At 38.5% G+C, this 144,179-nt stretch overlaps 7 protein-coding genes across 8 annotated transcripts; 4 read left to right on the top strand and 3 right to left on the bottom strand.

Annotated features, from left to right (window-relative positions):
- Nucleotides 1-8,594: 8,594 nt before the first annotated feature.
- prkag1 (protein kinase, AMP-activated, gamma 1 non-catalytic subunit) lies at nucleotides 8,595-18,792 on the top strand. Its single transcript, XM_084425452.1, has 13 exons — nucleotides 8,595-8,788; nucleotides 11,008-11,059; nucleotides 11,288-11,388; nucleotides 12,108-12,189; nucleotides 12,511-12,569; nucleotides 12,681-12,726; nucleotides 12,809-12,863; nucleotides 12,948-13,074; nucleotides 13,298-13,463; nucleotides 13,582-13,619; nucleotides 15,171-15,317; nucleotides 16,750-16,849; nucleotides 18,118-18,792. The coding sequence occupies exons 1-13, from the start codon at nucleotides 8,780-8,782 to the stop codon at nucleotides 18,126-18,128; spliced, it is 993 nt and encodes a 330-aa protein (XP_084281578.1). The 5' UTR covers nucleotides 8,595-8,779; the 3' UTR covers nucleotides 18,129-18,792.
- Nucleotides 18,793-20,250: 1,458 nt separating this feature from the next.
- Nucleotides 20,251-38,723, bottom strand: acvr1bb (activin A receptor type 1Bb). The gene is made up of 9 exons (XM_084425451.1): nucleotides 38,624-38,723; nucleotides 29,242-29,487; nucleotides 28,545-28,793; nucleotides 27,172-27,402; nucleotides 26,348-26,515; nucleotides 25,141-25,297; nucleotides 24,147-24,271; nucleotides 23,932-24,062; nucleotides 20,251-22,913 (listed from the first exon to the last, which is right to left on the bottom strand). Exons 1-9 carry the CDS (start codon nucleotides 38,685-38,687, stop codon nucleotides 22,788-22,790), a joined length of 1,497 nt encoding a protein of 498 aa, XP_084281577.1. The 5' UTR covers nucleotides 38,688-38,723; the 3' UTR covers nucleotides 20,251-22,787.
- A 10,099-nt stretch (nucleotides 38,724-48,822) lies between these two features.
- LOC311301270 (protein-glutamine gamma-glutamyltransferase 5-like) lies at nucleotides 48,823-65,608 on the top strand (the record flags this gene model as incomplete). The annotated part of the gene is made up of 13 exons (XM_084426236.1): nucleotides 48,823-48,880; nucleotides 54,056-54,235; nucleotides 55,499-55,729; nucleotides 58,442-58,560; nucleotides 58,638-58,766; nucleotides 58,848-59,025; nucleotides 59,852-59,987; nucleotides 60,604-60,707; nucleotides 60,831-61,073; nucleotides 62,545-62,757; nucleotides 63,381-63,544; nucleotides 64,385-64,521; nucleotides 65,458-65,608. The coding sequence occupies 13 exons, from the start codon at nucleotides 48,823-48,825 to the stop codon at nucleotides 65,606-65,608; spliced, it is 2,043 nt and encodes a 680-aa protein (XP_084282362.1).
- Nucleotides 65,609-76,728: 11,120 nt separating this feature from the next.
- LOC311301269 (protein-glutamine gamma-glutamyltransferase 5-like) lies at nucleotides 76,729-93,861 on the bottom strand (the record flags this gene model as incomplete). The annotated part of the gene is made up of 15 exons (XM_084426235.1): nucleotides 76,729-77,633; nucleotides 78,399-78,535; nucleotides 81,664-81,827; nucleotides 82,746-82,955; nucleotides 83,049-83,081; nucleotides 83,822-83,845; nucleotides 87,918-88,157; nucleotides 88,281-88,384; nucleotides 89,077-89,212; nucleotides 90,049-90,226; nucleotides 90,308-90,436; nucleotides 91,531-91,649; nucleotides 92,847-93,077; nucleotides 93,588-93,767; nucleotides 93,855-93,861. 15 exons carry the CDS (start codon nucleotides 93,859-93,861, stop codon nucleotides 77,483-77,485), a joined length of 2,043 nt encoding a protein of 680 aa, XP_084282361.1. The 3' UTR covers nucleotides 76,729-77,482.
- Nucleotides 93,862-99,149: 5,288 nt separating this feature from the next.
- LOC311301268 (peroxisomal membrane protein 4-like) lies at nucleotides 99,150-101,828 on the bottom strand (the record flags this gene model as incomplete). Its single annotated transcript, XM_084426234.1, has 3 exons — nucleotides 99,150-99,616; nucleotides 100,449-100,647; nucleotides 101,797-101,828. The coding sequence occupies 3 exons, from the start codon at nucleotides 101,826-101,828 to the stop codon at nucleotides 99,356-99,358; spliced, it is 492 nt and encodes a 163-aa protein (XP_084282360.1). The 3' UTR covers nucleotides 99,150-99,355.
- LOC311300711 (peroxisomal membrane protein 4-like) lies at nucleotides 101,760-105,614 on the top strand (the record flags this gene model as incomplete). 2 transcript variants are annotated; one of them, XM_084425164.1, is made up of 4 exons in its annotated part: nucleotides 101,760-101,939; nucleotides 102,226-102,288; nucleotides 102,828-103,026; nucleotides 103,990-105,614. In XM_084425164.1, exons 1-4 carry the CDS (start codon nucleotides 101,827-101,829, stop codon nucleotides 104,248-104,250), a joined length of 636 nt encoding a protein of 211 aa, XP_084281290.1. In that variant the 5' UTR covers nucleotides 101,760-101,826. The 2 variants fall into 2 exon arrangements, with proteins under 2 accessions (XP_084281290.1, XP_084281291.1); XM_084425165.1 differs by lacking the exon at nucleotides 101,760-101,939 and having other exon boundaries at nucleotides 102,288-102,541; nucleotides 103,990-104,250.
- A 6,646-nt stretch (nucleotides 105,615-112,260) lies between these two features.
- On the top strand, nucleotides 112,261-129,152 carry tgm5l (transglutaminase 5, like). Its single transcript, XM_084425161.1, has 15 exons — nucleotides 112,261-112,302; nucleotides 112,589-112,768; nucleotides 113,848-114,090; nucleotides 119,339-119,457; nucleotides 119,548-119,676; nucleotides 119,758-119,935; nucleotides 120,384-120,519; nucleotides 121,247-121,350; nucleotides 121,474-121,716; nucleotides 121,811-121,840; nucleotides 122,227-122,259; nucleotides 122,335-122,541; nucleotides 126,915-127,078; nucleotides 127,479-127,615; nucleotides 128,571-129,152. Exons 1-15 carry the CDS (start codon nucleotides 112,296-112,298, stop codon nucleotides 128,719-128,721), a joined length of 2,061 nt encoding a protein of 686 aa, XP_084281287.1. The 5' UTR covers nucleotides 112,261-112,295; the 3' UTR covers nucleotides 128,722-129,152.
- Nucleotides 129,153-144,179: the final 15,027 nt, after the last annotated feature.

Genomic DNA, 144,179 nt, shown 5'->3' with positions numbered 1-144,179 from the left:
CCTCTGATATACAGTTAGTTAGTAAGCGCCATCTTGCAGCTCACTTATAGAACAGATGTTATATAATAGCGCACCAAGAGCTTTGGTGAGAGATGTGAGTGTGGAAAGATGTTGATGATCAGCTCAGCTTTACGGTGAAGCATTGCATAATCAGTCTCTGATGCCATCTCATCTCCTGCGTCTGCCAAACGCCTGAACCTACAAACTCAGAAAACACCAGTTCACTCCCTCAATCCCAGATGCTACGCAGAACAAGGCCTTTTCCCTCCTGTTGAGCTGCTGACCCCTGACCTCTCACACTCCATGTAGAAGGAAAGATCATTGACTAAGAAGTCCACTATCACCGTTTTGTTGAAAACGCTTTGTATTTTAGGCCTAAACTTTTCTCCATCGGTGTTGACATCGGAAGTCTGCTGGGCCTTGAAATGAACCACACAAGCTGGAGAAGAATGACAACGACTTTTACCTTGGTTTCACAGCACTGATCTGACCACATCTGGAGTAAACGGATGGAGTGTAAAAGGAAAGTAAAAGGACTCGCACTCTGAGAAGCGCTTGTAGTCCTGTGTCAGATGCTCTTCAAACTCAGCTCGGATCTCACGCTTCTCGATGGTGGCTAGAAACTTCGAAACGCTGTGGATGAACCTCCGTGAAGTTTCCCACGAGTTGGCCTTCTGAAGAAGTCAACAAATGAAATGAGCTCAGAGCAAAGAAGTGTCTGAAAAACTGCAGATTTTTTAAGTTATTGAAATATTTTACCAGGTCCATCATCAAGGGTCCTCTCAGGCTCAGGTCAGATGCATCAAGAGAAGAAGAAGAAGAAGACAAAGAAGAAGAAGAAGAAGAAGAAAATGATTCCTAATATTGCTTGAACCTGTTTGAGATCAGATTTGTACTGTATGTAACAACTGTAAAACATTACAAACCATCAAGCGCACTCGTAGGAAAGAAAAGTCACATATCAAATCTCTTTAATATCTCTAATATATCCTATAGCAAAGAGTTTAAATGTCAAATCAAATAAACTTTTCACAATACACATTGTTTCAAATCAGCTTTACAGGAAATCATTATGTTGATGTTTCTAGTATCTAAATATCTTGATAGTCACATTTAGCAGATTAGACCTGGGTGAAAATATAGTTTATTTTTGTGACGATTCAAGCAATCAAGTTGTTGAGATTTGCTCTATAGTATATATTGCCCTATGTGAGTGCACTGTATGTATGCAGATAAAGTTCATATATCTAAATTTATATAAAGAGCAGGGCAATAATATAGTTACATTGTGCAAAAATAATAAACCAGGCATTTGCTATATAGTATATAATTGAATTAGCAAATTAATCTTGCTTCTCAGATGTTTCTCCTGAAGAAAACCCAGTAATCCCACGTGTTTCTCCTCTAGATTTTCAAAAGAGATCTTAACAATGTCTCAGAAAAGTTCTTGCAATTCTGACTTTTTTTTTTATAACTCGCAATACATTTTTTACTCAGAATGTGACACATAAACTTGGCAATTGAAAAGGTAAATGTGCCTTTTTATCTCACAATTCTGACTTTTTCCCCTCGCAATAAAAAGTGAGATTAAATCTCACAGGTGGAAACAAACTTCCATACTCATTTGGAGAAATGTCTGAGACAAAGTTGATAGTTAAATAAAACAAAACTGAGAACTCTATGAAATAGCAACCTCTGAGCAATAACATTATCCTGTAAGTACCATGCAGCCTCCAGGGATTTGGCAACCAGATGTTGAATGGTGTAGATGATGTCCGGAGGAACCGAGTCCATCTGGGTCACACTGGTGATGATGTCAGCGCTCCACTGCAGGGGGAGACACACACCAACACATGCTGTTAGTTCTCGAATGTTTAAAGACCAGAATCATTTATTCACCCTCATGTCATTTCAAGCAGGGTTATTATAGTTAACTAAAACCAAAAACCATAAAAAATGCTGTTACTTGAAATTAAATTAACGTTAACTGAAATAAAATATAGCTACAAGCAGCAATAAAGGGGCCTAAATAATTAGTCATGCAAGCATGGCTGGGAGCTTCAGAGAAACTGCAATAATTAGTAATAAAATACCTTTTTAGATTATATTAGGCAAAATGGCTGAAAAATCATAAATACAAACACTTGTAATGTGATTAAATAGCTTATCATTTTTGACCAATAGGTGGCGCTGTTGCCAAATTTACGTTGTGCGGTGACAATGACAAATCCGAAGTTTGGTGTCAATCAGAAAGCTTTTAATAACTTTTCCTGGCATGTTCTAAAGATTATCTGAGCCGATTTTGGTGAAAATCGATTTTAGAAAAAGTCAAAATGGCGAATAGCAACCAAAAATGTCATAAATTATATTAATGTTCTTGGTATGACTCAAGGAATATATCAAGACCAGTTTCATTAAAAAACTGTAAAACTGATCAAAAGCAGTTAGCATTACATTTATTATAAATGTTAAACCAGAAGGTGGTGCTGTTCCGAAACTTTTTGGCTACTCTCAGACTGTCAGTCCAAATCCGATTATTTGTGTATCAGATTGGAATCTCAAAACAAAATCTCAAAACAGGTTTTAAAACATATCTCTGTTATATTGCCATTTTCTGCACTTCCGGCACTTTGCAACAACACATAACAAATTCTGACGTTTGCCCTTTACATGCCGTGAGAAAGTCACATAAACCCAAAATCCAATCAGAGCGGTCAGACTGAAACGGATTTCCAGAAATGCCGTTCACTTGCTAAATCTGATCGGATTTCACTCTGATATACACAAAAATCATCGAATTTGTGCTCACAGTCTGAACGTAGTTTCATAACGATACACTAATGCATTCATAAAATACAGCGTTTTAAAACAAAATTCTAAATAGACGACACCCAAAATAGCTATGAGAAAACTGCACTGAAAATGTTGCATGTTATTTGAAAATCGGACAAACCGGACGGACGGTTTTTCGGAAAATTAAAAATGGCATCAAACGACGATTGAATCATCGAATCGTCTTGAGCCTAAAATCAGAAGAAAATAAAAAATCAAAATGTGTTGCTTGCCATTTCTTAATACTAATTACTAGTGAAATTTACCAGCAATTTCTGAGTGAAAATTGTTTCTACACCAAATATCTTCCCATGAAGACATAAAATCATACAGGTTTGGAACAATGTGAGGGTGAGAAAATGATGACAGTTGCTAATTTTTTAGCTGAACTTTTCTACACTGAAATTTAAACAGTGTCACTATATACATAAACGAAATCAGTAGGCTACTGGGATCTTCTCGTCGAAAGATTTTGTCTACGATGGTGCGTATTTTGGCCTTCTGTCGTTTGGGTTGGACGCTGCGCAGAGCTTCTGCCTCCTGGATGAAGAGAAGCGCTCCGTCAGCACTGTGCTCTTGCAGAAACTGCCTGAAATGATTCATGTACTGAGTTGTTGTGATGGCCTCTTCAAATGACCTGGAATTTAGCAGAAAACAGACTATTTAGTCTCAGCTCAAGAAATCATTTACCCTGAGATAATTAAAATGCTTTAAGCAATATTCTTCCCACAAATATAGCTTAAACTCATCTTTCCAAATAAGAACCTGGGTTTTGTAGATGGCCTTTCAAAAATACTGTTGTCCTTCTTGAGAGTTTCTATCTGGAGAGACGTGGCTTTAGATACGGGCACATCTGGATGCAATAAAATACAATGTTTGCAAACAGACACTTTCAAGGTCAAATCAGGTAGAATTAAACTCCTAAAAGGAACAGCTGCATGCTCTTACTTTTACAATGTAGGGCTTTGAAGCTTTTAACTTGACAAGGTTGTGTTAAAAAACAAATATATATGCACTCTCAGGTGATCAATGTTAATCAATGTAAAAAGTGTCAGACTTTCTTGCTTTCATTGATGCTCTTTGCAGCATCTTAAAATTAGCAGGAGAACATAACCTTTATTTTAATAAGTGGATGCTTTTACATTAACACTTTATTCAATAACACTGTAACACTTTATTTACAAGTTGTAAATAAATCAGATTATTGGAGTACATTTTATACTATTTTAGATTTTCTACTTTCTACTACTAAATTGTCATATGTCTCTTTCTAACAGAGTTCACTGTAAAGCATTGTTATCTATTGTTAAGATCATTTCATTATTCTAATTAGGGATGCACCGATAAGACCGATCATTTCTCTACAATGGGTCGACATTCAGGCACACGTGACAACCAGGATTTACAGCAGTGTAAGAACTGAGGCAACCAATACGACTGCAGTCGGCTCTGAGCTTTCCTTCTCGTCTCTGCCAACACACGTCCCTGGGAACTGAGTGGGCATTCTCTGGACAAGAGCTGAGGCATGTCATCTGAAAGAAAAATATATAATCTGATGAAATATGAATTGTGCATAAAAGGGAGACATTTAAGATTCAAAAGTGAAAACTGCATTACAAACAAAAAATCATTTACATTACTGTTCAAAAGTTTGGAGCCATTAAGAGTTTTTTGAAAGAAATTAATACTTTTATTAATACTTTTATATTAATTTTATTGCATTAAATTGATCAAAAGTGACACAAGACATTTATAATGTTACAAAAAATTTCTATTTTAAACAAATGCTGATTTTGAAAACTTTCTATTCATTAAAGAATCCTAACAAAAATGTATCACGGTTTCCCAAAAAATATTAACTGTTTTCAACATTGATAATTATAAGAAAGGTTTTTTAAGTACCAAACAGGGTTATTATCGATAACTGAAACTATTTAAAACATTTTTGTTAATTGAAATAAAGCAGAAATAAAATAAAATAAAATGTAAATATTTGATGACAAATTTAAACTAAACAAAAATTAGAAATGTTTCTTTGGCAAATACTAAAGTAAGTTGAAGCACTAAGATTACTAACTGGAAATAAACAAAAACAAAAACTGAAATAAACAATAACTTAAAAATAAATAATAATACTTAAAAAGCACAAAAACTAATAAAAATAAAAATTTAATTAAAACTAAAAACAGACAAAAGCTGATTCAAATTATTAATAAAAACTATAATAGTATATAAATAAAACTAGAATAACTGATCTGAAGGATCATGTGACTGTAAGGGTTATGTTTATGGTGTTTTAGGGACTGCTTACATGACACAGTTTTCAAATAAAAAATGGAAAACTTTTTAGGCGTTTTGGAGTTTTTTTTTTTATGCGACAATAGCGTTAAGGGGCCTGAAAACATGAATTTTTGAAAACGATACCATTATCATCTCTGTGTAAACTACAAAAACGCAAATTTGTGAAACCGGTGACGTCATGTGCATGCGTATAACGTGTTCAGTCTATAGGCGTGTAGTGTTTCTTTACAAAGTGACATCGCCATCTACTGGCCTGGCAGCAGAATTCAGTGTTTTTTGTTGTTTTCGCAGATCCGTGTGAACAGGGATCATTTTGACAACATTGTCATCTGTGTGTGAAACTTTTCAAAAACTCAAAGGAAAAACGTTTCCGTTTTTAGTGCATCATTGTCGTGTAAACGTTCCCTAGATTTGGTTTTCCCTGTTCCTGTTTGCCTGAGTTCTCATTCATTACTTGTTGTCATGGTTACTGATTGCTTTGTGCACCTGTTTCTTGTTTAGTTGCTTTGCTCCTGTGTATTTAAGCCCTCAGTTTAGTTCTACCAGTATTTTCTTCCCTTTGGTAAAGCTGTTGCATTGATTTTCTCCTGCAGTCCACATGTTGTGGTCCAGTGCTTTCATGTTGAATTTACTTTTTTTTTCATTAATAAAATTACAACGGCTGTTTTCTATCCACCTCACCTTTTCCTTGCCTTCACTCGCTTTCACATGACACTGAAGACTGGAGTAATGATGCTTAAAATTCAGCTTTGATCACAGGAATAAATCACATTTTACAATATATTCAAATTGAATGTATTTTGTTTTAAATTTTAATAATATTACTGTATTTTTGGTGAGCATTAGAGACTCAAAACTTTTGAACAGTAATGTAATATCTTATAAACAGAGGAACAGAAATAGTGCGGTGTTGAAGGGAAGAGGATGGAAGCACAAACTCGCTGTCTCACCTGTGTGGCAGACAGACAGGATGGCAGAGCCTTCGCTCAGGTGAGACAGTCTGATCACTGTCTGAAGTGCTTGCTGATTCAGAGTCTGAAACTCATCTTCATTTTCTTCTTTTTCATACTCAACAACAGGGAAACTCTCACACAGAACAGAACAAGCTCCTCTTCTGCTCGAAAACACATTATACACATAGCGTATGCATTAGCACAAATTAGTTTTCATTCTTTAATATGATTTATTTTGGTATAGTCTGAACATCAGAGCACTACAGCTCCACTCATTCTTAATGTGAATCTGATATCGAATGTTGAGTCTAATTGGAGGCCTTGTCAAATTCAAATCAGTTTGAATACAAAATGCATTTCAAAGTAAAAAGGTAAAGCAGTGCGGTGTCAGACCAGCAGTGTCCTTGAGAAATGAACGAAACCTCTGGATTCCCCTCACGCTGCCGAGACACTTCCTCAACTGATCCGCCGGAGTCCATTTCAGATCCTCTGCAAACATCATCACAAACAAAACAACTGCAATGACTAAAACAGCATATTAATGTGATATGCTTTCATCCAGTGAAGAGTTCATGTGTCTCTAAACATACAGTACCTCTGCATTGTCATGTGACTGTAACGTTACCTGGATGCGAAGTCAAGGATCTCTGTACAGAGAATGAAGCTGTGATAGAGCTCAGTTTGTTTGAAGAAAACCATCCGATGCGTCTCTAACCATTTCAGAAATGCTCCAGCGTTCACCTGACAGTAAATGTGTGCACAGATATTAAATGTTTTGGCCTGTAACTATGGAAGCCCATTTCTGCCACATGAGAAAGAAAATCGAGATTTTGTAAATCATAATTAATTATGATAAAAAAGTCAATAAAAATTATGGCAGTCATAATAATGACGTAGAAAGTTTTTTTTTTTTAAATATCATAATTATGGCAAGTCATAATTATGACTTAGTATGTCATGATTATGATGTTTTATCTCATAATTATGACTTAGTATTATGTCATAATTTCATATTTGTGCTTATGGCCTGGTCAAAATTACTTAGAAAAATTTACTTTTTATCTCATAATTATGACTTTGTATCTCATAATTATGACCTAGTGTGTCATAATTGACCAAAAAGTCAAAATTGTGACTTAGTTTGTCATAATTTTGACCTTTTATCTCATAACTGTGACTTAGTATCTCATAATTATGACTGTCATCATTTAACAAAAAATTTAAATTATGACTTAGTATGCCATAATTTCACATTTTAAATTATGACTTACTAAAAATGATGGCTTAGTATGTCATACAGAAATTTGTACATTTTATCTCAAAATTATGACTTAGTATCTCATAATTATGACTGTCATAATTGACAAAAGGTCAAAATGATGACGTATGACATGCTTATGTCATAATTTCGAATTTTTAATAATGACAGTCAAAATGACTTAGTGTGTCATAATTTCATATTTTTGATTATGACTTGGTCAAAATGACTTAATATGTCATAATTTTGTCTTTTTAATCTCATAATCATGACTCATTATGCCATTATTTCAAAATTTTATCTCATAAATAAGATTTACCAAAGCGTGATTTCTTTCTTCTTTTTGTGTGGCAGAAATGGGCTTCCATAAACACCTGTTGTGGTCTAGTAAATATTCTTATAAATAATTTTTGGACACATTTGGCCACATTAGCCACTTGTTTTCTTCGAGTATGTAGAGAGGGGTTTGACTGAACACCTGAAACAGGACAACATGAAGCAGGATGAGTCCAGGATCAACAGCACATTCATTCAACACATGAAATGAGGAGCAGAAGATTTCATCTTACTGGAAGACGTGTTGAAGAAATCCACAAACACTTCATCTTTCAGGAGAGACTTCAGTTCCATGCTGATAATTTTCTCTCCTAAATGAGTGCAACTGATAGATGAGAGGGCCATTAATATATTTCATGACAGTCTATAGACTCGCAATGTATGAAAGGTTTACAACAATTAGGCCTAACTTACTTGTAACTAAAAGCCTGTCAATCAAACTCTGCGAAAGGCGAATTAGGCCTACTTGTAACTAAAGGTATTAAACTAGTTAGGTTCATTGGTGTAGCTGTGTATTGTGTTTATGGCCTGTTCTTACTCTGCTGATTATCATGTTTTCTGCTTTTCTTTGGTTTAATTGCTGACCTGTTCAAAATTATGTTTTGCCATAGATTTTTGTTGTTTTGACAACGCTATTATTTACTTATCTACTGCTTAAAATCATTTTACTTTTAACTTTTATTTTACACATACTGCCTAATTAAATACAAATCAAATAAATACAAATCTCAATACAGCGTTTATCTGTCATTACGTGGTCGAGACATGTTTTAATATAATAGTCTTATCATAATTATAGTGCAATGGTGTTATGTCAATCATATTTATGTAACTATACTTTTACAACCAGTTTATTAGCAGGATTAATAAATTATTATGTTCGATTATGAACGATGGTGATGAAGGAGAAGCGCGCGCACGTGTGTGTCGTCATATCCGGTCGCGGCCTCAGGAGTGGTCTTCCTCATCCTGGAAGAAGTGTGAGCGAGCTGCGGCACCAGAAACAGCAAACACCAGTTCAGCTACCGAATTAAACTACATTTTCGCATTCAGAGATCGAAGTGAAAATCATTAAGTGTCTTTACGCTGTGAATGGATCATGGAGTGTGTAAGTAGTGCGAGATTTAACAGTTAAGGAGAAAGAAGAGTTGATCTGACAGATTCGGTCTCCTTGAATGACGCCGAGAGAGAGACAGTTAAACTAACGGCGGGTTTTGTTCAATTGTGTTAAAATATTCAAAAATTGGCTAATATTGATTAAAGTGTTGAGGTTGCGCCTTAAGTGTTATTACTGTAGTTCTGTGTAGTAGACTATTTATTATTCATATGAAGCCAGCTATATTTATCCTGCGGTCAAGTTTAGTTCTGTGCTGCTAGTTTACTACAATTACACGTTTACTGTTGTTAACTTTACTGTTGTTACATTATAACTAGCTATATTAACAAGTTTACTGCTGTAACATTAGTAGTACCATGTTAACATGTTTACTGCTGTAACACTAGTACTGTTTACACGTTTACTGCTGTTACACTAATATTATGCTAGCATGTTTACTGCTGTTACACTAGTACTGTTTACTGTTGTTACACTATAACTATGCTAACACGTTTACTGCTGTTAACATGTTTACTGTTGTTACACTAGTACTGTGTTTACTGCTGTTACACTAGTATCATGTTAACACGTTTACTGCTGTTACACTAGTATCATGTTAACACGTTTACTGCTGTTACACTAGTACTGTGTTTACTGCTGTTACACTAGTATCATGTTAACACGTTTACTGCTGTTACACTAGTACTGTTTACACGTTTACTGCTGTTACACTAGTACTGTTTACTGTTGTTACACTAGTACCTTGTTAACATGTTTACTGCTGTTACACTAGTACTGTTTACACGTTTACTGCTGTTACACTAGTATTATGCTAGCATGTTTACTGCTGTTACACTAGTACTGTTTACTGTTGTTACACTATAACTATGCTAACACGTTTACTGCTGTTAACATGTTTACTGTTGTTACACTAGTACTGTGTTTACTGCTGTTACACTAGTATCATGTTAACACGTTTACTGCTGTTACACTAGTATTATGTTAACACGTTTACTGCTGTTACACTAGTATCATGTTAACACGTTTACTGCTGTTACACTAGTATCATGTTAACACGTTTACTGCTGTTACACTAGTACTGTTTACACGTTTACTGCTGTTACACTAGTATTATGTTAACACGTTTTCTGCTGTTACACTAGTACTGTTTACACGTTTACTGCTGTTACACTAGTATTATGTTAACACGTTTACTGCTGTTACACTAGTACTGTTTACACGTTTACTGCTGTTACACTAGTATCATGTTAACACGTTTACTGCTGTTACACTAGTACTGTTTACACGTTTACTACTGTTACACTAGTATTATGCTAGCATGTTTACTGCTGTTACACTAGTACCATGTTAACACGCTTACTGTTGTTACACTAGTACTGTTAACATGTTTACTGTTGTTACACTAGTACGTTTACTGTTGTTACACTTAGTACTGTTAACACGTTTACTGTTGTTACACTTAGTACTGTTTACACGTTAACTGTTGTTACACTAGTACTGTTAATACGTTTACTTACTGCTGTTACACTAGTATCATGTTAACACGTTTACTGCTGTTACACTAGTGCTGTTAATGCTGTTAATACGTTTACTGCTGTTACACTAGTGCTGTTAATACGTGCTGTTAATACGTTTACTGCTGTTACACTAGTACTATGTTTACAAGTTTACTGTAATGTTACACTAGTACCGTTAACAAGTTTACTGTTACTCTCTAGTACTTTGTTAGTTTACTGCCATAACAATAGTCGCTGAGACTCTAGGATCATGTTAGTTTTGTGTTACTAGTGCTGCTTTAGTTTGCTCTTGCTGGTGTTAGTACAGTATTTAACATAGCATCTTGACAAAATGTTCTAGCTAGTAATTTGTCAAGTTTCCAGTGATATCTGACAGCTTTTTCAGTTATTGGTTAGTCAAGTTAATAACAGGCAAAGCAGTAAAGTAGATCATGGAGGAACAGAGCTTTAAAAGCAACACTTTATTAATGTGTAAGAACCTGGGATACTTTGAAGCAAGCAGAACTGTTCTCCCATTAACTTATCTGGCTAATATGTATTTTATTGGCACATTTTAGCCTTTTGCTTAGTTCAGTATATCGACTCTAATTCAGATTATTGTTAATCAGCGAGAACTTTCATCAGAAGAATGATGACATTTATAAGGGAAAACCAAAGGTTTTGAATGTTTACAGTTTGACATCTGTTTTTCAGGTTCCTGCTGTTCTAGATGAGTTGGATGGTAAAAAGGAGGCGCACATAGAGGGTAAGAGTGTGAATAAATAAAAATGAGACCGTAGTCCTGCGATCACCTGCAGCTCATCCGCGAGAGCCGAGCAGGGGTTTGACTTCACTGTTTGCAGTGAAATCTGAGACTAAAGTGACAACAGAAACATGATCCAGTGACACTCTGTTTTAATGTTTTAGACAGTGCAGTTTCAAGCAATGAAATTGTGAATTATCCCTTTTTATTTTTCCCTCTCCATCAAACCAGATCCTGAGTATAATGTGTACACTCGCTTCATGAAGTCCCACCGCTGCTATGACCTGGTGCCCACCAGCTCAAAGTTAGTGGTGTTTGACACTTCTCTCCAGGTGGGAACTCAGAAGACAAATGTTGTTAAATTTGCAACTTTTCTTACAACCAATTTACTTCCATATGTGACATTTCTGTGTGAAACAAGAACAATGTTGGGCAGCACTAGATTTTACCCATCATTAATTAAGAAGATAATGTAAAGTAGCCATTCCATACCAGTATACAGCCAGATTAAATGTGCATTTATTAAACTATGGCTAAATAACCTTGTGGCTGTTTATTACATTATCCCCGGGTTTCACAGACCAGGCTTAAGCTACTCCCAGACTAAAAAGCATGTTTTAGCCCCTTTAACTGAAAGCAACTTGCACTGATGTATCTTAAAATTTGTCAGTGTCATTGTTTTCTCTCAAGATGCACACAAGGCATGTTATAAAAGCTACTTAAATGTCCTAAGTAAACCAAAGCCTAATTCTGGCTAATCTGTGAAACCAGTCCTATTTATAAGTGTTATCAGCAGGTCAGCTATGTTATTTAAGAGGAAGAACAAGTTATTACTTTCTGATAAAAGATTATTAACACAAAAAAAATATATATTTGGAATGATATGCACTGATGAATTATTAATAGGCACATGCATTAAGAAATGGGGTCAGTATTGATTTCATCTTGACTTTAGGGGTTGGAAATGTTTGCTCTGTAATTCGTGTCAACATTCATGACATTTTAAACTGTCCCAGTGCATGCTGGTTAATTTGTGTTTGCTGGTTACCAGGTGAAGAAGGCGTTCTTTGCTCTGGTGTCTAATGGGGTGAGAGCAGCGCCTCTCTGGGACAGCAAGAAGCAATGCTTTGTTGGTAAGCTTTCAAAATTGTGTTACATTTATTATGATTGATTGATGACATCAAAGGGCTTTCATAATATATTTAACTTGCATAATCCAACACATTAAAGGGAAGAAAGAAAATCACCGCTGGCAGAATGGGCTTTCAATAAAACTTGTTTGTCTATATGGAAGAAAGGCAATAAAGAAAATAGAGATTTTTATTTTATTTTATTATGATAAAAAATGACTTGCAATTAAATAATTAATGCACAGTTGTTAATTGTAACAAAGTTTAAAAGTAGTTCTGATTCAGCTTATGCATATCTTCTTTCATACTTTTTTGCTATTGTAGGTATGCTGACCATCACAGATTTCATCAATATACTTCATCGCTATTACAAGTCTCCTCTGGTAAAATTCTCTCCTCCTGCTCATGTTAAGACTGTCATTCTCCCATTGAAGTTTATTCTCGAGTCATTTTGAGGAATTTTCTAAGATTTCATGCATTTTTCTCTGTTTTAGGTCCAGATATATGAGCTAGAAGAGCACAAAATAGAGACATGGAGAGGTGGGAATAATGCTGACGTGTTCATGATGTAAATGCTCTGACGTGTGAGCCTGTGACTGATCTGTTGTTTTTTTTCTTATAGAGGTCTACTTGCAAGATTCCTTCAAGCCTCTCGTGAGCATATCACCCAATGCCAGGTAAGAGTTGTAATTGGTGCAGGCAGATTTGAATGGTTTAGTTGGAGAGATGTGACATGTCTGATGTTTTCTTCTCTGTCTCAGCCTTTATGATGCAGTTTCATCTCTACTGAAGCATAAGATCCACAGATTACCCGTGATTGATCCTCTAACGGGAAACACACTCTACATCCTGACACACAAGAGGATCCTCAAATTCCTGAAACTCTTTGTAAGTCCTGCCTAATAATCGCTCAGCTGTGACGCTAGCCCAGGCATTCATTTATTTGGTAAGCCTCTGTCACAGAGCTGTTGATGTAATTCTGGCACAACTGGAATGGAGCAACTACTGCTGAATGTCCTGTTTGCTCATCTAGTACAACTTAGAATTTTGTGCTTTCTTTGTAGAAACACACAGAGTTCCTGTTAATAATAATGCAAATTTTCTTTCCCAGATATCTGAAATCCCCAAACCTGCATTTCTGTCTCAAACGCTGGAGGAGTTGAACATCGGGACGTTTCACAACATCGCGGTGGTTCACGCTGATACGCCGCTCTACTCCGCGCTCGGCATCTTCGTGGATCAGAGAGTCTCCGCACTCCCTGTGGTGGATGAAAATGGTAATAAATATGTTCACATGTATTCAAAATATACTTTATTTTTTATATTGTAAATGGTTTTGTTTTTTCCTTCCCCTCTCACTTGATCATTGTTTCTCCCTCTCGTTTGTGCCGACAGGACATGTGGTTGACATCTATTCCAAGTTTGATGTTATAGTAAGTTTTGTGTGTTTATATCTGTTGTTTGAAACTAGAACAGTGGACATTGTGCATGTAAACGCACTCATTCTTAACCCGACAATGCAAGTGATCATGTAAACGCGTTAACCCGTTTTCCTTTATAGAAGTAAGGTCATAAAGCTTAAGCATAAACAGATCGTCACAGATTTTTGCCCCTTACGCTGATTTCTCCCGGCATGTAAACACATTAAAGGGATAGTTCGGCCAAAAATGATATTTAACCCATGATTTACTCACCCTCAAGCCGTTCGAGATGCATATGTCAATCATTTTTTAGACTAACACATTTTCAGTTATTTTAGAAAATGTTTTAGATCTTTCAGTGGTTATAATGTCAAGTTATGGGGTCCAGCTCCTTCAAGTCCCAAAATGTGCATGCATCCTTCACAAAAGTAATCCATCCGGCTCCAGGGGGATAAACGAAGGCCTTCTGAGGGTAATCCGTGCGGTTTTGTCGTAAAAATATACATATTTAAAACTTTATAAATGAAAATAACTGGCTTCCGGTAGTGGTCGACGCGCGTTCACAGGAGATGGATGCTGGCGTATGATGTAGCGTAGTAAGCGTCGTGACGTAGAAAGAAGTATAGCCAAATCAAACGCTATGTCCTACGTCAGTATATAACTAAGCTGGGTTTTATTTTTACATTTGATAATTCAGTTTCTGTAGTTAAATAAACCTAATGTAGGCCTGAAACCCTAAACCCCGTGGTTTACCCTGATGTTAACAGTTTTCAGTAAAACACTGATGTTCACTTTCAGAAGTTGTAGGGATGTTTTCTTGTCACAAATAGAATGTGAAACAAGTATGTTGGTTATATCATTTTAAATGAATAGATAATATGAGTTTATTTTACACACTTTAAGCATTATCGTATCGCATATCGCATATAATTATAGTTATCGCATATCGCATTTTTCTTCAATATCGTGCAGCCCTTCAAGCACATCCAGACAGATCGAGCGTTTTACATTAATGGAGGAGTAAATATATCGCAAACTCAGACTCTTTCTTGACCCCAAAAAAGTATAAAAGTGCTCTCATCTCGTACAGTAGAAGCAGCGGTTCAGTCTAAATGTATCTGCATCAGAGGATAACGTGAGCCGTAAGTTTCCCGCTGACATGTTGCAATACTCCTCTTCGTTTTTTAAAGCTTTATTTAACATCACAACCGACATAAATGAAATACTGAATACTTGAGTCAGAAACGCAAATGATTATGTTTTGACATCACTTCCGGGAAATAACCTGATTTATTAATAAAGTCTTGTAAATGTGGTGTAGTTGGGTTATTGGTTTGCATGGTAACCCAGACAACAGGTTATTTCAATAAGCTGATTTTTGTGAGTTATCTGTGCACTGGTGTGCATGTAAACTGCTTGTGCTCATGATGATGCTGTGTTTTTAACATTAAGTATTTAAAAAACAATCACACAATGACAATAATTTCAAAATGAATGACGCATGTGAGTTGTATGTTTCTGTGTGTGTGTTTGTCTCAATCTGTTTTTCACATCATCACTCAGAATCTGGCAGCTGAGAAGACGTACAATAACCTGGACATCACCGTGACTAAAGCCCTCCAGCATCGCTCGCAGTATTTCGAGGGTGTGCTGACCTGTCGAGCCAGCGAGACCCTCGAGGCCATTATTAACCGGCTGGTGGAGGCTGAGGTGAGGAACACACACATGTGACATGATGGCAATTAACCTCAGCCTTTTGCTCATGATTGCATATATACTGGTCAGAAGTAAAAGACTCTTATGCCTGGTTCAGATTACACGATTTTTTTGTCTGTTACGATAGTCACGGTGTCAGATTACACGATTTTGACTCTAATCTTGTCGTGTCGTGGACAAGAAACATTCACTCGCACACTCACTCACGCACACACACTCTCACTCACTCGCGCACATACACACACACTCTCGCTCGCTCACTCGCGCACACACACTCACTCGTGCACACACACACACACACTCTCACTCACTCACACACACACTCACTCTCACACGCACACGCACACTCTCACTCGCACACACACACACACACACACACACACACACTCTCGCTCACTCACTCACGCGCACACACACACACACACTCTCACTCACTCACTCACCAAACTCACATTTAGTCTCTCATGCTCTAGAACAGTATCATTATTGCAATTTAAAATTACTATTATTTGAATATATGTTCAAATGTAATTTATTCCTGTGATCAAAGCTGAATTTTCAGCATCATTACTCCAGTCTTCAGTGTCACATGATCCAGAAACATCTGATTATTATCAGCGTTGAAAACAGTTTCTGCTGCTTTTACTTTTTTGTGGAAACCATGATTTTTTTACTTTAGAAAGTTGAAAATGTATTTATTCATTTACTCATTTATTAGAAATATTTATTAGAAAATCTAAATATTTTTAACATTATAAATGCATTCTTGCTAAATTAAAGTATTATGTATTTAAAAAAAAATCCTACTGACCTAAAACTTTTGACATATATATATATATATATATATAAACACACACACACACTCCAGGGTCAGAAATGAACGGAAGCTTGGGGTAAACATGCCACCAAAATGTAATAAAAATTCAAGATGTCCCTGCACAGTTAAACAATCTATTATCGCTGTTGCTGTAATTGTGAAAATGAAAAGTGTTGAGCATTATAACCAATCACACATTTTTGTTGAGCCAATCAGAAGTGTTTAGATAATGAACAATAAAGTACAGATATTATCTAAGTAAGAGATTACGTTTTCGCTGAGTTTTGCTATAACTCGCACTAGACTAAAGTCAGAATATGACATGCTGTTCCTCAAACACATAATTGTGTTTATTTGTTTTCTATTAATCAATGTTAATAATGATTATTACAATATCAGGAGCAATCATCGTCAACACGGATACATTAAATAGGATAATTATACAAATTGCTTTTACGAAGGGTTGAAATCCCCTAGAAATCAATTCCATCTTAACGGAAAAGTTCATTTACGATCCTGATATATGCATACAAGTCTTAAGATTTTGATTAATTAAATCTTTGATTAGGCATGAGTACTTGAGTACTGAGGGATCTGTCTGGTTCTCAGGTTCACAGGCTCGTGATCGTGGATGAGCAGGAAGTGGTGAAAGGCATCGTCTCTCTGTCTGATATCTTGCAGTCTTTGGTGCTCACCAGTGGAGACGACGGTAACACTCAACATACTAAATAATATTCATGCAAGATCATCTTCATGCCAATTAAATTCATTTTCCAAATGACAGTTCATCACATTTTACATTTATTTATATAGCACTTAATAGACTACACTATTGATGGGAGACGTGAAGCTTTTTGAATCAGTTGCTTCACAAAACGTGATGTGATGATGATGTAAATTGAGTAACTGAGTGTTCAATACTGTTTACCAGTATTTTTGGTTTCAACATATTCACACATGATCTCTTACCGGTAATAAAAGACTGTATGTGTGAAAGGGGCTTGTGTTACTGTGATCAAGTTCATTTATGAAACTAATTCAGTTTCAGCTGTAAAGCAGCTCTTCAGAAGACAATAGTGTCATTATTTAGCTCAATTTAGCGCCACTCATTCAATATCACTGAATATTAAAGGGTAACTCTCACCAGAATTGAACCTAGGCTCTTTTTGTTAATCTACCCGAGGCAAACTTTCGTGTAAAAGCATAATCAGAATGGAAACGCCACTTTTAAGTTTGACCGTATTTTCGTTTTCGGTCAAAATGCCTTTTGAATGGGAGAGCTTGGGGCACGACTATGATAGCATCAAAATCTCTATTTTTAAAACACTAATGCGGCTCGAGACAACATGAAACTGTGCTGAAGTATCACCAGAGCCTCTACACATGAACTCCAGCATTGAGAACATTGTTTGTGTACACAGAGTTCACAGATCGACTACTTTTGACTGACAAAATTCCAGCCACCGGAAACACTAACTGAAAAAGTGAGTCGTACAAAACCTTTCTTTTTAGTGAACTCTGTGTACACAAACAATGTTCTCAATGCTGGAGTTCATGTGTAGAGGCTCTGGTGATACTTCAGCACAGTTTCATGTTGTGTCGAGCCGCATTAGTGTTTTAAAAATAGAGATTTTGATGCTATCATAGAAGTGCCCCATGCTCTCCCATTCAAAAGGCATTTTGACCGAAAACGAAAATACGGTCACACTTAAAAGTGGCGTTTCCATTCTGATTATGCTTTTACACGAAAGTTTGACTCGGGTAGATTCACAAAAAGAGCCTAGGTTCAATTTTGCCGAGAGTTACCCTTTAATTGTGTGTCAAACTCCAGAAAGACTGAAATGTCCCTTGAAGTTGACGGTACGACTTCCAAATGTAACCATACAGCGAATGTTCGTGTGAGCGCTTAATTTATGTGTGATTTCGATGATTTTTGCTCTGTTGACAGCCTGGTGTTTTCTCCTGTGTTCCCCTCAGGCAGTGCTTGATGGACGATGAGTGGAAGAGTTTCCTTCTCTCTCAATAAGCTGGAAGGTGCTCCAGAGAAAGGCAAACATCCATGATACGCAACCATCTCAAAAACAGGAGTTGATGAAGCACCACAGATTTATTAACGGAGATTTCCCATCAAGAAAGAGACATGCTCAGAAATGCAATTGCTTTTCTAAGAAGAAACTCGTTTAATAATTGAGCCCTCTGGTACCACTTCAGGCACTGGGAAAGGAAATATCATTTTAGCTTCAAATTATTTTAGTTATGTCGCTCGGCACACTGTTCCCGCTGAAGAGACATCCGTCTTTCACGTCATCCTCCTCTTCTTCGGTCCTCACAGAAGGAAAACACATGCAGATGAGATTGAGATTGTCTGGACTGCAGAAATGAGGCCTAAAGGCCAATGAACCGGGAAAGAGTCATTCACGTTTTGCGCAGGAGTTTTAAGTGTCGGTGGAGAAGAAAACAAGTATGTGGATTCATACTGAGAGACTGAAACATTCCGTTATTGTTCCGGACGCGGTTTTGCAGGGTAATATAGTGTGTTTCGTCTAACTCATGGGCATTTGATATTGAGGAGCCAGATCAAATCTACACTACACACTGAGTGTTCGGGGGAGTTTCATCGCTTCAGTCTGAACAGCGTGAACATTGAGCAAAGGAAGGGAAAGCTTTGATAAAATGTTTTGATATTAATCACTGAATATTTATATCATTGGAAAAACAATTACTCAATATTATTTTCATCATGTTCATTATCATAGATAAATTTAGTTCTTTATCTTTGTGGCCAGACTCTCGTTTTTATGCCTGACGCAGACGTGCGTTTCATTTCTAGTTTATATTGCTACTGATTTTACTCTGCTTAGTTGTTTTAAGGTCCATTCATATTTTTTTTTTAATGAATTATAAGCCACACACACACTTTCATAACCCAAGATGAGAATATCAGACGGCATCTCGACGACTCGTTTTTATTGTGGCTCGTCTCGCTACAGGAAGTCTTTTTGATTGTAATGGATTTTGCTGGTATTGCTCTCTCTGTAATCATTTTTATGCCACACATAATAGATATGTAAATACAGCTGAACTGTTTTCTAATTTTCTCATGTCAAAGATGTTTTATTGAAGGCACAAGAAAAATAAAAATGTATTCATTTTATAAGGCGGTGCAGTTCTTATGTCAGAAGGTAATGTGCAATTTAAAAAAAAAATTGTATTTTGAGAATCGTACAGACGTCTAAAAATGTCGTGTGCTTAAAATTAGTAAGTAATAGCAAGTTTGTCTCTTGCAAACACTTTTATGCATCTGTAATGCTTATTAAATCTTAAAGATTTTAATAGTTTTTAAAGGCTTGCATCACTCAAATGTAATATTTTTATATGTTGAAAAAACAAAATTTTGTGATCACATGGAAACGTTTAAAACATCAGCTCCTTATCAGGTTCAAGTATATATTGAAGGCTGTGATGTCTGTGTCAAACTTAGTCCCCCTGCTGTCAAATCATTTTATCCTTTAAAACTCATCTTTGATCACCAAAATGACATATTTAAAAACATTTCCTCATGCCTTAAATGATCTTGAATGTAACTCGACACCCTTGCCTCATTTAGTATATGTGGTTCTATGAATATGCAAATGAGCCCCGCCTCCACTAGCTCAGAGATCCACTGGTTGACGATCACACGTTGATCTGATTGGTTACAAGGTAGTTTGTGACGTCAGAAACACCAGCGATTTCAAAGCGTGTTTTTGAGACTGTCTTTGGTTCACTGCAGTTTTAAGGAGGAAATACTCAGCAATGGTGTCGACTTATGAATTTACACATGGTTTGTCTTAAAGCATATTAAAAACACCACATAGACACAAACAACATTAAAAACGTGATTTTCACCACAGATCACTGCTGAAAGCGCAGTTAAGTTCACTGCATTTATATTTGTAATTACCCAATTATAACGGAGCTGAACTAGTTTTGCATTAACATTATTTTCATATTCCCTTTATACCAGCTCAACCAGTTTTTAATAAATATCTAAGCTACTTGTATGACTACAAAAATCTTGAATAACACGCCATATTTACAGGTGTGGACGCAAAAATGAACAATGACAAATGTAGGAAAATCTGTGTTTATTACCATTTAATAATTACCCATGTACATGACCGGAAACTGAAAATTCCTGAAAAATCCATGTAGATTTGGAAAATACAGGCAGATTATACAGGTAGGCCGTGAGGTCAGAGGATAGAGGAACTTCTTTATGATAGACCAGAACTGGGACTGTTTGCACGTCAGTAATCACATCGCCGTCGATCTTTTATCCAGGCGACGGACGAAAGGGACGAGTCGTTCACGGAGACCGAACGCTTTCTGGAAGCTATAAATATATGTACAAACTCTCGTTTAACAGGAGAAACAAATACAGGTCCATCCAGAACTCTTAAAATTCTTGATCCTGACAGATTTGATAGTCAGCAGTTCGTGTGCCAGTGTAGTCTTAGTTCTCAGGAGGGTCGAGACTCATTCTATCCAGTGTTACAATCACATTTCACACACGCTGACATGGAAGTTTGGATCAAAATTACAAACAAAAAAAAATAACATGGAAAAATAAGCTCTAAAAGAAACCATCTTCCAACTCAATGCAATCATATTTGGCTTTCTCTGGACACATTAAATAGAGTAAGGTGACTTTGAATTGTTGCAAATGGACGAATGAGATTATAACAGTACTTATTTCGATTGTCAAACATCAGACACATACTCGAGACGTTAATCCTGAAACATCTGGGAGATAAAAATCAATAATAATAAGATGAAAGACCACAGACCCAAACCCCTGTACAGCTGCTTCAAGACAACTCCTACGGTTAAAAGCGCTATACAAATTAAACCTGAATTAAATCTGAACTGAGTCACATAAAAAAAAACAAGCCACAAAACAGATTAAATAAAACACAGCTAAGCTACAACCACACAATTGTCTACAGAATCAAAGTTGATTATAAAAAAAAAAAAAGGTCATACATTATAGAAACTATATTTACATCTTGCATATTTCATACAGAAGCGGAGAGGAACAGAAGGGCAGTAGTATCCATCGAGTACGAGAGGAAGTTTGGAGTCATAAATACAGTGTATTAGGAGTAAAGAGGCTTCAACGCCCAACTTTTCAAGTCAACTTACATTTTCAAGTGGTTTTTTTCTCTCATTACAGGCCCAGTGCATGAAGACCGAGATCATCTTCCTCTAGAATTCATTGTGCCTTTGAGGAATAGTTCACGCCAAAATCAAAATCCTGTCATTATTTATTCACACTCTTTTCAGCGCTTTCCTTACAGTGAAAGTGAGTGGATTCTGGGAGTGTCAAGCTCAGAAAGAGACTAAAAAGCATCATGATGTAGTCCATATAAATTACTTATAGCACAATAGTGTTCTGATTTTTCATGGAAAAGAGCAGCGTGCACATTCTGCGCACTGTCTCCTTTTGGGTTGCACTTAAAAAAAAAAGGGTTTGAGGGTGAATAAATGAGCATTTTAATGTTTGCATGAACTATTCCTTACAAAACAGTCTCCTCAACTAGTAAAATGTGCGTTATCATCAGTGTCCTCGCCATTTTTAGTGTCATTTAATGCTACAGTGAGAAGCAACAAACTAGGTTTAGCTATGAAAAACAAACTTTAACAAAAGCCTGAACTTTACCCAGCAGTTCTGGTTGGGTTTCACGGACCGGTGACCCGCAACAGCTTCACATCTCAGATGATGACCCCCGTCCAGCGCTCGGGACGCAGAAACACTTAAGATGCCAACACTTTAGCTTAGACGAAGGATTCGGAAATGAAAAAACAAAAACAAAAAAAAAGGGTGTGCTATTTACACTTCCATTCTTTTAAAAAATATACTATGTACAGTAGCTTTATTTGCCCATGAAGGAGAGAAGGAAATCTAACGGCGATAAAAAAATAAGGACAATATGAAGGATCTACAAGCTAAAATAAATAGACATCCGTACCGTACCGTTCAGTAGTAAGAATAGACGTGTGTGCCAGTGTGCGATTCCAAACATCAAGATGGCTATATTCCACGCTCATGAAACCTCCGTAATAAAGTGCAAATAAGGTTGTTTTGCTAACAGCTTTAACGTGGTTATGAAACACTGGGTAAAAGAAGGAAACACATGACTAGCAGTGCCATCAGTCCACCTTAAACCAAATTAACCCCGCTCTAAACCTGTAGTTGGTGTATTTCACCTGGTTTAGAGCTTAAACTGGTTAACCCAAGGTGTCCTGCTAAACTAAGAGAAAGCAAAAGGCCCGCATCACAGCAACTGTGTTCACCAGAAGTTAAAAGGGTTTGGAAATTGATCTTTGGGGAAAATTGATTTGAAGAGAAATCATGAAAGTCACATGACAGAGTTGGGTGGTAGTAGTGGATGATGATGTGTGTCAGTATTTTCAGAGGGAGAGACGCTAGCGCAGGTTCAGTAGTTTTGGCGGTGGGGTGAGGTAGGCCCCGTCACAACTGAGTGGACGGAAATACTTTTTAGACTGGCAGGATAGTTTAGAGTGGTAGCATGTCTGTACACGACGTCTTTCCTAGGAGTGTTATACGCTCTCTCTCTCTCTCTCGCTGAAGGTAGTGTTTGCGCTCAGATTTTCATGTCTTCGTCCACGCTGAGTTGAGACAGGGTTTTCTTGATACGGAGAGCCGTCAGTCGCGCAGCGCCGTTCGCGTACCAACACTCTCGCATGATCTTCCCCATCACACGCAGCGCCTGGAGGGAAGGAAACGCATACGAGAGTGAGTTCACCCACATCATTCTTATATTATAGATATATTATAATATTGCACAGCATGACTAGAACTTTTTAAACATCAAATGTCTGATCATTTTTCAAAATCATCAAATATGTGCTTATGCTCAATCATTCAACCCTGTTTAATTTGTTAAACTATTTTTAATTATGTGAAATAAATAAAATAAAAAGATAAAAGTTTGGGATCAGTTTTTTTATTATTATTAATATTCTTATCCAGCAAGGATGCATTAAATAGATTTTTTTTTTTTAAGTGACCATAAAGACATTTATATTGTAAAGATTTCTATTTCAAATAAACACTCCATTCATCAAAGAATGCTAATAAAAATGTATCACGGTTTCCATAAAAATATGAAGCAGCACAACGGTTTTCAACATTATTAATAATCAGAAATGTTTCTTGAGCATCAAATCATCATATTAGAATGATTTCTGAAGGATCATGTGACACTGAAGACTGGAGTAATGATGCTGAAAATTCTGCTTTGATCACAGGAATAAATTTTACATTTTAATATATTCACATGGAAAAATGCAAATCACAATATTAATAGAAAATAGGGAAAAAAAAATCACAATATTACTGTTTTTACTGCATTTATGATCAAATAAATGCAGCCTTGGTGAGTAGAAGAGACTTTTGAAAAGTAGTATAATTATTTTTATATATAATATAACGTTTATTGCAATTTAAAAAGCAGTTATTCAGAGAGAACTATAAAATCAATAATATAGTATATAATGAATTATTTAATTTCATCGTGGCTTTTTCCACGAGGAAGGTACAAAATAGGGCTTGAAACTGTTAAATAAGTCCAAAGAATCAAGATCATATATAAATTTAGTAGGAAAAAAAAACAGATCATTGGGAAATCATCATGATATTAACATCAAAATGACACATGAGGGTCACTGTAAGGTGAGTCTAGTATGGTAGTCAGTAGTAGCATGGGTTGTTGTGCTGTCTCTCACCTCATAGCTCTGCCACCAGTTCGGTATGTTGGGTCGTAACCTCTGGTCACATACAACTTTCCTCATTTCTTCTATGGATGGATCGGAGGGCACCAGGTCATAGTAGGGCAGTTGGTACTCTTCGTGAATTCCTGAAGGGAAACAGCATTAATAAGAGCAATGGCTAGCATGAACAATGTGCCTTTGGTAAAAATGGTTTTGATTAACTTCAGTACCTCCAGCATTGCAGCGGCGAGCAATCTCCCAGTACACCAGTCCTAAAGCGTAGATATCAGCGCATTTAAACGAGTCAAAGTGACGCATGTTTATACTCTCCTCTAGAACCTCAGGTGCCATGTACCTGAAACACACAACAGAAACAGACTTACACACGAGGAGGATTACTTAAGCCCAAAGTATACTTCCATTTTTTTTTTTTTTTTTACACGTATGCGTACAGTCGAACGTGTAGCTTATAGTCCATTTGATAGCATTTAAAAAAAATTATAATAATACTCACAAATAATGCTGCAAACTATACAGGGAACCCTCTCATTTGGCACATTACTATAATATTAGAGGTTAAAATTAACAACAGAACTATTATATTCATCTGCTATTTATTTCCAGATATAATATTTACACTCAAAAGCTGAAATGTTTGTATATACGGTAGTTTTAATAAACACTTTATGGCAAATTTATTCAAACATGCATATATAATTAACAGTAAATAAGCTCTTCGCTAGTGTTTTTATAGCTAACTAATGAACTGTGAACACTGGGTGACTTTCCTGAGGTAAATGCAACACTGTTGTTCACAAGCTGTTTTACTGAAACCTTTCCACGGTTGAAGCGCAGATTGAGTGATTACGAGTCATGATGTTGTACTGTATATTTCAACATAGCTTCTGATATTCATGCATGTGTTTCGATATATGACTTGTATTAAAGTGGAAGAATAGACTCGCGCTCCGCACTGCCGCTTGAACCGAGGCACTACAGCGATACGTCACATTTAAGAGCTTCAAAACGCCATTTTGTGATAAAATGTACAGGATTTGAAAGCTGAGACTGGCCGATACGTCGGTGCATCTCTAGTAAAAAACGAAGTATTCTTTGGGCTTTAAAGTACATAAAGTAGAAACCACAAACCACACGCATTGGGTCACATGTGTCCGTATACATGTTTTTCTTGGCTGTTATTTCTGCACGTAATGTAAGGCGTACCTCTTAGTGCCGACGCGTTGGTTGGGGGCGATATCGATGGTGTCAGAGACCGACTCGTGACGAACTGCCAGGCCGAGATCAGCGATTGCACACGTGCAGTTTTTCTTCACCAGGATGTTCTTGGACTTCAGGTCACGGTGAGCGATGCCAGGCTTTCCTGCCGAGCAAAAACAACCTTTACAGATTCATGTACGCACACACACATCTGGTAAACACTTTTCTCTGGTCAGAGAGGGATCGCAATATCGTTAAGAGCGCCACATACACAACATTTTTAGGCATCATGACAGTGGGCCTCAAAAAACAAAACAAAAAGCTGCCTAAGTTGGCATAGCAAGTATCCGTCAATGATGTAACCACTCCAGAATGGCAGAGACGACAGATGGAGTCAAGGGAAACTTTGATTTTAAATATATTTGATTCAGTACTGAAAAGGCCTGAAAAATATTGATTATTGCACCCAATATTTGTGTGCTCTCTTTATGTTTGTTCGTTCTTATTAAAGTCATTATTTTAACAAATGCTAATGTCAGATTCTCCTGGAATCAAGTGCGGTCTTAGTAAAATTACAGGCACTATTACTAGGTTTGGCACAATATGTTTTACAGTATAATTATTACAAACATATATTAACATGTATATAAACACACACAATATTTGATCAAATTTGTGACCCTAGACCATAAAACCAGTCACATGGGTAAAACATTTTTAAATTGAGATTTATACATGCTGCATTCATTCACAAAAATAAATGTTTTATATATTTACGGTAGGAAATCTACAAAATATCTTCATGAAACATGATCTTTAATTAATATCCTTTTATTTTGGCATAAAATATTTTTTTTTCTAATTTTGACCCATTCAATGTATTGTTGGCTATTGTACAAATATACCCGTGCAACTTATGACTGGTTTTGTGATCCAGGGTCACATTTCATTGCACCCCTACATTTTTCCACTTAGAAGCACATGTAGTCGAGCCCTGTAGTGCTTCTCAACATGTTGCATGTTTGACGTTTGTTTGCAATTTAACGGAAAGCCAACTTCCACGGCTACTTTCATGACAAAGAACAAGTTACAATACAATAAAAGTCTGCATATCTGATGTGGAGGCAGTGTTAGACGTTAGCTGAATATAACAAAGCAGCTCACTTGGAGCTAATTTCTTTAAACTTCATCTGATAATATGACGCACACTCACCCTGAGTGCCCAATATCTCCATATGCAGATGAGCCAGGCCGCTGGCAGCTGTCAGTGCCAGTTTGATCATGCCCTCGATGGTGACTGAATATCGGTTCAGATAGTCAAACAGGGATCCATTCTCATGATAGTCTGACACCAACCACAACTGAGTCCATGTGCCATTATCTGTGACAGAGACAATTAAATATTATTATACCCAGATGACAACACCATACAGTATTAAAATGCACTGCATATTAGGGCTGGGACAATAAATCGATTCATTGCGATTCGTGGATCGATTCCAATATTTTACGAATGCGTCGCCATTCTCTCTCGAATCGATTCTGAGCTTAGTTTTTAACAGATGTCGCTCTAGGCTAGTTTTTAACTGTACGCTCAAATGCTCATGAAGAAGAGCGCTCGTCTGAGTCAGTATTTAGCGTGCCAGTTAAAAGTATAACATTTAAAGCCCCTTAAATGAACGAAATGACTCGAAAAAAGATTCGTTCATTTTTATGAACGAGATCGAACAAGAGAGTCGGTAAAATGATCCGAACATCACTAGAATGTATGTACACCTCAGAATGCTTTTACGACGTGAGATTAATGTAAACACCCTTGTCATTCGCTTTTCAAACTTTATGAATGATTGGTTCAAGTGGTGTGTGTAAGGCATTGGAAGCAAGCAGAGTACGGCTGTTTCTAAAGCACGCACTGCCCTCTGCTGTTAACAAATAAGCTTGGAATCGATTCGAGAGAGAATCGTGATGCATTCGGAAAATCTCAGAATCGATCCAGAATCATTTCTCGATTCCCCTACTGCATATTCATTAGTTTACCTTTGTTGTCGGCGGCAATGAAACCCAGAATATTCTCGTGGCGGAGCATGATGGTCTGGTAGATTTCAGCTTCACGAAACCAGGAGCGTTCTTCGCGAGAGGAGAAGATCTTCACTGCGACGTCTCCTCCTCTCCACCTCCCCCTCCACACTTCCCCAAAGCGGCCTTTACCGATGATCTCCTGCAGCACTATTGTACGGGCCACTGTCCTCTGGACAAACAGTGGTAGACCTGCAACACAGAGAGAGAGAAGAGAGAGAGAGAGAGAGAGAGAGAGAAAGACTTTATAAAACAACTCACAATATGCTCACAATATGCTGGAGGAGAAGATTATCAGTGAACTACTTGTATGTTAATCTGTTCTTCACACAAAGCATCACATGATTTTAGAAGGTTTGTGCTGCATCTGATATTGCATACTATATAGTAGTGTTGTCTATGGGATCCGCTGAGACGCCAGGTTTCAAACTCGGTGAAGACAAGTGTTCCAGTGAAAGGAACTCGTAATGCTTCAGCATACCAAGACATTTTGGACAATTTCATGCTCCCAACTTTGTGGGAACAGTTTGGGGATGTTCCTGTTCCAACATGACTGCGCACCAGTGCACAAATCAAGGTCCATAAAGACATGGATGAGCGAGTTTGGTGTGGAGGAACTGCACAGAGTCCTGACCTCAATCCGATAGAACAGCTTTGGGATGAATTAGAGCTGTTATAGCTGCAAAGGGTGGGCCAACTCCATATTAAACCCAACGGATCGGGAATGGGATGTCATTAAAGTTCATGTGCATGTAAAGGCAGACGTCCCAAAACTTTTTGCAATATAGTGTGTGTTGAGCATGTGAACACAATGGCCAACCAGAGGCGTTTAAGAATCCGTTCAACAGCGCTCAAATGCTACAGGGAAACGCTGGTATAGTCACATTTTTTTTATTTCAGTACCGACTTTGTACCAGAGTCGTACTTTTGACAACACTACTATACAGTAGGTACTACATTTAGTTTAAAACTTACTTTGCAACCGTTGAAAAAAGTACAATTTATATAATATGAATGTGTGTAGTCTGAATGAAATTCAAAAGTACTACATCTGCCATGTCACTGACACGTGCTGGTGCCCTACGGCGTCAGTTGTAAGATATAAGATATATCAGTGCAAGTTTCCCTTAAAACAGCTCAAACATGCATTTTAGTCTGGGACTAAAGCTTTAGCTTTGTCTGGTATACTAAAAACTAAATCTAAACTGAAAAGATAATTAAAATCTAATTCGAAATATGAATCAAAACTATAATAGAATATAAAAAACACTGTTGCATACATGCATAAATAAATCCTATAAACCATGCAGCACCTTTTCTCCTGCGACACTAACCTGACCCAGATCCTGAGGTGGAGAGGTCGTAGATGAGGTCCTGTAAGGTCTTGTCCTTGGCCAGGAACATGTGTTCAGTGCTGGGATCCTCCACCTCCAGCCTCTGCCGGTGGCCGTAAGCTCGCTGGTGGTGCTGGAAGAGGAAGAGACCCAGCAGAACCAGCACACACAGCACAAAGACCGGACCCGCCACCACTGCCGTGAGCTCCACCGGCCCCCAGTCCTGTTCTGGACCCGGTTCTTTCGTCACTGACAAGAGGACACAATGCATTAGTTGCTTTGATGACATCTGGAATTTGCTGGTTGAATTTGGCATTGATTACAGCTGATGTAAAGATCACTCAGATCAGGGGACTCTGATCTACTATCTGTTCCTAGAACTAGACTTGAAAATAGTCGTGATCGTGCTAAGTTATGCAATAGCCTACAGGCTTACATCAGATCCGCCCAAACAATGTACATTTTTAAATCAACCTTGAAAACGTATCTTTTTTCAATATATCTTGATTATAATTTTTTTCAATATTTGACCTTAGTTCATAGGTTTTTCCATTTTATTGTTCTTTATTTTGCGTTACTTTTTTATGTTTTCTATCTTATTGTTTGTTTCTTTGGCTTTTGTAAAGCACTATGGCCAACACCAGTTGTTTTAACGTGCTATATAAATTGTATTGTAATGTAATCTACTGACGCTCACCTGTTGGTACTCTGAGGTCAATGCTGTTGCAGTAATCTGAGTAGCAACAGTGTGTGTTCACCAGTCCCTCTGTGCTGAGGCAGTAGATTGGCTGGCCCGGAGGAACCAGCTTCTCTTTCTTAATGCAGAGCCGCACTTGCTGCTCCTGTCCTTTAATGACAGAGGTGGAGGCCACGCACGCCCCGTTGGTCTCGCACTTAAAATCATCCTTCTCACAGTGTGGTGCAGTGCAGTTACAGAACAGAGCTGCAGGGAGAATCAAACAAATATTACATGAAATATTATATTATTGATTAGGACTTACTGTTAGTTCGCTATTATTAGGCGCACATCCGTGTGTGGAGAGAGCTTACTGTATGACATTCATCACTTGCATTCAACTTAAAATACTCTGTCATTCTAGGTCATACAGATGAAGAGTTATGCGAACTGTAAAAGGTCTACTTTTATTTCTGTAAACTCATAACAACAACAAAAAGTTCAGGATGCACTTCTGCCGTATCGGTCTCAGTGAACTTGAGCACGTCAGGAGAATGAACCGAAGCTCAGTGTACACTTGCCTCACAGACATGATAAATATATTTATAGAAAGCTTGAAATGTCTGCATTTAAATGAACCAGATTATGGAAAATAAATATTCTCAGAGTATGTCATCCGCATATTAGGCACGTCCACTTCTGCGGAGATGAGTCAGCATCGTCTCAATAAATTATTAAAATGTTTTAACAGTCTCCTTCTGTTTTTTCACGACACACTAAAAATCATAACGTTTGCCGGTGCGCTGTGGCAAGCTTTATGCGGGTGTATGAACGCTGATTAGGCAATGTGTTATTATAGGCAATTAGGTTCATTTTATTTATAGCTTATTAATATAAAGGCACGATTAGTTGACTAATCGCTTAAATGAACGACTACTAGTCAACTAGAAAACTCTTTAGTCGAGAACAGCCCTATCATTTATGAAGTCTCTTCAACAGTAGGAGGTGATGGGGATCAGTAGAGTCATATACTGTGAATAAAGCAGCATCATGTCTTTATGTAGGGAGAATCTCAAAAAAAGGTTTAAACCAGAGGCAGACTAGACAGACAATTGTTTAGCGTTATTTGACTTTTGTATAGTTTTATTATTTGTCACTGTTTGAGCATGTGAATTTAACACATAAAATAAAGTATGGTGGTATGGAAAGCACTCCTCTTTCACAATCCGAATCAATTTCTGATGAAATACACATAGGACAGCATAAACCTCCCCACAATTTTTTATGGCTAAAAACCCAATCATCAGGTCTGTCCATTACGAGCAGCCAGACAGAGAGGATTCAATCATACTGGAACCAGAACACATTTAAATGGAGGATGTAGACGAACCAAAGTGGCCCCAGACGTCCCTCACCTGCAGTCCACAGACTCAACGCATCTGAGCTGCCTTAGGCAATGAGAGCAGACCGATAGGCTGCAGGATGTTTCTAGAGATGAGCAAATCTGCATTTTTGATTTGGTGAGATCTAAACCAAAGAACTACAAGGTGTTCATAAAGCTGTATGGAGCATAATGAAGACCATCTAAATATGAGTTTTCTACAATTTGGAACTTTAAACTTAAGTTCATGGCGCAAAAAGAAAAAGAAAACACCCCCCAAAAATACAAATTCCAAAGTCATCCATCTGGAGTATGATTGAACTTACATATACACCTTCTCAGAAATGGTTTTAAAGTGCTGATAGTCCAAAAGCTACTGTTGCATGCTAAAAACCCTCTCCAAGAAGTGTATTCAAATTGATCAATTTTTAAGTGCTACTAAAGATACTCACTTGCTGAATTCTCTGGCCATCTTGACCCATCTCTGGATCTTTCCTACTGTACATATATTGGATTTCTTTTTTATTCGACCGCTATTTACCGGTTTATTTTCAGCATCTCTGTCCTCCTCTGAGCCAATCATAAAAATATATCACATTTTTAAAAATCATAATAGACTTACATACTGAAATCTCATCTAAAAAAAAAAATACAGCAGCGTGTTTGATTGCAAGGGTCAGAAGATCTGAATGTTTTTGCTACAGGTCAGGAAACTATGACTAACATTAGAGCTTTCCATGGGAAAAAGTAAGATGTGACAGAACTGTAAAACAATGCTCTACTAATTACCGGCAGGTAATGATTGTGTAAAGCAGTTACGCAAGAGCTGCTGATGAGTAACTTTCATTTGGCACTTGATTCCCTCTCTGGTAAAGCTCCTACACAACGTTATTATTGATTTTTTTTTGTGTGACGTGGATAATTAGAAAGTATGAAGTGAAATTTGGAAAAACGATGTTCTCGGCACAGCTCGGTTTTGACAGCGCTGAACGCAGGCTGCGGCGTGTTGCGATCATGGCGTGACTGAACACAGCTCCGGCTCATGCCAACAGGAACCATTTCAAGCCAAAACACAGAGTGATTAAACAAATTAAGCCTGGATCAATTCACATTAAGAGGATGTGGTCTTACAGTATACTCCTGTAGTACTGGCCAGGTCGTGTCTAAATGTTCCGCTCTCAGCATCAGATAAGCAGCGTGGGAGATTTCTACTTTACTAATCAAAGTGTGTGTCAATGTTTGCATGGATGTAGGGAGTTGCAGAATGTATAAATTTAGCATGTGGGCTCGGTTTTCCACTGACGACGTTTCATCACATCAGTGCCAGTGGATTGGAAGTGTAGAGGCATTATGGTTAATAAACAGGATTTCCTGTTATTTACTCTCATTCATACAATGTGACGCAAAAAGAAATGCCATCACTGTGGGAGTTTCCCCTTGGGCTACAAACTGACTGAAACTACTGGTTTACAGATGTTACGATATTGTCATTGTGGTTGATATCGCAGTCTATGACAGGTTTACAATGATGCGTCACAGGTCTGTTCTGATAAGATAAAATAAAAAAGCTAAATGCCAATAACAAAACGCAACTAACTCATATAATCATGCTTTTAGGATTGCAAAATAATTAGGTTTTCCAGCAGGGAGGAGAAAACAAATCCCATATCTTCTGTTGAATTCACAGTTCAATCAAACTCAGCAGTATTTTGGTAACATTTTTGTGCAATTGGGAGCAAAATTGTGTCTTTTTTTGATATTATATGCAATTAATCATTTTGCATAATGTCAAAATATGCCTCTGCAAATTAAATGTAATTTAATTTGAGGAATTTTTTTTACTGCTGTATGCCAATCAATTTCAGTGCTGTTTTGAGTCACAGAAGATGCCCAACGTAAAATATTTTCTTGCTTCTATTCAGTCTAGAGCTCTAGACCAATTTGAAAGTAACAACAACAAAAAAGCAAAACGTAGATCCATTTAGTAAAGTAGTAAATAAAAGTACAGTAAATCATAAGCTTAATCTCTTGAGAATGACCTCACTGCTAAAGTCTGGCTTCACAATACCGAACTCTCAAACCGACATGAACTTGTTTGTACTTGCACATGTACAGAAGTAAAGGGCTAATAAATTTCCAAACTAAAGTCCCTGAAACCTTATTTGATTAGACCAGATATTTAGGCAAAATTAGACTAACAATAGGCCTTTTTATTTTCTAGACTAGACGTCACTTGCTGAATTAAACATACACAATAGTGCAGTCATGTGAAAACGATCGTACCGCTGTTTGTAAGGTTTGTTATAAGCCACATCTCATATTATTTAAGAAAAACAGTAAGCAACATACAGTGTAAATTGTGCTGTAAACTGTACACTAGTCCATTCCAAACATATAGTGAAATCCATCACTTAAATGGACCACACAAAACCATAATAGATACAACACAACATCCATAAACAGCATGTTTAGTAAATATGAGACACTATGATTCAGTGTGGGTAATTTAAAGTCAAGTGGCCGGGTCTTGTGACTTGATATGTGACCTTTTCTAAACAGTAGTATAAAATATCACTGCTTACAAAGAATTTTAAAAGAGTAAAAGATAAGACAAACTTTACTGCAACATTTGTTTGATTAATTATATTATAGTTAATTCTGCACAGTTATATTATAGTTAATGCCCTGCATCGGATAAAGTCTTTGGTCTTATGTTGAGCTTGGAAACTGTTTTAATTGTATAACTAAAATATGATGCAATACCAATTGGCAAGACAATATGGAAAACCTCAACTACGGGTTGAAAACAGGAAACCATTCATATCCGGATAGGAATATTAGCCAGGCTAATATGTAGCTGTTCTTTAATCATGGAGGCCCAAGGGGGATAATTAGGAACTTTAGAGGTAGTGCAATTGGATTAGTCTGATTATTGCGCACAGTATCATTCTCCAAAAGGGAAATACACACAGTTTTGATCAAGATTTTGTATATCCCGACTTACAGACCCATGCAAAGCTTTTAATAGCTTATGGTCTTTATTTTACATTCAAAGGACAATTAAATAATTTGGTATTTCCGTGCATTAGGAAAATAAAACGCAGAGAGACTCGCACATCAGACATGCAGGAAACAAAGGAATATCCACTCGCATTCGTGTCAGATTATTTGAACACATTGATTAAAAAAAAATTATATCTAGATCAATAATCCAGAAGACCATGGGGTTCCTCGCATTGTCCACTAACAACCAACAGTAAAGCAAGAGAAGTCACGCTGCACTGTGAGCCAGGTTTCTAAACTATACTAGACATAATTATATTAAGCCATCATATGACTTTCTTAGTGTGGCATAAATATAAAGTTCACGCTTTTGGTCTAAAGAAAACCGCTATGACATTTCACAATGTGCTCCTTTCAGTTCACGGTATACTCGGCAACCATGAAAAAGGCATGACTAAAGACACAAATATCCAGATCCCCATTCACATCAACAGTGATTTGATGCAACATGACGCATGTTGTCAACCTAGTTCTGGTTGACAATATATTAGTTTTCATGCTGCTAAAAAAAATTAATTGAAAGTACAAATATTGTCAATAAATTGCACCACTGCATCAGATCAAAAGATATAATTTGCTCCTGCAAGGACTTCAGATGAAGCTCTGAATCAACATGCACCAATGCTACATTTTTTTATATATCCTAATAATTTGTTAACAAACATGCATTTATTACTTCAATGAGCTTATTGTTTCTGCCTTAAATTAGCCTAACACATTGTTTAAAAGAATACATTATTAGCAAACTGTGTGATATGTATATTTCTGAAGCACATAACCTGGACACGGTCACCTCTGATCACTCTAAATTGTAATGTAGACATGCATTTTCTGTAAAGCTGCTTTGAAACAATATATGTATTATGAAAAGTGCTATACAAATAAATGTGAATTGAATCATTTTAAATTTCTGGCTATCACCAGACCAAGCTCAATCTTTTAAGATTGAACATTAGTCTGGGGAGTCTGCTCTGTATTTTCTAAGACACAAGAGGCGTGATCAACGGGCAGATGACTCTGTACGCAATTGGATAGTCCTTCAACCAATCAGACCAACGATCCGGGTGACGTACTTTACCAAAGCCGGTCGGTAGTAAGGCAAACACATCCATCTTTTGTATGAATTTTTCCAGGGCAAGTTTCTGTTCCGTTTTCAAAGAAAACTTGCCTTTTAAATCTTTTAAAACAGCAGCGACAGCGGCATCAACGGGTTGCAGCGCTTCGGTGGCCGCCTTGTTGAACGTAAACAAAAAGCTTCTTGCCGTCGCTTCTCTATCGTCATCGTGTTAAACCCGCCAAATAGATGGATAAGCCAGTTTGTGATTGGTCCCTGCAGATTTGTAACGGAAGCAGGATAGAAAAATGTACAGGTTTCCAACCTGAGCTGCAGGGCGAAATCAAATTTGGATTAACCCAGTCTAGATCAAACTGTGAATTCAAAGGAATTCATGCCTGCAATGCTGCCCAGACCCGGAGGCAGTGACACAGGCCTAAACACACTCCTCTACCACTTTCTACTGTTGAGATTTTGGTGCAGCCGATCGGTGTTTGAATAACCGAAGGTTTGCCTCATCTATTCACAGAACATTGTTCTCAGCAGTGCTGTGAAACACCCAGGTGATCTCAAGAAAACAGGCATGCAGGAGTGTTACTTTACTTGGAGAAAAGTGGTTTTCCCTATAGTGACCACCCTGAGAATCACTCTAGCTAAGTGTTTTTACGGTAGACTTAAATCTAGTCCAGTTTCCACCAAAGAAAAGGCTGTTCAGAACCAGTGAAATCGTCTCTGCTCTGGCATCTTTAAACCTGCGCATCTACAACCAGGACCGGCTAATGCCAGTGGCTGGGGAGCTCAGATAATGTCCTTAGATAATGATTTACTTATTTTTATCCTCTTGCAAAACTCTGGCCACTTTATTTCCCCAGTCCATCTGAAATAAAAATTGTGTTATTTCCAAATATCACATGTGAATTATTACTAGTCTGTGATCTGACAGGTGACTTTGGCACTGCTGCACTTTCAATGATGACGAATTTGTTATTTATAATGTAAGAGACAAATACAAACACATCTTCCTGCTTCTGCCAACTACACTTTCGAACTGACTAATACGCACTTCGTTTGCCGCAAATTATACGCCTGAGTCTCAATCCACAACACTCCATTGAGGAGATAGTTGTATTACCAGTTTATGTGTACAGTGTTCTCTTCACAGTTGAGACATTTTACCTATGACTGAAATAATTATTAACAGTCATGCATCTGACTAACAAAAGTGACTGATTAACTGAACTACAGTAGTCAACATTTGAAGTGGATCAAAACCTCTACATCAAAGTTAAACATGAATTTTGAACAACCAGTTCTTGTCTTGGGTCAACTTTGATTAACTTTTATGATCCACTTCAAATGTTGACTACTGTAAACATCACTACTTCAGCGTTTTACAAAGACATTTGGTAATATTACAGTAATATGATGTAATTTATCAAAACCATACAACAAATTAAATATGTATGAGCAGAGTAATCCCACGCACGCTTTAGTTGTGTGTTCAGATCAGCTTTTCACTTCTCATTAAATATGATACACAATCTCTGTTTGCTCTGTTATAAATTGAGATTAAAAAGCATTAGCTGCTCTCTGGGGATTACTAATGTTATCCATGTTTCTGCAAAACTGGGTGAGTAACAACATGCTTCTCATAAAGTCAGAGGGAAACATTGCAGTATAACGAGAACATAAACTGTAGGTGCAAAAAAAGTGACCCTTTACACATTTACGGGTTTCTCCGATGAGGAAGTCGTCATGGTTGGGTAAACTTCTATAGTGGGGAAAGAGAAACTACATTTTTTGTGTTCACATTTGCTCAAATAGCAAAAGAAAAACACAATAGTGTTTTCACAACTTACAAAACAGGAAAAAAGATAGAGAGAGATCCTTCTCTCAAAAGGCATACTGATCAATAGATCAACAGAACGATAGATGCACTTTATTAAACCTTTAGGGAAACTCTGAACTCTTAAAACTAGTGTGCGTGTTCAAGCCTGTAGCCTTCGATATGCAGAAAACATTAAGGGTCTTTTTACAGCGGGTTAAGGAGAAACCTTTACAGTGATAAAGAAAGCCCCCTGGCTATGAGTTACCCGTATCAAACCAAACAGAGACAAAGACTAACTGTATTTCTATATGGCGTGGAGAGACATATCCAAGAGAAATGGGGGTCACTGTTCAGTCATATCCTTATTTTGTCCCCTCTTCACAATTAACTGAGATTTAACCCATTCTAGGGCTGCACAACATATCGAAATATCGCAAATGTATACATCGCGATATGCATATCGCAACGGCTTGCAATAACTGGGGTCATGAACAAAAGACAGAGAAAATCGCTCACTGCTCTTGGCTAAATAACTTTTGTAGCTTTAATAAGAATCAGTATATATTTAATTCATACAGTGAAAACTAAGCAGTGCTTTATTTTTACATTTGATAATTCAGTTTCCGTAGTTAAATAAACCTAATGTAGGATAACCTGAAACCCTGAACCCCGTGGTTTACCCTGATGTTAAAATAACACTTCTTATGTTTCAGTAAAACACTGATATTCACTTTCAGAAGATAGGGATGTTTTCTTGTCACAAAAAGAATGTGAAACGCATATGTAGGTTAAATCGTTTTAAATATATTTTAAAGATAATTTAAGTTTACTTTACACACTTTAAGCATTATCATATCGCATATCGAATATCGCATTATTTAATGAGTTATCATATATCGCAATTTTCTTCAATATCGTGCAGCCCTAACCCATTAATTCCAGTCACAGTCCCACTTAAGTTCATAACACTGGCTCCATAACCCAACTATTATCATAACCTGTGCACAGAGGTTATTGTTACTCAAAACTATATCATCATTCAAAGGAAATCTGCACACCTATACTTCAAGCTTCAGACCACACACACACCTTCTTCCTGTCCTGACATTAACATGTCGTTTCATAATTGATACAGTGAATAGATCCGGAGAGCTTCTCTCTACTACTTAGCCTACATGAGCAACATGTAAAAGAGGTATAAAGTCTATTCCTTCCCTGATACTTCTTAAATACAACACATATTAATAACAAACAAATTACAATAAACATTGGGAAGAACTTAACGTCTGAGAAACGTGCAACAGGTCAGTCAAGGCGTACCTGTTTATGAAGCTCTTCTGACTGTTAAAACTCTCATTCAGACACAAACAAACAAGTTTAAAATAATCTGCCAGGGTTAAAATAAAACCATTTCTGTTTACTGTAAACTGATACTGTGATCGTGTTAATTATAAAGCGTCTTATTAATACTTCACCCACGCGAAGAGACAAAACAAATAAGCCCAAAATAAATTTAAAAAAACTTAAATAAAACACAAACAATGAAAATTATACAGCAAATGTTAAAAGCTGTTTTTAAACAGTATTAAACCCATATGGATGTGTCAAATATGGCGATTCAGGGTGTATGAAGTCTTATAACTTTGTGCCGTTCAACAATCACATTCAGACGCCTATCAACTTAAATCTGAAGTCTTAAATTACTCTTTTTCTCAAGTTTTTATCCGAATTTAGAGCCACGTATTAAACTAAGTTAGCCGGTTAGCATGCTAGCCCTTCACCTTTTTGAGTTTCCAACATAAACACTGTCATCCCGCGGGATTATTGTTATTTAAACTACCCACATATATAAAATATAACTGAAAGCACGTCATATATTCATGTTACTGACAGAGAAAGAGAGAAAACGAGAGAAAAAGCAGAGAGTTTAAGGGGCCAGTCGTTAAATCCCAGCGCCATGTTGTTGTTGTTGTATTAAAAGCCAAACGTTCAGCGACTAAAGCGCAATTAAACGAACCAAACTTACACACACCTGTAAACAAAACAATGCTGAAACAAACAAACACTTCGTCCTCACCATCACACGCTCCGTTCAATCCCGATAAAACGACCAAGAGTCGCAGTATTTGCCGTGGGTCCATCCTCCTCACAGGCTCCCATCGCACTGAGATGCGCGTGGACTCTGCTGTCGAGAGCGCGCTAATGATAACTAAACGAGAGCGCGCCACAGAGCACGCGCAATACCCAGATGGTCGTTTTTATGCATGTTTGTTAATAAATGCATGTACATATTTGTGATTCTAAACTTGTTGACATTTGGACATGAATCACTTTTGATTATATTTAATCTTGCGTATGGAAAAAGATATAGATACGTTTCTTTTTCGCCTTATATTTAATTTCGCAGTAATGGGTATTCATATTGCTGGGTTTAGACATAAGACTCACTGTAAACATGTAATTAAATACATGCTATTAATTATTTTCTTTGTTTTTCCAGAAATGGGGCTAAAATTCGTGCTCCTAGTGATGACGTTTTTCTTCAGAAGTGGCAGGTGAGGTGAACTTTGACCTTTCAGATTACCAACTCCATGTCGCTTTCATGTCAAAATTAATTCTATCCTTAGACTGCTGCTTTTACTTGTTGATAAAGAGATAATATTATGTGGAATATACTATGTGATATTTTATCATACAATTTTTCCTTAAATATTACACTGTTGTCCACATTCCCAAAAGTATTAGATGACTTGTGACAGTGCTAACACACACACACACACACACACACACACACACACACACACACACACACACACATATATTTATATAGGGAAGATGTCACATGTTTCTCACAGCCTTAGGGAGGCGCTGTGTTCTATGAGTGTTTCATTGTGTGAGTGAGCTTTATATGGGTGGAGCTGTTGTGGAAAGGTAATGAGGGTTTTCGCTGTTATCTGATTAATCTATTTAAATTCTTAAATTTTTTGGCCATCCATGCTATTTTAAGAAATATATTGCTGTTAAAGATGTTTACTAACATATATGTGCAGTTATTTTCGATGGATGGTTTTGTATTTCTGATATTATTTTATTTTGGGGTTTTATTCTTTGTATTTTGGATGCATCTGACATTTAACTTTAATTGTCATATGCTGAAAGCTATTTTTTCCAGTGTTTGAGAACCCTGTGATGTAGCCTAAGGTTAATATAACTGCAGCTAAAACTATATTATTTTGTTTTATAATTTTGTATGCATTGTTATTATATATATACAGTACTGTGCAAAAGTCTTAGGCATGTTAATGACCCCCCCCCCCCCCCCCCACACACACACACACACACACACACACAAATCCAGTGAGATTTGTGTATGCACAAGGAGTCTGACAACAGCCGGTATGACCTGATCTCACCATCATCGAGTCCGTTTGTGATTACATGAAGAAACAGAAGAAACTGAGACAGACTAAGGGGGGGGTATTAACATGCCTAAGACTTTTTCACAGTACTTTATATATATATATATATATATAAATAAAAGAGTTCAGATGCAAAAGCCTCTAATTGCCATCTGAAATTTTCTTCTAGAATGATAATTTTTATCAAGCTCGTATATTTAAGTTCAGTAATTTAACTTAAATGACAATTAATAGGTAATTTTCATTGCCATTTAAGTGGAATTACTGAACTTAAATATACAAGCTTGATAAAAATTATCATTCTAGAAGAAAATTTCAAATGGCACTTAGAGGCTTTTGCATCTGAACTCTTCATATATATATATATATATATATATATATATATATATATGTGTGTGTGTGTGTGTGTGTGTGTGTGTGTGTGTGTGTGTGTGTGTGTGTGACGAATAATCTGACAAGCATCCTGACTTACTACAAACAACATATAATAAATATAATAGTATGATATCTCTGCTCATCAACAGTCTGAGAGAGAAGTTTCGGGCGATCGCTCAGGCCACGTTCACTCACTCCAGGAATCTAGCCTGCTTTGTGTTCACATATAAAGGCCTTCAGGCTCTTCAGCAGCACTTCCAGGGCAAACACCTGCAGTCTCACTCCTTTCTCGCCGCGTGTCTCGGAGGCTGGCTGGTGTTTGGAGAAAATAACAACATCAACAGCCAGGTTAGTGGAGCTCAGTTCATTATCTGATCTATCATTGAGACCTAACGACCTTATTTCAGTTGAAAAGTGCTTGAACTGCTCTTCTTTAATACTGTAAAGCCAGACTTTTTTTTTTTTAATGGAACAGTTTATTGAACCGTCAGACAAAATCATAAAAAAGTCCCATATTTTATTTAGAGGGCAAACTGAGCAATAATAATAGCAATGTGGTGCAAATGCTGATAGTTATATATGACCAAAAACTAAGATTAAATTCTGATATCTTGTAATGTAAATCAATGAGATCTTTATAACAGCAAGGCAGACTACTAACTGAATACAGTACCTGTCAAAAGTTTGGAAACATTAGGATTTTTTAATGTTTTTCTTACCAACAAAGTTGCCAGCATTAACACTGATAATGTGACACTGAATTAATTCAAAAAATCATATTTTATTCATCAAGGATGCATTAAATTGATCAAAAGTGACAAAAGAAATTAATAATACAAAAAATATATTTATTAAATGCAATAAATGCGGTTCTTTTGAACTTTCTATTCATCAAAGAATCCTGAAAATGCATCATAGTTTCTAGGGGTCTAAATCGGACAGTTTATCACGATACGATACGATATCGATTCTCTCAGCCAGCGATACGATATTTGCCGATACCTCAAAAAATTCTGCGATACGATTCGATTCGATTCAGGGCTATATCGATCGATTAATCGATATTTCGATATTATGTTCACACAATCAGTTACGTTTTTATTAACTCACAAATGCAAACAAAATATATAACATGAACGTTTAATTAAACTCTTTGAAAATTGCACACCCTCTCCCAATTGGGACATCTACAACAGAAGAGATCATTTGCAAGTACTCCGTTCTTGTTCATTTTCATAAATCATGTTTTTTTATTATTATTGTGCATTCCAAGTAATATCAATCAAACTGCAGCTGGATTGTTTTGATTAATAATAATAATAACCTAAAAAATACAGGTAAATTACAAAGTTAAAGTTAATTGAAAGTATGCTTTAATATGTTAAAAGGTTGTTGTGTGTTTTTTTTGTGTGTTTTTTTGCAGAGCAGATACATTCATCTTTTTTCATCTTTCTGAGTCAAACAAAACCAAGTAATTGCTATGATAAATAATACAACACTCGGTTAATCTTTTTAACGTTAATCTCCTCAGCTGACATAGACGCCTGACAAACTTTGTCATTGTGATTAACGTACACGCAATACAGTGAGCTTTTCCCTCACCACTAAACGAGCTGCTTAGTAAGGTTCCGTGAAAATGTTTCAGCTTTTATTTTCCTTTTACGCCCCGAAGAAGATATCACGGGTTCATCCTATCGTTTCGCTAGATAACAACCTCTTCTTCAGCTGTGATCGCGTACAGCCCGTTTAAACACTTCAAAGACTTTTGAAACTGCATTGATTTGGACTTAAAAACAATGGTAACCAATGAAGTACATTGTTAGAAGAAAAATCCAGAAATGTTTTCCTCAAAAAACATAATTTCTCTCCCACTGAGGAAAGAAAGACATGGATATCTTGGATGGCATTGGGGTGAGTAAATGATTAGGAAATTTTCATTTTGGGGTGACCTAATCCTTTAATGACAAGGTACTTGAAAAGTGCTTGAATTATTTAAAGACGATATATATGAATTTACAAAGTAATTTTGAAGTGTTCATTTTTTTTCTATAAAACATAAATACAGGCTCAAAATTAACGCCTCAGCCCATCCCCCCTCCTGCCTCTCGTTATCTCGCTCATTCTGACGTCACTCACGTGGTGGAGCACATTTACTAAATGGTAAAGACGAAGAAATGCCGGGGAAGTTTAAATTTAATCCAGCATGGCTGGGAAAGGAGCAATGTAAAAATTGGCTTCTTGAAGACCCAAAAAGTGTGCATCGTGCACATTGTAAAATATGCCACAAATCCCTCGAGATCTCAAATATGGGCGAATCGGCACTGAAGAGTCACATGCAAGGGGAGCGTCATGTCAGTACAGTTGCTCGCACTGGACCATCATCCGTCCGAGAATATTTCACCCCCACAGTCCCAAAGCAACAGGTAAGCATTTGATTTTTGTGATTAATATTTTCTGTTTAATTAAAGCACCATCTGTTTTTTTATGGCATTCTTTGGTTTGCGTTATAGCATATGATCATGCTCTCATTCATTTAAGTGCTTTTCAAGCACGATAAGAGCCAAAGTAGAAATCAATTCGGTTCTGAAGAAGCGCTATCTGAAGCGGCATTCTTTGCACACACACACACACCCGACTCACACACACACACACACACACAGAGAGAAAAGCCGCTTCTCAGTGCGCGCCAGTACTGTATTGATTACTTGAGGACGAAACAGAAAATTGTCAAAAAAGACCATTTTTTGGCGAGTATCCTCGTAAGCACAGTTTTAAATGAGAAAAACGGATTTGTGTCAGATTCACAAAAGAAAAAGATAAAATCACTCACTGCTCTTGATTGAATAACATTTGTAGCTTTAATAAATCTATATTTTAATAAATGTATTTGTCATGTCCATGTCACAATTAAAACTTTTCCTGTTTTGTTTAAAACGTTAACATTAAAATGTATGCATTTCACAAAGGTTTTTTAGCGCAATTTTCCACCGGACAAAATTGCGATTGTTAACTCATGATTTCTGTTCTGTCTGTGCGCACCAATCTTGCACTTCTATCTACTCCTCAACCAGACCACCTAGAGACTTCGGGTTTTCGGCATTATGTTAAGGAAGGTCTAATCTCGGGAACGCACAAAACAAATCCAGGAAAAGATTTACTATCTCTTAGTGTTGTGATCCCATGACGTCAGAAAATTGCGCTAAAACACTCACTGAGTTTTTATTACTTGTTTGTGCTCAAAGTAACTTTAATATACATTATGTAATAAGTTGTATATTGTGTTTTGGATACCTTATATCTGTAATTTGAGTGATAAACTCTTTACAATATAAACAATAATTTGATTGCAAGCAAGTCATTAGAATGCATTAAAATAATTACTTTGTAAATGTTACAACCATCACTGCATGCTTGCTAGATTGCCGTGACTGAATACATTTGGTGTAATTTAATTTGTACTTCTTTTGCAGAACCCTCAACCTCGTGGAACATCTGGAGACTTGGATTCTTGGATCAGAAACAATGATACTTGGCGGGCTGAAATTCTTTGGACTTTAAAGAGTGTTACATTCCACTATTTCAACAAGAGTGCTGCGGATAATTCCACGTTATTCCAACTAATGTTTCCAGACAGTGTGATAGCAAAATCGTTTGCTTGTGGTGACAAGAAGACATCCTACATGGTTAATTATGGTATTGCTCCTTATGTGAAGCTGCAACTGCTGGATTCAGGGTATGTCTTTCTGTTTGATGAATCACTTAACAAGCAACTTCAGCTGAAGCAGATGGATGTGCACATTATGTTTCTGGATTCAGTTGCAAACACACACTACTTGGATTCTGCCTTTATGGGGAATGGTAAGGCAGAAAACTGTCTGGAACATTTCAAGCACTTGACCGAAGAGCTTGATTTGAGCAATCTTCTTCAGATATCGATGGATGGGCCCAATATAAACCATAAATTCTACCTGGATTTTCAGATCAAAGTATTGGCTGAATGTACAGACAAACAACTGATTGATATTGGGACATGTTCCTTACACACAATGCATTTCGAAATGCCTTTCTTGAAACTAATTGGCACATTGACAGCCAGTTTACTTGCATTTTTTCACCTGTTTCACGATACACCTGCACGAAGGGATGATTATGTCACAATAATAACTGGTTCATCACTGTTTCCAAAGAAGTTTTGCTCTCACAGATGGGTGGGAAATGTAGAGGTTGCTTCAAGAGCGTTAGAGGTGTTGCCTCATCTGGTGTTGCCTCAGCAGACAAGAAGTTTACCACTCCAAAGTGTAAAACATTCACAGTAGTGAAAGAAGCTTGTGAGGATCCATTACTCCCTGCAAAGTTGCATTTCTTTGTCTATGTAGCAAAGCATGTGCAAGGGTATCTACAAATGTATCAGACTGATAGCCCCATGATCCCATTTATGACCTCAGACTGGGTAGACATGATCTCCGTTGTAATGAGTAGAGTGCTTAAAACTAATGTAATGGAGACAATTAAAGACCCACTGAAGATGTCCAAGTATGAAATGAAAGATGAGGATGCATTAGGTCTGGCTAAGGTAGACCTTGGATTTTCCACAGACAGATCTCTCAGACAAATGGCGGGGAAAGTGAGTGAAAAAAGAATTTTGGAGTTCAGAAGCGATGCAAGGCGGTGTTTCTTTCAACTCTTAAAGAGACTTTTGGACAAAACCCCCATTCGCTCCAGTTTTGTGTGACAGACTACCTGCCCGAACCCCAAGGCCCATGATCCTGATGGATTTGAGTGAAGGTTCAAAAGGCTTCTGAACCATTTAGTTGAGCTAAAAAGATCCAGAAAGCAAGTGTGATGATGCTCAAATGCAGTACACGTGGCTAGAAACCTGTCAAAGTTTAGGGACTTTAATATCCAGTCACACACTCTTGACCATTTCTTCTCAGAAACCTTGCAGGGTAAAGCTGAACTCAAATACCTATGGCAGGTAGTAAAAATTGTGCTGCTTTTGTCACATGGCCAGGCTACTGTGGAACGAGGACTTTCTGTGAATGCAGCCATGAGCACTGAAAACAAAAAGGACATAAGCTATGCATCACAGAGACTTGTTTGTGATTATGTCTCAAGTGTTGGAGGAGTTCAGAAAGTTCAAATCACTCCCAGTATGTTTGCCAGCTGTAAAGCAGCACGACAAAGATATGAGGGTTCTCTCATCAAGCAGAGAGATAAGAGAGCTGAGAAAACCAAATGCAGAGACCAAGAGGAGGAACGAAGAGAAAAAAAGAGGAGGCTTGAATCTGACATTGCCCACTTGGAACTAGAAATAGAAAAGGCAGCCACTGAAGCCGAGACCTCCTCCAAACCAAAAGAATGCATACTTTAATTTATTTAATAGTTTTAGAAAGTCCCTGAAAGACAAAAAAGATGAACTTAAACAGATTTGTTAAATCTGCCACAACCTACACTACAGGGCTTCTACACAAGACAGAGAAATACAGTCAATTATTTTATGTAATTTGTACTGCAAGACAAATTACATAAAGTAATTTCCTGTAGCTCAAACAGTAGAGCGTTGGCGCTAGCAACGCCAAGGTCATGGGTTCGATTCCCAGGGAAAGCAAGAACTGATAAAAATGTAAAATGTGTACCTTGAATGCAATGTAAGTCACTTTGGATAAAAGCGTCTGCCAAATGCATAAATGTAAATGTAAATGTAAGACAAAACCCTGTTGAATACTTCTGTAAAATTACTCCTGTTTAATTGGGAGAAAGTTAAATGTTTTTCTTTACTTCTGTTATATCACTGAATAAGAAGTTTATGACCTCTTTGTACGTGGTCTTTTATGCACAGAAAGTACTGTGACTTTCATGTTCTCATATTTAGAGTTGCCACAGTCATTGAACACTTAAATGTGCTGTACCTTATTTCTAAAATGAGTTTAAAAATTGTTTTATTTTTATCAATTTTTCTTTTTTTAATTTAAAGTAAATAAAGTATATGTTTGATAAATGAGATCTCTGATTAAAGTCCTTGAAAACCCCCAAAAATAGTGCTTGAAAAGTCCTTGAAAGTCCTGGAATTTCATTGTACAGTATCTGTACGAACCCTGGATGTGTGCTGAGTGAATCAGGGGTGTGCGTTGTGCTCTGGTGACATACTGACGACCGGGGGGATAGCCCGACGGAGTAGCGTTGGAGGCATTGGAAGAGGGAATGGAATCTGCCGACCATTGGATTGGATTCATGATTACTTCACTTGGGAGGATGGATTCAGGCTCTTCTGGAGCATACAAACTGGAAAGAGCGTCAGCCTTCACATTTTTAGAGCTGGGACGATAGAGAGGAAAAGTTAAATCGGGTAAAGAATAAAGCCCAACATGCCTGGCGAGGGTTAAAGGGATACTTCAGGATTTAACATTAAGCTTTGTATTAGTAGAAAACCTGTAGTATTTTCGAATTACCGTGCTTTCCACCATCACACATCCCCAGAGACGAGAGATTTATGTATTTTTTGTCTGAAAAAAAAAAAAAACTCCGATGACGCAAAAATCGTCATTTTGCGTCATCGGAGGAATTTTTTGGTCAGAGGCTAAAGACTACAGCCAGTAGTAGGGGCTGTCCCGCATGTTTTCAACCCACCCATAGAGGGTGGGATATCACTCACAGAATGTACACATAGTGTCAGCCATCTTTTATTGGAAGCTAAGCTAGCAGGCTATTGTTCTGTGGAGAAAGCTGAGTAGTAGGAGAAAGCCGAGTAGTCTGGCCGTTGAGATCGTCCAAAATGTCCGGGATTCGGCTTTTGCTTTCTGCAGTCGCCATTCATTGTTTACATGCACACCTTTTGTTTCAATCTAACTGAATTCATAACGATTGGTGAATCTGAATGTAGTGTTTACATGAACGCTAAACAAGTGATCGGTTGATGTGCGTTTTAACATTGCTAAGAAAATTCCCGGTCCTCTGTGAGGGATAGCCCACGAGACCGGTGCATCTCGCTCATCAGTAATCACCGGCTCACCGGCCTCGCGCCGTTCTCCCGCGCCCCTTAGTCTCGTCCTGCTCGCCACAGTAAAAATAATGAATGGCGACTGTAGAACGCAAAAAGACGAATCCCGGACATTTTGGGGCGATCTCGAAATCCCGGGCAGACTCGTCACGGAGACTCACTAGTAGCCACCTAGTCTTGTTGTTTAACTGCGCGCTCTTACCAGTAGACGTGGCTTGGGAGTGGCCTCCTAGAGCAGCGAAGCAAGTGCATTTTGGGAGTTGTCTTTCATCCACATAAGCCAAAAATACATTTTCTGGCTTTTCTCAGTCTAGAAAGCTCCAAATTCAAAAATAATTTCACATTTCTTCTACATAAATTACCCATTTTAAATACACATTCATCTTTCCAGAGGTGAAGTATCCCTTTAAGTCTCTTGGCTTCTTTGAGATACTGCAGGTTCTTGTCGTCATTTATAACCGTGAAGGGGTGTTGAGCACCCTCCAACCACTGCCTCAATTCCTCCAAGGCCAGCTTGATGGCGAGGAGCTCTCTATTACCAACATCGCAATTACTCTCCGCCGGGCTGAGTTTCTTGGAGTAGAAGGTGCATGGATGAAGTTTGGCTGGGTTCCCCTGCTGCTGAGATAACACCGCTCCTACCCTGTTGGTGGAGGCATCCACTTCCTCGATGAAGGGTTTCTCGGGGTCTGGATGGACAAGGAGCGGTGCACTGGTGAATTTCTCCTTCAGATGTTGAAAGATTGCATTTCGTTAATTGCATTAATTTTGCTTAAAGGGGTGGTATAATGCCCTTTTCACAAGATGTAAAATAAGTCTCTGATGTCCCCAGTATCTACACTGTAAAAAATGATTCTGAGTTTTGGTCAGGTGGACAAGTAAAATCATGTCCTTTCAACTTGTAGTGTCTCACTATACAATAGGGTGAGTTAAAACAACCTCAACTTGAAGGGAAATGGAAAACTTTAAATAACGTGTTCATATAACAACAAAACATAGGTTCTATCAATTTTCTGTGCAACGCGCATGTGCCAGAAACTCAATGTCATGATGACGTACTATTTTAACGAATTTGAGCCAGACCATCCACCATTTTCTGCACGAGAAGATGAAGGAGCCCGCGTTTGAACGAATACAGGTGGACTTCATGGACTGCAAATAATTAAATGAGTAAGTATAACCTGATTTGTGCTTTCTTTAATGTTAATTAACGGTACGTTCACACGGGGCGTCAGCGTCTTGAATGGGTGACTTTGAATGGGTGACGTCAAGCGTTGCCGAAAAGAATTGTGGATCCGTCATTGAGACAAAATTGCGAATTTTTCAACTTCTGCCGCGAGCAACGCCAGTGAAGCGCCGCAGACGGAAGCGTCAGCCAATCAGGATCGCTCTATGCAAATACAGTAGCCAGGCGGCAGCCAATCACGGCAATGAAGCTTGTTGTTGAGTTCCTGTCTAATTTCATTGGCTGACGCTGCTATGACCATGGCGTCAGTGCCAAACTTCAGCCACGCCTTCCGTCAAGCGTTGACGCTGACGCCCCGTGTGAACGTACCGTTAGGCTTGTTTCGTTAGCGCTCACCATCCGCGTTTTGATTTCAGGTGTAAGCCCGTCTAAATAGGTCCAATGATGGTATCCGATAGAACGGGTGAAGGTCTCTGCACGTTACTGTCTTTTTCACGTGGCAAAGTAATTTAGTTCCAATTAAACTTATGACTCCATTTTATCACGACCTCGAATTTAGGTTACAATGCCAATTGGTTAATGGTCATTTATATAATAGTTTAGCAGCACATTGATTATTCTTTTCAACTCTTTACTTATATTTTACACATTCATATTAGGAAGCTATGTCGCTTTGAGGTCCTCACGCCTTCTGTTGAACACGGGTCTCACAATGTTTAACATCAGTTTTGGTCACTAAACAGGCAATTGGCAATATACCGGAGATGGTCGCATTCACACTTACACAATCAAAAAAACTTTGGTGTAGCCCCCATGGTTTTGCATACACTTGAATTTAAAGTAAAGTTTACTTCAGGCAGAGGTATGGCCACTACTTACAGATAAAAGTTGACCAATATTACTTCTCTTATAATAGCTTTGGATTGGCCATGCCGTGGTTTCCCACGTACACTTATCTAAAGTAACATTAAATTAAAACAGAGGTAAGACGCACAAACATTTTGGTTGGTCAAGCAGTATTTTTACTGTCCTAAACAGAAATTCTCTTCTTGTCTTTGCGAACCAAGTACACTTGAATTAGTGCCAAATATTAGTCGTCGCTAATCTGACGCAGACTTGTGATAACATATGAATCTGTTTAATCTACTTGGGAAAGTCAGAATAAAATCAAATGTAACAACTTTATTATGTCAGGTAAATGCCAATTTCATAATCAGTTCAAAGATAATCAATACAAAACATCAAATGCTCTGGAATAAAGAAAAAAGATGCAAATCTGACATTAGAAGATACATGATGCTGAGTGTCTTGCCCACACTCCGCATCACAGGCTAATTTGTGCAACAAATCGCCCTGAGCCTCTTGTTGCATTTCTTTACTGGAACTTCTTTCACAGGAAACAATTGCTAACAATGGGAATTTGCATTTAGAGTTTACACCTTTTGGGCAGGATGCCATTTGCCTGGAAGACACACCTGTGTGCAAGTTATCACTTAACTCTTAAGAACTTTTTTACCTTTTGATTTACATCTTTGTGAATGAGACATTTGTATCAGTTGCACTGAGACATTACAAATGATACCAAACATTATATAATACTGTATGATAATTATTCACATTTAACCATATAGATTTTTGGGTGAATTTCAGGTGATCTCAGCATGAGAGAGAGAAGGAACGGGGGAATGGGGGGTCAAGGCAAAGAGATGTAGATCAGGATGATTCTGAGGTGAGACTCGTGTCTCGAATGGTGATGCTAATTTCACGAGAGAATTCAAATGTTAATTTCCTTTATTTTCTCAGAGAGTTCCCTCTCTTCCAGTTTTTCCAGTCTTATACTGGCGAAGTTGCAATCGATGACATGGTTAAATTGGAATTTTTGTAACTGTTTGAAGCGCTTGCACTTCAGATCTATCCGTTTTTGATACATTTCTGTTAGGATTGAAAATAATCCAAGATATTTGAAAACGAACAAAGACATTTGCTTTTACTATTTCAACCTCCCTCTTTCTTATCCTAAGGACCATTTGGAATTCCTGAAGGCAGAGCTGCTGATAGTGCTCAAAGCCTGTAGGCTGAGATGTGTGTACATCGGGGGTCTATGAATTGTCACACCTTTAGTACGATGGGGGAAGTTGTAATTATCTGATTGGTAAGTTTGAACGTTTCACATTTGGGTTTTAGTCACATGGTCAGGGAAAGGATAAAAGAAGACTGAAGAACTGTTGCTCTGTCTCTTTTATGCTCTTGCTCTTTCTGATTCGCGGGGTCCCTTTGTTGGGGGCTCTCTCTCTCTTTGCCTCCTCTTTTCTTTCTCTCTTACTCTCTACTCTATCTCTCAGGTAACATTTTACATATATGCTGGGTACAATTAATGGTATAAGTTTTTATCATCTCATACATCTATTCTGTAACTACACTGCTCAAAAAAATAAAGGGAACACTTAAACAACACAATGTAACTCCAAGTCAGTCACACTTCTGTGAAATCAAACTGTTCACTTAGGAAGCAACACTGATTGACAATCAATGTCACATGCTGTTGTGCAAATGGTATAGACAATAGGTGGAAATTATAGGCAATTAGCAAGACACCCCCAATAAAGGAGTGGTTCTGCAGGTGGTGACCACAGACCACTTCTCAGTTCCTATGCTTTCTGGCTGATGTTTTGGTCACTTTTGAATGCTGGCGGTGCTTTCACTCTAGTGGTAGCATGAGACGGAGTCTACAACCCACACAAGTGGCTCAGGTAGTGCAGCTCATCCAGAATGGCACATCAATGTGAGCTGTGGCAAGAAGGTTTGCTGTGTCTGTCAGCGTAGTGTCCAGAGCATGGAGGCGCTACCAGGAGACAGGCCAGTACATCAGGAGACGTGGAGGAGGCCGTAGGAGGGCAACAACCCAGCAGCAGGACCGCTACTTCCGCCTTTGTGTAAGGAGGAGCAGGAGGAACACTGCCAGAGCCCTGCAAAATGACCTCCAGCAGGCCACAAATGTGCATGTGTCTGCTCAAACGGTCAGAAACAGACTCCATGAGGGTGGTATGAGGGCCCGACGTCCACAGGTGGGGGTTGTGCTTACAGCCCAACACCGTGCAGGACGCTTGGCATTTACCATAGGACACCAAGATTGGCAAATTCGCCACTGGCGCCCTGTGCTCTTCACAGATGTTGCAGGCAGCAGAACGTTCTCCATGGCGTCTCCAGACTCTGTCACGTCTGTGATTTTCCGTTCTGCGTTGCTTCGGCGTCTGGTGTGAACCAGGCGTAAAGGTGAGATCTGATTGCTCCAACCTTCCTCCCAATCAGGCCTTGATCATCAATGAACAGTTTAAGTTCTTTGATCTTTGAGTCTTTGTGTACACACATTAACTCTTCAGTGGCAAGTTCTCCACGCTTCTTAACGCTTGAACGTGTGTTGGTAAGAAATCTCTGTACCCAATCATTATTCTGAGAACAGTACAGAGTTTACTGTATTTGCATAGATCAAGCAGCGGCTCCCTTGGACATGAAGTACGTCTGGGTTTAAGTTAGGCCCAATAAGCAAACAGTCATTGAGGGAGGAGGAACCCTTTTCTTGTGAAGATGCATCAAACACGATTCTCAATTTGGTTGTTGCTTTATCTCAAATTACTGGTGTTGCATGTAATACTTCACCGTGTTAGACCAATCAGCTGTGAGTAAAGTGACACATGTCTACAAATTAAAGGTCACTACACAGCAAATGATTTTTCAAACGAGTCATAAGCCGCTTCGTTGTGACGTCGAGACGAAACATGGCATATTGCCCGCCCACAAATTGCGCGCGCAGATACCAGGGAAAACTTGAGCCTCAAATACTCAAATCCACTGATTCCTGTGGATACTGGATAGCATCATGTCAAGAAGACGCTGTGCTCTACAATGTGAAGGTAAAGCCAGTTTTTTTTTGTTTTTTTTTTACTGCCCAAGGACGAGCATGTAAAGAATCGGTGGTTAAATTTAAATTTTACCACGATACCACAGCAGTATAATCCTAAACTTCTGCTGTTCCCTTTATTTTACTGACGACTGCTTCTCAAATCTCGGAGTTCAATGCAGGATTCGCAAACCGCTTGTTCTTGAAAGATGCTGTTCAAAATGCTTAGTTTTGAGTTTTATATTGTGTAGGTCTCCTGCTAACTGGTTTACTCACATTATCTTACTAAAATACTTACGCTGATCAGTTGTGGGCCACTATTACCTAAAACTGTGTCTATTAATGCAGATTGTGAGTTGTTCTCACTACTTTGAGAGCATGGAGCAAGATTTGTTCTAGTAACGTTTGTGTTAGTCATTCACGCTGGAGCTCGGTTAATACATGCACTGTTATTGATACAGTTTCCACGTGTTCACCGCAATATATTAGAAAAATACTCTGTAAATAAATAAATAAAATAATCGGTTTATTGATGGACATGTACTTCTTGTACATGCTGATGGTGAGGAATTACAGTTGCAACATCTCATAATGTACATCAAACGGAGTAGCGTATTACTGAGAAACATTCTGCTCGAATCGCGTTGGAGGTTCGGGTTGAAGAACTAGTTCTTGCGCTCGGATTGATATGGTAAAATCAACATCATTGTTCATTACTGTGTTTAGTTTACGGTTTAGGAACCCTCAGGACAAGCAGAACTGGCGTTGTTATGGCAATGGGCGATTTTGTTTTCGATGCGCGCTGTACGCGGTAGACCAATCACAACAGACTGAGCTGTCTGGCCAATCAGAGCAGAGTAGCTTGTGGAAAGGAGGGATTTAGAGAGACTGATTCATCTGACGAGTCGTTTGAGAATCATTGAAAATGTGATGATGTGCAAATGTATATTATAAAGCAGTTTTTTGACCTTTGATGCATGTCAACCTGTTGTAGGAGACTCCAAAACAACATTAGGAAACTTTAAAATAGCATAATAATTGCACTTTAAAACCACTTCAGCTCTGTATTACTAAAACCTATTCATTTGAGCCTTTGCAAAAAAAAGATTATTTTTTATCATCCATAAGATGAAACAACTCACCTTTGTCCCAATAAATGCAGATGTGTGATGACATGCTGAAACGCACAGCACTCTGGTATGAGTGATTGCGTTACTGTTTTAGGTGTTGGTTCCGATTGCAAAATATTTCATGTTAACTTCACTTGAATGTGGCCTGACGTCTCAAGGAGGGGCTGAAGAACGTCATATATAAAGCACAATAAACGTAGATCCTGAATCTAACAGCAAACGACAACACAGCAGTATCTCATGGACGGTAAGCTTCAGTTATTTTACTATTCATAGTTGTGTTTGTAAAGAATTTATTGCTTTAATATTTTCTATGCATGTCATTTAATTTTAACAGATTATTGCTGCTATCATTTTTAGATATTTTTTTTTATAATAGTTGTTTATAAACGAATAATTGCTATTAATTTGAAATTTCTATGATCTACATAAACATTTTATGGTCAGTAAAAAAGGTTTTCAGCTGCCTCACAAATAATTTGACATTTGCTCATTTTTGTACAGAGTTGAAGCTTCGAAATGTCCACCTGCAGCAGGTCCAGAACCAGATCCGGCACAAGACTGATGGTCTGAGCTCCAGCACTCTGGTGCTGCGCAGAGGACAGCCCTTCACCATCCTCATCAACTATGATGGACGCCCATTCGATCCACTGAAGGATAAACTGGTCTTCCGGATTGTTCTAGGTATGTTTGTGCGAGTGCTAAATAAACGTGCAGCCTCATCTCACTCTCTCTCCATTACGATTCATCAGTAAATAATCATATTTTCCAAATGCAGTTATTCAAATCGCTTAGAATCAGCATGAATCTGTGCATTGTGAAAGGAATTCAATTTATTCATTTATAAATCTTTAATATGTATATAATATATACATATAAACCTGGATGAACGCATTCAGTTTATTAGTAGCCTACCATTAAATAAATCTTACCTGTTTCAGTATGACTGACAAATATGCATCACATTAGGTTTATTAGTTTGTTCATTTTAATAATGTGTAATTCAAATAAATGGAAATTTTATATGCAAACCAAATGCATAAATCTTAAATTTAGGCCTAAATGTTTTTTTGAGTGAATCCTGCTTAATTGTGCTCATGAACTGAAAGCAAAAAAAGTGATCGTAAGATGTACTATATATATATATATATAAAATATATTTTATAAGGTAATTTATTCATCCCATAATAAAGCATTGCAATTGATGTAATGTTTTTTTTTTTTAAAATATATATTGTATAAAAATAAAAATATATATGTATAATTTTGGTTTATTCCAATACATGCAAATAAAAAAAGTATTGGTAGAACTTTATTTTACCGTCCTGTTCCCCATGTACATACTATGTACTTATTATAGTAAAACTGCAATATGGGTAATAGGCTACTAATGTCACATTATATGTTTTGTCATCACCTGCCTACGTCACTCATTTGTTTTCACGGACACTAATCACGTTCAGCTGTGCACTCATCAGTCACCATCATTAACACCTGTATATATGTTCAGTTCTGTTTCAGTTCAGTGTCCGGTATTGTTTAAGTGTGTGTTGCTATGCGTTTGCCTTTCTGTTGGATCTGTTGAATAAACCTTTTGAATAGAATCATATACATCTTCCTCATCTGTCTGCCAGCAACCACCCGTGACAACTTACACTGAACCTACACATAAACCTAACCTGAACACATGTAGTTACCTTATATATCCCTGTACTTTCTTAGGTAAGTACACATAAGTGCACGTACTATAAAATAAAGTGCAACCAAAGTATTTTGAGTGTAGGACAGATTGTCGTATGGCTTCTATAGACGTATACACTATTGCTTAACAGCTTAGAACACATAGTAAGTCGGTCTTGAAAGGTTATTGATAAAAATGAATTCCTTTATGGGGAAACTGAATATTATTTTTGTGTTTAAGTCTGAACCCCACCGTGTTCACCGCAGGGCCGCTGACTGTGGAGGTGCCGGTCTCTGTGTCTGGACAACCTTCTCCGTCTCAGTGGAGTGCCATTCTGGAGGGGAGCGTACCAGGCCGTACGCTGACCGTATCACTGTATAGCCCTGCATCTTCCTCAGTAGGAGTCTATACACTTCACCTGAGAGTCGAGACCCGCGGGAGCATCAAATCCCATGTGCTCGGACAGTTCACGCTCCTCTGCAACCCCTGGTGCCAAGGTGAGCAGGAGGAAGAACTGTAAATGAACAATAGTATGTACCTGTATGAGTTTCTGTGTTCTGTTAAACACAAAAGAAGATATTTTGCTAAACAGGTGCTGGTCCCCATTGACTTCTATAGATTTTATTTTTTTTTCATACTATGGAGGTTAATGGGGTCCAGCAACTGTTTGGTTACTAACTTTCTTCAAATTATCTTCTTTTGTGTTCAACATAACGAAAAAACGTACACATTCAAGTCACTATGATATTCTGGTCTCTAGATAGGCTATCATAAGTCTGAAGGCTTAGAAATGTATCTCCTCAACAACACACATCATTTGAGAAATCATAATTACGTTCGGCAGTCAATAAGCGATGAGAAAAAAAACACGCAAGGGTTTATCTTGTCGTCCGCAAAAGATCGCTGTGAAAGTACTGTGCCTACCCCCACCTCTGACGCGTCGACCTCCACCACAAAATGAAGCAGCTCTTGAGGTTGGTAAATGCCGCTTCTGCAGCATTAGACCACCTGAACGCCATTCCGGTGGAGGTCAAGGCGGTCAGAGGAGCGGCTAGTTGGCTGAAATTACGAATAAAACGTCGGAAAAAATTGGCGAATCCCAGGAACCTCTGCAGAGCCTTAGGGGAATCTGGAATTGGCCAATCAACCACAGCCTTAACCTTGTCAGGATCCATGCGCACTCCCTCGGACGAGACGATGTACCCCAAAACCGGAACTGACTGTGCATGAAACGCGCACTTCTCCGCCTTGACAAAAAGCCCATTCTCGAGCAACCTCTGGAGCACTCGCCTGACATGTTGAAAGTGTTCCTGGACAGAAGAAGAAAATATTAATGTCATCCAGGTAGACATATATGAACTGGTCGACCATATCTCTCAACACGTCGTTGACAAGTGCTTGGAAAACGGCAGGGGATTTGGACAGGCCAAAAGGCATAACCAAATATTCAAAGTGCCCCCTGGGGGTATTAAACGCCGGTTTCCACTCATCCCCCTTCTTATGCAGACCAAATGATAAGCGTTGCGTAAGTCCAGTTTCGTGAAAAGAGACGCTCCCTGCAACCGCTCGAAGGCTGAAGACATCAGCGGCAAGGGATAAGTATTCTTTACCGTGATGTTGTTCAGCCCTCGGTAATCAATGCATGGTCGCAGAGAGCCATCCTTCTTCCCTACGAAGAAGAACTCCGCGCCCGCGGGAGACGAAGAAGGACGAATGATCCCGGCTGCCAGAGAATCAGAAATATATTTCTACATGACCTCCCTTTGTGGGACAGTAAGCGAATATAATTTGCCCTTAGGCGGAGACGTACCTGGCAGTAAATCTATGGCACAGTCATAGGGACGGTGCTGAGGGAGAGGAGCAGCCTGGGACTTACTGAACACTTCCTTCAGGTCGAGATACTCCTGTGGCACGTTTGACAGGTTCACTGGTTCCTCCTGCTACACAGAACGAGAGACAGAGGAACAAGCAGACACAAGACACGAGGCATAACAATGATCACTCCATGCCGAGACAGAGTTCTGACCCCATCCTATCTTGGGCTCCGGAATTCTATGGAATAGTTGGAGACGGTTCTGTTGTCCTGGCGAAGGTCGGCTAGTTTGCGGTCAAACACTTGTCTCATCTCCTCCCTGAGTGCATGGAACGAGGAACAGCAGGGATGTTGGTTCTCCCACACCGCCGTTGGTTGGGTGGATCGTGGGGAACGGGCGGCGGGGGTGGCGCAGTGTGCAATCTCAATTGTTGTAGTTGAGAGGTGAGCTCGGACACCTGCGTTACCAGAGCCTGTATAGCCCAACCAGTAGCAACTATCTGTTCGTCCTGCCGGTCCATTCGAATACTGTTGTTATCGAGAAATTCCTGTAGATCGGGATAACTCGCTGAATCCATCCTTGGTCAGATTGTTCTGTCAGTGACTGTCATGAAAAGGCAAAAAGATCCAATTGCGAGTGAACAATAATGTTTATTGACAAAGCAGAAACAGATAGAGAAGCTGGTCAGAGTCGTCGTGGGCAGAGATGGAGATGAACTCGGTAACGCAGGGACGCAATGGGCAAATAGAAGTCCCGGCAGAAACAGCAGATCCTCCAGGAAGCACAGGAGACGAGAACAAACAAACCAGGAACGAAGTCTCAGGAAAAAGCACTGAAGGCACGGAAAGCTTCCCAGGAGAGCCTCAACGATCTGACAAAAGACAGGACGAAACCACAGACAATAAATAGGAAGCCGACATGAGATTCAGCTGCCGCTGATCAGCTCATCAGTAGCGGTAATGAGCCACGCCCACAAACACACACACAGAGCGAGGACGAGTCAGTGAACCCATGAACCGTGACAGAACCATTTCTGATTATTATCAGTGTTGAAAACAGTTGAGCTGCTTCAGAGTTTGTGGAAACTTGCATTTTCAGAATTCTTTGATGAATAGAAAGTTCAAAAGAACAGCATTTATTTGAAATAGAAATCTTTTGCAACATTATTGATGTTTAATGTCACTTCTGATCAATTTAATGTGTCCTCTCTGAATAAAAGTATTCATTTATTGAACGGTATAGTGTAATATGTTGAATAGTGATGTCTTTCATTTGATAGAACTTCACCTACATACGTACAAAACCCTTAGCTGTGGTAAAATCACTGTAATGCACGGCTTATTGCTTTCATTTATTGTCATTATACCAAACTCACCCTCTTCTGTTATTCTGCAGCTGATTCTGTGTTCCTGCAGTCGGAGGATCTGAGGAATGAATACATCAGGAATGACTTCGGCCTGCTGTTTAAAGGCAGCCCCGGGAACGTCGACTCCAGACCCTGGTCTTTCGATCAGGTGAGACATTTGACTGTTGAATCTGAAGGCACACTGAAAAAGCTTCTCATTAACACCTGACACACATGTGTTTTCAGTATGAAAAAGGAATACTGGACATCTGTATGAAGCTGCTGCAGTTGAGTCCTCAATCTCAAGCGGACGCGAGGAAAGATCTTGTGAACCGCAGCAGTCCGGTGTACATCGGGCGTGTGATCTCAGCTATGGTGAGGAGGATCTCCTCTCATTCTCTGCTCTCCACTCACTCTCTCCATGTGCTCATGTAGTCTCTCTGTCTTTCTCATCAGGTGAACTGTCAGGATGATAAAGGGGTGTTGATGGGGAACTGGTCAGGAAACTACAGCGATGGTGTAAACCCCTCCACGTGGTCCGGCAGCGCAGATATTCTCTGGAAGTGGTCAGAAACACAATTCAGCCCTGTGAAATACGGACAGTGCTGGGTGTTTGCTGCTGTCATGTGTACAGGTGCGACCAGTATGAGTTCTTACACTACCGTTAGAACGTTTGGGGTCAGATTATTATTAAAAAATAAACAAATAAATATTAATTTTTTTAGCAAGGATGCATTAAATTGATCAAAAGTGGCAGTATATTTATAATGTTTCAAATAAATGCTGTTCTATTCATATTCTATTCTATGTGTAGCAGCACAACTGTTTTCAACATTGATAATAATCATAAATGTTTCTTGAACAGCAAATCAGCATATAAGAATGATTTCTGAAGGATCATGTGACACTGGAGACTGGAGTAATGATGCTGAAAATTCAGCTTTGATCACAGGAATAAATTACATTTCACAATATATTCAAATAGAAAACAGCTATTTTAAAATGCTATAATATCTCACTGTTTTTACTGTATCTCACTCTTTACTTTGATCAAATAAATGCTGCCTTGATGAACATTAGAGGCTTCTTTTAAAAACATAAAAAAATCTTACCGACCCCAAACTTTCGAATGGTGTATCTGTATGTCCTTTAAAGTTTAAATTTACCCAAAAATCTCACAAACCGGTATGCTGTAATTTTCTGTGAAACACAAAAGGAGATGTTAGGAAGAAAGTTCAAGCTGCTCTTTTTCATACAGTGAAAATGGACGGTGATTTATACAGCCAAGCTCCAAAAGAGCCAATGGCTTTGTGTTTCTCAGTTTGTGTTGAGTAAAATAATCTGTGTTTGGGGTGTGTAATTGTTATGTTTTTGGGTGAAGTATTCCTTTAATGGGTCACTGGTAATTGAATTAGTGCTGTTGATGATCGATATATAAAATGCATTTGTTTGTGTCACAGTAATGAGAGCCCTCGGCATTCCAACTCGAGTGGTCACCAACTTTAACTCCGCTCACGACACAAACGCAAACATGGTGATTGAGGAATTTTACTCGGAGAAGGGGGAAAAGCTGCCCATCGGTCGGGATAGCATCTGGTGAGTTACGCCTTGAAAGCTAAAAAGTCTTCTCATTATAGTTATGTTGCTAAAACATTCACTACTTTTCAAAAGTCTGGGGTCGGAAAGATTTCTAAATGTTTTTGAAAGAAGTCTCTTCCAGTGCTGCATTTATTTGATCAAAAGTACAGTACATAACAGTGAAATATTCTTACAATTTAGAATAACTGTTTTCTATTTGATTATGTTTTAAACTGTAATTTATTCCTGTGATCAAAGCTGAATTTTCATTATTACTCCAGTCTTCAGTGTCACATGATCCTTCAGAAATCATTCTCATTGATTTGCTGCTTCATATTTTTGTGAAAACTGTGATAGAACCGTGAATAGAAATCTTTGAAACATGTCTTTACTGTCACTTTTGATCAATTTAATGCATCCTTGCTGATTAAAAGTATTCATTTCCTCCTCCAAAAAAATCTAAACTATGTACTTATTTTTATGTGTGAAGTCTTTTATTGTGTTTCTTTAGGCTCTGCTCCTTATTAGGATGCAGTGCCTTTACAAATAAACCTGAATTGATTGAGGTTGAAATGAATTGTTCAGTGTTTTTAATCTGACAAAATGTGAGTTAAAAGTGTTTGGCCTTTTTCAGGAACTTCCACGTGTGGGTGGAGAGTTGGATGAAGAGGCCTGATCTGGATGGAGATTATGACGGCTGGCAGGTTCTTGACCCCACGCCGCAAGAGACAAGCTCCGGTCAGTCAATGCTAATGCATATAGAAAACTCAAATGCTTTTTATCCCTGCATGCGAAAAAGACCAATTGCTACCAATTGATATGATGCTATTGATGCTAAAACATAAACTGAATCTGTCACAGGAATGTACCGCTGTGGTCCTGCTGCTGTGAAAGCCGTTAATGAGCAGAAGGTGAGCGCGCCATACGATGTGCCGTTCGTTTACGCAGAAGTCAATGCAGATTTGCGTAGAATAATCATCAGAGATGGGAAGATATTAGCATCCAGCGTTGACAAAGACATAGTCGGAACCCTGATCTGCACCAAACGTCCCGGTCCAGCCATGCTCATGCAGGACATCACGTCAGAATACAAAACTGAGATGGGTAAGAGAAACACTGAGAATTAATAAGAAAAATACTTACTGTTCAATAGATTTTTATACAAAAAACAACAACTGATTTCTTTCACATTTAGATAAAATGCCAATTATGTTCAGAAGTGATGGTAAGTCATTTTATCTTTCCATTTTTTTAAGAAGTGTGTAATTCATCTGATGTTAAACAAGACTTTAAGGAAATATTTTAAAATAAACTCAACATCAACCAAAGTCTAGTTTAATAATATTTGTTGTGTTTTTTATGCTTTTTAACAAAGAAAGAAAAAGAAAATTACAATAAATAAATTTTTTTTAACATATTACCAGATATCATGATGAGATCAAAAGCATTTCTTACTCTCTGAAAACAATTGTGTATGCTCACACCAAGATTAAATATATATATTTAATATATTTATCCTCATATTTTAATGTTTTATCTACGTATACAATTCTGATGATATTTTTATTTAGATATTTATAAAAAATATTTTTTTGTAATATTCCTTTCCAGCTCGAGGTGGTGGAGGTACTGCTGAAAGATTCGGTAGGTTTTAGCATTTGGCTTTTCTTCCCACATTAATACTGCTCTTTGATTGTTTAATATATCAAGTGATTATTCATGTCTTTTCATGCAGTTCCTCAGGGCATTAATAGATATCAAGATGAGAAAAGTATTTCTTACTCTCTGAACACAATTGTGTATGCTCACACCAAGATAAACAGAAATAATAATAAAAAAGAAATAAATGTAAAAAAAAAATATATATATATATATATAAATAAAAATATATACAAAAGTAATCACAGTTATAATAATAATAATAAAAAATAAGTAGCCAAAAGTGATGTTGAGTTTATAGGAAAAATGTCAGCCCTTTTTTTAAATTGGAATACAAATTTGTTAAAGATTTTGTTAGCATATATTGCGTTGTTGTGCTTGGAGTCCATAGTTTTATTTGGGACAGTAACGCAATGAAACATGCCAAATTCTGCAGCCATAAGTTTTGGCCAGGCTGTCAAAGAAAACAATTATAAACACATGCACAAAACAAGAGAGAACCAACAAAATATGAATAACTGGTTATGTTGTAGTCAATGCATGCTTTTTCCCGTCTCAGCCTTTTGTTTTCTATGCATTTTTCTGAATAGAAATCTAAAACTGTAGCTGTAGTTCGCAAATAATTTTGTCAGATAAATACCATTACCAAGTTTTTTTCTTCCCTCATATTTTGATGTTTTAATCAAAGCTTGTAGGGTCGTTATCTAAGTATGCAATTTCATCCCGATAATTTTTTTTTTTTTATATTTAATTTTTTTTGTAATTCATCTTCATTTTAAAAATACTCTCTTCCAGCTCAAAGTGGTGAAGGTGCTAATGGAAGAGGCGGTAGGTTTTAGCATTTGGTTTTTCTTCCCACATTAATAATGCTCTTTGATTGTTTGAGTGATATAACAGTGATTTTTCATGTCTTTGCATGCAGTTCTTCAGGGCATTGGAGTTTCTCTCCAGCTTGTGAAAGCACCTGTAGTCGGAGAAAACCTTTCTTTCATCGTCAAAATCACTAACAACATGGCAATTCCAAAACTGCTGAGACAACGCGTGAACGCTCAGAACAAAGAGTACAACCGCGATCCCACTGGAACCTTCTGGGAGACTTATGATGATCTGACGATCGGCCCGAATGAAAGTAAGAATTCTGCAACCCATATTAAAATGCTTAAACTGAGTTAAAATGTACTTAGGACTAGTTGTTTTCCACAGTTACTCTGCTGTAGGGGTAGCCTGACTACGTCAGACTTCCTCCAACATTAACATCTTCTCCTCAATGCATGTTTAACCAATAGTACCTACCTAGATTGTACATTAGGATACTTTAATATCTCTATTAAGTTCACCACCATTCATTTCAGTTTCATAAGCTGTCAGATGAGACCAAACATGGCATAGTTACATATTAGAACACACCAGTAAATAAACAGTATGTAGTTGAAAGCATATGTCCTGTGAAGCAAATGGTACAGACGTGTCATTGAGGTGCAAGCGACTCTGTCTCTCCCGACAGAACCATCCTGTGCCTGGAGTGTCCCAACAGTCCTCAATCAGCGTATTGATGAAACCCTTGCACTAGATAGGCTTTAGCATACTGTGATGATGAAGGCCATTGTGCCACGCTTAATTCACTATGAATTTAATTCAATATGTATACCTTTTAATGGATTTTTGAAGTACTATGGCAGTAATGAGTTCTGCCCATATTTGCTCAGCCCTACACAATCAACTCCATGATTCCTGTCTGTTGTACTCCACCAGCTGTGACTGTAGAACACGAGATCTCCTTCAACAAGTACATGCTGAATGAGGCTATGGAGGATTGCCTGGTTAACCTGGCTGTGGTTATAGAGGATGTGAAGACTCAGGAGAGAGTGCTGGCGTCAGAAGAGTTTAACATCAGCAGCCCTGCCCTCAATATACAGGTAATGGTGGCCCATCATACAGGCCTACATTCCTTTTTTTCAATTTAAAAGAATTATCGGTATCGGCGAAAATGTCCATATCAGTGATTCCATATATATATATATATATATATATATATATATATATATATATATATTATGAATCACCGATATGAACATTTTTGCCGATACCGATAATTCTTTTAAATTTCTAAGCCGATAACCGGTATATTGGCCGATAAATTAAACATTTTATATAATTTTTGAGAGCCTGATTACAAAAACAAAAGTCTCACCATTAAAAGCAATGTCCCAAGCACACAATTATAATTTTCTGATTATAATTTTATGTAGCCGATATGCCAGACTTGCGCTGCACATGTTGCACTTTACTGTATTTTCCTTATTTGTAATGATTCTAGTCATATTTTGAGCAATTCTAAACCATAATGGCGAACAGTGCGCATCTGAAGCGTCTCAGCTGTTGGAAATAATCCATTATTTATCGGCTTTAATATATCGGCCAACTTTTCTTATCAGGACGAAAATAATAACCCTAAAAATTGACATATATCGGCCGATACCAGTATGGTGGCTGATATATCATGCATATATATAATTTAGAGCTCCTTTCATGGACAAAAAAGAGCCTCAATTGCAAATGCAGTTTCATGTTGACTTTAAGAAACAACACAATGTTTGTTTTGAGACTATAAAAAACAACCTGATAACAGTTTAATTTAAACACGCGCATCACTCCAAGATCATAGGATATTATAAAAATAGATTTTTGGCATAATTGAATTCACAAGTAATAAAAGAAATAAAGCATTTTAATAAGAACCCTGTGTTTTCTTCCAGATTCAGAACGAGTCCTCGGTCATCATTAACACACAGCAAGTTGCCACGGTAACCTTTACCAACCCGTTCAACGTTGCAGTGAGCGGTGACCTCATCGTAGCGGGTTCAGGACTCTTGGAGGAGAAGGTTCAGATGAGGTACGTGAAGTGTTTCATTTCAGTTTTTAGAGTGATCGATCACCAAATAAATGCACAAAAATAACCATGTAATTCAGTTAAATTAATGTTTTCGAAAAGGTTTTTCAAACACACCCCCCGTCTGCCATTGGTCAGACAAACAGATAGCTCCGCCCCAAACACACACTATTGGTTGATACAGTGTGTTGGGCTGATGCTCAAACATGTAAAACATGTAATTGTAAAAATGTACCTTGGTGACCATAATACCATAGTGACTTTACTTAGATAAATAATACAATAGTAATCATTTAAAAATATTTTTAATTTTATTTTGATTTAAGAATCACTGTTTATACGTATAGTAACTTTGGGATTTTAGCACACACATGATTCCCATGGTAAATTTAGCTCACATACCTGACTCTGAAGGGCGTCTAACAGTCGAGTACATAATATCTGTAAAGTGGGTGGGGTTGTTCCTGACATTTGTGACATCTTTATCTTGTTTGTCTTTGACATCAGTTTCACTGCAGCTGTGTCTATTAAAAGTGTCAGTACACACTTGTCAGCCTGCATTTCAGAAGCACTAAAATCACTGGTTATTTCAGTTTCTCTGTGTGTATTGTGTAATCATATGCATAACACAGAAACTTTAGTGTACATTAATCTGTGTGTTAAACCTGCAAATTTGCCCAATTATACAATATAAACTCTGAGATTTAAAGTAGTGGACCAACAGAATTAAAGTTAATCTATCTTAAATGTAAGTTAAATCAAAATTATGCTTTAAATGCAAGTTTAAGTTTGCTGCAACAGAATTATTATATAAGCCTTGATTTAATCTAGATTTAAGATGAATCCTTATTGTTGTTTTGTGTAAATCATTAACCCTAAACATGAGCAGTAGTAATAGTGATTTCCCTGTTTTGAAATATCCTGTTCTTTATATCTCAGGCTTACGATCCAGCCTCGAGAAACCATGAGGAGACCCATCCGTTTCATTCCCAGGATGACGGGAGCCAAGATGCTTCATGCTAGTTTAGAGTTGACACATCGGTCCACCGTCCTCCGTGGATTCAAGACCGTCACTGTTCAAGCAGCTTAGAGGGAAACACCTTACAGATGATTGTGAACACTGGGAGATGATTGCCCAGGTGAAAAGGAAATATATTTAAATTGTGCTTTTTTTGTACATACTTATTCTGGGGTTCATTTGGGAGCCACACTCAGGACCTTCGCGGTCAAAAGTGAAATTGATTTTTCCCCAGTAAAATCAATGTAAAAGTTTTGTTCAATAATATTTTTTCTTTTTTGTATTTTGAGAGAATTTTATTATAATAATTAATATTTATGCAATAATTATGATACATTTTTCCCCATTGAAAAAAAATAAAATAATAATATATATAATTTTCATTATTTTTCAATTAATGCTGTATTTCAGGTTAAAATAGAGACTAGGCCTTTAAAATCCCATTTTTGTCAGATTGGTGCCATCTGGTGAGAGCAGTGCGCGTGAATATCATAGTGTAACCACTAGATGGATGTACAGCTCTCTGTAGAAAGGCTTGCGAATTCCATAGTTGTTTTTGCACATATTTGCTCTTTTTTTTTTTCAGGTTGTGGATTTGAATATGTATTAAGAGATTCTCAAAGACTACTTTTGTCAAGTTTTTTGTTTGTTTGTTTGGTTTAAATGGTAATTTGAAGTGCCAGTTTTACTTTATAATACAGTCAAACCTGAACATTGTGTTGGAAAGAGAACAAATGGAAAGCATTTTGTTACCCATTGTTTTAAAGGGATAGTTCACCCAAAAATGAAAATTCTGTCAGTAATTACTCACCCTCATGTTGTTCCAACCCCGTAAGACCTTCGTTCATCGTCGGAACACAAATTAAGATGTTTTTGATGAAATCTGAGCCATGTCTCACTCCTCCATAGGCTGCTAGGTGGCCCAAACTTGCTGGGCCAGAAAAGTTATTAAAGAGATCGTTAATATAGTCCAAGTGACTACAGTGGCTCAATCTTAAGTATATCAAGCAACGAGAATACTTTTTGTGCGCAAAAACAAACAAAAATAACGACTTTATTCTACTATTCATTTCCTTCTCTCTCGACCTCTAGTTGGTTCGCGTAGTGTTTTTGCGCAGCGCGTCTGTGTTACACGTCACCACGTAGGCTCACTATTGGCCGACGCTGGTCATGTGTGTGAAGCGTGATGACGTGCAACACAGACGCGCAGCGCAAAAACACTACGAGGCCCAGAGAGAAGGAAATGAATAGTCAGAATTTTCATTTTTGGGTGAACTATCCCTTTAATTCTAATTTAATAAAAATGCAATTCATTCAGTCAGTCATAAAAAAAAAAATTATAAACCTTTTATAATAAATATTTTCATTAAATCTATTTTTTGTACAATTCAATGACCAGTAACTCATCTTCAAAAGGCAACAGCAATTATGAACAACAAACTAAAATAACAGCAATAGTATAATTATCAAACAGTCAATGGAAAATAGAGAAATAAAAAAATTAAATAAGTGTTTTAAATATCATCCTAATTATATTTACATATTATGTGCATATTATCATACTAACTGTAATTAGTGTTTGTTGCACATGTCACAGATCACAACTGAGTGTCCCTTGCCAATCGGATGATTGCACTTTGTGCAAATGATGCTTGTTTTTACATCCCTTGGCAAGGGGGACACGAGCGCTCTTCCTAGCTCCTCCAGAAAATGCCTCCTCCTGTAGCTATCCCCCGGTCTCCAAGTGGGATTTATTTCCCTCCAGATCACAAAAGCATTGTAGGCCGAGACATCAATCATGTTGAAGAATACTGTCATGGGCCAGCGAGCCGTCTTCCTCCCACAGGTGTATGATGCAACAATCTGGAAAATCACACACAAGCATACACACACATTTAGTATTACTGCTGTCATCTAGTGACAGTTCAATTCACTTTACGTGCCATTTAGCTTAGGATAGCAGTTATTAACAATGTGTTTATTAAAGTGATTATACACACACACACACACACACACACACACACACACATATACAGTACATATGTGTGTGTGTGTGTGTTTGTGTGTGTGTGTATAAAATAGTATATCATAATATTAAATTCATAATAAATTATCCTTTGGCCCGCCATCTAGTGGTAAAATGTTTTTGTGGCCCGATGCCAAACTTACTTGCTGACCCCTGACCTAGGGTATTTCCTATGAAGGTGTCTATTGTGGTCATGCTAACATGCACTCTCTTCACCTCTGTTGCAAAGATTTAAGGAAATTAGAAGTTGTGCAAAATATTGTATGCCAGGACAACTAGGACAAGTGACTTGCAGCTTTACCAAAAAACAATGAAATAAACAGATTTTTTCATGAATGGCTCAAAGGAAGCACAATTAGACACCTGAAATGGACACGTTGCTAACATTTTCCTACCAAGACTGACCGAATCACCTTTCAATAGGCCTGATTCAAAAATCTTACTACTCTCTTCTTATATATATATATAAGGCATACAAGGCTAATATATTATACATACATGCATACATACATACAAGGCAAATTATGATTAATGATTTGTTTTCTTTTTAAGAATGACTGTACGCTGAGTACAATGTACCTGGTGGTGGGTAATATAATCAAAACCCTTCACAGCCTCAGCTGTTTCAGATGTATGCTCTCTTATAAGCATCCCTTTTAACAATTTAATCTTTGTATTTATCTGTAATTAGAAATGTATATTAGAAAGTAATCTAAAAGGCAATAAGGTTGACAAGCTTGAACAAATATATACACCAATCAACAAACACTACCATAATTGTCTGGTCAGCTCAAGACAAAGTAACTTTATGTTCAAAACATGTTTTTTTTTTCAAACTTTTCAAAGATCATTTACATTATAACAATGAAGCCAAATTGTTCAGGAAATCAGAAATAAATACACAGCTTCATTTTGCAAATAAACAGTAATGTTGTACATGTTATAATGACTAATTGTGTATTTTGCAGATGCACTGGACCATGTTTTATAGTTGTTTTAAGACAGCCAAATGTCTCCACATAGATTTTAAACAGATTTATCAAAGACTTTAGACTTTAACTATATACCCAGTGCTGAAGTTGCTAGAAATCAGTGTCAGCATCATGTTACAGCGGTTAACATCAGTATTCCACGTGTAAATTATATTAGTAAATGCATAGCAGACCTATTCACCTAAGAAAAATCTAAACAGTGAGCAATTTATTTAGGCAACTAAAACTTACCAGTAACTTCTGAGGGCAGTATCTTAACTCTGCTTCGCCTTCGACTTGAAAAGCTTGGCTCTGATTGGTCAAATTGAATGTAGCTGGACTGAAAAAGACGTGCTACTGTCAAAAATACGACTGGCACACACATATTTAGTAATCTTTTTCACCTGGGTGTAACTCTCAACATGAAGTATTTAGCTAGTGGTTTAAAACACCTTTAGAAATTATTGCTTTCAATTTATTGTGTAAACATTTCTTTAATATCACTGTAATTGAATCACTGTGAATTGTGTGCCAAGTTTATATTGGGAAAAGCCTGAAAATAAAGTTTTTTTTTCCATTATATGTCCATGCATTATGCTTGTTTGCAATCTGTCCACATGTATTTGCCACCAGAGGGCAGAATAGTGAAGCCATTCACACCGGAGACTCTCAGGTTCAGTGAGTGCACACTTACTGCAGTGAAAACATATCAAACACTGGCATGTTGAAACACATTACGGTTATTTTAGAAAAAGGCTGACAATTTATCACTAAAGAATATGAGCATTAAATAAAGACCACAGACTACACAAGTCCTTCTTTAACTTGAGGTAGTTTTGTGTCCCATTATGGTTGGATTTTTAGTAAGAAATTTTGACTTATTTTTGTTGCATGTCCTGGAAACATTCGATAGAGCATTCATCTTTCTTTTTTTACTACTTTTTTGCATATATTTTATTTTTCCCACCATTGTCCTAGACCTAGACGGTGTTACAAATATCCAACAGAACTGAAAGCCATAAAACTCACACCCCCAGTTTCACAGACAAGGCTTAAGCTAGCCCCAGTTTAAAATCTGATTTAAGCTGTTTTAACTGAAAGCAACTTGCACTGAAAGCATATCTTAAAATATGTCAGTGCCATTGTTTTGTCTGAAGATGCACAACAGTAATGTTTTTTTTTTTTCAAAAGACAGATCAGATCTTCCCATCAAGGCAATCGTACATCAATAGGCTTGTTTGAGATGCGCCTTGCCTCGCCTGAAATGTAGTCGAGACTAGGCGGCTGCAGTGAGGGGAGGAGTGAAAAGAGTGCAGGCAAGCCGGACAGTTCTCTCTTCTCGCAGTGGATCAGACACCTGTGAGATCATAGGCGGATATCACAGGATTCTCGCTTGTGCTCAGTGTTGCTTATAAACTGGATGTAGCCTAATTTAAGTTCTGTTGTTTTATATGAAAATAAATATAATGAACAAGATACCCAAAGTTATTTAATTCCATTCCAAATATGTGTTTATCAATCATTTTTTTTCTTTAATACAGAGATGTGTTTTTATTTTTTAATAAAAACCCATCATATAACCCATACAGAGATTGCACTGAGTTTGGGAATATTCACACATAATTTATACACATAAAACATAATATCAGAGTTTTATAATAAAACATTTTAAATAAAAAAGAAATGGACACAGCGACCCAACTGGATTCAACGGAGAAAAGTGAAGTCAATTAGAAGCACTCACTTCCTGATGGTCGAGCGTACTGCGCAGACTCAAACTGAGCTTGACGACGTAGATGTGACATGAGCAACCCGTCTGTCTTCTAGTAGCTGTGCCAAGAGAAATCTGAATCATTCCCTTCCGAAACTTGCAGAGACGGAGAGTGTGAGTAGGAGCTGTCCATGAGCTAGGAGCAGGAGAAACTTTTGCTAAGTATTCTGATTAATTATTTTGTCACACATTTTTGCCTCCACGTCCCCCCGATTGCGCGTGAGCTTCTCCTCCTGTCCATTCGGTAATTTCTCTACTGTGCGACAGAGAGTCGCGTGGTTATGACGCAATCATTAGCCTAGTTTTACAAAAACTGCTTCTATGGGGCCATAACGTAAGATACGAGATAATGGAGCCTTTTATACATTTTCGTGTTTCTTTAGAAATAAATAATGGACAAATGGAGTCTTTAAACGCCTCAGATGTAAAGTTATTCGCTGTCAACGTGACGCCAAAATGAATGGGAGTCAATGGAATGCTAACAGCAGGTGATGGTCTGCTAATCAATGGCGGCCCCGGGGAAGCTTCAGTTTTTTCTGAAAGATTACCCCCCTGACTCGGACACATTTCTAACCGGCATGCATCTCACGGTGATCACCGGTGATCGGTTCTGCGCAGATTTTCCTCATCTCAAACAAGCCTATTGAAAAAGCCACAGCGAATGACGTCAACTCAGGTGGACACCAACCGCAATCACATGACAACAAGGGATCGGATCTGCTTTTTTTTCTGCGCCTTAAGAGACCATCGTTTTCCTAGGCTGCGTTCCAGTCCACTTTTAGACACGCACTTGCAAACTTCCCTAAGAACTTCCCCTCGGGGGAATCCCTGCCGCCATTTTGAAGAGCGTTCCACTTCGTGAAGTGGACGAGGGAAGTTTATATGGATAGACCCTCGTTCCCTCGATTTTGTAGCGAGTCTACTTCGTATGTACACCAGCTCCATATACCACAATGCAACACGATTGTGACGTCAACGCATATTGCGTTTAATTTACCCCACCACAAACAACTCTATGATATATTAATTATAGTCGCATCAATTATAGGGCAAATCTGCAGGTTTAACACACAGATTCATGTACACTAAAGTTTCTGTGTTATGCATATGATTACACAATACACACAGAGAAACTGAAATAACCAGTGATTTTAGTGCTTCTGAAAATGCAGGCCGACAAGTGTGTACTGACACTTTTAATAGACACAGCTGCAGTGAAACTGATGTCAAAGACAAACAAGATAAAGATGTCACAAATGTCAGGAACAAACCCACCCACTTTACAGATATTACTGTATGTACTCGACTGTTAGACGCCCTTCAGAGTCAGGTATGTGAGCTAAATACGAGGCCAAGCCTTGCATGCAAATCACTGAAACGCAAGCAGAGATCGTGTGTGATCGGTGGCTCGTCAACACTCCCGTTCATACGGCCACCCTGACTTACAACCAGCATGACACTGCCACCCGTGTCAACCTGCTCAACCAGAGTATGTGGATTTAAGTATCAAAAGGTGCCATCCTCCACCTCGATGATCTGGTATTGTACCATCTTCCGAGTGAAGAGGATCGATCTGAGCTAGAAATCCCATCCTTCTTCAAAAATCACAACTTCACCCTAGATCCAGAACTGGAACTGAGGATTGAGAAAGGGGGGTCCCAGCTAATCGACATTACTCCCATCAACACGGCCCTCCAAGCATCCAAATCATGAGTCACCTGCCATCCTACCATTATGATGACTGTCGTCCGACGATGTCCACACATGAACTTCGTCGGCCGAAAAGGGGGACTGTAGCATCTGGACGAAATCATGATGACTTATTCATTCTAAGCTTCAGAAAGCTTTTAACCTATTGGACTCATTCATATAAATCACAGGCCTAGTGGCAATGAGTCTGGATCAAATTGCCCCGTTGTCACTTTTAGTGGCATGGCAGAGGTTAAACAGAAACACCTCCAAACTCCATCTTGAGCTTCAAAAAGATCTTTATCAAATCAACTCCCCTCCCACGGCAGGCACTGAGGCCAGGTGGCATGGATAGACATCTGAGAGATGCACCAACATACACAAATATTCTTTCCATTTTAACTCATAATATAAGTCATTCCAAAATGTATATGATATATTCCTGTGTGTATGTATGTTTCCCACCTTATATTAGTTGTGTTAGTTAAACTCTAAAAGTTTCCCACTTTCTAGTTGTGTTAGTTAAAACTCTAAACGCTTATATTCAAGTGTAAGAATGTATCTCTACTTTTGTAGGCCTATCTTCCAGACATATCATTCTTGGTACCGAATTAAACCTCTCGATTTGCCTTAGCTAATGATAAATCGTATTATGTTTACCATCCTTTGGAGTAGAAATTACCAATTCTGGACACCATCATAAAACATGAAAATTATGCTGTCGGAAGGAGACAAAGAAACTCTCTCCCGCTAAAAGTTCCCCCAAAATAGGTGTGGACTGAGTCTTCCTTAAAGGGTTAGTTCACCCAAAAATTAAAATTCTGTCAGTAATTACTCACCCTCATGTTGTTCCAACCGCGTAAGACCTTCGTTCATCTTCGGAACACAAATTAAGATATTTTTGATGAAATCTGAGCCATGTTTCACTCCTCCATAGGCTTCCAGTGTGACCGAAACTTGCTGACCCAGAAAAGTTATTAAAGAGATCGTTAGTATAGTCCAAGTGACTCCAGTGGCTCAATCTTAAGTATATCAAGCGACGAGAATACTTTTTGTGCGCAAAACCAAACAAAAATAACAACTTTATTCCACTATTCATTTCCTTCTCTCTCGACCTCTAGTTGGTTCGCGTAGTGTTTTTGCGCAGCGCGTCTGTGTTACACGTCACCACGTAGGCTCACTATTGGCCGACGCCGGTCATGTGTGTGTTGCGTGATGACGTGCAACACAGACGCGCAGCGCAAAAACACTACGAGGCCCAGAGAGAAGGAAATGAAAAGTGGAATAAAGTCGTTATTTTTGTTTGTTTTTGCGCACAAAAAGTATTCTCGTCGCATGATAAACTTAATGTAGTGCCACTGTAGTTACTTGGACTATTTTAACGATGTTTTAATAACTATTCTGGGCCGGTGAGTTTCGGTCACACTGGAAGCCTATGGAGGAGTCAAAATTCTGTCAGATTTCATCAAAAATATCTTAATTTGTGTTCCGAAGATGAACGAAAGACTTATGGTTGGAACAACATGAGGGTGAGTAATTACTGACAGAATTTTCATTTTTGGGTGAACTAACCCTTTAAAGGACAAGATGATGGATCATTGCTATCTCTTTTTATTTAGCCTACATCTTAGTTCTTACTTCTTACGTTTTGTATTGTCTTACGTTTTAGTCTTTCTTCCGTGCTCATTCATTTCTATCTCCGGGAGAAATGGACTTACGCCCGTTTCACACATACTCCGTTTGCAGTGCGTATGCGGTGCGTATTTTTTTCCGTACCCATGTTAACAGGTTAGAGCTTTCACACTGCACACGGTTGCAGTCCGTCGATCCGTTCCAGTTGCGGTGCGTATACAGCAGTGCAGAGATCGTTTCCGCACCGAGTCTATTTTTGCTGTGCTGCAAACGCTGAATTAAAGTGACAGCGCATGTTTCGTGGTCAAAATGAACACATATTGACCTGAAAATGTAGAAATTTCACCATAAATGCGATTAATGAAATAAAATGTAGTAATCTCACCATAAATGTATTTAATTAAATACTACTTTTTCCACAAGACCGGGGTAAAGCAAGGAAAGCTACAATTTACCTCAACAAGGCGACATACAACACTTGTCTCATTCGTGGAGGTAAAAAAAAAAAGTTCTTTGTGACATGCAAGATTTATTGTATTAAAATTTAAATGAAAAAGAAAAGGCATGCAAGTGGGCTGTTTTTGTCAATTTTAAGTTTTAATTTAAAATGTTTGCGATTTAATATGTAGGCTACAAAAATTGTATCACTTGCTTGAGCAACTTAATATAAGTAGAAGTAGGCTATGCATTGAATAATAGGCTGCCGTTGTTTAAATTGTGTTTAAACGTGCATACGTCTATTAAAGAGTGTATGTACAAAGAGAATCGCAATGCTGAGACGTTAAGACCGGGGTAAATCAATGGAAAATACAATTTACCTCAACAAGGCGACATAATGAACAACACTCGTCTCATTCGTGGAGGTGGAAAAGTTATTTGTGACATGCAAGATTTATTATATAAAGATTTAAATTATGCAAGGAAAGGGTATGAGTCTGCTGTTTTTGTCAATTTTACGTTTTAATTTAAAATGTAGGCTTTGCGATTTTAAATAGGCTACATGGTAAAATATTTTACCACTTGCTTGAGCAACTTAATATATAATTATATAGAAGTAATGCATTTAATAATATGTTGTTTAAATTGTGTTTAAACGTGAATACATCTATTAAAGAGTGTAGGCTATATGTATACAAAGAGAATCGCAATGCTGACAAAAAAAAACATTTTTTAAATAAAAGTTGCTGATAACTTCTTGATTTGAAATACAAATTGAGAGTATGTATTTGTGGTAGGCAGACCTTATGCACCAGAGAAACAAGGGCGCCGCCATCTTTGGAAAATTGTCTTTTAACTTCCGTTTTGCGGTCGCTCTGTATATAAATATGGCATTTCTGTCCAGGAGTAATTAGCTTTTTAAGTGGATTTACTTAATGTAAAGTAAACGAAAGTTATCATGAGGACTGTAATGTTTAAAGCAGATGACTTAACAAATGTAAATCGACCGGGAAGATTTTAAAACGAGCCGTTCATTAATAAACACGCAAAACGCTGTGAAAATACAGACCGGAAGTCAAAAGACAATGAGCGCAGCGCTGAAAAGGGGCGGAGCTACATAAGGTCTATAGCCAGCAGCGGATCAGTTACGCACTGCAAACGCAGCATGTGAAAGCACTATTGCGCGTGCTGCTCCTGCACTGCATACGCACTGCAACACGCACCGCACACGCACTGCACACGGAGTATGTGTGAAACGGGCGTTAGCCTGAATTTCCGGCAACTTTACTTTCAAGTAAACCTTTTGAACTTTACGCTCTCCTGAAGAACAGAACGCTTCAAACTCAGGACCCATGCAGCGAGGATCATCACACACACACACACACACACACACACACACACACACACACGCGCATTCAGCACCAAAGATCCATGCAACTAAGTATTATTTCTATCGAGATTTAGATGCGTTTAAGATTGTTTGCCCCTGCTTTAAGGTGATTTGATTCTTTGCTGGCTCTCAAATGTTAATTGTTTGTAATATTTGCCATTCTGTGATCTACTCTCTCTTTCTTTCTTTTTCGTTATTCTGTTTATGTATTTAAGTATAGTCGTATGCAGTTTCATTTATTAAAACCCATTATTGATTGCTTATGTCTTCTGCTCACCTAACAGTCTCTTATGTGAGATCTTAGCTACAAGCTTTTATATTGAGTACTTTACAGTATAGTAATCTAATAGAAGTTATTCTTCATGACCAGAAATATAACCCTTCTTGAGAGTTGATAAGAAGATCGTACTGTCAGATTATTCGATGTTAAATTAATTCTGTTAAAGGTTATTCTGAACATTGATCTAGCCTATCTATATATTCTTAATAGATTATAATTCGTTGTAATTATATATATATATATATATATATATATATATATATATGTATATGTATATATACCCTTCTTATAATATATTATATATAGCCTATATACCCATGTTTTATGGCTTTTAGTTCTGTTAGATATTTTGACAATGGTGGAAAAAATTTAATATATGCATAAAAATAGAAGAAAAAAAAAGGATGAATGCACTGTCGAACGTTTCCAGGACATGCAGCAAAAATAAGTCAAAATATCTTACTAAAAATCCAACCATGAAGGGACACAAAACTACCTCAAGTTAAAGAAGGACTTGTGTAGTCTGTGGTCTTTATTTAATGCTCATATTCTTCAATGATACATTGTCAGCCTTTTTCTAAAATAACTGTAATGTGTTTCAACATGCCAGTGTTTGATATGTTTTCACTGCAGTAAGTGTGCACTCACTGAACCTGAGAGTCTCCGGTGTGAATGGCTTCACTATTCTGCCCTCTGGTGGCAAATACATGTGGACAGATTGCAAACAAGCATAATGCATGGAAATATAATGAAAAAAACTTTATTTTAAGGCTTTTTCCAATATAAACTCGGCAGTTCAGTTCAGATTGATTCAATTACATTGAAAGAAATTTAAATAGAAAGCAATCATTTCTTCTAGGTGCTTCAAGCCACTAGCTAAGTATTTCATGTTGAGTGTTCACTAGGGCTGAACGATTAATTGCATTTATATATAAGATACGCACAAGATATGAGAAACACAAGATATGAGATATGAGATAGGGCTACGCGCGGTTTGCTTGATGTTACTTTTGTAATGCGCGCCTGCGCGGCTCGCCCGCCGGTATTTTACTTACAAATGTTCTACGAAGGCATCATATGTCTTTTGGAATGCAGTTGGCTTATATATTAAAAATATGAAAATCACCGAAGCTGTTTTCAATTTCAAATTCTCATGCGCGCTTTGCGAAGAGGGTTTGAGCATGCGGCCGTGAGCGACTCCGTCTACGCGGTTAAATGTACTTGCATCTCAAAATGCTTTTATGACGCTAAATAAATGTAACACAGTCAGTTATATCATAATCTTATCATTTCAAAAGAGATGAAAACGTTCAGACAGCCTACTCTTAAATACTGAAAGCACTCTTTGTTTATTCCTTGTAATGTTTTTTTTTTTCCTCTTTGTTATTTGGTTTGAAGCTATATTAGTTAAAATTATTAGGCTAACATGTAATTGTATAAAAAAAATTTATTTATGTGTAATTATTTTTAAAAGTAGGCCTACTTATAATTACATATGTAATTAAATATTTTAAGTTTTATTAATAAGATTAATTAATTAAGAAAAATAAATAAATAGATTGGCTCATGAGGTGCCTAAAGATTCCCATCCCGATTTTACAATGATTTATTGCTTGTTTTTGTTGAATAATAGAAAAGATAAAGAGCTTAAAAAATAATCGTATATTAAATCGCAATCACAATAGTGGTAAAACAAAATCGCAATTAGATTTTTTTCCAAAATCGTTCAGCCCTAAAAGGTGTTTCCCTCTAAGCTGCTTGAACAGTGACGGTCTTGAATCCACGGAGGACGGTGGACTGAGCGGTCAACACCAAACTAGCGTGAAGCATCTTGGCTCCCGTCATCCTGGGAATGAAACGGATGGGCCTCCTCATGGTTTCTCGAGGCTGGATCGTAAGCCTGAGATATAAAGAACAGGACATTTCAAAACAGGGAAATCACTATTACTACTGCTCATGTTTAGGGTTAGTGATTTACACAAAACAACAATAAGGATTCATCTTAAATCTAGATTAAATCAAGGCTTATATAATAATTATGTTGCAGCAAACTTAAACTTGCATTTAAAGCATAATTTTGATTCAATTTACATTTAAGATAGATTAACTTTAATTCTGTTGGTCCACTACTTTAAATCTCAGAGTTTATATTGTATAATTGGGCAAATCTGCAGGTTTAACACACAGATTAATGTACACTAAAGTTTCTGTGTTATGCATATGATTACACAATACACACAGAGAAACTGAAATAACCAGTGATTTTAGTGCTTCTGAAATGCAGGCCGACAAGTGTGTACTGACACTTTTAATAGACACAGCTGCAGTGAAACTGATGTCAAAGACAAACAAGATAAAGATGTCACAAATGTCAGGAACAACTTTAATTACTTTTTAAATGATTACTATTGTATTATTTATCTAAGTAAAGTCACTATGGTATTATGGTCACCATGGTAAATTTTTACAATTTAGTTTGAGCATCAGCCCAACACACTGTATCAACCAATAGTGTGTGTCTGGGACGGAGCTATCTGTTTGACTGACCAATGGCAGACGGGGCTGTGAAAATTAAAACAGTAATTTAACTGAATTACATGGTTATTTTTGTGCATTTATTTGGTGATCGATCACTCTAAAAACTGAAATGAAACACTTCACGTACCTCATCTGAACCTTCTCCTCCAAGAGTCCTGAACCCGCTACGATGAGGTCACCGCTCACTGCAACGTTGAACGGGTTGGTAAAGGTTACCGTGGCAACTTGCTGTGTGTTAATGATGACCGAGGACTCGTTCTGAATCTGGAAGAAAACACAGGGTTCTTATTAAAATGCTTTATTTCTTTTATTACTTCTGAATTCAATTATGCCAAAAATCTATTTTCATAATATCCTATGATCTTGGAGTGATGCACGTGTTTACAAAAAATAATCTGAAAAAACAAATATTGTGTTGTTTCTTAAAGTCAACATAAAAACTGCATTTGCAACCCATTGTATAATGAGGCTCTTTTTTGTCCATGAAATGATGGAGCTATACTTGACTCTTCTTAGGAGCATATAAAACAAAAACAGCTCCTTATATATATATATATATATATATATATAAAAAAATGAATGCAGCCTAACATTGTAATAGTTACAGTGAGGAAAATAAGTATTTGAACACCCTGCTATTTTGCAAGTTCTCCCACTTAGAAATCATGGAGGGGTCTGAAATTGTCATCGTAGGTGCATGTCCACTGTGAGAGACATAATCTAAAAAAAAAAAAAATCCAGAAATCACAATATATGATTTTTTAACTATTTATTTGTACGATACAGCTGCAAATAAGTATTTGAACACCTGTCTATCAGCTAGAATTCTGACCCTCAAAGACCTGTTAGTCTGCCTTTAAAATGTCCACCTCCACTCCATTTATTATCCTAAATTAGATGCACCTGTTTGAGGTCGTTAGCTGCATAAAGACACCTGTCCACCCCATACAATCAGTAAGAATCCAACTACTAACATGGCCAAGACCAAAGAGCTGTCCAAAGACACTAGAGACAAAATTGTACACCTCCACAAGGCTGGAAAGGGCTACGGGGAAATTGCCAAGCAGCTTGGTGAAAAAAGGTCCACTGTTGGAGCAATCATTAGAAAATAGAAGAAGCTAAACATGACTGTCAATCTCCCTCGGACTGGGGCTCCATGCAAGATCTCACCTCGTGGGGTCTCAATGATCCTAAGAAAGGTGAGAAATCAGCCCAGAACTACACGGGAGGAGCTGGTCAATGACCTAAAAAGAGCTGGGACCACCGTTTCCAAGGTTACTGTTGGTAATACACTAAGACATCATGGTTTGAAATCATGCATGGCACGGAAGGTTCCCCTGCTTAAACCAGCACATGTCAAGGCCCGTCTTAAGTTTGCCAATGACCATTTGGATGATCCAGAGGAGTCATGGGAGAAAGTCATGTGGTCAGATGAGACCAAAATAGAACTTTTTGGTCATAATTCCACTAAACGTGTTTGGAGGAAGAAGAATGATGAGTACCATCCCAAGAACACCATCCCTACTGTGAAGCATGGGGGATGGTAATATCATGCTTTGGGGGTGTTTTTCTGCACATGGGACAGGGCGACTGCACTGTATTAAGGAGAGGATGACCGGGGCCATGTAGTGTGAGATTTTGGGGAACAACCTCCTTCCCTCAGTTAGAGCATTGAAGATGGGTCGAGGCTGGGTCTTCCAACATGACAATGACCCGAAGCACACAGCCAGGATAACCAAGGAGTGGCTCTGTAAGAAGCATATCAAGGTTCTGGCGTGGCCTAGCCAGTCTCCAGACCTAAACCCAATAGAGAATCTTTGGAGGGAGCTCAAACTCCGTGTTTCTCAGCGACAGCCCCGAAACCTGACTGATCTAGAGAAGATCTGTGTGGAGGAGTGGGCCAAAATCCCTCCTGCAGTGTGTGCAAACCTGGTGAAAAACTACAGGAAACGTTTGACCTCTGTAATTGCAAACAAAGGCTACTGTACCAAATATTAACATTGATTTTCTCAGGTGTTCAAATACTTATTTGCAGCTGTATCATACAAATAAATAGTCAAAAAATCATACATTGTGATTTCTGGATTTTTTTTTTAGATTATGTCTCTCACAGTGGACATGCACCTACGATGACAATTTCAGACCCCTCCATGATTTCTAAGTGGGAGAACTTGCAAAATAGCAGGGTGTTCAAATACTTATTTTCCTCACTGTATAAACAAAGGTTTATTTTATTTCAGATTAACATTTGAGGGAAGCAATTTTATTCATAATGTCGAAATAAAACCGACGTACTTTATTTGACGGTCATTCATGGCACATTCATGTTTCTCCTGGTTTCCACGTCAGCGCTGTTTGATCCGTTAATAACGAAGGAATGTTTCTCACTAGATCTCGCAGCGATGTTATTACTTCAGTGGCGAATTCAAATGCTTTCTTTACTGGATTTCTTAGCGCTGTGTATTACCAGAGAATGTCTAATAAGGGGAGAACTTCCACTCTCAGTAAACTTCCGGCTTCTGAACTGGTTGCAGTTCCACTCTGGTTCCATATGAGGGCGCTCACAGGACGAGTGCAGAATGAATGGAGGTTTATGGCACTATACCCCTCAAAATCCACCAGAGATACTGCTTTACAGCAATCCTTCAGTCACTTTGGTGCTTTCGCGCTCTGCACTTTCTTTTCTCTCGAGGCATCGACAACACAGCTGACACAGGGAAATACACGTGCTAGAAGAGTTTTTGTTTTGTTGTTTTAAAAGACCACGCCGAAAATACACACACACACACACACACACACACACGATGCCATCAAGCAGTATCTCTGGTCGTAATCAGTCCTTCACTGACCAATCAGCGTTCATTAATCATCAATATAATATATATATATTAGGGATGCACGATATATCAGGCACCATATCGGTATCGGATGATATATGTAAATTTTTTGTGTTATTATTTTGTCCCGATAAGAAAAGTTGGCCGATATATTAAAGCCGATAAATAATGGATTATTTCCTACAGCTGAGATGCTTCAGATGCGCACTGTTCGCCATTATGGTTTAAAATGGCTGGAAATATGACTAGAATCATTACAAATAAGGAAAATACAAACATGGGTAGCGCAAGTCTATCATATCAGCTAAATAAAATTATGAGAATATCATAATTGTGTGCTTGGGACATGGCTTTTAATGGTGAGACTTTTGTTTTTGTAATCAGGCTCTCAGAAATGATATAAAAATTGTGATTTTTCGGCCAATATACCGGTTATCGGCTTAGAAATATAAAAAATTAGCGGTTATCGGTCACGGATAAAAATGTTCATATCGGTGCATCCCGGTGCGCATATATATATATATATATATAATGTATATGATGGGCCACCAATACCTGTATATTGAGGGCAGGGCTGCTGATGTTAACCTCTTCTGAAGCCAGCACTCTCTCCTGAGACTTCACATCCTCTATAACCACAGCCAGGTTAACCAGGCAATCCTCCATAGCCTCATTCAACATGCACTCGTAGAAGGAGATCTCGTGTTCTACAGTCACAGCTGGTGGAGTACAATAGACATGAATCATGGAGTTGATTGCGCAATTCCTAATGAATCATTTCAATACATACTTAACAGCCGAAATTAACTCTGTTCACATCATTAAATTATTTTCCTTTTATCACTGTAAAGCTGCTTTGAAAATATCTGTATCATATAAAGCGCTATATAAATAAAGGTGACTTTACGTAATTCTTCCCAGTCTGTCAGTAACGCTCTGTTTAGTTCCTGTCTCTATGAAGCCCCTCCTTCTGAAAAGCACACTGTGCTCTGATTGGTCGGCTGGATCAGTGTGTTGTGATTGGTCGAGCGCTTTAAGCGTGTTTGGGAAATGTCCCGCTCTTACCATAACCGCCAGTTTCAACACACTACTAACTAACTCAGCCAGGCCCCGCCCCTTTATTCTGCGAATTAATTATTTAAATGAGGAATATTGTGACGTGTTTGTCCCCGGAAGAAACTCAAGACTACGTTTCAGGGAGTTCAGAAACACTGACACTGATATAGAGAAGAACTCACGCTGGAGGGACTTTGTGCCTTGCAACATTACACACTAAAGAAAGATGAACATGTAAAAAAGCATCATAGGTCCTCTTTTTTTTTTTATGTAAACAGTATGTAGTGTGCATTCCATGAAAAACCGTGTCAGACAGAAGTACGTTACATTTTAGTCACATGATGCATGCGAGTGCTGTCCAGTTAACTTAAAAAAAGGAAGGTGTTTTTTTTCAATTTCAAATGTAATTGAATAATTTAATGTAATGTAATATAATGTAAATTATTTTGATTATTTCAATCGTGATATTATATTTCTGCCAAATCGCCCACCGCTACAGCAGAGTAAATGTGGAAAACAACTAGTCCTAAGTACATTTTAACTCATTTTAAGCATTTTAATATCGGTTGCAGAATTCTTACTTTCATTCGGGCCGATCGTCAGATCATCATAAGTCTCCCAGAAGGTTCCAGTGGGATCGCGGTTGTACTCTTTGTTCTGAGCGTTCACGTATTTCCTCAGCAGTTTTGGAATTGCCATGTTGTTAGTGATTATGACGTTGAAAGAAAGGTTTTCTCCGACTACTGCAGGTGTTTCCGGAAGCTGGAGACAAACTCCAACGCTCTGAAGAACTGCTTAAAAAGACATGAAAAATCACTGTTATATCACTCAAACAATCAAATAGCATTATTATGTGGGAAGAAAAAACAAATGCTAAAACGTACCGCCTCTTCCATTAGCACCTTCACCACTTCGAGCTGGAAGAGAGTATTTTTAAAATGAAGATGAATTACAAAAAAAATATATCAATATAAAAAAAAAAAAATAGCTGCATAAAATTGCATACTTAGATAACGACCCTACAAGCTTGATTAAAACATCAAAATATGAAAAAAGTCAAACTACAGCTACAGTTTTAGTTTTCTGTTCAGAAAAATGCATAGAAAACAAAAGGCTGAGACGGGAAAAAGCATGCATTGACTACAACATAACCAGTAATTAATATTTTGTTGGTTCTCTCTTGTTTTGTGCATGTGTTTATAATTGTTTTCTTTGACAGCCTGGCCAAAACTTATGGCTGCAGAATTTGGCATGTTTCATTGCGTTACTGTCCCAAATAAAACTATGGACTCCAAGCACAACAACGCAATATATGCTAACAAAATCTTTAACAAATTTGTATTCCAATTTTAAAAAAGGGCTGACAATTTTCCTATAGACTCAACATCACTTTTGGCTACTTATTTTATTATTATTATTATTATTATTATTGTGATTACTTGTATATTTTTTGCATTTATTTCTTTTTGTTATTATTTCTGTTTATCTTGGTGTGAGCATACACAATTGTGTTTAGAGAGTAAGAAATACTTTTCTCATCTTGATATCTATTAATGCCCTGAGGAACTGCATGAAAAGACATGAATAATCACTTGTTATATTAAACAATCAAAGAGCAGTATTAATGTGGGAAGAAAAGCCAAATGCTAAAACCTACCGGATCTTTCAATACCACATCGAGCTGGAAGAGAATATTACAAAAAAAGATTTAAATATAATAAATCATAAATATGAAAATAAATATATCACAATTGTATACGTAGATAAAACATCAAAATATGAGGATAAATATATATATTTTTTTTTAATCTTGGTGTGAGCATACACAATTGTATTCAGAGAGTAAGAAAAATGTCCTGGTTGCGTATGCAACCCACCGTTCCCTGAAGGAGGGAACGGAGAACGTAGACGACGTCGATCACGCTACGGAGCCTATCTTCTTCGAGCATGCTTGAATGAGCCCATGTGCGCAATGGCGACGTGAATTGCATCACACGCTCCTCCCCGCGAGACGGGTATAAATACGGAAGCGGATGCAAGCACCATCTGTTTTTCGCTGAGGAGCTGAGCGTAACTCGGAGTCAGCAGTGGTCCAGCTATAGTGGCAAAGGGACTACGTCCTCTGTTCCCTCCTTCAGGGAACGGTGGGTTGCATACGCAACCAGGACATTCCCTTTCAGTCGAGAACGTCAGATGTAGTCGACGTCGACTGAATGGGATCTTAACCCTGGAAAACGCCACTAGAGCTGCCACCTTCCAGTGCCTAGACAAAAGCCTGCTGAACCTCCCGCATCTTGAGGCGGTGATAGGACAGGGCTTAGACCAGGGAAGTCACGGCTGTTCCGCAAGAAGGGACGCTACGGAAGCCACATCCAGCCCGAAGGGGGGAATCGTGAGAGATACACATATGGACTGGGCGAAATGTCGGGCAGCACAACATATGGGAAAGACACGGGCTCACCGCAGGGAGCCGTACCGTGGAAAAATACACATATGGGATCGCCGAAGGGATCACAAAATATGGACCCAGCCTAACACAAGTTCTACCAACGCATACGAGGTGTAGGCCCAGCATCGGACGCTCCGCCACGTCCGAGCCACAGGGGGTATGGAGGAGCTCAACAGGGTTCTGCCAAAGGGGAACTCAACTGGAGCAAGATGGCGCACATATTCAGTCCATAGGAGGGGAATGGCGCAGCAAGCCGACACATCGAGTGGGGCTTATGGTGTTAACTGGCTTCTATGTGAAGAGAGCACACGGGAAGCAACCGGCTCGACACGTAAGCTATAGAATCTAGCAAACGTGTTAGGTGTCGCCCAGCCCGCAGCTCTACAAACATCTGTAAGCAAGGCACCTTGCGCCAACGCCCAGGAGGCGGCTACACTCCGAGTGGAGTGAGCTCGCAATCCCGGGGGACAAGGTACACCTTGGGACTCATATGCCACAATGATGGCATCCACTATCCAGTGGGCCAACCTCTGCTTTGAGACAGCCTTTCCCTTCTGCTGGCCTCCATAACAGATGAAGAGCTGATCTGAGGTCCTGAGGCTTTGTGTTCTGTCAACATATATCCGTAGGGAACGGACTGGACAGAGAAAAGCCAGGGCTGGGTCTGCCTCCTCCAGGGGCAGCGCTTGCAGGTTCACCACTTGGTACCGAAAGGGAGTGGTAGGAACCTTGGGCATGTATCCCAAACTCCAGGCACGATTCGTTGACGGAAAATGCATGCAGGTTCCCTACCCTCTTGATGGAGGTCAAAGTGAGCAGGAGAACTGTTTTCAAAGACAGGACTTTTAACTCAGCTGCTTGTAGTGGCTCAAAGGGACATCTCTGCAGTGCAGTTAAAACCAGAGACAAGTCCCAAGAGGATATAGAGGGGGGACGAGGTGGATTTAATCTCCTTGCACCCCTCAGGAACCTGACGATCAGGTCATGCTTTCCAACGGATCTCCCATCCACTGCATCGTGATGTGCGGCAATAGAGGCAACATACACTTTGAGGGTGGAGGGAGACAGCCCTCGCTCCAACCCCTCTTGCAGGAAAGAAAGCACGGCGGGGATCAAGCAATTTCGGGGGTCTTCTTGGTGAGAAGAACACAGTTAACGAATAGGTTCCACTTCAAGGCATATGCGTGCCTCGTAGAGGGCGCTCTCGCAGAAGTGATGGTGTCTACGACTGACTGTGGTAGATCACCTAGAGTCCTCCCTCAGAGGTATGGGCCAGGGAGGGGCTGTCGAGAGGAGTATGAGTTCGGGGAACCAGGACCGGTCGGGCCAATAAGGGGCGACTAGCAAGACTTACTCCTCTTCCTCCCTGACTTTGCAAAATGTGCAATATGGCGCTCCTGGACCACCAGGGTGGACATCGCTAACCCCATCACGCAAGCCGCAACGCTTGTGCTCCGGAGAGCCAAGTCAGTTGCGGTGCGGAGCTCACTGGTGAGCGCACGGCCTAGACTACCCTCGTGCATGTCCATGAGTGCTTTGGCCTGGTAGACCTGAAGCAACGCCAGGGCATACAAAGAGGAAGTGGCTTGCCCACAGGCTCTGTACGCTCTGTCTGTAAGAACAGACGAGCGACCACAGGCCTGAGGGGGGAAATTAAGATCTCCCGCCCAGGCCGCAGCAGCCGCCGGGTGCAGGTGCGCCGCGACATACCGCTCGACTGGGGGAATAGCCTCGAAACCCTTCACCGCTCCTCCGTCAAGGGTAGTGAGGGGGGGAAAACTCTCCAGGTCGCTTCCGGCAGTAAAAGGTGCCATCCACGATCTAGTAAGCTCTCCATGCACTTCGGGAAAGAAGGGCACTGGGTCGGCGGGCTGAGAACCAGCACGGCCCGCCCCGAGATACCAATCATCCAACCGAGACTGAGCGGGACACGGTGGAGGGTTCCACTCGAGCCCGACAGCCTCGGCGGCCCGTGTCAGCATAGCTGACAACTGAGGATCTGGCTCAGGCAACGTTACACTCCCCGAAGGGGATAACGCAGCCGAGTCGTCATTTCCAAAGATCAGCTCACCCTCCAATGCTGCGATCGGCATCCTGTCCTCTGGGGGAGCCGCGAGTGAGACATCTGGTCGGTTCATTACAGAGGGACCAGTGCTCTCAACAGGGGGCTCCACCGGTATCGGTGTGATAGAGGAGTGAGGAGCCCACAGGGAATGGTTACCGGGCGGAAACTCCATCACTGATCACCCATCCCACACGGCACCCTGGGGTGGGGCGTGGTAATGGGGACTGCACCTTCGCGGACAAAGGCGAGTCTTGATCTCAACACCGAGACAGTCATATTCCCGCAATTGGAACATGAACCGTCCACAAAAGCTGCCTCAGCGTGCTGAACCCCCAAACACGTGACGTAGCAATCGTGACACGCACGGGCAGAATGACATCTTAAAAAAGACGCAAACTTTGTGTTTGCTCTTTCAGGAAGTGAGAAACCTCTCACCAGTGCCGGAGCACCCAGGGGAATGATCGCTGCAACACTGACAGGGATGGTGCAGCCTGTACCAGTGAAGCAATCACTCTTCTCGCCCTCAACCGGCCGTCAGACAAACAAACACAAATAGAAATGTGATGCTGTTAGAACAGCAGTTTAGTCCTCAAAGAGCTCGCGACCACCACTGCTCGTGCTGTAGAAACACCAGCCAGGGAGAGACTTCCTGAAGAAGCACCGACACACTCGCTCGTTGTAGAAAACAACACTCTTCAGAGATTTTGTCATAGAGAACGATCGGCTCCGAAGCGAAAGACAGATGGTGTATGCATCCGCTTCCGTATTTATACCCGTCTCGTGGGGCGGAGCGCGTGATGCAATTCACGTCGCCATTGCGCGCATTGGCTCGTTCAAGAATGCTCGAAGAAGATAGGCTCCCTAGCGTGATCCCTTTCAGTCGAGAACGTCAGACGTAGTCTACTCTCAAATAATCTCATCATGATATCTGGTGATATGTTTATTTTTTTATCTCTCGTTAAAAAGCATAGAAAAAACTAAAAATATTATTAAACTAGACTTTGGTTGATGTTGAGTTTATTTTAAAATATTTCCTCAAAGTCTTGTTTAACATCAACCATTATTTGTTATATTTTGCTGATGCTGCTGATAGTAGATTTATTACACACTTCATCTTAAAAAATAGATGACTTACCACTTCCGCTCATAGGATCGGATCAATCGTTTTTTTTATATATATATATAAAAATCTATTGAACAGTAAGTATTTTTCTTATTCTTTCTCAGTGTTTCTCTTACCCATCTCAGTTTTGTATTCTGACGTGATGTTTTGCATTTTCATGGCTCCGGGACGTTTGCTGCAGATCAGGGTTCCGACTTTGTCTTTGTCAACGCTGGTTGTTAATATCTTCCCATCTCTGATGATTATTTTACGCACATCTGCATTGACTTCTGCGTAAACGAACGGCACATCGTATGGCGCGCTCACCTTCTGCTCATGAACGGCTTTCACAGCAGCAGGACCACAGCGGTACGTTCCTGTGACAGATTCAGTTTATATTTTAGCATCAACAGCATCATATCAATTGGTAGCAATTGGTCTTTTTCGCATGCAGGGATAAAAAGCATTTGAGTTTTCTATATGCATTAGCATTGACTGACTGTCGCTTCTCTCTTGCGGCGTGGGGTCAAGAACCTGCCAGCCATCATAATCTCCATCCAGATCAGGCCTCTTCATCCAACTCTCCACCCACACATGGAAGTTCCTGAAAAAGCCCAAACACTTTTAACTCACATTTTGTCAGATTAAAAACACTGAAACAATTCATTTCAACCACAATCAATTCAGGTTTATTTGTAAAGGCACTGCATCCTAATAAGGAGCAGAGCCTAAAGAAACACAATAAAAGACTTCACACATAAAAATAAGTACATTTCAAAAGTTTAGGGTCAGAAAGTTTTGTTTATTGGAGGGGAAGAAATTAATACTTTTAGTCAGCAAGGATGCATTAAATTGATCAAAAGCGACAGTAAAGACATTTATAATGTTACAAAAGATTTCTATTCCAAATAAATGCTTTCTGATAAAAGAATCCTGCAAAAAAATTATCACGGTTTTCACAAAAATATGAAGCAGCAAATCATTATATTAGAATGATTTCTGAAGGATCATGTGACACTGAAGACTGGAGTAATGATGCTGAAAATTCAGCTTTGGTCACAGGAATAAATTACATTTAAAAACATAATCAAATAGAAAAAAGCTATTTTAAATTGTAAGAATATTTCACTGTTATGTACTGTATTTTTGATCAAATAAATGCAGCATTGGTGAGCAGAAGAGACTTCTTTCAAAAACATTTAAAATATTTCCGACCCCAGACTTTTGAAAAGTAGTGAATGTTTTAGCAACATAACTATAATAAGAAGACTTTTTAGCTTTCAAGGTGTAACTCACCAGATGCTATCATCACCGATGGGCAGCTTTTCCCCCTTCTCCGAGTAATATTCCTCAATCACCATGTTCGCGTTTGTGTCGTGAGCGGAGTTAAAGTTGGTGACCACTCGAGTTGGAATGCCGAGGGCTCTCATTACTGTGACACAAACAAATGCATTTTATATATCGATCATCAACAGCACTAATTCAATTACCAGTGACCCATTAAAGGAATACTTCACCCAAAAACATAACAATTACACACCCCAAACACAGATTATTTTACTCAACACAATCTGAGAAACACAAAGCCATTGGCTCTCTTGGAGCTTGGCTGTATAAATCACCGTCCATTTCCACTGTATGAAAAAGAGCAGCTTGAACTTTCTTCCTAACATCTCCTTTTGTGTTTCACAGAAAATTACAGCATACCGGTTTGTGAGATTTTTGGGTAAATTTAAACTTTAAAGGACATACAGATACACCATTCGAAAGTTTGGGGTCGGTAAGATTTATTTATGTTTTTAAAAGAAGCCTCTAATGTTCATCAAGGCAGCATTTATTTGATCAAAGTAAAGAGTGAGATACAGTAAAAACAGTGATATATTATAGCATTTTAAAATAGCTGTTTTCTATTTGAATATATTGTGAAATGTAATTTATTCCTGTGATCAAAGCTGAATTTTCAGCATCATTACTCCAGTCTTCAGTGTCACATGATCCTTCAGAAATCATTCTTATATGCTGATTTGCTGTTCAAGAAACATTTCTGATCATTATCAATGTTGAAAACAGTTGTGCTGCTTCACATAGAATAGAATAGAATAGAATATGAATAGAACAGCATTTATTTGAAACATTATAAATATACTGCCACTTTTGATCAATTTAATGCATTTAATGCATAAATAAAAATATTCATTTTTTTATTTTTTAATAATAATCTGACCCCAAACGTTCTAACGGTAGTGTAAGAACTCATACTGGTCGCACCTGTACACATGACAGCAGCAAACACCCAGCACTGTCCGTATCTCACAGGGCTGAATTGTGTTTCTGACCACTTCCAGAGAATATCTGCGCTGCCGGACCACGTGCAGGGGTTTACACCATCATTGTAGTTTCCTGACCAGTTCCCCATTAACACCCCTTTATCATCCTGACAGTTCACCTGATGAGAACGACAGAGAGACTACATGAGCACATGGAGAGAGTGAGTGGAGAGCAGAGAATGAGAGGAGATCCTCCTCACCATAGCTGAGATCACACGACTGATGTACACCGGACTGCTGCGGTTCAGAAGATCTTCCCTCACGTCAGCTTGAGATTGAGGACTCAACTGCAGCAACTTCATACAGATGTCCAGTATTCCTTTTTCATACTGAAAACACATGTGTGTCAGGTGTTAAAGGTGCACTGTGTAAGCTTTAGCGGCATCTAGTGGTAAGGTTACAAATAGCAACCACCAGAAGTTACGGTGGCCGACAGGAAAATGTCGTCGTCTGAGATAGCAGAGAGTAGCCAGTTAAGCAATGAGGTTTCTTTACAAAGATAAATCAAGAAATTAGGTTTACTTAATTATTCAGTAAAATGACAGATATGTTATTGTGAAAATTATTGTTACTTGTTCATCATTGTTTCAGTGTTTTGTTCGCTGACTTTAGCTAGCTTCTTTGCACGAAGAACAACATAGTGACGAAACGTGTTTGTCCGTTTAGGGCCACTGTAGAAACATGTCGGCACATTTCAATGTAAGGGGACCCACGGTGTATGTAGATAGAAATGGCTCATTCCAAGGTAATAAAAACATAACGGTTCATTAAAGGGATAATTCACCGCTGGAAAGATAAATGTGTATTTAAATTTGGTCATTTATGTAGTAGAAATGTGAAATTATTTTAGAAGTTGGAGCCTTCTAGACTGAGAAAAGTCAGAAAATGTATTTTTGGCTCATGTGGATGAAAGACAACAACTCCCAGAATGCACTTGCTCCACTGCCACTCCCAAGCCACGCCTACCGGTTACAGAGGGCAGTATCGGAAGAAATGATACAACTGGGCTACTAGCTGACCCGAAACTGAAAAGATGCCGTTTTATCGTGAGATCCCCCTATGGGCGGGTTGAAAACGTGGAACTAGCTCCTACTGGCTGTAGTCTCTCGCCTCTGGACAAAAAAGCCTCCGATGACACAAAAAAATGACGATTACATATATATTATTGTAATCTAACAATACAGAAATCTCTCGTCTCAGGGGGACATGAGGGAGGGAAGCACGGTCACTCGAAAATACTACTGGGTTTCTACTGATACAAAGCTTAATGCTAATCGGTGAAGTATCTTTATACACCACTGAAAACATAGTTATGTATATGATATTGCATTTCTGTCAACAGATCCTCCTAAATATTACACAATGGACCTTTAATGAGAAGCAGTTTTTCAGTGTGCCATCAGTCAACAGTCAAACGTCTCACCTGATCGAAAGACCAGGGTCTGGATTCGATGTTACTCGGGCTGCCTTTAAACAGCAGGCCGATGTCATTCCTGATGTATTCATTCCTCAGATCCTCCGACTGCAGGAACACGGAATCAGCTGCAGAATAACAGAAGAGGGTGAGTTTGGTATAATGACAATAAATGAAAGCAATAAGCCGTGCATTACAGTGATTTTACCACAGCTAAGGGTTCTGTACGTATGTAGGTGAAGTTCTATCAAATGAAAGACATCACTATTCAACATATTATTACACTATACCGTTCAAAAGTTTGGGGTCAGATTTTATTTTTTTAAATAAATGAATACTTTTATTCAGCGAGGACACATTAAATTGATCAGAAGTGACATTAAACATTAATAATGTTGCAAAAGATTTCTATTTCAAATAAATGCTGTTCTTTTGAACTTTCTATTCATCAAAGAATTCTGAAAATGCAAGTTTCCACAAAAATCTGAAGCAGCTCAACTGTTTTCAACACTGATAATAATCAGAAATGGTTCTTGAGCAGATAATCATCGTATTTCAATGATTTCTGAAGGATCATGTGACACTGAAGTTTGGAGTAATGATGCTGAAAATTCAGCTTTGATCACAGGAATAAATTACATTTTACAATATATTCACTATTCGCTATTTTAGATTGTAATAATATTTTACTGTTTTTACTGTATATTTATCACATAACAGTTAGCATAAGACATAAACATTAGAAAATCTTACAGACACCAAACTTATAGACTGTAGTGTATATCAAGTAATATTCTTAAAAATAATATTTTCACCATGTAATATAGTTTATTAGCTGACAGTGTGTATATTAACTTTGACCAAGGCTCAACCAATCAGATTTGATTGGTTGAGCCTTGGTCAAAGTTAATATTCAATTTATATTCATTTATATTCAAATATACAATAATTCCAATGTAAATCTTAGCGTAAGATTATGCCGAGTCCTACAAACATGAATGATTTCTCAAATGATGTGTGTTGTTGAGGAGATACATATCTAGGCTTTAAACTTATGATCTAGAGACCAGAATATCATAGTGACTTGAATGTGTACGTTTCTTCGTTATGTTGAACACAAAAGACATTTTGAAGAATGTTAGTAACCAAACAGTTGCTGGTCCCCATTGACTTCCATAGTATGAAAAAAAAAAAAAAATTAATTCTATAGAAGTCAATGGGGACCAGCAACTGTTCAGCAAAATATTTTCTTTTGTGTTTAACAGAACACAGAAACTCATACAGGTACATACTATTGTTCATTTACAGTTCTTCCCCCTGCTCACCTTGGCACCAGGGGTTGCAGAGGAGCGTGAACTCTCCGAGCACATGGGATTTGATGCTCCCGCGGGTCTCGACTCTCAGGTGAAGTGTATAGACTCCTACTGAGGAAGACGCAGGACTGAACAGTGATACGGTCTGCGAATGGCCTGGTCCGCTCCCCTCCAGAATGGCACTCCACTGAGACGGAGAAGGTTGTCCAGACACAGAGAGCGGCACCTCCTCAGACAGCGGCCCTGCGGTGAACACAGTGGGGTTCAGACTTAAACACAAAAATAGGGCTCTGGAAGTCAAATACTGATCATGTTCTCCATAAAGGAATTCGTTTTTATCAATAACCTTTCAAGACTGACTTACTATAAGCTCTGAGCTGTTAAGCAATAGTGAATACGTGTGTAGAACCCATACGACAATCTGTCCTACACTCAAAATACTTTGGTTGCACTTTATTTTACAGTGCGTGCACTTTTGTGTACTTATCTAAAGAAAAAAGTGCAGGGTAATATAAGGTAACTACATGGTACTAATAACTGAATGTGTTTTAAATACACAAAATCCAGGTTTATATGTATATATATTAAATATTTATAAATTAATCAATTAAATGTCTTTCCTAATGCGCTGATTCTAAGCGATTTGAATAACTGCATTTGGAAAATATGATTATTTACTGATGAATCGTAATGGAGAGAGAGTGAGATGAGGCTGCACGTTTATTTAGCACTCGCACAAACACACAAACATACCTAGAACAATCCGGAAGACCAGTTTATCCTTCAGTGGATCATATGGCCGTCCATCATAGTTGATGAGGATGGTGAAGGGCTGTCCTCTGCGCAGCACCAGAGTGCTGGAGCTCAGACCATCAGTCTTGTGCCGGACCTGGTTCAGGACCTGCTGCAGGTGGACATTTCGAAGCTTCAACTCTGTCGAAAAATGAGCACATGTTAAAATTAAGAAAATGCCTTGCTAGTAAAACAGCACAAATTAAATAAATCTAAATTGAAACTTACCGTCCATGATATACTGCGGTGTTGTCGTTTGCTGTTAGATTCAGGTTCTACATTTATTGTGCTTTATATATGACATTCTTCAGCCCCTCCCTGAGTCGTCAGACCACATTCAAGTGAAGTCAAAATGCTAAATGTTACAATCAGAACCATCAAAAAAAAACATTTATGCAAATCACTCATACCAGAGATTAGCGTTTCAGCGGGTGGATGCATGTGAGGTCACACAATGAGTAATGCACATGCATGTAATCAGACATCTGCTTTTATCGGGACAAAGGTGAGATCACAATCTAAAAAATGCTGAGTTGTTTGATCCTATGGATGATAAAAAAATAAAATCATGTGTTGCACTTAATTTTGATTTATCCAAAGCATTTGATTCTGTGGATCATGGCCTTCTTTTGCAGAGGCTCAAATGTATAGGTTTTAGTAATACAGAGCTGAAGTGGTTTTAAAACTATTTGACTGGAAAAACACAGTATGTGTCAATAATTATAATTCTACTCCTCTAATAATAAAGGCAGGTGTTCCTCAAGGATCTATTTTGGGACCAATTTTATTTTCTATTTATATAAATGAACTTGTTGTAGGATTAGAGCCAGCAAATGTGTACTTTTATGCATGTGTATACAATGGCTCCATGCAAGTGTCCGTACACATCATTTTTGCATTACATTATGATAAATAGATGAGGCCGGGCTCATTTAGAAAAATCGAAATAAAAATTTGACAAAAAATGAATAATTTAAGCAAAATGAATGAATTTAACGAAATGCAACCTTTCTTTTGATTATGAGGTGAAATGTTTTGTTCTTAACTGGTTTTATGATTTAACCTCATAGATGACTAATAATGAGCCATGAAGTGGTATAATAGATTTTTTTTGTGATATTTTCATTGTTGTATAATTGCATAATAAATCTGCATTTTATAAAGACTGAATGGTCTGCATTTACAAAGCCTGAGACTGTGATCTACAGTCATGGAAAGGGCTTGAGATCACACACCCACACTGTGAATATGATGAATATAAGCATCTATCATATAATTTATCATAAAAAGGCAAACGTTTCGGTCACATGCGAGTTTGACATTGAGAAAGGTCGCATGTGACCGAAACGTTTGCCTTTATTTCAGTAAAAGCACTTGATTTTATTTCGCTTTTTGACGTCCTTCGTCTTTTGTGGAGTGTGCGGGCTCTCATTGGAATTTTTTGTCTATGCACCACATATGGACTCATTTTAAGGCACGGTGAGTTCCTAGCTAGCCTACTCTTCATAACATATGCACAAGCACAATAAGCATAAGCATCTAATAAGCATAGGTGACAGTGAGAAAATAAACATTATTATTAGCCCAAAACATTTTTTGTTGCTTTAAATAAATAAAAAGTTAACAAATAACAAATAAAATTATATTTATAAATATAAGAAATATATGTAAACTCGCGCTCGAAGGTCTTAGCGTGTTACTGTCTTTTCTCGTGGCAAAGTATTTTTGATAAAATGCGATACATTTTCTCATATGTATTTTCTCGTTATTTCATCTGACTCCATAAATGAAAAGGTTTTAATGATATCTGCATCATTAAATGTGAGCGAATGTTTGACTATTCCTTTTAACTCTTTAATGAAAATAATGTCAAAGTCAGTTAGAATAATCAAATGTAACAATTTATTATGTCAGGTAAATGTATCATGCCAATTTCATAATCAATTCAAAGATAATCGATACATTTTTTGGAAATGAGACATTTGTACCAGTCGCACTGAGACATTTTCAAATGATACTAAACATGTATAATAGTGATAATTATTCACATTTAACCATTTCGATTCTTGGGTGAGTTTTTGTTGATCTTAGCATGATAGAGAAGGAGTGGGTGATGAGGGGAAGAAATGTAGATTAGGATGATTCGGAGGTGAGACTATCGTCTCGACAGTGCACAAGGGTGAGATCAAATGTTAATTTCCTTTGTTATCTCAGAGAGGAGCTCTCCCTTCCAGTTCTTCCAGTTTTTCCAGTCTTACATATACAGTACCCCCCCCCCCCCACCACACACACACACACACACACAAAAAAAAGGTTTAAGGCAGTTATTTATATCTTTTGCTGTAGTGTGTCAGTAGGAAATATCAGTTTACATTTCCAAACATTCTTTTTGCCATTAATTGTAATAATCCAGTGAGATTTGTGTATGCACAAGGAGTCTGACAACAGCCGGTATGATCTGATCTCACCATCATCGAGTCCGTCTGTGATTACATGAAGAAACAGAAGAAACTGAGACAGACTAAATCCAGAAGAACTGCGGGAACGTCTCCGAGATGCTTGAAGAAACCTTCCTGCAAAGCTACAGTGCTGTGAAAAGCTCTGGCACTTGTGTTAAAATGCTGTAAAGTGAGAATGCTTTCAAAAATAAAATCACAAATTGAATTTATTTATGATTTAACTTCTATTAACTAATTCAAATCAATATATGGTGTAACGACCCTTTGCGTTTAAACCGGCTTTTGTCCAGGTACACTTGCGCATAGTTTTTCAGGGAGCTTTGCAGGAAGGTTTCTTCAAGCGTCTTGGAGACGTTCCCGCAGTTCTTCTGGATTTAGTCTGTCTCAGTTTCTTCTGTTTCTTCATGTAATCACAGACGGACTCGATGATGGTGAGATCAGATCATACTAACTAAATTTCACAACCCAGTTACCTGAAGCAGGATAATATGTGGATAAGATAATACAAATGGAATTGGACGGTTGGTGTTTGACACCATTACAGCTTCCTTGTCTATTTTTATGGCGAGTAACATGTTAAAATAAAATAAAAACTATATCAGGTTATTAAAGTTTGCTTTAGATAAAAGCACTAAAATGGATTCAGGGCTGACTCTGTTTAAAAAAAAAGTTTGCGGAGTAATATAATTTCCTAAACCCAGAATGAATTTAATAAGATATGTTTAAGCGATATACCTGGCATGTGGATCACAGATCTTCATTTGAACTTGTGTTTGATTCTGGAACATAATATTCAGCATAGTGTGTATATGATCTGATCCCAGCGATTGTTGAAAATAAAGATGCAATTTTCACCCACAGTAGGGTTAATTTCATACAGTTTTAATACATATAGTCTTTGGGTAATAAATACATTTCAAACATTATTAATGACTCACGCATATATATTCTGGTACTGGATTTAATTAATTAATACAATAATTATTCCATCAAATCTGCACCAATGTAATGCATGGAAAAAAATTACTCTTGACTATAATGGCAAAAGAAAATTTTACTCTTGAATTTCAACTTAGTAAATTGTGCTTATACTGGCCCTTGCATTTCAATTATTAAAAGTTTTGCAATCAGCAGAAGAATAAAATATATAAAGCGCTTATCAATGCTGTGGTGAGAATCAGGAATAAACTATGGACCCACATGACTAATTATTTACAATTAACAAAATTATGAACATAGTCATTATTTTGTTTCAAGGACTGCGATGTTAAGTTTTATGTAATATGACACCAAAAAGTGCAGCACCAAAACATGCCCAGGTCATATTTTCCCCAAAAACAAGTGAAAAAACGAACTATTTAAATTGCACATAGAAAATGAAGTCTTGACAGGTTTCATGATTCTCACTCCTCAACCATGATGCAAAAATAGGATTTATTTGAAAGGATTTTGTGTTGTTAAATGTACTCATCATGGCAGTATTTGTTGTACTATCAGAAACAGTATCACTTTACAATAATGTTTACAATAATTAATGCATTAAACTAACAATGAGAAATATATTTTTACAGCCTTTATGGACCTTTCTTAATGTTAGTTAATAAAAATGCTCATGTTAGCTCACAGTGCATTAACTAATGTTAACAGATGCTACTTTTAATCTTAAAAAGTAAATGCTAAGGTTAATATTAAGATTAATAAATGCTGTAGACGTATTGTTCACTGTTAGTTCATGCTAACTAATACATTTGTAGGGCTGAGCAAATATGGGCAGAACTCATTACTGCCCTAGTACTTCAAAAAGCCTTTTAAAGGTATACATGTGAATTAAACGTGGCACAATGGCCTTCATCATCACAGTATGCTAAAGCCTATCTAGTGCAAGGGTTTCATCAATACGCTGACTGAGGACTGTTGGGACACTCCAGGCACAGGATGGTTCTGTCGAGAGAGACAGAGTCGTTTGCAGGTCTGTACCATTTGCTTCACAGGACATATGCTTTCAACTACATACTGTTTATTTACTAGTGTGTTCTAATATGTAACTATGCCATGTTTGGTCTCATCTGACAGCTTATGAAACTGAAATGAATGGTGGTGAACTTAATAGAGATATTAAAGTATCCTAATGTACAATCTAGGTACTATTGGTAAAACATGCATTGAGGAGAAGATGTTAATGTTCTTCTCCCCCTCTGGATCTCCACCCATTTGCCTCATCTTTTGGTTTCCAGCTGGTCGGTTTCGGTGTTGGTAGTCCAGTCAAGTTTAACAACGCTTTGCTCAGGTTATAAGAAGGAAAGGTAAGTGTTGATCTTGGAGAAAGGATTTAACCCCGCCACTCCCACACCAGTGCGTAACCTCATAATACAAGAAAGGCTTTTACGGCCTCTTCTGCATTATTTGTTACAACTAAGTTTCTATACAGTATGTTGTTCCATTCTACTGTCTGTATATTTAAACATGTGACTTAATAAATAACTTTGCCTGCTTTGAGAATCTTTCCTTTTATCACTGATTATATGTTGAAAGCTAAAGTGATTATAACTTTCGTTATCTAAATGTTCAGGTTAAATCCTACGTTTTCCTATCAGTTCTAAGAAAGACCTTTACCTTTAAAGAATAAGAGGTTAAAGAGTAACAACAACTTTAATGGAGTCAGATTAATTATATTGGAGTCAGATAAATATTTGAATTATACACGTCATCCTTCAACTGCCTTTTGTTCCGATTATTGGTTCAAAATAGCAGCGAAAGCTTCCAGCCTTACGATTGCGAAATTCCTAATGAATCATTTCAACAAATTTTTGTGGTAGTCAAAATCATGTAGTCCAATACTATCCAGATGGGTGTTATTAGATTCTAAGAAATTTGTTATGCATATGCTAGCTGTGATCAGAAAGGAAAGTGTTACCAGAGAAACTATCTAGCATTGAGAATAAAGGGAATAATAGGAAAACCTCAAAAGTAAAATGTGAGGAGTCTGTGAACGTATAACAGTAATGGAAATATGGGGGGAAATTGCCATAATGGTGATGGTCCTAAAAACAAATTTCTTATATAATCTTAAGAGTCTAGACGATGTGCAAAGTAGTCATTTAGTTCAACATCTAACCATGTCAAGAACAGTCAAGCATCTGCAATTTCTATATGTGCCACAAATAATGTATAGTAATTAAACCCTTCAATCAAACGAAACACAAACTCTAAAGTGGTCTGTTATTTTGTCTAGGTTCTAACACAGGAGCCTAGGTCTGTCCCTGCAGTACCTCAGTTGGTTTTGGGTTTGTTATAGATGAGAAAGTCTGAGATGTCGTGCCATGTGTTGCTGTCGTGGTAGAGGTAGTTCATGGAGGACTGCAGGGAAGGCTGAAGTGTGTGTGGGTGATACTCAAACAACCAGAGCACGACGCCCCACACCAGCGTGGCGAACAGGGGGAACGGGTCTTTCTTCGGCTGCGGGATGAAGCCCTTTTCCACTGCTAGACGAGACAAGGCGAAGAGAATCCGGGACAGCAGGTACATGTTTATCTGAGCAAAACAACAGAAACCAAATAAGAGATGTTATATCACAGCTTGTGAAGTCACACCCAAAATGTGTGAACGTCTTTGCATTAGACACAAAATATCGAAGTGTCATTGTCTAGTGTAGCCTACTGTATCATATTTGTATATATTTAAGGCCTCCAAATGATTAACATGATCAAAACTTCAATCAAATACACAACCAAGTACAATCCTTCTGTCGTCTGATTGATAGTTTAGACTTTTTTAGCAAGTTTAAAGCCTTTTAGAGTAATTGTACAAACGTTCACTTCCAGCTTATGTTTCTCGTGTCTTTTTGCTATGAAAGCTTTACTGATTTCTGTAAAGTAAATGCAAGAATAACTTTGATATTGTTAGTAATACTTACTTGACTGAAGGGACTCAGGTTTACTTGATTATCCAAACAATTTTATTGAGAAAATTCATGTTCAAATGTGATTTGTATATAATTGTATATGCATTATATTCATACAGTACCTGTCAAAAGTTTTTTTTTATGTTTTTGAAAGAGAAGTCTCTTCAGCTCACCAAGACTGCATTTATTAGATCAGAAATACAGCAATATTGTGAAATATTATTTTAAAAAAATTAAATATGTTTTCTATGTGAATATGTTGTAAAATGTAATTTATTCCTGTGATCAAATCTGAATTTTCAGCATCATTACTCCAGTCTTCAGAGTCACAACAAGATCCTTCAGAAATAATTTTAATATGATGATTTGCTGCTCAAGAAACATTTATGATTTGACTTTTCAACTGAAATACGGTCGTTAGGTCTCAATGATAGATCAGATAAGGAACTGAGCTCCACTAACCTGGCTGTTGATGTTGTTATTTTCTCCAAACACCAGCCAGCCTCCGAGACACGCGGCGAGAAAGGAGTGAGACTGCAGGTGTTTGCCCTGGAAGTGCTGCTGAAGAGCCTGAAGGCCTTTATATGTGAACACAAAGCAGGCTAGATTCCTGGAGTGAGTGAACGTGGCCTGAGCGATCGCCCGAAACTTCTCTCTCAGACTGTTGATGAGCAGAGATTATCAAAACCATATAAAAAATTAAATATGTCTTTATTACATACGTGGGGGACCTCAACATGTGCCACATGTGAGTAAAAATTGAGTAAACAAAACTTAACTACGATAACATATGCAGATTAAATTGCTATGTAGACCCTCATTGATGTAATTTAGTGATTCAAAATAAGTCAAAACCAAACCATCAGTGACTGCCATCTATCGATTTCATGATCGATCGGCGCTGATCATGTCCGAGTTCTCCTATTTGTGCACATCCCTAATCAAAATGAAAACCACTTGGCTTAATAAAATGCAAATTACAAATTGATATTATAAATATTTACATTATTATATTTGCCTGCCATTGGCAGATGTGACAAAAACTTATTCTGTAGCTACATTTTGGAAATGTGCTCATTATTATTGACTTGTATTTTAAGCAGAGTAATCCCTCGCACGCTTCAGTTGTGTGTTCAGATTTAGCCATTCACTTCTCTCATTAAATATGATACACAATCTCTGTTTGCTCTGTTATAAATTGAGATTAAAAAGCATTAGCTGCTGTCTGGGGATTACTAATGTTATCCATGTTTCTGCAAAACTGGGTGAGTAACAACCAGGTAACAACATGCTTCTCATAATGTCAGAGGGAAACATTGCAGTACAACGAGAACATTGTACAGTAGCGCCTAACGTAGATAGATAGATAGATAGATAGATAGATAGATAGATAGATAGATAGATAGATAGATAGATAGATAGATAGATAGATAGAAAAATACAGGCCTAAAGTTATAAGTAAAATAATAATTATTATGATTATTATTTTTATTAATTACAAGTGAATTACATCTGAATGAGAGGTGTGACTGACTAGACTAGACCATAGACTGTAAAAAATGCCTAGACAAACATAAACCGTACAGTAGCGCCCTCTCATGCTGACCGTCAGTAATGACAGTTGCAGATCCTACTCGATACTTTTATAATCCTCATTAACCGCTTCTAAATTAAGATGGAACTTATTAAGACCGTAAAATTCTACCTGGATGAATTTTTTTAAATGAAAATGTAGTATATTTGATATATCGCTGTTGTTCCGGGCAATGTAAGCGGAACCGTTAACAGCAGGACTGTTTCCGTGTGTTACAGCGCGAGGTGTCCGTGTTCAAGAAGAGTCATGGCAGCCTCAGATCTCTTCAAAACTTTATTATACACTGTCAACAATCTCCTGCAGCAGCACAAATATAAATCTGCTCTGGCTGTCCTGAAAGGCTTCAGGAATGGAGCTGTGTGAGTCTTTTCAGCGGCATTTTTATTCATGTTTGTTAATAAATGCATGCATGTACATATTTGTGATTCTAACCTTGTTTACATTTTGGACATGAAGCACTTTTGATTATATTTCATCTTGCGTATGGAAAAAGATATAGATACGTTTCTTTTTCACCTTATATAAAATGTTATACTTAAAATGGCAGTAATAGGTATTCATATTGCTGGGTTTAGACATAAGACTAACTGTAAACAAGTAAGTTATTTTAAAACATGTTATTAATTATTTTCTCTGTTTTTCCAGATATGGGGCTAAAATTCGTGCTCCTCATGCCCTAGTGATGACGTTTCTCTTCAGAAGTGGCAGGTGAGGTGAACTTTGACCTTTCAGATTACCAACTCCATGGTTGCTTCTCAATATCTCTCCTCGTCTCCTCGCTCCTCCGTCCTCCATCCTATGACCCGGAAACCGATCGAGCTCAGCCATCTTGAAGGACATCTCAATTCTCTAATTGCACCGTGAGGAGACGTGGATTGAGGAGTGAGGAGCTTCCCGAGGAGTTATGAATGAGGACACACGGGTGTATCCTTGCGGAAGTGTTTTATCGACTAAACATGACGCACGTAAATTCTCCTCCCCCTTCACATCGGTCACAATGATTTTAATTTATACTTCACCTTTGCAGTTTATATATACCACACATCTCTCGTATTTCAACAGGGTATCTTTCTTTATTATTATTTATTCAGAATTTCTTAAATAACCAAACTTTAACAACATAAGGGCAGATCCTTTGAGCGCTGCTGATGACGCTGTGAAGTGACGAATAAACTGACAAACATCCTGACTTATTACAACATATAACATAATAAATATAATAGTATGATATCTCTGCTCATCAACAGTCTGAGAGAGAAGTTTCGGGCGATCGCTCAGGCCACGTTCACTCACTCCAGGAATCTAGCCTGCTTTGTGTTCACATATAAAGGCCTTCAGGCTCTTCAGCAGCACTTCCAGGGCAAACACCTGCAGTCTCACTCCTTTCTCGCCGCGTGTCTCGGAGGCTGGCTGGTGTTTGGAGAAAATAACAACATCAACAGCCAGGTTAGTGGAGCTCAGTTCATTATCTGATCTATCATTGATACCTAACGACCTTATTTCAGTTGAAAAGTCAAATCATAAATGTTTCTTGAGCAGCAAATCATCATATTAGAATTATTTCTAAAGGATCTTGTTGTGACTCTGAAGACTGGAGTAATGATGCTGAAAATTCAGATTTGATCACAGGAATAAATTACATTTTGCAACATATTCACATAGAAAACAGATTTAATTTTTGTATAATATTTCACAATATTGCTGTATATCTGATCTAATAAATGCAGTCTTGGTGAGCAGAAGAGACTTTAAAAAACATTTTAAAAAAGTAATGTTTCCAAACTTTTGACAGGTACTATGAATATCACAGTATATATATTCAAATGCTTGGTTTTATGATCAAAGCTCTGCAGTTTTAAAACATATAATGCAATACAATACAATGATTGAGATTGTTGATTGAGAGATGAACAAATACACCTTCCTCAAAAGCCTGATGGATCATATTTGAGACTCACATTTAAACATGAATTTTCTAAATAAAATTGTTTGGATAATCAAGTAAACCTGAGTCCCTTCAGTCAAGTAAGTATTACTAACAATATCAAAGTTATTCTTGCATTTACTTTACAGAAATCAGTAAAGCTTTCATAGCAAAAAGACACGAGAAACATAAGCTGGAAGTGAACGTTTGTACAATTACTCTAAAAGGCTTTAAACTTGCTAAAAAAAAGTCTAAACTATCAATCAGACGACAGAAGGATTGTACTTGGTTGTGTATTTGATTGAAGTTTTGATCATGTTAATCATTTGGAGGCCTTAAATATATACAAATATGATACAGTAGGCTACACTAGACAATGACACTTCGATATTTTGTGTCTAATGCAAAGACGTTCACACATTTTGGGTGTGACTTCACAAGCTGTGATATAACATCTCTTATTTGGTTTCTGTTGTTTTGCTCAGATAAACATGTACCTGCTGTCCCGGATTCTCTTCGCCTTGTCTCGTCTAGCAGTGGAAAAGGGCTTCATCCCGCAGCCGAAGAAAGACCCGTTCCCCCTGTTCGCCACGCTGGTGTGGGGCGTCGTGCTCTGGTTGTTTGAGTATCACCCACACACACTTCAGCCTTCCCTGCAGTCCTCCATGAACTACCTCTACCACGACAGCAACACATGGCACGACATCTCAGACTTTCTCATCTATAACAAACCCAAAACCAACTGAGGTACTGCAGGGACAGACCTAGGGTCCTGCGTTAGGATCTAGACAAAATAACAGACCACTTTAGAGTTTGTGTTTCGTTTGATTGAAGGGTTTAATTACTATACATTATTTGTGGCACATATATAAATTGCAGATGCTTGACTGTTCTTACATGGTTAGATGTTGAACTAAATGACTACTTTGCACATCGTCTAGACTCTTAAGATTATATTCGCTCCACTTTTACACTCAGATGTACTTGCACTTCATGATAACTGTGATAAACCATCATGTAAAGACAGAAAAAGAACATGTTTATGAATTTCTCAAAAAAAAAAAAAAAAAAAAAACGTTCAGGCCACATTTCACCCGAAAGCAATTATTTTGTGTAAGAAAAACGAAATCTGTTTTTAGGACCATCACCATTATGACAATTTCCCCCCATATTCTCATTACTGTTATACGTTCAGAGACTCCTCACATTTTACTTTTGAGGTTTTCCTATTATTCCCTTTATTCTCAATGCTAGATAGTTTCTCTGGTAACACTTTGCAATAAGGTTTGATCGGTTAACATTAGTTCACTGTATTAGTTAGCATGAACTGACAGCGAACATTCGTCTACGGCATTTATTCATCTTAATATTAAACTTAACATTTACTTTTAAAGATTAAAAGTTACATATTTTAACATTAGTTAATGCACTGTGAGCTAACATGAACATTTTTATTAACTATCATTAAGAAAGGTCCATAAATGCTGTCAAATGTATATTTCTCATTGTTAGTTTCATGCATTAATTATTGTAAACAAATGAGACCTTATTGTAAAGTGATACTGTTTCTGATAGTACAGCAAATACTGCCATGATGAGTACATTTAACAACACAAAATCCTTTCAAATAAATCCTATTTTTGCATCATGGTTGAGGAGTGAGAATCATGAAACCTGCCAAAACTTCATTTTCTATGTGCAATTTAAATAGTTCGTTTTTTCACTTGTTTTTGGGGAAAATATGACCTGGGCATGTTTTGGTGCTGCACTTTTTGGTGTCATACATAAAACTTAACATCGCAGTCCTTGAAACAAAATAATGACTATGTTCATAATTTTGTTAATTGTAAATAATTAGTCATGTGGGTCCATAGTTTATTCCTGATTCTCACCACAGCATTGATAAATTGGTTAAGCGCTTTATATATTTTATTCTTCTGCTGATTGCAAAACTTTTAATAATTGAAATGCAAGGGCCAGTATAAGCACAATTTACTAAGTTGAAATTCAAGAGTAATTTTCTTTTGCCATTTTAGTCAAGAGTAATTTTTTTCCATGCATTACATTGGTGCAGATTTGAAGGGAGAATTAATGTATTAATTGATTAAATTAATTAAATGCCTTCCTGTAGCAAAAACAGTAGAGTGTTGGGACTTACAACGTCAAGGTCATGGGTTCGATTCCCAGGGAAAGCAAGAACTGATAAGAATGTAAAACGTATACCTTGAAATGCAATGTCAGTCGCTTTGGATAAAAGTGTCTGCCAAATGCATAAAATGTAAAACAACTTCCTGTTTCGTAGCGTTAATCGCATACATTAGCACTTAGCCAAGTCAAAATATCTATATCTCACTTCAGATTGGCCCTCTGAGACTTTTTTTGTAGATATTTTCCTGTTTTTCATATTTCCGAATTTCATACCTGTACGTGAAACATAGTGCCAGGGGCTCTTCGTTGGCTCTATCAAGCCAGTTTGCCACACCTACTTCTGAAACCCATATCACACGTACATTTTCCACAGATCCACAGATCAGCAACATTCACCATGGCTTTACTGTAGTAACACTAACTGTAACTATGGAAGTTTGGCAGGAATTGTACAATGCTTTGAAGTACGTCAGTTTTATTTCGACATTATGAATAAAAATTGCTTCCCTCAAATGTAAATCTGAAATAAAATAAACCTTTGTTTATAACTACTACAATATTACATTTCATTTTTTTTTTTTTTCAAGGAGCTGTTTTTGTTTTGTATGCTCCTAAGAAGAGTCAAGTATAGCTCCATCATTGCTCAAAGTAAAAGATGATCATACTTTATGATGTTAGTTTTTATAAATAAAAAATAAAAAAAATAAAAAATAAAGGAAATTTCTCTGGCATTTCTTTCTTTTTGCTGTATCGAAAACGTACCGAACCGTGACACCAGTGTATCGTGTCCAACCGAACCGTGAATTTTGTGAACCGTTACACCCCTAGCAAACACAGGCGTGTTGGAATATATATTTGCGCAGGTGTGTAGTCCTTCTTTACAAATCAACCCTCAACAAACTACTTGTCTGGCCTTAAAAATGTATAATACAGAATTATTTATCGCATCCACGTAGCCACATGGTGACTCGACAACGTTTTATCTATAAAGAGGTAAAGGGAAGGGAAGGAGGCCTTCACACGGGGAGGGACTGGTTGACACTTCAGGTCTGCGCTGTCGTCGTGTCCAGGCGCAGGTCCTTCATCAGATCTGGATATGGCCTGGATCCGGCGGACTGCGGTAAACCTCGGGATAAACAGAGAGGCTAATGTTAGCGTAGACGCCATCCTTCTTATGATGTAAGAAGTACATCAGGATTTATGGGAAGTGTTCCCCGTTCTGGCTGACCTAAACCATGCAGCCTAACACTGAATTAAAGAAGTCTATAATGTGTCATGTGTATACTAGGCCAAAGATATGTGTTTTAGTCTAGAAAAAAAGGTAAGTAGAAAATATTCAGAAATTATGGGAAATTATTGAGCCCAAATTGTACCCTATGGAAAGTCAGCAATATGCTAAGTTTTGTTATAATCACAAATGTATTGATTTATTTATAATCACAAATGTATGTTAAATTACACTGTACACATTTTTTTAATTGGCTGTTTTAAATAAACAAAACAAAAAATGTACTGGCTTATTAAGTCAATAAGACGATAATAGTCAAATTAAAGTCAATAATAAAAGCAAAGCCTTCAGTCCTCAGGGCTGAAATACTTTGAAGGTTAAAATAAAATGTTTTTCCCTTGATGTGTTAATTAAATCATATTAAAAAGTTAAACATTTGGTTTCAGCAGTTCTTGAGAAAAGTACAGATTCTCAAACATAATGTAGGTCATGTCTATAGAAACTTGATTCATTGTTCACTTAATAATTTTAAGCCGTAGGCTGGAAAGAAGCATCCGTGGGATAAAGACTCAGTTGTTTCCTTTCAAAAGCATCAGACACTTTTGGTGTGATTTTAGTTGGACAGTCACGTGTAAAGAGGATCAGTGCTGCTGTTCACTATAGGACTGGTGTTATACATGCCAATGTGTTTAGCAAGGCCAATATAAACTGCTGGATCATCAATAACCTTGTTGAGTCATTTGCAGAAACCTGCATTTTGAGACGGCAAAACTGAAGGTGTATGTTTATATAGGGACGGGCCTCAAACTAGCAACGGTGCCTGCATTAATAAATTGCTTGACACTTCTGTAAATTCTTTAGAAAGTCAATTCCTGTTATTAAATCATGAAAACCATGATGGCCATTCAAAGTTTTAGTAATTTTGTTTGTTTTTTGTTTTACAAATGTCTATATAGCTTTTGATTTCAGTTTTCGTTATTTTAGAACATCAAGTTAAACTAAATGAAAATGAGAAATGTTGCTTTGGCAATAGCTAAAATAAAATAAATATATATATTTTTTTTATATATATATATATATATATATATATAATTTTTATTTAAAGCAACAAAAAATGTGTTGGGCTAATAATAGTCTTTATTTTCTCACTGTCACCTATGCTTATTAGATGCTTTTGCTTATCATGCTTGTGTATGTGTTATTAAATATAATAAAATATATTTTTGCTGTTTATCAGCACATTCTGCATAATATACACTCTTCAGTTCTTATTGCTATCAAAGATATTGAAACAATTTTTTTTTTTTATGGTTTTAGTTTAACTATAATAACCCTGCATTCAGACCACATAATTATAAACTGACACATTTATAATGAATTCTTGCTGACATCTACATACTAACTTCAAAGATATCAAGTTGGATTTTTACAGTTCACAGTCTTTAATTCATGTAAAGTCCTCTTAAATGTTTAATATGTGCAGGGGTTATTTTGTCATATAGAGTATTTCATAATCCTCCTACTGAATGAGTGTGTCCATTTTCCAAAGGACTCAGATAATGACAGAGTAGAGGAGTGATCTGGGTGTCACCAGGCCTGACAGCACCACACCTTCTGCATGGCAGAACTGGTATGCTTATATTCACCATATTCACAGTGTGGGTGTGTGATCTCAAGCCCTTTATGTGACTGTAGATCAGTGTCAGGCTTTGTAAATGCAGACCTTTCAGTCTTTATAGAATACAGATTTATTATGCACTTATACAACAATGAAAATATCACCCCCCAAAAAAAAAAATTCTATTATACCACTTCATGGCTCATTATTAGTCATCTATGAGGGTAAATCAAATGAAACCTGTTAAGAACAAAACATTTCACCTCATAATCAGAAGAAAGATTGCATTTTGTTAATTTTGCTTAAATTAAAGGTGCTGTATGTAACTTTTTCACTCTACTGAAGCATAAAAATACCATAATATGTTTGCATATATTGAAGAAACATGCTAAGTTCACATACTCGTTTCTCTGAAAAACACTTCTACAGCCAGTTATTTTACTTTTAAATGTGTGTTTCCAGGCTGGAATGTTTGTTGTTGTTTTGGTCTGTGATTGACAATTTTCATTGTCCATTGTGCTCGTTTCTGTTGCATGTGCTCAAACTGGCAACCCGTGTGAGCGTCGAGACGAGTAGTATCAAGCTGCAGACTCGGAGCCTGCATCTACAGTCCCGCACCCAGAGTCCCGCATTCTCAGACCCCTCGTTTTTCGAGACAGCGCCTCCTATCAAATTGGATCGGTTAAACATTTGAAGAACTTAAGCCGAAACGTGAGTATCGTCAATTTTATTTAGCGAATCAAACTCATTCGATTTCTTTTTTTAATCAAACTACTTTATAGCTCATCGATACACCAACATATGAATAGTCCATTTAATATTTGTAAAGACAAGTTTGTAACAAAATTTGAGCCGTTAATGTATGTTTTTTCGCCTTTTTTCCCCGAAAATATTTTGATAGCTAATGTAGCCTTTAACCTTGGACTTTTTGTAGACAAGCCATTGTAAAAAATTTTATTAAAATTAGTTGATATTAAAGTAGACCAATTAAATACATTAAGTCTGTTAATATCAAAGAATGTCATCATTAATTATTTAATCAGATTTACCTTTTGACCTTTTTTTAATTACCGGTCTGGACCTTTTCTCCCTAGGTATGCTTGTAATTTGCATTTGCAAAAATTTTTTTTATTTATTATTACACATTATTTTTGACAATGGCATTCATCTTTTATTTTAGTGAAGTCGAGGAATTTGACAGAGCGATTGCAAAAAGAAGGAATTACCAGAAAGTAATTATTTTACCTTGTGCATTTACATTACATTTTACATTTATTCATTTAGCAGACGCTTTTATCCAAAGCGACTTATAAATGAGGAGTTTTTTTAATGCAATTGAAGACGAAAAGTAAAGTCACTAACAATTCTTTCTTCCTTTTTTTTTTTTGCTTTGTCCTGTTTACAGCAATATGATGTTTAGGTGATCGTTAAATAAAGTACAGAATTGTTTATTATCGGTGTTTTGTCTATTCTTATTTGAGTTTTGCTTTGCATTCAAAATATCAAAAAACAGGTTTTGTAATGTTAGCATGGTATAATGTTAATTAGACCATTATAGGTTGAACTGAAAGAAAAATTTGAAATTTGTATCCCTTCCATCAGTAATTTTATTTCAATTACACCCACGCTCAAAAAATAACTACTGGGTAATTTGTTAGTCAGAGAACACAATGAGTTTTTTTTGGCACATGCATTAAGCAGGGAACGCAAATATTTATTTGGATAACTTTAAATAAAACGAGACCGTAATATTGCATCCTATTGTTTTCAATGGCATTTGGATAAGGGTGTTATACGATCTTCGGAACAGCAGGAGGCGCTGTCTCGAAAAACGAGGGGTCTGAGAATGCGGGACTCTGGGTGCGGGACTGTAGATGCAGGCTCCGAGTCTGCAGCTTCATAATATTGGGTCGAGACTGAGGAACAGGCGGCGGGAGAAACGACGATCTCCGATATTTTGAATTGGACTGCAGTACCTATTTCGACCACTAGTTGTCATTCTTACAGACTGCACCTTTAAGCATTTTTTGAAGAATTTGTATTCAGATTTTAATTTTTTCATCCATTTATCATAATGTGATGCAAAAACAAACGAGCAAAAACTGTTTTTTTAAATTGTCATAATACATCCGTGCAATGTTTGTTATACTGCCTTTAGTTTACATTTCCATCTCTGTGTGTAATATTGGCATCTTAAGTAAACTTTTTGGTTTATACAACTGGTATTGTATATGCTAGTACAATATACCGACAAACTTACCCAGTAACGTTAAAGCTTTTAAAATGAAAATTATATCCTTTTTCCTCCTTAAATGATAATTCCGGTATTTAACACTGTGAGTCTATTTTGTAGTTTGTTTTGGATGAACAAGAGTGGTGGACAGAAATTTTGACAATGGTTCCTGTCTCGACTTTTTGACTATTTTAGAATTGCCCATGACCGCTTTAGAATGGGAGTCTATGGCCATGCACAAACATGTCCTTAAAACAACCCTTAACGTTCGTTTTCAAAACTGTGCAACTCACCGAGTGGTTAGTGGTGTTCGTTGATGTTCCAAAACAAGTAGAGTAGCGAAATACAGTTTCTGTCGTGTTTTATTTGGCATTTTGTAAAACCCCGTTGATTTCTGTTGGAGGACTCATTGCTCGTTGATATTACTGCGCTACCGGGAACGGAAAAGACGCTTCAGACTCAAACATCGAGCGGAAGTTTATACGCGGTTGTGAGGTATCTGAAAAAATAGTTCCACTATAGAAAAATAAACAGATTGAAATCATACATTGCGCCGATATATATTTGTTTTTAATCATCAACGAACACCACTAACCACTCGGTGAGTTTCACAGTTTTGAAAACGAACGTTAAGGGTTGTTTTAAGGACATGTTCGTGCATGGCCATGGACTCCCATTCTAAAGCGGTCATGGGCAATTCTAAAATAGTCAAAAAGTCGAGACAGGAACCATTGTCAAAATTTCTTTGTCCCCCACTCTTGTTCATCCAAAACAAACTACAAAATAGACTGAAAGTGTTAAATACCGGAATTATCCTTTAAGCACAGTGAAGTGTGTCATTTTATATAAATTACAATGATGTGTACGGCACTTGAATGGAGCAAGTATACACTTGCATGAAAGTGTACATTTGCTGGCTCTAATCCTACAAGAAGTTCATTTATATAAATAGAAAATAAAATTGGTCCCAAAATAGATCCTTGAGTAGCCTAACACCTGCCTTAGAGGAGTAGAATTATAATTATTTAGACACACTGAGTTCTTCCAGTCAAATAGTAAAAAAACAAAACAAAAAACTGTATTACTAAATACATAGTATCTATAATACTATATACATAAATACTGTATAACTGTATTACAAAAACTTATACATTTTAGCCTTTGCAAAAGAAGACCATGATCCACAGAATCAAATGCAAAATCAAATATAAAGTGCAACACATGATTTTTTTAATTTTTTATCATCTATAAGATGAAACAACTCAGCATTTTTTAGACTGTGATCTCACCTTTGTCCCAATAAAAGCAGATGTCTGATGACATGCATGTGCATTACTCATTGTGTGACTGCACATACTGCATCCACCCGCTGAAACGCACAGCGCTCTAGTGTGATGAGTGATTGCGTTACTGTTTTAGGTGTTGGTTACGATTGCAACATTTTTCAATTGACTTCACTTGAATGTGGCCTGACGTCTCAGGGAGGGGCTGAAGAATGTCATATATAAAGCACAATAAACGTAGAACCTGAATCTAACAGCAAACAACAACACAGCAGTATCTCATGGACGGTAAGCTTCAGTTATTTTACTATTCATGGTTGTGTTTTTAAAGAATTTACTGCTTCAATATTTTCTATGCATGTCATTTTAGTTTTATCAGATTATTGCTGCTATCATGTTTAGATTTTTATAATAGTTTTTTTTATAAATGATTAATTGCTATTAAGTTGAAATTTCTATGATCTACATAATCACTTTATGTTCAGTAATTAGTTATTTTAAATTGTTTCTATTTTTCTATCAAAAATTTTCAGCTGCCTCACAAATAATTTGACATTTACTCATTTTTGTACAGAGTTGAAGCTTCGAAATGTCCACCTGCAGCAGGTCCAGAACCAGATCCGGCACAAGACTGATGGTCTGAGCTCCAGCACTCTGGTGCTGCGCAGAGGACAGCCCTTCACCATCCTCATCAACTATGATGGACGGCCATACGATCCACTGAAGGAAAAACTGGTCTTCCGGATTGTTCAAGGTATGTTTGTGTGTTTGGGCGAGTGCTAAATAAACGTGCAGCCTCATCTCACTCTCTCTCCATTACGATTCATCAGTAAATAATCATATTTTCCAAATGCAGTTATTCAAATCGCTCAGAATCAACATGAATCTGTGCATTAGGAAAGAAATTTAATTTATTCATTTATAAATATTTAATATATATATATATATATATATATATATATATATAAACCTGGATTTTGTGTATTTAAAACACATTCAGTTTATTAGTACCATTAAAGAAATCTTACCTGTTTCAGTATGACTGACAAGTATGCATCACATTAGGTTTAATAGTTTGTTCATTTTAAGAGTGTGTAATTCAAATAGATGGAAACTTTATATGAAAACCAAATGCATAAATCTTAAATTTAGGCCTAAATGTTTTTCGAGTGAATCCTGCTCGATTGTGCTCATGAACTGAAAGCAAAAAAAGTGTTCGTAAGATATACTATATGTATATTACCATTTTTTATTTTATGAGGTAATTTATTCATCCCATAATAAAGCATTGCAATTACATGGCAATGTTTTAGTAAAAAATTATAGAAATCATAAAAATGTATCTATTGACTATAAGTCATTGATAAAAAAAAATATATAATATATATATATAGTATTTTTTTTTGGTTTATTCCAATACATGCAAATAAAAAAAAGGTATTGGTAGCACTTTATTTTACAGTCTTGTTCCCCACATACATACTATACTTATTATAGTAAGTGCAATAACTAGGTATTAACCCTGAACCTACCACTAAACCTAACCTTAACCCATGTAGTTACCATAATTACCCTGTACTTTTTTTTTTAGATAATACATAAGTGCACGTACTGTAAAATAAAGTGCAACCAAAGTATTTTGAGTGTAGGACAGATTGTCGTATGGGTTCTACACACGTATACATTATTGCTTAACAGCTCAGAGCTTATAGTAAGTCAGTCTTGAAAGGTTATTGATAAAAAACTAATTCCTTTATGGAGAACATGATCAGTATTTGACTTCCAGAGCCCTATTTTTGTGTTTAAGTCTGAACCCCACTGTGTTCACCGCAGGGCCGCTGTCTGTGGAGGTGCCGGTCTCTGTGTCTGGACAACCTTCTCCGTCTCAATGGAGTGCCATTCTGGAGAGGAGGGTACCGGACCCGAACGCAGGCCGTACGCAGACCGTATCACTGTTCAGTCCTGCGTCTTCCTCAGTAGGAGTCTATACACTTCACCTGAGAGTCGAGACCCGTGGGAGTGTCAAATCCCATGTGCTCGGACAGTTCACGCTCCTCTGCAACCCCTGGTGCCAAGGTGAGCAGGAGGAAGAACTGTAAATGAACAATAGTATGTACCTGTATGAGTTTCTGTGTTCTGTTAAACACAAAAGAAAATATTTTGCTAAACAGTTGCTGGTCCCCATTGACTTCTATAGAATATTTTTTTTCTTCATACTATGGAAGTCAGTGGGGACCAGAAATGTTTGGTTACTAACATTCTACAAATTATCTTCTTTTGTGTTCAACATAACGACAAAACGTACACATTCGAGTCACTGTGATATTCTGGTCTCTAGATAGGCTATCATAAGACTTAGGGGCTGTTTACACATGGCCACTTCATGCGTTTTCTGTGATCGCATAGCTATCCGATCGTGAAAAGACCAGGTGTAAATGCTCCCTGAAACGCGAGACAGATTTCAATACAATCGCTCAAACCACTTCAGGAGGAGGTCTGAGACACGTTCCAGACGAAACTGGACAAGTGTAAATGCATCTGGTTGTTGAAACCACATATGTAAATTTTACTTCTCCCAAAAATGGTAAAAAATAAATGTGTGAGAGCGTGTTATAGGCTTAATGTCATGTTATAGCCAGATATGACGACACTACTGCAACACGCATCGCCGCAGATGAGCATCTATTCATCAAGCCAACGTGCAAACTATCGCAAATCAAAGTGAAAGTAAGTCGCAGACGCAACACACAATCATCTTCATTAAAGGGGTCATATAATGGTACATGCACTTTTACAAGTTGATTGCACTGAAATGTCTGTTGGCAGTGCCTGTACACAACCATCCTATCATGATAAAAATCCATCCAGTGGTTTTGTTTTAATCTCCTTATATGTTTGACCATCTCTGAAATCAAGCCGTTCGATATTGTGACGTCATAAGATCGTACACCCCTCCCGCTATTGTGATTGACAGCCGTGTTTCAACACAAGACCCGCCCTGAGCAAGCTGTGACAGCCGTCGTCATAGTAGTCCGCCATTGTTGATATGCTGGAGTAGAATAGCGTCTAAGCGATTGTGGTGTTCTGTTCTTAGATGTAATAAGGAACACAGCAGTCATTTGGATGTTCCTAAATCCGAGCCGTTGAAGAAGCAGTGGCTGAGTTTTGTTTTTGAAGCATATGCCCAAAGGATTGACGCTGGGATTCCCTCACGGGGATTCCCCACGATCGTCTGTGCTTTCATGTTTGCGCGAATCATTTCACACCAGACAGCTTCACAAACGAGAAAAAACGGATCGGTACCAACGTGTTCCTGCTGAACCTCCAGAAGATGTGAGTGTAATGTTTTATTAACCTTTATATTAGTATTTATATTAATCTTTGCGAAATTTGCAAACCTTGCTGCAGGCTTCACGATGAATGCGTCTAAGGTTTACACTCAGGGTACATTACGGCATGTTTTCTATGTACGACGTTCTCAATATAATTCATAATCCCACGTTTATAACGAATAACACGTGGTTATTGTGTTAGATACGGTCAGAGAATGTCTAATACGGTGTACCCACAGAACAGAGGGGCGGGGTGAGCAAAGCTCATTATCATTTAAAGACACATGCACTGAAACGGCGTGCTGAAAACAGAGCTGTTTTTGACCAGGTAAAATTAGTGTTTTCTTACAATACTAATGAGAATTTTTAATTAAAGTATATTACAAACTTTTAATTTAGACCCTAAAGAATCATATTAGCTTGTACAAAAATGGCATTATATGACCCCTTTAAAAGTAAAGAGACTAAATGATTTTACCAGGGCTGTTACCGCTCTCTCTTATTGCGGTCTTTGATTTAGAAATGTTAGCTGATGATCAGTAAAATGTAGCTCATATCTGTTGCTTTTGGTAACGTGCCCTCCATTAAATCAATAGGTTACTGTCGTAACCCTGGTTCTCTGAAACATCGAGTGGAGAGATCCACCTATGGGAAGGGCATCCGTACCTGAACTCTGCAGAAGCATCCAATTGCACCAAGTCTGGCTAGACAGACAGAAGCGCGCAGCCAATGCCAGGTAAGGCCCCACTCCCTTACCTGAGGGCATATAATGCCTGCAAGCGCTGCTATTCTCCAGTAAGTATATTCGCTTCTCATGCGGCAAGCGGGGCAAAGCTGGTAGATCTCTCCACTCGATGTTTCAGAGAACCGGGGTTACGATAGTAACCTATTGTTCTCTTTCATCATCTCATGTTGAGATCCACCTATGGGAGAGACATGGACAGCTCCCTGATTGCCCAATACACTCACAGTGAGGTTCTGAAACCCAGAGAAGGACAGTCGCCCCAGGGAGGCGGTGCCTGACACGTCCCATTATTATGAACCTGGAATCCTGATGCACACACAAACTGCTGTGCACATGCAGGACATGAAACATGTATGTGGCACACACACGATAATAACCCCAGCAACACACATGTGCATATACACAGGAAGGAATGGAAATGCATGCTTGGTGACAGGAATGTGCATGGCCTGCCGGCCCATTCACTCCTTATTCTTTACTTCCAATGGGATTGCAGGGAAGGGCTAAGAAGACCCCACCCCTAAAACCGAATGTGCTACCGAGATCCTGGTGACATCCAGCCGGTAGTAACACGCAAAGGTATGAGGAGAAGCCCAACTGGCAGCGGAGCAGATGTCCTGCAGTGACACTCCCCTAAACAAAGCCCAAGAGGCAGCTAAGCCCCTCGTGGAATGCTCTCTGATGTTCCCTGGGGGCTGCACTCCCTTTGATTCATATGCCAAAGCTATAGCATTCACAAGCCAATGTGAGAGGCGTTGCTTAGATATTGGACTCCCTCTATGAGGAGGAGCCCATGAAATAAAGAGCTTTTGGACAAGGGTTCTGGGGCAGGAAGAGAATCCGAAGGACTCGTGGCCCGTGAATGCGGACTCGATGACCCCATCGGCCGAACATCAGGCAGGCCGCTTGTGGGCTTGACGTTCAGGGCCCTGACAGCCAAGGCCGAGGACTTGTAAGCGGCCTGGTGAACTGAGGCAGAAAAACGGTCCATCTTGTTGGGCAAGACCGGCTTAGGTGGAGCGAACAGCCCGCCCTGGGCGGGGTTAAGGTGCCTGGCGATGGAAGGCTCGATAGTGGGGGGGTCACCCATGCCAAGAGCCACCATATCCTTCACCTCAAGGCCCGTGAGACCATGCTTGAAATCGAGCGGGTCGCTCCAATTGTGCCTCGTGCTTCGCGCACGCTGGAAGGACGGGAAATAGTTGTTTCCTCGGACCGGGAGGGGGTCCCGGCACTTTCCCTTCGTAAATGTCCCTCTCCTGATCGGTGGCGCTCTGTGGAGCCGGCAACTCAATGTTGAGGCGAGCGGCCGCTCGCTCACACACTTCCAAGAGGATGGACTGAGGCAAGGCCGCGGGGGCGCTGGCCTGGGGAACGCCAGAGGGCGGGATGGCCTCCTCGTCCTCTGAGACCCCTAGAAGGGCCGCGTGCAGTCTGGGGCTGTGCAGAACCGGCCTGTTCGTTGACGAGCGTGAGGTTGCCCGCGAAGATGTCCTCATCGGGGAATGCAGGATTGGGCTGGTCAGCCCAAATAAGTGAGGTGGCGCCCCGGGAGGCCCCCGGTAGCGCGTCGTCGTCACCATGTCCCCCATCCGAGTCAGAAAGCCGAGCTTGGCGCACTGGGTCGCTGCGACATTAAGACGGCGTCGTAAAAGCTTCTTGGGCAGCATAAGGCAATGACTGCAATTCTCCAGGTTCTCCAAGGCTTCTTGAGCGTGTTTGAGGCCTAAGCAGACCATGCAGAACGAGTGAAGGTCCTTAGCGGCGATGAGCGCACCACACGCGGCTGGGCAGGCCCGTGATAGGCTGTTCCCCAGAGAAGCGGCAGATTTAGACTGCGACATCTCGGTGAAAAACTCCAAAAAATACGTGGCTGGCGGCCGAGGAAGGGGGAGCAGGTGAGAAAGGCGAGAGCGCGGGCGGCTCCAGATGCAGAACACAGCTGAACAGGCTGAAAAAAGCGACTGTCACATCTGGCGGAGGCTGATCAGGCGATATTTCCTCCTGAAGACACGCAAGTGAGCAGCGTAATCCAACTGAACTGTGTGCAGAGATCGCGAGAAGCGAATGTCAACTGGAGAATAGCAGCGCTTGCAGGCATTATATGCCCTCAGGTAAGGGAGTGGGGCCTTACCTGGCATTGGCTTCGCGCTTCTGTCTGTCTAGCCAGACTTGGTGCAATTGGATGCTTCTGCAGAGGTCAGGTACGGATGCCCTTCCCATAGGTGGATCTCGAACACGAGATGATGAAAGAGAACTGCATATTGCGCGGGAATTGGAGATTGCATTTATATCCGTTTTTCAAAAACACATTTATGTGACCGTTTGGAATCGTTTTGATAAATCGGATAGCTATATGATCTGAGAAAACGCATGAAGTGGCCATGCTCAACAAGGCACATAAATTGAGAAATCATTAATGTTTGTAGGACTCGATAAAATAAAATAAAAACGCATAATCGTATGCTAAGATTTACATTGGAATTATTGTATATTTAAATTATTGTATATTATAAATTAATAACTTCTGCTTTAAAATCTGATTGGTTGAGCCTTGGTCAAAGTTAATATACACACTGTCAGCTAATAAACTATATTACATGGTGAAAAGTTTGGTGTCTGTAAGATTTTTTTATGTTTTTGTCTCCTATGCTTAACTCTTATGCATTTATTTGATAAAAAATACAGTAAAAACATTTAAATATTATTACAATCTAGAATAGCTGATTTCTATGTGAATTTATTGTGAAATGTAATTTATTCCTGTGATCAAAGCTGAATTTTCAGCACCATTACTCCAGTCTTAAGTGTCACATGATCCTTCAGAAATCACTCTAATATGATGATTTGCTGCTCAAGAAACATTTCTGATTATTATCAGTGTTGAAAACAGTTGAGCTGCTTCAGAGTTTTGTGGAAACTTTGATGAATATAAAGTTCAAAAGAACAGCATTTATTTGAAATAGAAATCTTTGCAACATTAATAATGTTTATTGTCACTTCTGATCAATTTAATGTGTCCTCGCTGAATAAAAGTATTCATTTATTTAAAAAAAAAATTAATCTGACCCCAAACTTTTGAACGGTATAGTGTAATAATATGTTGAATAGTGATGTCTTTCATTTTATAGAACTTCACCTACATACGTACAAAACCCTTAGCTGTGGTAAAATCACTGTAATGCACGGCTTATTGCTTTCATTTATTGTCATTATACCAAGCTCACCCTCTTCTGTTATTCTGCAGCTGATTCCGTGTTCCTGCAGTCGGAGGATCTGAGGAATGAATACATCAGGAATGACTTCGGCCTGCTGTTTAAAGGCAGCCCCGGGAACGTCGTCTCCAGACCCTGGTCTTTCGATCAGGTGAGATGTTTTTTGTAGCGAGACTATTGAATCTGAAGGCACAGCACTGAAAAAGCTTCTCATTAACACCTGACACACATGTATTTTCAGTATGAAAGAGGAATACTGGACATCTGTATGAAGCTGCTGCAGTTGAGTCCTCAATCTCAAGCGGACGCGAGGAAAGATCTTGTGAACCGCAGCAGTCCGGTGTACATCGGGCGTGTGATCTCAGCTATGGTGAGGAGGATCTCCTCTCATTCTCTGCTCTCCACTCACTCTCTCCATGTGCTCATGTAGTCTCTCTGTCTTTCTCATCAGGTGAACTGTCAGGATGATAAAGGGGTGTTGATGGGGAACTGGTCAGGAAAGTACAGTGATGGTGTAAACCCCTCCACGTGGTCCGGCAGCGCAGATATTCTCTGGAAGTGGTCAGAAACACAATTCAGCCCTGTGAGATACGGACAGTGCTGGGTGTTTGCTGCTGTCATGTGTACAGGTGCGACCAGTATGAGTTCTTACACTACCGTTAGAACGTTTGGGGTCAGATTATTATATACAATTTTATTTTAAATAAATGAATATTTTTATGTAGCAAGGATGCATTAAATTAATTAAAAGTGGCAGTAAAGACATTTAGAATGTTACAAAATATTTCTGTTTCAAATAAACAATGTTCTTTTGAACTTTCTATTCATCAAATGCATCAGTTTCCACAAAAATGTGTAGCAGCACGACTGTTTTCAACACTTATAATAATCAGAAATGTTCCAAGCTCCAAAAGAGCCAATGGCTTTGTGTTTCTCAGATTGTGTTGAGTAGAATAATCTGTGTTTGGGGTGTGTAATTGTTATGTTTTTGGGTGAAGTATTCCTTTAATGGGTCACTGGTAATTGAATTAGTGCTGTTGATGATCGATATATAAAATGCATTTGTTTGTGTCACAGTAATGAGAGCCCTCGGCATTCCAACTCGAGTGGTCACCAACTTTAACTCCGCTCACGACACAAACGCGAACATGGTGATTGAGGAATTTTACTCGGAGAAGGGGGAAAAGCTGTCTATCGGTCGGGATAGCGTCTGGTAAGTTACGCCTTGAAAGCTAAAAAGTCTTCTCATTATAGTTATGTTGCTAAAACATTCGCTACTTTTCAAAAGTTTGGGGTCGGAAAGATTTCTAAATGTTTTTGAAAGAAGTCTCTTCTGCTCACCAATGCTGCATTTATTTGATCAAAAATACAGTAAAAACAGTGAAATATTATTACAATTTAAAATAGCTGTTTTCTATTTGATTGTTTTAAAGTGTAATTTATTCCTGTGATCAAAGCTGAATTTTCATTATTACTCCAGTCTTCAGTGTCACATGATCCTTCAGAAGTCATTCTAATATGATGATTTGCTGCTTTATATTTTTGTGAAAACCGTGATATTTTTTTTGCAGGATTCTTTGATGAATAGAAAAAGTTCAGAAGAACAACATTTATTTGGAATAGAAATCTTTTGTAACATTATAAATGTCTTTATTGTCCCTTTTGATCAATGTAATGCATCCTTGCTGAATAAAAGTATTCATTTATTCCCCAAAAAATAAAACAAATCTTACTGACCCCAAACTTTCGAACGGTAATGTACTTATTTTTTAAGTCTTAAGTCTTTTACTGTGTTTCTTTAGAAGTTTTTAAGCTGTGCTTCTTATTAGGATACAGTACCTTTACAAATAAACCTGAATTGATTGTGGTTGAAAGGAGCAATACATTGTTTCAGCATTTTTAATCTAAAATGTGAGTTAAAAGTGTTTGGCCTTTTTCAGGAACTTCCATGTGTGGGTGGAGAGTTGGATGAAGAGGCCTGATCTGGATGGAGATTATGACGGCTGGCAGGTTCTTGACCCCACGCCGCAAGAGACAAGCTCCGGTCAGTCAATGCTAATGCATATAGAAAACTCAAATGCTTTTTATCCCTGCATGCGAATAAGACAAATTGCTACCAATTGATATGATGCTGTTGATGCTAAAATATAAACTGAATCTGTCACAGGAATGTACCGCTGTGGTCCTGCTGCTGTGAAAGCCGTTCATGAGCAGAAGGTGAGCGCGCCATACGATGTGCCGTTCGTTTACGCAGAAGTCAATGCAGATTTGCGTAGAATAATCATCAGAGATGGGAAGATATTAGCATCCAGCGTTGACAAAGACATAGTCGGAACCCTGATTTGCACCAAACGTCCCGGTCCAGCCATGCTCATGCAGGACATCACGTCAGAATACAAAACTGAGATGGGTAAGAGAAACACTGAGAATTAATAAGAAAAATACTTACTGTTCAATAGATTTTTATACAAAAAACAACAACAACTGATTTCTTTCACATTTAGATAAAATGCCATTTATGTTCAGAAGTGATGGTAAGTCATTTTATCTTTCCATTTTTAAAGAAGTGTGTAATTCATCTGATGTTAAACAAGACTTTAAGGAAATATTTTAAAATAAACTCAACATCAACCAAAGTCTAGTTTAATAATATTTTTAGTGTTGTTTATGCTTTTTAACAAGAGAGATAAAAAAAGAAAATGACAGTAAATAAATATTTTTTAACATATTACCAGATATCATGATGAGATCAAAAGCATTTCTTACTCTCTGAAAACAATTGTGTATGCTCACGCCAAGATAAAAAAAAATATATATATATATCCTTATATTTAATGTTTTATCTACGTATACAATTCTGATGATATTTTTATTTAGATATTTATTATATTTAAATATTTTTTGTAATATTCCTTTCCAGCTCGAAGTGGTGAAGGTGCTAATGGAAGAGGCGGTAGGTTTTAGCATTTGGTTTTTCTTCCCACATTAATAATGCTCTTTGATTGATTTTTCATGTCTTTGCATGCAGTTCTTCAGGGCATTGGAGTTTCTCTCCAGCTTGTGAAAGCACCTGTAGTCGGAGAAAACCTTTCTTTCATCGTCAAAATCACTAACAACATGGCAATTCCAAAACTGTTGAGAAAATACGTGAACGCTCAGAACAAAGAGTACAACCGTAATCCCACTGGAACCTTCTGGGAGGCTCATGATGATCTGACGATCGGCCCGAATGAAAGTAAGAATTCTGCAACCCATATTAAAATGCTTAAACTGAGTTAAAATGTACTTAGGACTAATTGTTTTCCACAGTTACTCTGCTGTAGGGGTGGGCGATAAGGCAAAAAAAAAAAAAAAAAGCATGGTCGACCTTGCTGCTGGTATGCCAAAGCAACAGCTGGTCTGAGGTCCTGAAACACTGCGTTCTGTCCACGTAAGCACGGCGGGCGCGTACTGGACAGAGCGATGCCAAGGCTGGGTCTTCATTGACAGGAACTTAAGCTAAACTGTTTATAAAGGCTCAAAGGAAGCACTCTGCAGGGCAGTTAGAACCACTGAGAGGTCCCAAGAGGGTACGAGAGGAGGGCGAGTAGGATTCAGTCTCCTGGCTCCTCTCAGGAACCTGATGACCAGGTCGTGCTTCCCCACGCACTTACCTTCAACTGCGTTGTGATGTGCGGCGATAATGGCAACATACACTTTCAGGGTGGAGGGAGACAGCCTTCACTCCAACCCTTTTTGCAGGAAGAAAAGCACGACACTGATCGGCCATTTTCTGGGGTCTTCTCAGCGAGAAGAGCACCAGGTGACGAAGAGGTTCCACTTCAACGCGTAGGCATGTCTCGTGGACGATGCTCTAGCGGAAGTGAAGGTAGCCACCACCGGTGGTGTTAGGGTACTCAAATCGGCCTTGTACCGTCCAGGAGCCACACGTGGAGGTTCCACAGATCGGGACGAGGGTGCCAAGCGGTGCCCCATCTCCGAGAAAGGAGGTCCTTCCTCAGAGGAATTGGCCAGGGGGAGGTGCTGTCGCGAGGAGTACTAGTTCGGAGAACCAGATCTGGGTGGGCCAATGAGGCGCAACCAGAATGACCTGCTCCTCGTCCTCCCTGATCTTGCACCGGGTCTGTGCAAGAAGGCTCACTGGGAGAAATGCATACTTGCGGAGGCCTCGCGGCCAGCTGTGCACCAGTGCATCCGTGCCGAGCGTGCCCTCAGTCAGGGAGTAAAACAGGCTGCAATGGGAAGAGTCATGGGGTCAAACAGATCTATCTGTGCGTCCCCAAACTGTTCCCAAATCAGCTGAACTGACTGGGGATGTAGTCTCCATTCTCCAGGAAGAGGCTGAAATCGTGAGAGCTCGTCGGCTGCACGGTTCAGGTCTCCCGGAATATAAATGGCTCAAAGCGACATCAGATGCTTCTGACTCCATAGGAGGAGGTGTTGGGCGAGTTACGACAAAGGGCGGGAGCGTAGACCACCTTGTAGGTTGATGTACGCTACTGTCGCGGTATTGTCTGACCGGACAAGTACGTGCTGGTTCTTGAGCAACACACGGAAGCGGTGCAGAGCCAAACGTACCGCCAGCAACTTGAGGTAATTGACATGCCAAAGGTGCTGGGGTCCAGAAGCCCGCGGCAGCATGTCCATTGCACATGGCACCCCAGGCCATGGTGGAGGCATCTGTTGAGACAACAACATGCCTGGATTCTCGTTCTAAGGGAACTCCGGCCCGTAGAAAGCTGAGGTTCGTCCACAGGGTGAAGGTCTGAAGGCAGGTTGGAGTAACTGGTACTCGGAGCGTGCTTTGTTGCCATGCCCACCTCGGGACTCAATCGCGAAGCCAGAGCTGAAGAACTGTCTCAGGCAAGTCAGCAGTGACTGCACGTGCTCGCTCGTTAGCTGCGCACACATGACGACCGAGTCGATTTCCATGCTGAGAAAAGAGATCCTCTGCACGGGGGAGAGTTTGCTCTTTTCCCAGTTGACCTGAAGGCTCAGGCGGGCTAGATGCCGGAGCGCTAGCTCCCTGTGTTCGCCAAACCTGGTCTCGAGAGTGAGCTAGGATCAGCCAGTCATCGAGATAGTTCAGGATGCGAACCCCGTCTTGCCGTAGTGGCACAAGGGCTGCCTCGACGACTTTCGTGAAGACGTGAGGAGACAGGGCTAGCCCGAATGGGAGAACCACGTACTGATATGTCCGCCCCTCGAAAGCAAACCGTAGGTACGGTCTGTGTCGAGGAAGAATGGAGACATGAAAGTAGGTGTCCTTCAGGTCGATCGCTGCAAACCAATCCTGTGGCTGCACACATTCGAACACAAGCCTGTGAAGGGATTGGTTCAAGACGTGCTGGTCCAGGATTGGCCGTAACCCTCCGGATTTCTTGGGTACAATGAAATAGGGGCTGTAGAAGCCGGACTTCATTTCAGCTTGTCTCAATTGCACCCTTCGCCAGTAGGGTGGCAACCTCCGTACGCATGACAGGGACATTGTCACCGACCATGGTGTAGCGGACTCTTCCGCGGAGAGAGGGAGAGTCTTCCGGGGAGGAGACCGTGCGAACTGAATCGCATAGCCGAGCCTGATGGTTCTCACGACCCAGCGGAACAGGTTGGGAAGCTCTAGCCAAGCTCCCAAGAACTGTACCAGCAGGGTCATGCGAACCACAGACGTACCCTCGATGGGGCAGCGAGGCGGAATGACCAGCCCGGACGTGGGAGACATAGCGTCCCGGTGTGGGGGCACGGTCATAAGCCGTGTTCTGTCAGAGTTGGCCAGGGCGTTCACCGGCGGCCTGGTCAGACAGAAGTCCCGGTTCAGCACTGCCTCGGAGGCGAAGGCAGCCCACAGCTCTGCATGCCTGTGACCATGGTCGCTGCACAAATGAGGGCAGTGAAGGCGGAGGACGCTCGCGGGCCGCAATAAGTCAACGGGGACTTCCGCGACGACGTCTGGGAAGAAAGGCACTGGGGGCTTGTGCTGGAAGTACAGCACGCACCACGCCCAGGAATCAATCGTCCAGCCTACAGTGCTCGGGGGAGGGCGGCGCCACTCCAACCGATGCTTTCAGCTGCCCGGGAAAGCATGGCCGTTAGCTCTGGATCTGACTCGGCTAACGTTGGCACTCCCGAGGGAGGCAACGCAGTCGAATCCTCATTTCCAGAGGAATCAAGCCCGCCTTGTGATGCTATGAGTGACATGACATTATCCGCCGGAGCTCCAAATGAAAACACGGGGTCCCCGAGAGGAACCAGGCACACACGGAAGCCCTACGGTTTGCGATGTGGAGGGGGGTGTGGCCCGAGGAATGACTCATTGGTTATTGTGCCACACCTTAACCCTAAGATCACCCTGGCCACCAGCCAAAGTACCCCCTCTCGAGGAAGAGATAGATTGGGGTGTGGCAGAGAGGACTCTACCCACACGGAGATCGAGTCTTGATCTAAACACCGTGATGGTCATGTTCCAGGAATGAAAACATGACTCATCCACGAGCACTGCCGAGCGTGATTAAGCCCAACACGCGAAACAGCGCTCGTGACCGTTAGGCAGATGAATCACGCACCACATCCAGAAAACACAGAGGCGAGCCGTCTTGAAAAAGACGTGCCGCGTGCAGCTCTTTTAGAGAGAGGAAAAAGCTCAGCAGAGTGCTGAAGCGCCCAGGGAGAAACACACACACTGTCGGCAGATCACTGCACAAACCAGCAGCAGGCAATGTGATCTCGCTGGAACGCACTGTTACACCAAGACACTGGAGAGCCGCTCGTCTCGTAGAGTGAAGATAATTCAGAATGGCTTGTGGGACAGTGGGAGTGAAGAAAATTCTTGGCTATGAAGCAAAAGCATAACTGCATGTTGACAGCGTACTTCCTTTTATACCCACGAGGTGGGGCAGAGTTACACTATGCAAATTCCGCAGACCCATGGCATTTTCTTGCCATTGGCTCAAGGCTCGACGTAACTCGTAGTGAACACGAAAGGGAACTGGTGGTTATGGGAAGGGGTGGGACATTTCCCAAACATACTCGAAGCGCTCGACCAATCACAACAAACTGATCCAGCCGACCAATCAGAGCACAGTGTGCTTTTCAGAAGGAGGGGCTTCATAGAGACAGGAACTAAACAGAGCGTTAGGGTTACAGAGTTAATTTCGGCTGTAAAGCAGCTCTTAAACAAAAAAATTGTGTAATTGTTCAGCGGAAGTCGGTTAAGTGTTGATTCAGTTCCGTTGTAAAGATCATCAATTACTAATTTAGTTAATTTAATCTATAAAGCAGTTCTGCAGAAAACAGCTGCTACAATGTCAATTTTTTTTTATTTTTAACATGCAGGCATGAAAACTATTCTAGTTTTGACAAAATCAAAACTTTGTAAAAGGGCATATTATGGCCTTTAAAAAAATAAACTAGACAGTAGACACTGTGCAGTAAACTATGATTCCTTTCTGATCACAGCTAGCATATGCATAACAAATTTCTTAGAATCTAATAACACCCATCTGGATAGTATTGGACTACATGATTTTGACTACCACAAAAATGTGTTGAAATGATTCATTAGGAATTGCGCAATCAACTCCATGATTCCTGTTTGTTGTACTCCTCCAGCTGTGACTGTAAAACACGAGATCTCCTTCAACAAGTACATGCTGAATGAGGCTATGGAGGATTGCCTGGTTAACCTGGCTGTGGTTATAGAGGATGTGAAGTCTCAGGAGAGAGTGCTGGCTTCAGAAGAGTTTAACATCAGCAGCCCTGCCCTCAATATACAGGTATTGGTGGCCCATCATAGACATTATTTATTTATTTATTTATATATATATATATATATATATATATATATATATACATACATACATACATACATACATACATACATACATATATATATATATATATATATATATATATATATATATATATATATATATATATATATATATATATATATATGTGTATATATATATATGTGTATATATATATATATATATATGTATATATATATATATATGTGTATATATGTGTATATATGTGTATATATGAAAACATATTTAAACACGCGCATCACTCCAAGATCATAGGGCATTATTAAAATAGATTTTTGGCATAATTGAATTCACAAGTAATAAAATAAATAAAGCAATTTAATAAGAACCCTGTGTTTTCTTCCAGATTCAAAACGAGTCCTCGGTCATCATTAATACACAGGAAGTTGCCACGGTAACCTTTACCAACCCGTTTAACGTTGCAGTGAGCGGTGACCTCATCGTAGCGGGTTCAGGACTCTTGGAGGAGAGGGTTCAGATGAGGTACGTGAAGTGTTTCATTTCAATTTTTAGAGCGATCGATCACCAAATAAATGCACAAAAATAACCATGTAATTCAGTTAAATTAATGTTTTTGAAAAGGTTTCTCAAACACACTCCCCATCTGCCATTGGTCAGACAGACAGATAGCTCCACCCCAAACACACCATTGGTCGATACAGTGTGTTGGGCTGATGCTCAAACTAAATTGTAAAAATTTACCATGGTGACCATAATACCATAGTGACTTTACTTAGATAAATAATACAATAGTAATCATTTAAAAAGTAATTAAAATAACATTATTACACTGTTTAAAAAAGATCCCATATTCATCTATTTTGATTTAACAGTCACTGTGTATAGTAACTTTGGTATTTTAGCACACACAAGATTCCCATGGTAAATTTAGCTCACATACCTGACTCTGAAGGGCGTCTAACAGTCGAGTACATAATATCTGTAAAGTGGGTGGGGTTGTTCCTGACATTTGTGACATCTTTATCTTGTTTGTCTTTGACATCAGTTTCACTGCAGCTGTGTCTATTAAAAGTGTCAGTACACACTTGTCGGCCTGCATTTCAGAAGCACTAAAATCACTGGTTATTTCAGTTTCTCTGTGTGTATTGTGTAATCAAATGCATAACACAGAAACTTTAGTGTACATTAATCTGTGTGTTAAACCTGCAAATTTGCCCAATTATACAATATAAACTCTGAGATTTAAAGTAGTGGACCAACAGAATTAAAGTTAATCTATCTTAAATGTAAATTGAATCAAAATTATGCTTTAAATGCAAGTTTAAGTTTGCTGCAACAGAATTATTATATAAGCCTTGATTTAATCTAGATTTAAGATGAATCCTTATTGTTGTTTTGTGTAAATCATTAACCCTAAACATGAGCAGTAGTAATAGTGATTTCCCTGTTTTGAAATGTCCTGTTCTTTATATCTCAGGCTTACGATCCAGCCTCGAGAAACCATGAGGAGGCCCATCCGTTTCATTCCCAGGATGACGGGAGCCAAGATGCTTCATGCTAGTTTAGAGCTGACCGCTCAGTCCACTGTCCTCCGTGGATTCAAGACCGTCACTGTTCAAGCAGCTTAGAGGGAAACACCTGAACACTCAACATGAAATACTTAGCTAGTGGCTTGAAGCACCTTTAGAAATGATTGCTTTCTATTTACATTTCTTTAAATGTAATTGAATCAATCTGAACTGTGTGTGCCGAGTTTATATTGGGAAAAGCCTGAAAACAAAGTTTTTTTCATTATATGTCCATGCATTGTGCTTGTTTGCAATCTGTCCACATGTATTTGCCACCAGAGGGCAGAATAGTGAAGCCATTCACACCGGAGACTCTCAGGTTCAGTGAGTGCACACTTACTGCAGTGAAAACATTTCAAACACTGGCATGTTGAAACACATTACAGTTATTTTAGAAAAAGGCTGACAATGTATCATTGAAGAATATGAGCATTAAATAAAGACCACAGACTACACAAGTCCTTCTTTAACTTGAGGTAGTTTTGTGTCCCATCATGGTTGGATTTTTAGTAACGTAGTTTGACATATTTTTGTTGCATGTCCTGGAAACGTTTCATAGTGCATTCATCTTTCTTTTTTTTACTACTTTTATGCATATATTAAATGATTGTCCTAGACAATGTCAAAATATCTAACAGAACTAAAAGCCATAAAACTCACACCCCCGGTTTCAGACTAGACTTTAAGTTAGTCCCAGACTAATGTAGCTAATTAGCTCAAAAAAGGGGAATATATATTTAATAATTAATCATACTGTTTATGATAAATTATATATAGATAGGCTAGATACATTTTTAGAATAACCTTTAATAGAATTAATTTAACACTGAATAATCTGTTCGTCCACCGAACCGACAGTACGATGATCTTATCAACTCTCAAGGAAGATTCTTCTTCTTATCAACTCTCAAGAAGGGTTATTTTTCTGGCCATGAAGAATAAATGACCTGTTCTATTAGATTACTATACTGTAAAGTACTCAATGATATAAAGTTTGTATCTTAAAATTTCACACTTAAAGGAGAACTCCGGTCAATTTTAACATTGAGCTCATTTTTTGTGTAAATTTGGAGTGCTGTCAGTACAGAGAACAAGACAAAAATCGGTGTTGCCTACACCGTTATCCTCTTTTTAAAATTTGCACCCTGTTGACTTAAATGGGGCAAGTTTTAAACCTGCTTTTAGCCTCTTAACATCCTTGATCCTTCACGTGGAGAACTCGAAAATCGACTACTGTGGACTTCGACCGAAAACAGGAAGTAAATACAGGTATGTGCGCTGGCTGAATTAACATCACTTTTATTCATATCTTTCACATCTACTGCAGTCAGATTCACAGTGTTCACTCTGAATAAAATCACTCACATGGCTGGGCACTTGTAATGACACATCAAGGATGTTAAGAGGCTAAAAGCAGGTTTAAAACTTGCCCCATTTAAGTCAACAGGGTGCAAATTTTAAAAAGAGGATAACACGGTGTAGGCAGCACCGATTTTTGTCGTTGTTCTCTGTACTGACAGCACTCCAAATTTACAAAAAAAATAGCTCAATGTTAAAATTGACCGGAGTTCTCCTTTAAGAGACTTTGTTAGGTCAGCAGGAGACAGAAGCAATCAAGCGTAGGCTGTAATGGGTTTTAATAAATTAAACTACAAATACATACGACTAAAACAAAGAATACATATAAACAGAATAACGAAAACGAAAAAGAAAGAAAGAGAGAGTAGATCACAGAATGGCAAATATCAAAAACAATTGACATTTGAGAGCCAGCAAAGAATCAAATCACCTTAAAGCAGGGGCAAACAATCTTAAACGCATCTAAATCTCGATAGAAATAATACTTGCATGGATCTTTGGTGCTGAATGCGTGTGTGTGTGTGTGTGTGTGTGTGTGTGTGTGTGTGAGATGATCCTCGCTGCATGGGTCCTGAATTTGAAGCGTTCTGTTCTTCCGTCGTTCGCGGGAAGTTCAAAAGGTTTACTTGAAAGTAAAGTTGCCGGAAATTCAGGCTAAGTCCATTTCACCCGGAGATAGAAATGAATGAGCACGGAAGAAAGACTAAAACGTAAGACAATACAAAACTAAGACAAGACCAAGAAGTAAGAACTAAGATGTAAATAAAAAGAGATAGCAATGATCCATCATCTTGTCCTTTAAGGAAGACTTAGTCCACACCCATTTTGGGGGAACTTTTAGCGGGAGAGAGTTTCTTTGTCTCCTTCTGACTTTTTTTCATGTTTAATGATGGTATAAACATATATAAACATATCTTTATCAGTGCCATTGTTTTGTCTCAAGATACACACCAGTCATGTTTTTGTCTAAGGCACGTTTATAAAAGCTACTTAAATGTCCAAATTAAACTAAACCCTAATCCTGGCTTAATCTAAGCCCTAATCCTGGCTTAATCTAAGCCCTGTCTGTGAAACCTGGCCTAAGTCTTAAATACTCTTAAATCCTTATGAAAGCGAGTTATGAGAAACAGTTACAGTGATGCTAAGACTGCTAATTATTCCATGAAAGCGTGATTTTTCCTCTGTAGCGAGACTGTTGTATTCTCTCTGTGTGTGTGTGTGTGTGTGTGTGTTTCTCTGGGGTTTGGTGTTGTTGTGTTCTCCTCTGACAGTAGATGCAGCGTTTATTGATCCATCTAATGAAGGAGTAACAGAAAACTGCTCTATTGTGCTTATGTTCCTGAAAGGCTGACAAACACTCCTCATGCCGAAAGCAGCAGTCACTAACAGTAACAAACTCCCAGTTTATCACAATAATGATCTGGCACAAAATGCGTGGTATTTTATACAAGGACAGATGAAGAAATGCTGTTATGAATCAAGTATGATGGTGAGCATAAGAAATGCATGAGTGTTATGAATGTTTCCTAATACACAGAGACATATTGAAGCAAATTTGAGCCATTTCATTAATTAATGTTACTACAACCATGATAACTATTGTACAGATATATCTCCATTATCCATTTGACTTACTACAAGAAGTCTAAGGCCACATTTACATTCCATGGTTCAAGTGACCCAAGCACGTTTTTTTCCTCTCATGCACAGATCGGAAATAACCCATGAACGTATAAGCAGGAAAAAGCATATGGATTCAGATATTTTCAGATCAGTTTCAGGCCTCATTCATATGTGGAAACAGATCTGATATGAGTCGTATACGTGCATTTGAGTCTGCCATGTAAGCAGACAGATCAGATATTCCTGTCAATGTGGATCGCACCATTGAAAAAACTACAGCGAATGACGTGAACTCAGGTGGACACCAACCGCGATCACATGACAACAAGGGAAGGGATCTTCTCTTTTTTCTCTGCCTTAAGAGATCAATGTTTTCCTGACCTTTGAAGATGGTCCGGGAAAGCAAAAGCTTGTTTTATCATTTCATCTGCTTGAAGTCCATTGCAAATCATGAAATTTTTACTTCCTTTTCGGCCTAAGCTTTTTCCGGCTCAGTACGTCTGGCTTGGGATGATTCACTAAGTCTATAGTGTAAATGCAGATATCAGATATGGGTCACTTTTAAAGGAAGACATAAGCTGGTTGTCCCAAAAAATCGGATATAGTCAACAAATCGGAATTTGGCATCAAGACCTGCAGTGTAAATGTGGCCTAAGTCTCATGCACAATTGCTCAGTTTCTTCCCTCCAAAACATGTGAATGCATGTATATGACATGAAGCAGTACTAAATGACACATTGTTGTAGTTAAAACATGATTTCAATGGTAAGCATTAATCACAAGCCCATTCAAACTAAATGAGGTGAAAAATGTATGGTTGTATTTTGTATCTGGCATTAAATCACCTCTTCACATTTCTTATCTTGGTCAGTCCAATCGAGTCGCACCCTCAGTACATCATTTGCTTAAAACTTACATTTCTGTCATCATCTTCACACCCTCAAAACTCCTGTGGCTGTGTGTGTGATGCATTGCCAATGCTGGCGGGATTTCATCATGACATGAAAAGTTATATGCAAATTTATGAGTACATATCCACACACGCACAATGCATCTGCTGTCTCTGTAACACACAGGACGTACTGGCAGAACTCACTGTAGTCTACTAGACTGTAGTCTACCCAACAAAACATCGGATCAGAACAAATTTTCCCCTTGGCTTTACTGAAACTCTTGTGTTGCTGATATAATTATTGAGCAATTGAGGCCCTTGGCTGTGGCCTGACAGTTGTCATACGTGCTTCAACACATTCAGAATATCATAAATAGCTTTTTCTTTTTTTACATATACATGTTTGGCAGGCACTTTTATCCAAAGCAGCTTACAGTGCGTTACCTGGAAATTGAACTTGTGACCTTGACGTTGGCAGTGAATCAGTTACAAAACAGCCGCTAACAAAAAGTAATAACATACTTTCTTTAAGCAGCATCACATTCCTCCTTTACATTGTGGTCATTTATTTCTGAGCAATACTTCTGTGATCATTAAATGACGGGTGTTGCAGTCATCTTTTACCATTTCACAATTATGTCACGCTTAGGGATTTTTTTTATCTCATACTTTAAACTAATGTCATAATTTCTATACTTATTAGTTAGTTTCTCGTATATTCAACTTTGTGCTGCAATTTGAATTGTATGTCATAAATATGACTTTTTTATATTACGACTGTCAATTTAAACTTTTTGTGTCTTAATTTTGACTTGCATATCTCGTATCTCATAATTTTGGCTTTTTGGCATAATTTTGACTTTTATGGTCTTAATTTCAATTTTTTCAATTTTTTTTTTTCATAATTATGAAACAATATTTGATAAACAATCAAATATGTGTGTGGGTGACCTAATTGAGCCAAACACTAGGCATTCTGTTTTAGCTTCATTAAGTTGTAAAAAATTCTGTGCCATCCATAGTTTAATTTTTTCAAGCAATTCATCAAAGAATCTAATGCAGTGCCATCATCTGCCTTCAATGGAAGATAAAGTTGAGCATCATCTGCATAAAAATTTGTAACGATTCATGTCTGTGTTCCCCTGTCTCATCCTATGTTTAGCAGTTCCCTGTTATGTTGATTAGTCTTCCCATGTGTTTTCTATTAGCCACGCCCCTTGATATCTTGTTTAGCTTGTCTGTCTGTGTATTTAAGCCCTGTGTCTTGTTTCAGTCTTTGTGAGTTCTTGACGTTGTATGTTGGCTGTTCCTGTTCCTGTTCCTGTTCCTGTTCCTGTTCCTGTTCCTGTTCCCGTTTCCGTTTGAGTTTCTTTAATAAATTCTGCTGCACTTGGATTCTGCATCTGCTTCTGCATCTGCTTCAGCCGCCGTCATAACAATGATACGCAACATTATACTTTTGACATATAACGCAGAGTGGTAACATGTACAAAGAAAATAATATAGGCCCCAGAATTGAACCCTGAGGGACCCCACACAAACTGATTACAGAATCTGAGAAATAACCACCCAGTTGTACTACAGAGCTTCTGTCCTTTAAATAAGAAGAGAACCATTTTTTGGGCAGTTCCCTGGATCCCTACCCACTGACAAACGCTCCAGCAGAATTTCATGTTCGATAGTGTCAAACGCTGCTGTGAGATCGAGAAGAACGAGAACAGCACACTTTCCTGAGTCAACAGCAAGCATTAAATCACTGTTAACTTTTAAAAGTGCAGACTTCGTAATGTGTTTAGTCCTAAAACCTGACTGAAATTGATCAAAAATAAAATTTCTATTTAAAAATGAAGACAAGTGATGATAGACAGCCTTCTCCAAATTCTTTGATACAAAAGGCATCTTTGCAATTGGGCGATAGTTACTTAAAACTAAAGGATCAAGTTTAGGCTTTTTAAGGAGAGGATGTATCATAGCATGCTTTAGACTAGTTGGAAATATACCATTGGCTAAGCTACTATTTATGATACCCAAAATTCTTGGGCCCACAACATCCAGAACCTGGAGAAGAAGTCGAGAAGGAATGACATCTAATGAACAAGTAGTAGGTCTCACGTGTTGAACTATATCTAAAAGATTGTAAAGGGAGAGACGTTTAAAATTAGAAAAATATGTAGAACAAGGAGAAAATCCTTTAATCTTAATCTTTAAATCTTAAATCCTTAATCTTGCCAGCAAAAAATATTTTTTAAATTGTCACAGGCTTTAGGTGTGGGGTCTGGGTAAATATATGTCAACGGATTCAGTACAGAATTTATTGTACTAAATAAAGTTTTGGGATTATGAGAGTGTATATTAATTAAATCAGAAAAGTATTGCACTTTTGCTGCCTTGACAGTTCGCTGATAACTGATCATACTATCTTTAACAATCTCATAGGACACTGGAAGTTTATCTTTTTTCCACTGCCTCTCTGCTCTCCTCCAGTTTTGTCTTAAGGCCCGGGTGCTGTAATTAAGCCATGGCTGGCATTTAACTTTAGGTGTTACGATTTTAAAAGGTGCGCATACATCTAAGATTTCATTGCATGTTGTATTAAACCAGGAAATAATTTCTTCAGTACCCATTTCAACAAAACCTGATACTGCAGACAACTCTACAAGATTATATGCATCTGCAAACTGACTGGCCGTAAAAGGAGTAATAGCACGTAAACGGTTTCCCAATGGCCTATAACTCTGCAAAATTCTTAAAACAGAAATATTAAAAATAACAGGATTGTGGTCTGATAAAGAACGGAGCCTGCCAACAGATGTCTCTCTCCAGTCTCCAGGTATTACACAGACCTCTTGGCTCTCCAGGTGATGCTCCTCCCTGTGGATGCTCTTTTGTAGTGCACTAGGATACAGACACACACGGCTGAAGGACATGGTGCCACAGATGGATGTCACGGCTAATTTTAAACACCATGAACTAAATCACCAGTTCCCATCTCTCACGCTGCTGGAAGTGGAGCACAGTTCGGCCATTTAGAGAGCACCTGGAGTGCACTACATTACCTTCATCTTATATCATTCCTATTACGTACTACTCTGGTATACAAACAATGCAACACAAATGAATCTGTCACGTGGTAGAAGCTCAGATGTAAACATGAACAGGTTGTGCGATCAGCCCTCATCCTCAAAAACTAAATTATTCATGGTATGACCCATTTAAGAATAAGCTGTGGCACAATACAGTTTTTGCCCGTTGCTTGAACACGTTTTGCAAAACTTGGCTCATTGTGTCAAAACTCTACACACAAGCAAATAAGACACGACACTGGGAAATAAACCATTCACATCTATGTCACATTGAAACTCTGCTATCAAAACCTAACAATCCTTTGTCAAAATGTCACTCTGATGACAAAATGATACCCACTTGCATCATATGAATACACTTTCAGATCAGCAGCAACACACTAGTCTACTTTATATAAAAAACTGCAGTCTTTTGTTTTCAATGTTTTTATTCAGTTCCACAGAGGGCATGTTTTCACAACAACCAAAAAATGAAATACTGAATTCAAAATCATTGCAGTAGTATATTTTACAGTACAGTAAATTCAGTTAAATCAAAAATAAAACAAACAATACACTACTGTAAACACAGAAAAACACAATTGTGCGCAAGTGGGCTTATGGATCCTGCAGTCTGCTGGGGTCTGGCCACAGGATCTCATCAACATCACAAGCAATGTCTTCTCTCGCTAAGCATCGGGGAAAATATCCCCTTGTGTGCCGAATCCATCCCTGGATTGACCTCACCTCAATGTCTCCGCAGGCCTGTTCCATTGCCTGCAGAAGAGGCATACGGGCATGTGGTTGGCGGTCATATACGCGCCATCTCCAAGCGGAAAAAAATTCCTCTATAGGATTTAGAAATGGCGAGTAAGGGGGCAAGTACACAACTTCAAATTGATCATGGTTGGTGAACCAGTTCTGGACCAGAGCAACCCGGTGGAAACTAACATTATCCCAGACAACAACAAACCTGGGCTGATCTGGTCCATCCTGTACAACTGCATCATGAATTATGTGTTGCGCATTATAGGGACCCAGTTTGGCATGACCCCGGGACGTGCACAATTGCCCTTTGGCCAATTATATTACGTCCCCGTCGGCTGTTTTTGCTAAGGTTGAATCCAGCCTTGTCAATGTAAATACATTCATGTGGCTGGGCAGCTCCATCCATGTCCAAGATTCTCTGTAACAAAAAATACATATTGTGGATGGCTTTACTCAAAGCACACACCTACACTACTACACGTACAGAACCGACCCACCTCACCACACAGGTATCTGTGTAGCTTTCTGAATGTATCTGTGGTACTAATCCAGTGGTACATATTCATCTGTTACTGGACTGCACCCATTCTTTATTGTAAATGTAAAGGACTGAAACACTTACCTGTACATGTTCATGTCGAAGTTCTTTGACCCTGACACTGTTCCTCTCAAATGGGACCCTGTACAATTGCTTCATGGTCATGTTGTGCTTTACCAAGATGCGTCTGATAGTTGTAATGCTTACTCGATTTATGTTGTTGAATACTTGCCTTATCTGCAAGTATTTGATGCTGTAGCTGGTGGAGACGGATTGCATTGTTTGCTCTGACTAGGTTCACTATGGCAAGTTCCTGCTGTTGGGTGAACTGGTGTTGGCGTCCACCCCCAGTAGGTCTTCTAGCCATTCTGTAGAAAAATGCAACCACAAATTGTTCTCATTTGCTTCTTTTTTACAGTACTTTACTTTATTTACCATACACAGTACTGAAACATCTCAACACGTTATCACGGTATGTTTCACAAAACTACCACTTTTGTTGGAAAAGGAGCATTAGCCATCCTGGAATACAATACATGTGATACAGTAACGTGATATGGTACAGTACTGTAAATACTCTAGATACAGTCTGAGTAGAGTAGAGAGTTGAAGACATACCTGTTTTATAGTGAAATAGTGTGTAGTGTCTAGGAGCAAGTGTGTTACAAAATTGCAACTAAAGTGCAAAGCAGTGCTTTTGTTTAAGGTATGGTTACACTTTGTTTAAGGTATAGTAACAACAACTTCAAGTTATGTTACTTTGGTTTAAGCATGTGTCTATAGTGTTCAAGCAACGGGCAAAAACTGTAATACTTGATTTGAACACAAAACTTCTTGATAGCAGAAGAGTAAAACCTTCCCATTTTACCCATTATATGTGAGATGTTAGCCACGTATGTCGGGCTAACAGCCTGGAGCCATGGTGGTTTTTCCCTTAGTTAGTCCTCTGTGGTGCCTGACTGAAGTTCTCTCTGACAGTTTCACACGGGTGAGAATGAACCTTTCTTTTGTGTGTGTGTCTGTGTGTGTGTGTGTGTGTGTGTGTGTGTGTGTGTGTGTGTGTGTGTGTGTGTGTGTGTGTGTGTGTGTGTGTGTGTGTGTGTGTGTGTGTGTGTGACCTGCCCAACACAAGGCCTGTACATATGGGAATAAAGAAGAAAAAGCAGGAGAACCTGTTAAAATGCCTGTGCTTTAGAGCAGCTCATTTGAGTATTTTCAGAAATGTATCATATAAACAAAAACATAAAAAAAAAAATTGCCCTATAAAATGTTTAATTACCACGTAAAAGTCTATTTTGCATAATAGGTCCTCTTTAAAAAGTGCTCATATTGTATAAGTGGTAATTATCAAAGCAAGCTGTGGAGACTAAATGTCAAGTGCTCATGTCATGTCTCCAGATACTGGCATATGACAGCACAATAAACACCACAAAAACACGATTGCTGGAAATGCTGAAATGTAATATTTACATTGCACTGGCTCTTAATCATATTCCTAAACATCCAATTGGCAAAAAAAAAGAAAAAAAGAAGCCATTAGCCTCTTTGCACTCGGTGCAAGATGATGTGCAAAAAAATCTCTGTTTTTTAATAATTCTCTCCATTTTAAATAATTTAAATCATTCAGTAAATCTCAGAAATACAAAGTTCTGTCATGAAACTCTAGATGGTGCAGTCCTTGTTCCAGTTGACACACAGAATAGTATCAGCATCTTTTCAGCCACTACATCAACATCTCTCATCACGGGGACAGATTCTGACAGCTGGATTTTTAGCCGTCAGATTCTGTTCCCCCCCATGTTTCTTATACCCTGGAAATCCAGAGTTCTCGCGAGAGCACAAGTTGAATTTGCTCAGCGAGTTACTCTGGCGTCGAGTAAGGACGCTCATTAAATATGCCCTTGTATCCGAGCTACACCAATCACATCAGGTTATCTGATATAGGCGGGCCAGAGGCGAGCTAAACAGAAGACGACGGTGCGGAGACGTCGAAGTCATTAGTAAACATTGCAAGATGGCTATGGATGAACACCAGTTGTTTGAAACGGCACTGGCCGCTACAATGAACGAGTTAGACTTGGCTTTTTCTCTAAAAGAGGAACAGAAGACGGCGCTCGAATCCTTCCTTTGCAAGAAGGACGTTTTTGCTGTTTTGCCGACCGGATACGGCAAGAGTCTAATCTACCAGTTAGCTCCGCTAGTAGCTAAGCGTATGGGGCTCGTTGTGATTGGTCGTAGTGTTATCCAATTGCGTGCAGTGAGATTTTCAAATGCATGCTTGGTGCCGCCCCTCGAGCTGGACGATTTTCATTTCAGATTTGGGTCTGGATTTCCAGGCTATGTTTCTTACACAATGAGGTACTAATATTTACAAAACTGAAGCTAGCTAGTTGGTGCCGATAGCCTTGTGGGCAGCGCGGTGACATGGTGCCATTGTGCCTCTGGTGACCTGAGTTCGAGTCCTGGGTTTTGGATTTGTCCTAAAGTTCCTGTCCCTCTCTCTCTCTCTCTCTCTCTCTCTCTTCCACTTCGCTTCCTGTCTACATACTGTCCTATAATAATAAAAGCCAAAAAATAAATCTTTAAACTGATGCTGGTTAGGCTCCATCCACACAAACAATAGAATCAGCATTTTTTCAGCCACTCCATCAACATCTCTCATCATGGGAGTGGAGGAACGGATTCTGACAGCTGGAACACATTCTGTTCTCCCCATGTTTCTTACACAAGGTGGTACTAATGTTTATCAAACTGATACTGGTTAAGCTCCATGCATACACATAATATAGAATCGGCATCTTTCAAGTCACCACATCATTATCTGTCATCATATTAGTGGGAGAACGGATTCCGAGAGTTGGATTGTTTGCCTTCGGATTCTGTTCCCCCATTTATCTTTCACAATGAGGTTCTAATATTTACAAAACTGATGCTGACAAGTTGGCGCCAATAGCCTTGTGGTCTGTGCGGTAACATATATTTCCCCTTGTGCTTCGGGTGACCCAAGTTCAAGTCCTGGCTTGTGGACTTTTTCTGATCCTGTCCCCCACTCTCTCACACTTCGCTTCCAGTCTACATACTCTCCTATCATGATAAAGGGCAAAAATGCATGCCAGAAAAAAATAAGTTTAAACTGATGCCAGCAATCACACCATTCTATATAGGGCACAGCTGATTGGTTCCTGTTGCATCAGCAGTCAATGAGCTCGATGCTCAACATTCAAATACTTGGTCAGTGTTTGCTTGAGCAGTTGCAGTGTGCTTTCAGAAACCCTCCACCTTCCCCAGCTCCACCTGTATAGATCTGCTTCGGGTTATTCTTGTATGCTTTATTGTACAGCAGCAACAGCATGTCTTACTTGCTCGCAGCAGTGTGTCATGTATGTATTAGCATTAGCAAGTCTCCATACTTGCTCTGAAGCAGCAGCAAAGAAGACCCATTACCAGGCTAAACACTCAGAGATTTGTCATGATAGAACTACAAGTCACGTCTGGTCATGTGGTTTGGAGAGACTCCCCTTATGTAGAATAAATATATATTAGTCAATTGCCCTCATCATGACACACTGCTAAATATTCAGACCTTCAATTTATCCACCTCACAAACATGCACGCATCCACATGCAGAGTTGTGAACATGAGTTTATGCACGTGACGTTCACTCATTTTCATTCTAGAGCATCTTCTGACATTTTAAAGTCTGCATCGATGGCGGCAAAATGAGTGAACAACAAAACTGGGAAGAAGTCAAGAGGAAGGAGATAAATGAAGGCGTTCATTTCTTTTGAGAGATGGATGAGTTGGGTGGCATTTCCACCGCTATCGAATCAAATGATGAAAGATTCTGGTGGCCTCGGGACAGAATGGTCTGGGTAATTGAGTTGGTTCTGGGGTCGCTGTGCCACACAGGCTAATTGGTTTCCTTTGCTCCATCTTGTTCTGTATTTTCTTTGGTTTATTTGATTTCTCTTCTAGGTTTTTATTTATTTATTTACATTTCATGGTACAGAGCATGTGGCATATACAATATCTGCATTTTCTTTAAGGCAAGACACCTTTAACTAATAGAAATTGCCATACTTCCCCAGTTAATTAATCACAGTATAATACCCAGTCAACATGCAATGATCACAGTGACATCACACCATTTTCATACTGTGATACTCACAGTGTGAGTTAGGGCTATATGCGAGCTCATTGTGAATGTTAAGCAGGTTAAGAGGAGGCAGTTAAAATGTCGGTCTTCATTTTTCTCAACACTGGAAAAATGTGGATAGGCTAGTGCAAGATTTGCTAGCAAATGTGATGTACAGTTGTGTTCTGGACTCAGCGTGGAACTGTTACACTGGAGAAATGGTGACAGGTCTCTTTAATTGCTATTCACATATGCTCATATGATATTATCATGCCAATATGCATGTGGCCTGGCCCTGTGTTAGCAGAGTATTGACACATGGCGAGGTTGGGGTGAGCGGGGCACAATCTAACGCCGGGCCAGTTATAACACACTGGTTTTAAATACTTCCACATATGCTAGCATGATGAAACTTAGTGTATTTACTAGTTGCCATATCAACACTATATACAACATTTTTTCCAAATCTTTGGAAGATATCACTGAACATTTAACCATAGCAAAAGTAAATTTCTTACTTGTGTTAATTTTTCATCTGTTTTTTGTGTTTATTTAAATATCATTTTTATATAGATATTAAATATTGTTTTTATCTCCAATCTGTTATTTAACAGTTGAGATAGTTCATATGCACACTTCAGAATCTCATTGGAAATGGTAGGTCATCCGGGTACTTTTTGCCTACTCTTTTATACACATACTTCTTTTGTCATGTACTGTTTTTCGGCTACTATAGTAAGAAAGTATGTGGTTTCGGATGCAGCCATTCACTTTATTCTTTCCAAAATCAATATTTTTGAACCTAAAACTCAAAATTGTATGAATTCTAATAACTCATAAAGATGGTCACTTGTCGCCACCTACTGGTGCAACAATGTAACCCGCAGACAGAGTCACTGAAAAATCCCAAACACTATTTATCCTGACATTATACATTTTTCCCAGTGAGGACAGGATTTGCAGTTTTTCTGGAAATGTTTGCGGAAATGATAATAAAACCTGCCCAAACACAGTCAAGGACATTTTCCAAAACGTATTCATCTGATAAGGAACTCTCATTCTGTCCCTGAGTAATGAATCACGCCACAACTGCATTGTGTCTTATTTCCCAGGTGTATACAATTCTTGCTTGTATGGCAACGCGCTGAGAACATCGTGTTCGCTCTGGATGATTTGAATGCTGATGTCTTTCCATATTCAGAGGCATTCGAGGCATAACAGAGCTCTATGACTGTTCGAGATGAGAGACAGGGAGAAGTGGCTCTTGGCGCCTACACTGAATAAAATTAGCATTTCTGCACATCATCATCTCTGGTGTGATGGTACACAGCACACGATGTGTCGGGTTCCTCAACGGATTTAGAGACTGTTATATCCGTGTGCTCGTGACTGAAATAGTTTTAAAGTGTTCCTGAGTTTCTCTAACACAAATAGTTTGGGGGAAAATGTGGCTATTTTGATTAGTGTCTCTATTTGGATGGGAAGATTTGCAGGTTTTGGCACTGGTTCATCTAGTTTTTGAAGGCAGATTTTTTTTGCAGTTTTATTTTCTCTTTTGTTGATACTAAGCAACAAAACAAATACAGTATATATACAGGTATTTTAGTGCATAACTTTAAAGAGCTGTGATTTGTTTCAATAGGTGTTGACAATGTACAATATATCAGTGGTTCTCAACTGGTTCTCAAGTGTGATTTGGTTGGAAAAAGCAGAAGGGAATGGCTGAATGCATATAAAAAAATGCAGCTAAGCATATAATCTTGAAGGAAAAATAAACTCTGACCATTATGAGCGACTTTCATTCTTTGTATCACTTTGATTCTATGAAGGACATTCATTGATGCTGTTGCCATGGTGAATTAGAATAATTGAGTGGGTTTGACATGCACATTAAGAATAGATGATTCACAGGAGGGTTATGGAGTGGGTCGCACAGAATCAACCTGCGACGAACATTTCTGTGTGAGTCGGTGTCAGGATCTTGTTCCTCTCTCTGCCTCTTTGTGCTGCATTTTTTGTTTAAATCAGATTTTGCAGCGGCACACGGGATCACAATGCACAAGTTAAAATGTTGCTGACATTTTACTCAGAAAGCAAATAGACAAAACTACTTACTTACAACTATTTACTTACAAAAGAGGACTAGGGTATTACCTGGCATGTCACCATAGTAATACCACACTGCAAAAAATGCTTTTCTTACTTAGTATTTTTGTCTTGTTTTCAGTCCAAATATCAAAAAAAAATTTTTAAATCAAGATGTATTAAAATGCCATAAGATATTATGTCTTGCTTTCTGGGGAAATAAATCAAAATTAGGTGAATTTTTGCTTAAAACAAGCTAAATTATCTGTCCATGGGGTAAGAAAAATCAAGTTGTTTCTGTTTGAATTAAGATTATTTTTTTCTTACCCCATGGACAGATAATTTTGCTTCCCCTGGAAAACAAGACATAATATCTTATCTAATGTTACTTATCTAGTAAATGCATCTTGATTTAAGAATTTGTAGATATTTGGACTGGAAACCAGACAAGAAGTAAGAAAAGCATTTTTGCAGTGCATGACTTTATTTCTGGACATGCAGAATTGGAGCAACAGCTGGAGCCTCGAGGAACAAATTGCGAGTGATATGGGTCATTTTAGCCGTCCATCATTGTACATAAAATTGGCATTCATTACAAAAACACAAACAATTGCTGGACAATAGGGGTGCTATTTCATAAAGTTGTAGGGAAAAATATTATCAATGTATGAATTCATTTTACGTACTGTAAGAAAACCTGCTTTATTTTAAGGTGTCATTGTTACAATGTAATTATACATTTAAGTATTGTGTAATATATGCACTGTTTGGTTAAACTTTATTTTAAGGTGTCATTGTTACAGTGTAATTATATATTTAAGTACTGAGTAATATTAAGCAAGTTCATGTACTTACTATAGGGTTAGGATTAGGATTTGGTTGAGGGTTAATTGCATGTAATTATGCGTAATTTACTGTTATTACTATGGTAAGTACATGTATCAACAAGGACACTGTAAAATAAAGTGTAACCGAAAACCTTTCTCACCAACTTTGTGTTGTAAAGTGTCATGCACTTCTTCCACCGTTTGGTCAAAGAAGCATTTGATTTCAAAA

The sequence above is a fragment of the Rutilus rutilus genome, assembly GCF_951802725.1.
Source record: "Rutilus rutilus genome assembly, chromosome: 12".
In the NCBI taxonomy this organism is placed as follows: Eukaryota; Metazoa; Chordata; class Actinopteri; order Cypriniformes; family Leuciscidae; genus Rutilus; species Rutilus rutilus.
Note: the sequence above shows the minus strand (reverse complement) of the source record. Positions and strands in the feature narration are given on the sequence as shown.

Excerpts from the sequence above, each read along its gene's own strand:
- prkag1 (XM_084425452.1), top strand. Across the intron at positions 11,060-11,287 it reads AAAGGAGGCGCACATAGAGG|ATCCTGAGTATAATGTGTAC; the intron begins GTAAGAGTGTGA and ends CCATCAAACCAG. Across the intron at positions 12,190-12,510 it reads CAAGAAGCAATGCTTTGTTG|GTATGCTGACCATCACAGAT; the intron begins GTAAGCTTTCAA and ends TTGCTATTGTAG.
- acvr1bb (XM_084425451.1), bottom strand. The coding sequence starts at position 38,687 with ATGGACCCACGGCAAATACTGCGACTCTTGGTCGTTTTATCGGGATTG. Across the intron at positions 29,488-38,623 it reads ATTGAACGGAGCGTGTGATG|CTCTGTTCTGTAACTGCACT; the intron begins GTGAGGACGAAG and ends TTCTCCCTGCAG. Across the intron at positions 27,403-28,544 it reads CACCTCAGGATCTGGGTCAG|GTCTACCACTGTTTGTCCAG; the intron begins GTTAGTGTCGCA and ends TCTGTGTTGCAG.
- tgm5l (XM_084425161.1), top strand. Across the intron at positions 121,841-122,226 it reads ATTTATGTTCAGAAGTGATG|CTCGAAGTGGTGAAGGTGCT; the intron begins GTAAGTCATTTT and ends ATTCCTTTCCAG. Across the intron at positions 127,616-128,570 it reads GAGGAGAGGGTTCAGATGAG|GCTTACGATCCAGCCTCGAG; the intron begins GTACGTGAAGTG and ends TTTATATCTCAG.